Here is a 110,960-nt window from a genome sequence, read left to right on the forward strand (position 1 = left end):
CACTGTGGGGCCTGGCTTTGGTGCCTCCAGGGCCCATCTGAATGCCTGACCACAGGCCTTGCCCAGTGCTGGGTTTCGTGCTATGGGTGCGTCTGTTCCCACGGAAAGAGCAGGGATGGGCTGTTGGCAGACCCTCAGTGGCTGGCTGCAGGACTGAGCGCTGGACACGGGGCTGGTGAAACTCCAGGTGCTCTCAGCTCCAGGCCTGGCGTGGCCCCCGGGATATGCACTCGAGTTGTGCATATCTTGGGTTACCGCAACTCTGAATGGGAGAACTGACCAGCGCTGCTGTGGTCATTTTTCCCACTCCTGTCAGCTGCCCTCACTGACAGGAGCAGGAAAACTGACCAGGGCAGCAGCCCTCATCAGTCTCCCGGCTCTGTAAATAGAGGGGAGCCAGGCTGCTGCCTGATCCCCAGCTCCCCTCCGCTGGATGGAGCCAGGAAAATGACCAGGGTTGGTGCCCTTGTCAGTTTCCTGGCTCCCCTGAGTGGCCTGAAATCTGACTGACATGGGGGTTGTGAGAATGTACCCCCCAGGGAAGTTGGGGGTCTATTGTAACAGTCCTCCCATGAGTGCAAGACACTGGACTAGATCTCTCCAGGTCCCTTCTAGTCCTGATTCTATTACGTGCATTGAAAGATCTGCCTACCATCAGTTTTCTAAAGACTCTTGGGAGAGTTCGTCCCACCCTGTCTGCCTTAAGTGACAAGAGACCCCCCCACCCCATCAGTGTGTGCTGCTCCTTACGTCATCAGGTTTAAGTTGTAGGAAATTTAAATTTTATTTGCCTGTAATGTTAATGCTCCAGTCAGAGGCAGTATGGCAGCAGCCTCTGGTCGTCATTCCTAGCCTAGCCTTCCTCAGCCCCAGCTGTTAGTCTGTTACACTCACTCAGGGTGGAGAGATGAGGTAGGTTAAATCTTGCTCAAAGAACCAGTGTTCTGAGTTTTCAGGCTGACTTTCCCATTAGCTTTTATAGCTTTTTCTTAACAAGGCAGCAGGCCGGTGGGCTCAAACTTCTAGGTAAGAATGAAAATCAAACTTTGGGCATATGATTAAGATAGGCCAGTCTCTGTCTATTTCAGATAGACAGCACTCCCATACTTACAACTCCCTATCTCCTTTGTCCCTCATCTGAATTAAAAAGAGCTCAAACCAGCCAGAGTTCATACTTGTCCTAGCACATACGCTAGCTGGGCTGTGTTTGGTTATAGTAAGTAGGCCAGCATGACTTGTACTGAGCACCAAAGGCTGTGCAAATGCAGCTTCCAAGCTACTGGTCGTTCAAGTCTTGCCCGGGTATGAGCAACACACCTCAAACTGCAGTGACGCAGGTGAGTACTTCAAGTGCTTGCTCAGATCTGTTTGAGTCAGTTGATTCACAAGCCTGTTTGGCACTATAATTCTCTCCAGTGTCTTGCATAGTGAGCTGCAGAACTGGATCTCTGAGCCCCCTATGTGCCCAGCTCTGAGAGGGGCATTGCTGAAAGCACATTTTGAATCCTGTTCTACAGGGAAGTTTGTGCAACCCAGATTCAGCCCAGCTGCTCAGCTTTGACCAGCAGCAGCACCTGGTCTGACTTCTACCAGCCAGGCAGCCCGAATCATTGCACTTCACAGCATACAGGCAAGCCTGGCATCTACCCATTTGAGCAGTGAACCCCCAGTCCGCAGGAATATTCAGGTACGGGTCTGAGCTCAGGTCTGGAACCTCTAGGGCAGAAGTGAGCAAACTTTGGATGCTGGGCCCCACTTTCCATCCCTGCAGTTAACAGGGCTCCCCCAACTTGTCTGGTATAATCCAAACTGACAAACTCCAGTTACATTTGTATGAAAAACCCCTTTTGGCATTTGTAAGAAAATAAGTACATAGCATTAATCGTAGAACACTAGGTCTGGAAGGGACCTCGAGAGGCCATCGAGTCCAGCCCCCTGTCTCAATGGCAGGACCAAGTACTGTCTAAACCATACCTGATAGACATCTATCTAACCTGTTCTTAAATATCTCCAGCAATGGAGATTCCACAACCTCCCTTGGCAATTTATTCCACTGTTTGACCACCCTGACAGTTAGGAGCTTTTTCCTAATGTCCAACTTAAACCTCCCTTGCTGCAGTTTAAGTCCATTACCTCTTGTTCTATCCTCAGAGGCCAAGAATAACAAGTTTTCTCCCTCCTTATGACACCCTTTTAGATACCTGAAAACTGCTATCATGTCTCCCCTCAATCTTCTCTTTTCCAAACTGAACAAGCCCAATTCTTTCAGCCTTTCTTCATAGGTCACATTCTCTAGCCCTTTAATCATTCTTGTCTCTCTCTTCTGGACCCTCTCTAATCTCTCCACATCTTTCTTGAACTGCGGTGCCCAGAACTGGACACAATACTCCAGCTGAGGCCTAACCAGCGCAGAGTAGAGCGGAAGGATGACTTTGCGTGTCTTGTTCGCAACACACCTGTTGATGCATCCCAGAATCATGTTTGCTTTTTTTGCAACAGCATCACACTATTGACTCATATTTAGCTTGTGGTCCACTATAACCCCTAGATCCCTTTCTGCTGTAGTCGTTCCTAGACAGGCTCTCCCCATTCTGTATGTGTGACACTGATTGTTCCTTCCCAAGTGGAGCACTTTGCATTTGTCTTTATTAAACTTCATCCTGTTTACCTCAGACCATTTCTCCAATTTATCCAGATCATTTTGAATTATGACCCTCTCCTCCAAAGCAGTTACAATCCCTCTCAACTTGGTATCATCTGCAAACTTAATAAGCGTACTTTCTATGCCAGTATCTAAATCATTGATGAAGATATTGAACAGAACCGGTCCTAACAGATCCCTGCAGAACCCCACTTGTTATAGTTTTCCAGCAGGATTGAGAACCATTAAGAACTACTCTCTGGGTACGGTTATCCAGCCAGTTATGCACCTACCTTATAGTAGCCTCATCTAAATTGTATTGGCCTCGTTTTTTTAAAAGAATATCATGCAAGACTGTATCAAACGCTTTACTAAAGTCTAGGTATACTCCATCTACCGCTTCTCCCCTATCCACAAGGCTTGTTATCCTACCAAAGAAAGCTATCAGATTAGTTTGACATGATTTGTTCTTTACAAACCCATGCTGGCTGTTCCCTATCACCTTACCACCTTCCAAGTGCTTGCAGATGATTTCTTTAATTACCTGCTCCATTATCTTTACTGGCACTGAAGGTAAGCTGACTGGCCTGTAGTTTCCTGGGTTGTTGTTGTTCTGCTTTTTACAGATGGGCACCATATTTGCCCTTTTCCAGTCTTCTGGAATCTCTCCTGTCTCCCACGATTTTCCAAAGATGATAGAGGAGGTATCTGAGCCTTTATCTATCAGTTCCTTGAGTATGCTAGGATGCATTTAATCAGGCCCTGGTGACTTGCAGACATTTGATTTTCCTAAGTGATTTTTAACTTCTAACCCTACCCCTTTCCCACTAGCATTCACTATGTTGGACATTCCTTCCTTAGACTTCCCGGTGAAGACCGAAACAAAGAAGTCATTAAGCATCTCTGCCACTTCCAAGTTCCCTGTTACTGTTTCTCCCTCTCCCTCCTCACTGAGCAATGCCCCTACCCTGTCCCTGGTCTTCCTCTTGTTTCTAATTATATTTATAAAAAGCCTTCTTGTTTCCCTTTATTCCTGTAGCTAGTTTGACCTCATTTTGTGCCTTAGCACTTCTAATCTTGCTCCTGCATTCTTGTGTTGTTTGCCTATATTCTTCCTTTGTAATCTTTCCTAGTTTCCACTTTTATATGATTCCCTTTTTATTTTGAGATCATGCAAGATCTCCTGGTTAAGCCAAGGCTGTCTTTTGCCATATTTTCTATCCTTCCTACACAGCGGGATAGCTTGCTTTTGGGCCCTTAATAATGTCCCTTTGAAAAGCTGCCAACTCTCCTCAGCTGTTTTTCCCCTCAGTTTTGCTTCCCCTGGGACCTTACCGACCAGCTCTGAGTTTACCAAAATCTGCCCTCCTGAAATCCATTATCCCTATTTTGCTGTTTTCCCTTCTACCCTTCCAAAGAATTATGAACTCTATGATTTCATGATCACTTTCACCCAAGCTGCCTTCCACTTTCAAGGTCTCTACCAATTCCTCCCTATTTGTTAAAATCAGATCTAGAACAGCTCCCCCCCACCCCCGGTGGCTTTTTCAACCTTTGGGAATAAAAAATTGTCTCCAATACAATCCAAGAATTTACTGGATAGTCTGTGCCCTGCTGTATTAGTTTCCCAACATATATATGGGTTGTTGAAGTCCCCCGTCACCACCAAATCTGGGCCCCTGCATGACTTTGTTAGTTGTTTAAAAAAAGCCTCATCCACCTCTTCCACCTAGGTGGGCGGCCTGTAGTAGACTCCTAGCAGGACATCACCCTTGTTTTTACCCCTCTTAGTCTAACCCAGAGACTCAATACGTCCATCTGCACCTCAGATGTCTGTCCTTCCTAAGCAGGCTGTACCCTTCAATACCAACATTCCAATCGTGTATTATGCCACCAAGTTTCCATGATGCCAGTGATGTCATAGTTGTATTTATTACCACTTCCAGTTCTTCCTGCTTATTACCCATACTTCTTGCATTTGTACACAGGCATCTAAGATATTGATTTGATCTTGCCTCCCTGTTTTGCCCTGACCCTCTTTTTACTCTGACATTGTTGCCCAGGCTGCCTCCCATTTCTGACCCATCTCCCAGGTTTCCATGTTCTCCACTTACCTGTGGGCTTTGCTCCCCTGCCCCCATCGAACCTAGTTTAAAGCCCTCCTCACTAGGTTAGCCAGTCTGTGTCCAAATACGGTCTTTCCCCTCCTTGAAAGGTGAACACCATCCCTGCCCAGCAGTCCTTCCTGGAATAGCATCCCGTGGTCGAGGAAGCCAAAGCCCTCCTGGTGACATCATCTTCGAAGCCAGGCATTCACCTCTAGGGTGCACCTGGCTCTGCCTGGGCCCCGACCGCTGACAGGCAGGATTGAGAATACCACCTGTGCCCCAAACTCCCTCACCTGTGCCCCCAGAGCCCTGAAGTCACTCTTGACCTGCTCAGCATCACACCTCACAATATCCTTAGTGCCCACATGGATGACTAGCATGGGATAGTAGTCAGAGGGCCGGATAATCCTCAACAACGCCTCCGTTAATGTCTTGGATATGGCCCCCCGGCAAGCAGCACACCTCCTGAGATGAAATGCCAGGGTGACAGATGGGCGCCTCCGTCCCCCTCAGAAGAGAGTCCCCAACCACCACTACTCTACGTTTCCTCCTCGCAGTGGTGGCAGCAGACTTCCCAGCCTTCGGGGTATGAGGCTTCTCCTCTGCTGTATGGGGCGATTGTCTCCTGTATCAAGTACAACGTAACGGTTTCCTAGTCCCACGGTGGGAGGGTTCTGAGCTGGGGTGGAACACTGCCTAATTAGTATATAAATGTGAATACACAAAGTAATATAATTCAACCCTTTCAATGAGATGGAGGAGCCTGTGACCCAGCAGTTAACTGTGCTGTATCCCACCCCCTTAAATTTCACACACCTGATGAGGGTGTCCACCCCCTGCTGTGCTGTGGCGCAGAGCCCCCACCTTTGGGTAAAGCTCCCTCAGGAGTTGCTTTTTCTATCGGGTTTTGGACCAGAGCTGCTCTTAACTCCAGTCTATTGATGAAACCTGTCCCACTGAGGGAAGACAGCCTCTTCCCAGTAGGACTGAATGTTGCCTGAGAAGGGAGGGCAGCTCTTTGTCTGCTGGAGAGAAGCAGGAGGGGCCCAAGGCCAGTTCCAGCAAAGGCTGAAGTTAGAGTAGTTCTTTGCTGCCTAAAGGAGTGTGTGGTTGGGAAGTTGAGAGGAAGTAGAAAGGAGGCCACAGCCAACCAATCTAGTTCCCAGCACTGGTCTCTCTCACCCCGTAGCTAATGTCAGTTCTACTGCACTTTGGAGCCTGCAGGTTGTGGCTGTGACACACCCAAGCCCTAGACTGGGGAAAGCCAGCCTGAGTAAAAGGAAATGTGGAAGTGGCAATAAAGCATAAAACTGTATTTACATTTTTAAATGCCAGTGGGGGAGTAGGGGAAGTAAATGGCAGTGAATATAAAACTCAAGCCAAAATACGCAACTGCTCAGGAGAGCCAATCAAATTAACAAACTATCCGTGGTCAATGGGGGTAACGATGGTAGTTTAAAGACATCAGGTATGGCTCGGGGGCTGGAGGCAAATGGTAAAATGCTGAACAGTGTTGTTGAAAGACTCCAATACCCCTGAGCAGCGGTTTTGACGTTGTCTGTCACGCACCATTGAAGAAGTCTACATTTTATTTTAAGGCTGAATTAATCTAACTTCAACCTTCAGCTCTTGGGTCTCATTAGCCCTTTGACAACAAGGTCAAAAAGGCAGATCACCTGACTGCAGGTACCTCTCCATCATCTCTCCATATGCTGGATAGAATGGACTTCTTTAGCCTCACACCAGAAGGCTTGTTGTCCAACTCCTGGATCAGTTTTGCTGCTCAACCTTCTGGAATTGTGGAGACCAGAACGGGACCCAGTATTCTACAAGTTGTTTAGGTTAGTAGGCTTCCTGTTTCTGGTGTACTTAAAAAGTGCTATTACTTTTTGAGTTTTTGGCCAGCTGTTCAACCTTTTTTTGGCCTTAATTATATTTTTACATGTCCATTTTCCTCACCAGAAATAACTTCCATGTTTTAAACAATGCCTTTTTATTCCTGACTGCTTCTTTTATTTGGTTAAGCCATGGTGGCACTTTTTTGGTTCTCTGCTTTTTAATTTAGGATATACATTTAAGTTGAACCTCTATTATGATGCCTTTGAAAAGTTTCCATGCAGCTTGGAGGGATTTTACTTTTAATTTCTCTCTAGCTAAGGACAAGCAGGGCCACTACAACTATCCATTGTGAGAGCTGTCCTCTCTCCGCCCCAACTCCAGAGGCCATAGTGTTTCTCCCAGAAACCAGATTAATGCATATATTGTAAAATGAGTTACTAGAGATGGAGAAATCAGCAATTTTATATCCTGCATGGATATAAAATTGGTACACTCATCCCTCGCTCTCCAAGCACAACTGGTGCTCAACTTTGTGCTCATAGGTGAAAACTCAGAAGAGGGATACTAAATTCTCACTAGAACACAAGTAAAAGTCTCTGGTTGGTTCCTAGAGCTCGTGAAGGAGTAGCAGCATGTGGCGCTGCTTTTGGAAGGTAAGCGAACCTTGGGTTTGACAGGAGAGGGAGCTGAAAGGCTGGGGGCAGTTTAGGGCCATGAGTGGGAGGAAGGGTTAAAACCTGGTGGCTGGTTGGGTCCCTGCTGTGGGTGGGGGGTTCAGGCTGCTGAAGGTTGGGGATGTGGTCTGGTGGTGGGGGGCGGGGGTTAAGACTGCCAAGGGTTGGGGCCATGGGACCGGCACAGGGGTGAGACTGCCGTGGGGCCAGTCTGCGGCGCCAGCCAGGCGGTGGGGTCAGGCTGTTATGGGGCTGGCAGAGGGCGGGGGGTCAGGCTGCCACAGGGCTAGTGGGGGGACAGGGTCAGGCTGCCGTGGGGCCAGCGGGGGCGGGAGTCAGGCTGCCGAGGGGCCAGTGGGGGGGGTTAGGCTGCCACAGGTAGGTATGGCAGGGTGGGAGGGGGGGGGTCACGATGCCGTGGGGCCAGCAGAGGTGGGGGTCAGACTGCCGCGCATAGGGGCTGTGGGGCCAGCGAGAGGGGGAGGTCAGACTAGGGCAGGTTGGGACCAGGGGGAGGGGATTAGCCTCGTATTAGCGGGGGAAGTTCACTCGACAAGTGAACTACGATAAGTAAATGTGTCCCTCGTTTGAGCAAGTACTCGTAAGTGAAGTACTCGTTTAATGAGAGATGAGTGTATCTGTAGCCACATCTGCAAAAATGATCTATGGAGAAGAACATAAGAAGAACATAAGAACGGCCATACTGGGTCAGACCAAAGGTCCATCTAGCTCAGTATCCCGTCTGCCGACAGTAGCCAGTGCCAGGTGCCCCAGAGGAGGTGAACTGAAGACAACGATCAAGCAATTTGTCTCCTGCCATCTGTCTCCCGCCTTCGACAAAAGGCCAGGGACACCATACCTCACCCCTTGCTAACAGCCATCTATGGACCTAACCTCCAAATATTTATCAAGCTCTTTTTTAAACTCTGTTAGAGTCCTGGCCTTCACAGCATCCTCTGGTAAGGAGTTCCACAGCTTGACTGTGCACTGTGTGAAGAAAAACTTTCTTTTATTAGTTTTGAACCTGCTACCCATTAATTTCATTTGGTGTCCTCTAGTTCTTATATTATGGGAACAAGTAAATAACTTTTCCGTATTCACTTTCTCCACACCATTCATGATTTTATATGCCTCTATCACATCGCCCCTCAGTCTCCTCTTTTCTAGACTGAAAAGTCCCAGTCTCTCTAGCCTCTCCTCATATGGGACTTGTTCCAAACCCTTAATCATTTTAGTTGCCCTTTTCTGAACCTTTTCTAATGCCAATATATCTTTTTTGAGGTGAGGAGACCACATCTGCACGCAGCACTCAAGATGTGGGCGTACCATAGTTTTATATAGGTGAAGTCAGACATTCTTTGTCTTATTTTCTATCCCTTTTTTAATTATTCCTAACATCATATTTGCTTTACTGACTGCTGCTGCACACTGCATGGATGTTTTCAGAGAACTATCCACTATAATTCCAAGATCCCTTTCCTGATCTGTTGTAACTAAATTTGCCCCCATCACATTATATGTATAATTAGGGTTATTTTTCCCAATGTGCATTACCTTACACTTACCCACATTAAATTTCATTTGCCATTTTGCTGCCCAATCACTCAGTTTGCTGAGATCTTTTTGAAGTTCTTCACAGTCTGCTTTGGTTTTGACTATCCTGAACAGTTTGGTGTCATCTGCAAAATTTGCCACCTCACTGCTTACCCCTTTCTCTAGATCATTGACAAATAAGTTGAACAAGATTGGTCCCAGGACTGACCCTTGGGGAACGCCACTAGTTACCCGCCCTCCATTGTGAAAATTTACCATTTATTCCTACCCTTTGTTTCCTGTCTTTTAACCAGTTCCCAATCCATGAAAGGATCTTTCCTCCTATCCCATGACCACCTAATTTACATAAGAGCCTTTGGTGAGGGACCGTGTCAAAGGCTTTCTGGAAATCTAAGGATACTATGTCTACTGGATCCCCCTGTCTGCATGCTTGTTAACCCCTTCAAAGAACTCTAGTAAGACACGACTTCCCTTTACAGAAGCCATGTTGACTTTTGCTCAACAAATCATGTTCCTCTACGTCTCTGACAATTTTATTCTTTACTATTGTTTCTACTAATTTGCCCAGTATTGACATTAGACTTACCGGTTTGTAATTGCTAGGGTCTCCTTTAGAGCCCTTTTTAAATATTGGTGTTATATTAGCTGTCTTCCAATCACTGAGTACTGAAGCTGATTTAAAGGATAGGTTACAAACCACCATTAATAGTTCCGCAATTTCACATTTGAGTTCTTTCAGAACCCTTGGGTGAATACCATCCAGTCCTGGAGATTTGTGACTGTTTAGCTTATCAATTAGTCCCAAAACCACCTCTAATGACACTTCAATCTGGGACAGTTCCTCAGATTCTTCACCTATAAAGGATGGCTCAGATTTGGGAATCTCTCTTTGATCCTCAGACGTGAAGACTGAAGCAAAGAAATCATTTAGTTTTTCCGCAGTGGCATTATCTTCCTTGATTGTTCCTTTTATGTCTCTATCGTCCAGGGGCCCCACTGCTTTTTTAGCAGGCTTCCTGCTTCTAACGTACTTTAAAAAATATTTTACTATTATTTTTTGAATTTACGGCTAACTGTTCCTCAAAAATCTTTTTTGGCTTTTCTTATTACATTTTTACTTTTAATTTGGCAGTGTTTATGTTCCTTTCTATTTTGATCACTAGGATTTGACTTCCACTTTTTATAAGATGCCTTTTTATCTCTCACTGCCTCTTTTACATGGTTGTTAAGCCATGGTGGCTCTTTTTTAGGTCTCTTACTGTGTTTTGTAATTTGGGGCATACATTTAAGTTGGATCTCTAGTATGTTATCTTTGAAAAGTTTCCACGCAGCTTGCAGGGATTTTACTCTAGTTACTCTACCTTTTAATTTCTGTTTAACTAACCTCCTCATTTTTGTGTAATTCCCCTTTTTGAAATTAAATACCAGAGTGTTGGACTGTTGCGGTGTTCTTCCCAACACAGGAATATTAAATGTTATATGTTATGGTCACTATTTCCAAGCGGTCCTGTAATAGTTACCTCTTGGACCAGATCCTGTGTTCCACTCAGTACAAAATCAAGAATTGCCTCTCCCCTTGTGGGTTCCTGTACCAGCTGCTCCAAGAAGCTATCATTTAAGGCATCAATAAATTTTCTCTCTGAATCCCTTCCTGAGGTGACACTTACCCAGTCAATATGGGGATAATTGAAATTCCCCATTATTACTGAATTTTTTATTTTGATAGCCTCTCTAATCTCCCTTAGCATTTCAGCATCACTATCACTGTCCTGGTCAGGTGGTCGATAATATATCCCTAATGCTATATTCCCATCAGAGGAAGGAATTGTTATCCATAGTGATTCTATGGAACATTTTGATTCATTTAGGATTTTTATTTCATTTGATTCTATATTATCTTTCACATACAGTACCACTCCGCCACCCGCTCGGCCCATTCTATCCTCCCGATATATTTTATATCCCGGTATGATCGTGTCCCACTGATTGTCCTTATTCCACCAGGTTTCCGCGATGCCTATTATGTCAATCTCCTCCTTTGATATGAGGTACTCTAATTCACCCATCTTATTAGACAGACTTCTAGCATTTGTGTAAAAGCACTTTAAAAAACTACCACTATTCACATACCTGCCCTTCCCTGACATATTGGATTCTTTTACATGTGATTTTTTTCTCATCTGATCTGTCCCATACTCTATCATCTCCCTTCTTCTCTTTCTGACTGAATTCTAGAGAATCTCTGTCAATGGAGTCTCTCCTAAGAGAAGTCTCCGTCCGATCCACGTGCTTCTCTGCACCAATCAGCTTTCCCCCATCTCTTAGTTTAAACACTGCTCTATGACCTTTTTAATGTTTAGTGCCAGCAGTCTGGATCCACCTTGGTTTAGGTGGAACCCACCCTTCCTGTATAGGCTCCCCCTACCCCAAAAGTGTCCCCAGTTCCTAATAAATCTAAACCCTTCTTCCCTACACCATCGTCTCATCCACGCATTGAGACTCTGAAGTTCTGCCTGCCTACCTGGCCCTGCGCGTGGAACTGGAAGCATTTCTGAGAATGCCACCATAGAGGTCCTGGATTTCAGTTTCCTTCCTAGCAACCTAAATTTGACCTCCAGGACATCTCTCCTACCCTTCCCTATGTCATTGGTACCTACATGTACCACGACCACCGGCTCCTCCCATTACTGCATATATGTCTGTCTCAATGCCTCAAAAGATCCGCAACCTTCACGCCAGGCAGGCAAGTCACCATACGGCTCTCCCGGTCATCACAAACCCAACTATCGAAATTTCTAATGATTGAATCACCCACTACTAACACCTGCCTCTTCCTAACTACTGGCGTTCCCTCCCCCGGACAGGTATCCTTGGCACGAGAGGATAACACAGCACCCTCTGGAAGGAGGGTCCCAACTATGGGATGGTTTCCCTCTGCCCCCATTGACTGCTCTCCTTCCCTGAGCCTTTCATCCTCCTTAACAGCATCGGGGCAGTCAGATTGGAGGTGGGACAGCCCTACTACGTCCCAGAAAGCCTCATCAACATAGCTCTCTGCCTCCCTTAGCTCCTCCAGTTCAGCCATCCTGGTCTCCAAAGCCCGCACTCGGTCTCTGAGGGCCAGGAGCTCCTTGCATCAAGTGCACACATAAGCCACCCGCCCACAGGGTAGGTAATCATACATATTACACTCGACGCAATAAACAGGATAGCCCCTGCTCTGCTGCTGGTCTTCTGCCTGCATTTCCTCCTCTGATTTAATTTAACTCTGTATGGGGTTTTCAAGTAAAAGTTTCAGATGGGGATGTTATAAAAGATTTAAGGACATTAGAAGTAACTAGCTCCCTCTCAAAACTCCCGCCTGTTTGCAAGAGCCCTGGTCACAAGCGCCCTGGTAACTTGTCAGCAGGGTTTAAAAGGCGCTGGCCTTCCTGATAACCCCTCCCTCTGGCTACAGCTCAGGCAATCAGCACAGAGGTTTTAGATTTCAAACCTAATCAAGGCTCACAGCTTCCAACTGCCAGCCTGAGCACACAGCCTTTCAAACAGACAGCTCAGCACTCCAAACAAACAGACAAACACAAGCCCAGAACCCCCAAACACAAACACCCACACACTCTAGACAGCCACTTACCTGAAGGTGCTGTAGTTTGTCCCCTCCTTCACCAGGAGAGCCCCTCTCAAAACTCCTGCCTGTTAGTTGTTGGCCTGTTTGCAAGAGCGCCGGTCACAAGCGAAGATGCAAAGCAGATATCTGCAAACTCCCAGGGTTCTAGATACATTTGTATCCACACTGTCATCTGTATCTGCAAAGGTGAGCCTACCCTCCTCTATAAAGTGGATAGCAGTGCATTTGCAGGGCTCTAGAAATCAGTATATTCATTTTGAAAATAAAGTCCTCATAACTTCTGCTATAGCACTTTGTCAATGGTCATATACAGTAACAAGATTCCCTACCTTCTGGTTTTATCAAAGAGCTGGAACATCTGCTAGCCTGTTTTAGCTGTTTCTTTTTTGAGGCTGTGTGAGATTTATCACTGGGCTCAGAAAGGGAGTTATTCTCAATGCAAATATTTACATATAGTTTATTGATAAGATCATGAGACTGTAAGCTGTGTGTATAACTGTCTAGATAACTGTTCTCAGAGAACAGTTATTAACAGTTCACAATAACACTGGAAGGGTAGTAACAAGTGGGGTTCCGCATGGGGTATGTTTTGGGACTGGTTCTACTTAATATCTTCATAAACAATTTAGATATTGGCATAGAGAATATGCTAAGTTTGCAGATGATACCAAGCTGGGAGGGGTTGCAACTGCTTTGGAGGATAGGGTCATGATTCAAAATTATCTGGACAAACTGGAGAAATAGTTTGAGGTAAATAGGATGAAGTTTAAGATGACAAATGAAAAGTACCCCACTTAGAAAGGAACAGTCAGCTTCATACATACAGAATGGGAAGTGACTGTCTAGCAAGGAGTACTACAGAAAGGGATTTAGGGGTCATAGTGGACCACAAGCTAAATGAGAGTCAACAATGTAATGTATCAGAAGGGTAGCCGTGTTAGTCTGGATCTGCAAAAGCAACGAGGGGTCCTGTGGCACCTTATAGACTAACAGAAATGTATGAGCATAAGCTTTTGTGGGCAAAGACCCACTTCATCAGATGCAGGTAGTGGAAATTTGCAGAGGCAGGTATAAATACGCAGGCCAGAGCAAGGCTGGAGATAACAAGGTTAACTCAGTCAGGGAGGGTGAGGCCTACTATCAACAGTTGATCTGGAGGTGTGAACACCGAGAGAGGAGAAACTGCTTGTTTATTTAGCTAGCCATTCAGTCTTTGTTTAATCCTGAGCTGAGGGTGTCAAATTTGCAGATGAAATGCAGCTCAGCAGTTTCTCTTTGGAGTCTGGTTTTAAAATTTTTTTGCTGTAGGATGGCTACTTTTTAAATCTGTTGCTGTGTGTTCTGGGAGATTGAAGTGCTCTCCTACAGGCTTTTCTACATTGCCATTTCTGATATCCAGCTTGTGTGCATTTATTCTTTTCCATAGGGACTGTCCAGGTTGTCCAGTGTAAATAGCAGAGGGGCACTGCTGGCACATGATGGCATATATTACATTGGTAGATGTGCAGCTGAATGAACCTGTGATGGTGTGACTGACCTGGTTAGGTCCTGTGATGGTGCTGCTGGTGTAGATACGTGGGCAGAGCTGGCAACGAGGTTTGTTGCATGGATGGGTCCCTGAGTTAGAGTGACTGTGGTGCGGTGTATAGTTGCTGGTTAGGATTTGCTTCAGGTTGGCAGGTTGTCTGTGGGCAAGGACTGGTCTGCCTCCCAAGGCCTGTGAAAGTGGGGGATCATTGTCCAGGATGGGTTGTAAATCACTGATGATGCACTGGATGGGTTTTAGCTGAGGACTGTAGGTGATGGCCAGGGGTGTTCTGTTGGTTTCTTTCTTGGGCTTGTCCTATAGTAGGAGTGTTCTGGGTACATGTCTGGCTCTATTGAGCTGTTTCCTTTCTTCCTCGGGCAGGTATTGTAGTTTCAAGAACACTTGGTAGAGATCCTGCAGGCGTGTCCCCGTCAGCGGGGTTGGAGCACATGCGGTGGTATCTTAGTGCTTGGCCGTAGATGACGGATCGTGGGTGTGTCTGGCATGGAAGCTGGCGGCATGAAGGCAGGCGCAGGGGGCAGTGGGTTACAGCACAGGGTGGTGTTCTGTGCCCAGGAAGTGGCTCTCCAGTGTGGACTGGTGCAGGCTGAGGTCGATGGTGGGGTGGGAGCTGTTAAAATCCTGGTGGAATTCTCCAGTCTCCCCGCCGGTGCAGAGGTCAGCGGTGCCGCGCAGGTGGAGGGGGCACTCGGGGAGCAGGGCTGAGGCAGCGCTGTGCCAGGCCAGCCGGCGGACTGGGGGCCATGGGGGCGCCCACGGCAGTGCCCGGACTGGCAGGTATGGATCGTCCCCCGGTGTGAAACAGCGCTGCGAGTGAGGACAGTTACAGCGCCGCCCCCCCGCCGCGCGGCGGCCTCAGCCGGGAGATCCGCTCCACCGCAGGCGCGGGGGCAGGTCCTGCACCCTGGGCCGAAGCCAGCTGTACCCCTAGCCCCCTCCCCGGGCACCGACACACCGGCCCGGCCCGCCCCGCCCCGCCCCGCCCCGCCCCCTGCCCCCTCCCCGGGCACCGACACACCGGCCCGCCCCGCCCCGCCCCGCCCCCTGCCCCCTCCCCGGGCACCGACACACCGGCCCGGCCCGGCCCGGCCCGCCCCGCCCTGCCCCCTCCCCGGGCACCGACACACCGGCCCGCCCCGCCCCCTCCCCGGGCACCGACACACCGGCCCGGCCCGGCCCGGCCCGCCCCGCCCCCTCCCCGGGCACCGACACACGCCCCTCGCCCCGCCCCGCCCCCGCCCCCGCCCCCGGGCACCGACACACGCGCCCCGCCCCGCCCCCGCCCATCAGTCTCTCCGGAAGGCGGGAGCGGCGCGCGACGCATGCCGGGATCGTCCCTCAGCGGTCCTCCTGTTTCCCAGCTTGCCCCGGGCCCGCTTGAATGGGGCAGATACAAGATGGCGGCGAACGCGAACTCTGGTGGCGGCCTCTCGCTCTTCGACTGCCCGAGCTGGTGAGCGCGGCGGGGGGCGGGGCCGGGGGGCCTTTGGGCGGGCGGGGGGCCGGGCCGGGCCGGGCCGGGGCAGAACCTGCCCGCGCAGATTGCTGGCTTGGCCCGGGGCGCGCCGGCTCCGCAGCCCCTCCCGGCTCTGCGATGGCCCAGTGACACCTCCGCGAGGCGCCCAGGCGAGGCCAGCTGGGTGCGCGGGCAGCGCCGGGGCGGGGAGCTGGGAGGCGGGAGTCCGTGGTGCGAATGCACCGGGACAGCGGCGCCCACGGAGCGCTCGCGAGGCTGCCGAGCTCCTGCGGTCAGCACGTGTCTCCTCCCGGGTGTTGGGCGCGCGGCGCCCCGGCCGGGGCACGAGTTCGTTCCGCGCCGGGGGGCCGCGTCAGTCCGCATGTTCGCGAGCAAGGAGCAGCCCCGCGGCACCTCGCAGGCCGGCGGGTGCTTGGAGCACGAGCTTCCCCGGGCGCGGGCCGCCTCGGCGGGTGCGTGCGTGTGACGGACCGGCTCGTACTCCTGCACTGCAGCTCTTGAGGTTTTGACCGAATTGGAAGCGATCGGGGTTCTCGCTGTCGTGGTTGGCAGCCGCTGAGTGCAAGCGGCCGGCCGGGTGGTGGCAGATGGCTGGAGAGCAGGACCTTGGGTTCTCTCCGTGCTCTGCCACTGGCTCCCGCTGGGACTGGGGAAACTGCTTCCCCCCCCCGGACCTCTGTCTGTCCTCATCTCATCGTACAGCTGAAGAACCACCTCTCCCAGGGTGTGTAGTCTGTGAGAGCTGACTGTGAAGCAGTTCAGATCTGCCCAGTGAAGCAGCGCACTGGGAGTCTGGCGGGTACACAGTGGTGGCCTGCTGCTTACTTTTTTGTGTGCAAAGTGCAGCTGAGCAAATCTTTCATAGTAGCTTCAGAGGTGAGTTCCGTTTTATAGTTAATGTTGCTGCTGAAGTAACAAGCAGGCTTCACAAGTGGCGTGATGTGTTTTTTCAATAAATGTTTCCCTGGCATTTTAGAGACATAGTGAGTTTAGCCAAGTAAGCAAAGGCCTTGATTAACTTGAAATCAGATATAATTTTTTTTCATGATGTTGAGTGGGAGACTTAGAGGGGATGTGAAAGTGTTATGGGCAGGCTTGCTCTTTTTGATGGATAACAAAGGACTGTTTGGTCATCTGCACCATCATCCTTGCGTCAAAGTTAAACACGCAAAAATTAAGCAAAGTAGCAGAAAGGTAGCACTTTAAAAACACTCAAATTAGTAAATGCATGGGGGGTAGCCTGATTCCAGCCCTTGTTTGTATACTACATGTTGTCAAGTCTTTGCTGGCAGGATGACCTGTTATTTCTTCCAAATGATATCAGCTCTATTTAGTAGACAGTGTTCACCAAATTTTTATCTAGTCATATAGTTTATCCTTCTCTTCCCTTTGTATCATCCCATATGTTATTTAGTGCACATCATGGAAACCTGGCACTGAACACAGAATGGGGTTTTCTTGGGGGGTCCTCATAATATCCATGAACTTCACAAATACTAAGGAATGCTCCTGTGGAAGTATTTTAAAGAAGTTTTACTGAAGACACAGGAGCAAACAATCCCGCTGTGTAGTAAGAAATGCAAACGTGGTAGGCAACTAGCTTGGCTTAACAGGGAAATCCTTAGTCAGTTTAAATTCAAAAAGGATGCATACAAGAAATGGAAACGAGGACAGTTGACTAAGGAGGAGTATAAACATACAGCTGGCGAATGCTGGGCAGTAATCAGGAGAGCGAAAGCACAATTGGAACTACAGCCGGCAAGGGATGTGAAGAGTAAGAAGAAGGGTTTCTACAGGCATGTGAACAATAAACAGGTTATCAGAGAAGGTGTGGGGCCATTACTGGATGAGGGAGGTAACCTAGTGACAGATGATGCAGGAAAAGCTGAAGTACTCAATGCTTTTTTTGCCTCAGTCTTCACAGACAAAGTCAGCTTCCCAATGATGGTCCTAGATGATGCAGTATGGGAAGGTGGAGGGCAGCCATCTGTGGGGAAGGAGCAAGTTCTGAGCTATCTAATAAAACTAGATGTGCACAAGTCCATGGGTCTGGATTTAATGCACCCCAGGGTACTGAGGGAATTGGCAGAGGTCGTTGCTGAACCTTTGGCCATTATCCTTGAAGAGTCTTGGAGATCGGGGGAGATACCGGATGACTGGAAGAAGGCAAACGTGGTGCCAATCTTTAAAAAAGGAAAGGAGGACAATCCAGGGAACTAGAGACCCGTCAGCCTTACCTCAATCCCTGGGAAAATAATGGAGGGAATCCTCAAGGAATCCATTTTGGAGCACTTGGAAGAGGGGAAAGTGATCAAAAGTAGCCAACATGGATTCACCAGGGGCAAGTCCTGCTTCACCAATCTGATCAGCTTGTATGACGAGGTAACAAGCTCTGTGGACAGGAGGAAGTCAGTGGATGTGATATACCTTGACTTCAGCAAGGCTTTTGATACAGTCTCCCACAACATTCTTGTCCATAAGTTAAGGAAATATGGATTGGATCCTTGGACTATAAGATGGATAGAAAGCTGGCTTGATGGTCGGGCCCAACGGGTAGTGGTCAATGGCTCAATATCTGGATGGAGGTCTGTTTCAAGCGGAGTGCCGCAAGGCTCAGTTCTGGGGCCGGTGTTATTCAACATCTTTATTAATGACCTGGATGAGGGACTGGATTGTACGCTCAGCAAGTTTGCAGATGACACAAAACTAGGGGGAGAGGTAGGTTCGTTGGAGGGGAGAGAGAGAATCCAGAATGACCTGGATAAATTGGAGGACTGGGCCAAAAGAAATCTGATGTGGTTCAATAAGGAGAAGTGTAGAGTCCTGCATCTGGGGCGGAAGAATCCCAAACATTGTTACAGGCTGGCGACCGACTGACTCAGCAGCAGTACGATGGAAAGGGACCTAGGGGTTATGGTGGATGAAAGGCTGGATATGAGTAAACAGTGTGCCCTTGTAGCCAAGAAAGCTAACGGCATACTGGGGTGCATTAAGGGGAGCATTTCAAGCAGATCTAGGGAAGTAGTTATTCCTCTTTATCTGGCACTGGTGAGGCCACATCTGGAATATTGTGTCCAGTTTTGGGCTCCCCCAGTATAAAAAGGATGTGGATTTGCTAGAGCAGGTTCCACGAAGGGCAACAAAAATGATTAAGGGTCTGGAGCGCAAGACCTGTGAGGATAGGCTGAGGGATTTGGGCTTGTTTAGTTTACAGAAGAGAAGACTTAGGGGTGATTTAATAGCAGCCTTCAACTTCCTGAAGGGGAGCTCTAAAGAGGAGGGTGAGAAACTGTTCTCAGTGGTGTCAGATGGCAGAACAAGGAGTAATGGTCAGAAGTTGAAGAGGGAGAGGTGTAGGTTAGATATTAGGAAAAACTTCTTCACCAGGCAGGTGGTGAAGCATTGGAATGCGTTGCCTAAAGAGGTGGTGGATTCTCCATCCCTTGAGGTTTTTAAGTCCTGGCTGGACAAGGTCCTGGCTGGGATGACTTAGTTGGGGTTGATCCTGCTTGAAGCAGGGGGCTGGACTAGATGGCCTCCTGAGGTCCCTTCCAGCCCTATGATTCTGTGGTAACATTTGTTCTTTGCATGTAAAATGGAGAACCATCAGTTACTTCATTTGCAGTTATGAGTGCTCGGCGTGTCCACAAATCTGGCCCCAAACATCTTGGGTCAGGCACCCAGAAAATGGCTGGAGTTGGGGAGGGGGTAATTTTTGATGACTTGTAAAAAGTTTTAAGTAACTTTGTATTTCAGGCAGCAGTGTCCAATTCTCCAGGGTGTCACTCGGCTCTTACCCGTGCAACCTGCAGTCTCCTTCCTCTCTTGCTACACACTTCTCATTTGCAGAAAACAAAGTAAAAGTCTCTGAGAATAATTTCATTCATTACATCAGGGATGTAAAATCCCATTTTAAATGGTTAACTGGATAAATGCCAGGCTCAAGCAATCACTAGTGAAAATGTCAGTGTTATCTGGAGACAGTGAATGCCTTCAGAATTAAGGAAATTCCACCATGCTCCACAAGGCAGGTGATGGGATGTGTATAATAGTAATGAGACCAAGAGTCTATAAAAAGAGAGGCTAAATTTAGGCTCCTAAATGCACATTTAGAAACCTAAGTAAGTGGACTGATTTGAAATTAGCACATTAAAATAAAACTTGTTCTGCCCGCATCTTCGACAGTTAACACGTTTAAAAATATTTTTAATTTGATCTAGCCAAGATCTTATTGCAGATTTCTCTGAAGGTGACCTGACATTAACTGATGTACTGCTGTTAAACTCAAATAGTAGCACTGAGGAGCATGAACTGTCACATTTATCTTGACTCACTTCCCCCCCCCTCCACTTCTCCTGTACTCTCTGATTTGCTCACCTTGATCTTTTTTTTTTTCCCTTGTCAACCTTGATTACTATTTTTGATTCTCTGTGCCTTAAATATTGAGTCTCTTCTGGTATGGCTATGGTCTGAAGAAGTGGGTCTCTCCCATGAAAGCTCACCTAATTATTTTGTTAGTCTTTAAAGTGCAACTTTACTGCTTTTTAATTTATCTTAATGGTGTGTTAATACTGAAACCTAAATATGACAATCTTAATGTTATGGGGAAAAATGGATACTCTCAACTTGAATATTCTTAAATGACTTTTTAAAAATTCAGCTGTGTGAAGAAGCACCCTGGAATTTTCATCACTACAATTTGGGAATTTCTATTCTGTTTGTAAGGGTCTCTTGATTTAATCCTGAAAGCGCAAAACTCAAACATAGAAGGGCTCAGATCTTTGTCCTTTATGTTACTCTGAGGCACAGTCCTGTCTATCCTGTATGTTTCTGCTTTGCTACTCCTGCTGTTACTGTTAAATACCTTGATGCTGAACCTGAGAGAGAACATGAATTCTGGAGAACATGAGTTCTCCAAATTTTGTGACTAATGCAACAAACGGAGTCACACTAAACTGTAGAGAGAACTTTAGATACAAAATTTTCAAATGGAAATCTGATTTTAAAATTTGTCCTTTTAGCCACTTCACTGCTGGTTACTTTCCAGATGATACGTTTATCCAGCAGTCCAAAACTGCTTCTCTAGATGCTGAAAACTTGAACTTGGCAGGTGGGCCAGGCACAGTGCAACACCTTCGGTTGCTACAGTGCAGTGGTTTATTTTCAATAGGTAAAGCTGAAGCATATTGAAAACACGATAGCAAAAAAGGAATTGATCACGTTAACAAGGAATTATGTATTAACTGTATTCATTTTCTAATTTAATTCAGTCAAAACTCTAATTTCATTTTTCTGATGCTGTTGTAAAGTTGTCACTCTATTGCAATGGAATATTAAGTCTACCATGGAATACACTGGTCTTTAGTAATAGGAACTTTCTTACTGTGGAATGCTGAACTGCTTTACAGTTGACCATCCAGGCAATGAATAAGAATCTCTTCACCAACCAGGAATGTCAATGTAAAATGGGGGCAACTACTCAGTGAAAATGAGTCATGATGCAGGATGACCAACTCTTTCAAATTGACATTGCTACCTCATCCTTCTTCAGAAATCCTCTTCTAAAACATTTCTAAAGTATAAAATCATTTATCGTCAACGGAGAGTGGTGCACTGACAAATGTAAAGGCCACAAGAGACCATTATGGTCATCTAGCCTGATATGCATAACACAGGCAATGAAATTTCATCCAGCGTTGTCTACGTCTGGAAATTCTGTGGGAAGAATTTTATTGCCATGACTTTCATTCTGTCCTATTCCACATCTCAGATCTCTGAACAAAAGTATATGAAAATTCAGTTTCATCTGTTGACCCTGACCCACCAGATTTCTCGGAACTTGGCAGGATTAGTTCAGGGTTCTCGGCAAGATTCCCAATTCCACGTGCCCACTCCATGGAGGAATGCTTTGAGGAAGTATTCAGTGGAGCTCAAGATCCACAACAAAAAGCTGTCTTGCCCAATTCGACTTCCTGAAGAGGGTTTTCTTTGTTCAAGTTGACATACGCTTATCTTTTTCCAGGCCTCTTTTGGGAGATTGAGTAGACAAACAGCCTACCCATATTCCAACCTAGACAACACATAGTTCTGTCTGAAGTTTCTGCACATACATCATCCCATTTAACAGACACAGATTGAGGCCATCTGAGCAATGTCTGTGACTGGTCTACTCCTTCTCAGGTGGACAGGGTTCACTTGATGATTATGGCCCAGGATGAAGCCAGCCTTCTTTAGAAGGTGGGCAATTCCAAAAACCCCTGTAAGAAAGTGTCTTTCGTTCAACCAGAAATAATGATCCACAGCTACGTCTACATGGAGCCATGCTGCCAGCAGCATGATGCAAAGGAGGGCTCTCAAAGATGCAAATGGCTGCTGATTTGCACACTCCCATGGGATCGCCTTGCAGGTAGAGTCTGCTGTCGTCAGAAAAGGTGCTGTGTAGATGTGGTTCTGTCAGCAAAAACTCCCTGTCTTCCTGGCACCTCTCCTGACAGCAGCCTCTGCTGGCTGGGTAATCCCACGTGGTTATGCAAATTATCTGTGCAACTATGTAAATGAGGTCCATTTGCATTTTTGAGAGCCCTCCTTTGTATCACACTACCAGCAGCACGGCTCCATGTAGCTCATGGAATGCTAGGACTGGAAGGGACCTTGAGAGGTTATTGAGTCCAGCCCCCTGCCCTCCTGGGGGGACCAAGTACTGTCTAGACCATCCCTGATAGACACTTACCTCAGCTGTTTTTAAATATCTCCAGAGATGAAAATTCCGCAACCTCCCTAAGTAATTTATTCCAGTGTTTTGACCACCCTGACAGTTAGGAACTTTTTCTTAATATCCAGCCTAAACCTCCCTTGCTGCAGTTTAAGCCCATTGCCTCTTGTTCTATCCTTAGAGGCCAAGAAGAACAAGTTTTCTCCCTCCTCCTTACGACACCCTTTTAGATACCTGAAAACCGCTATCATATCTCCCCGAATCTTCTTTTTTCCAAACTAAACAAGCCCAATTCTTTCAGCCTTTTGTCACAGGTTGTGTAATCTAGACCTTTGATCATTCTTGTTGCTCTTTTCTGGACCCTTTCCAGTTTCTCCACATCTTCTTTGAAATGCGGTGCCCAGAACTGGACACACTACTCCAACTGGGGCCTAACCAGCACAGAGTAGAGCGCAAGAATGACTTCTCATGTCTTGCTCACAGCACACCTGTTAATGCATCCCAGAATCATGTTTGCTTTTTTTTACAACAGCATCACACTGCTGAATCACATTTAGCCTGTGGTCCACTATAACTCTTAGATCCCTTTCTGCCATACTGCTTCCTAGGCAGTCGCTTCCCATTCTGTATGTGTGAAACTGATTGATTGTTTCTTCCTAATTGGAGCACTTTGCATTTGTCTTTATTAAACTTCATCCTGTTTACCTCAGACCATTTCTCCAATTTGTCCAGATCATTCTGAATGTTGACCCTATCCTCCAAAGCAGTTGCAACCCCTCCCAGCTTGGTATCATCTGCAGACTTAATAAGCGTACTTTCTATGCCGATATCTAAATTGTTGATGAAGATATTGAACAGAGCCAGTCCCAAAGCAGACACCTGCGGAATCCCACTTGTTATACCTCTCTAGCAGGATTGAAAACCATTAATAACTACTTTCTGAGTATGGTTATCCAGCCAGTTTTGCAGCCACCTTATAGTAGTCCCATCTAAGTTGTATTTGCCTAGTTTATTGATAGGATAACAAGACTGGTGGATAAAGGAGAAGTGGTGGATATGGTTTACCTAGATTTTACTAAGGCATTTGATACGGTCTCCCTCACATGACATTCCTATCAAAGAAAGCTGTCAGATTGGTTTGACATGATTTGTTCTTTACAAATCCATGCTGGCTCTTCCCTTTCACGGTAGCAACTTCCAAGTGTTTGCAGATGACGTCTTTAATTACCTGTTCCATTATCTTTCCTGGCACAGAAGTTAAACTGACCAGCCTGTAGTTTCCTGCATTGTTTTTATTCCCCTTTTTATAGATGGGCACTATATTTGCCTTTTTCCAGTCTTCTGGAATCTCTCCTGTCTCCCATGATTTTCCAAAGATGATAAAGGCTCAGATACCACCTCTATCAGCTCCTTGAGTATTTTATGATGTATTTCATCAGGCCCTGGTGACTTGCAGACATCTAACTTTTCTAAATGATTTTTAACTTATTCTTTTTTTTATACCTTCTAAACCTACCCCTTTCCCACTAGCATTCTGTTAAGCACTCCCTCTTCACACTTCTCGGTGAAGACCAAAATAAAGAAGTCATTATGCATCTCTGCCATTTCCAAGCTTCCTATTACTGTTTCTCTAACCTCACTGAGCAATGGGCCTACCCTGTCCTTGGTCTTCCTCTTGCTTCAAATGTATTTATAAAATGTCTTCTTGATTCCCTTTATCCCTGTAGTTCGTTTGAGTTTATTTTGTGCCTTTGCCTCTTTAATCTTGCCCCTTAATTCCTGTGTTATTTGCCTATATTCATCTTTTGTAATTTGTCCTAGTTTCCATTTTTTTGTATGATTCCTTTTTTTTTTTTTTTTCAGATTATGCAAGATCTCCTCGTTAAGCCAAGGAGGTCTTTTGCCATATTTTCTCTCTTTCCTACGCAGCAGAATAGCTTGCTTTTGGACCCTTAATGTCCCTTTTGAAAAACTGCCAACTCTCCTCTGTTGTTTTTCCTCTGTCTTGCTTTCCGTGGGACCTTACCTACCAGCTCTCTGAATTTATCAAAATCTGCCTTCCTGGAATCCATTGTCTCTGTTTTGCTGTTTTCCCTTTTAACCTTCCTTAAAATTGTGAACTATGTGATTTCCTGATCACTTCCACCCAAGCTGCCTTCCACTTTCAAATTCTCAATCAGTTCCTCCCTATTTGTTAAAATCAAATGTAGAACAGCTTCCCCCCGGTAGCTTTTTCAACCTTCCAAAATAAAAAGTTGTCTCCAGTGCAGTTCAAGAACTTATTGGGTAGTCTGTGCCCCGCTGTGTTGGTTTCCCAACATATATCTGGAAAGTTTAAGTCCCCCCATCACCACCAAATCCTGGGCTCTGGATGATTTTGTTAGTTGCTTAAAAAAATCCTCTTCCACCTGGGTAGATGGTCTGTAGTAGACTCCTAGCAGGACATCACCCTTGGGGTTTTTTTTGTTTTTTTAACCCCTTTTAGCCTAACCCAGAGACTCTCGACACATCCGTTTCCTATGTCCATCTCCACCTCAGTCCAATATTTTTAATATATAATGCAACAACACCTCCCTTTTCCCCCTGTCTGTAGTTCCTGAGCAAGCTGTACCCTTCCATAACAAAATTCCAATCGTGTATTATCTCACCAAGTTTCTGTGATGCCAAAGATGTCATAGTTGTATTCATTTATTAGCGCTTCCAGTTCTTCCTGCTTATTACCCATACTTATTGCATTTGTATATAGGCAGCTAAGATATTCATTTGATCTTGCCTCCCAGTTTTTCCCTGACCCTCCTTTTACTCTGCTAGTACAGCCCATGCTCCCTCCCATTTCCCACATCTCCCAGGTCTCCATGTTCTCCACTTACCCGTGGGCTTTGCTCCCCTGTCCCCATTGAACCTAGTTTAAAGCCCTCCTCGCTAGGTTAGCCAGTCTGTGCCCATATAGGGTCTTCACTCTCCTTGAAAAGTGAACGCCATCTCTGCCTAGCAGTCCTTCCAGGAGTAGCATCCTGTGGTCGAGGAAGCCAAAGCCCTCGAGGTGACACCATTTATGCAGCCAGGCATTCAACTCTAGGATGCACCTGTCTCTGCTGGGCCCCTACCTTTGACAGGAAGGATTGAAGAGAATACCAACTGCGCCCCAAATTCCTTCACCCGTACTCCCAGAGCCCTGTAAGTCACTCTTAATCCGCTCAGTGTCACACATCACAGTATCATTAGTGCCCACATGGATGAGTAGCATGGGGGTAGTCGTCAGAGGGCTGGATAATCTTAGACAACACCTCCGTAACATCTCTGTTACGGGCCACCGGCAGGCAGTATCACTCCCGAGATGAAATGTCAAGGCAACAGATGGGCGCCTCTGTCCCCCTCAGAAGAGAATCACCGACCACCACTACCGTACGTTTTTTTCTTTACAGTGGTGGCAGCTGACCTCCCAGCCTTGGGGGCATGAGGTTTCTCCTCTGCTGTCTGGGGTGATTCCTTGTCTCCTGTATGAAATAGAGCATAATGGTTTCCTAGTACCATGGTGGGAGGGTTCGGAGCAGAGGTGGAGCACTGCCTACTGGCAGAAGTAACCAGCTGCCAGTGTCCACCCTGAACCAGCTTCTCCTCCACCAATGGTGTTTCAGCCATCTTGTGTACTGGGACAGCTACCTCAGCTGTCTCCACGTGAATAGTGTCCAGGAATTGCTCGTGGATTTGGATTACTCCTCAGCCTAGCCGCTTCCTCCTGTAGCTCTCCTACCTGCTACCTGAGAGATTCCACCAGCAGGCACCTTTCACATTGGATGGTCCCCCCAGCCTGGATATCAGTAAGTGGGAATTGTAAGCCACAGTCCCTGCAAAACCTCACCAGGAGCTGGGTGGAGGCATCCATGGTCAGGCAGTCTGTCTGGCTCCAGGCACAGGCAAAGGAGACAGAAGCAGTACTGGCACCATTGTTGCAGGTCTTCCTGGCTATCGTAGGCCTCCCTCTGTTAAACGCCCTTGTCTGCAGCCCCCTGTCCACTTCGCTCCCCTGGTTGCTCTGCCTCTGGCTTTTGAAAGCCTGTTCACCTAGGTCAGGCCTAACCCCTCGTTAGTCTCACAGGGAAAGGCTGATCCTGAGGCTGATCAGAGGCAATCAAGGGAACAGAGGTCAGGAATTCAGTGCCAACTGCCGCAGAAACTTAAACTGAAATCACCCACCTGAAATCAGAATCACAATTCAAAATTCAACAGTCAAGCACACTCACTCACCCCAAAAGCTAGTACTCTCCCCTGGTAGCCCCTTCAGCGGCGGGACCGCTTGCTCTCCCTCTGAAATTCCCCTGTCTGCAGCCCCCTGTCCACTTGTAGCCCACAAGCTTGAGAAGTGTGAGCACTGGAAGACTAAGGAAACTGGACCGTTCTACAAAGCGTTTTAGATTGGAGAGAAAAATCTCTTACCTTTGCTTACGTCCTCCCCTCACCCCCCGAGCAGTGTGGAGGCTGGTGGAGAACGCTACACTAGTCATCAAGGGTGCAGCCCAGAATTTTCTTGTTTTTCTTTTTCATATCTGTAATCTGAAATATCATCAAGAAGTTGTGACAGCAAAGAGCACACGTGATTTTGGTAATGTGAACTGGGTCACATCCATTGCAGTTACTCAGATTCTGGGCTTCGCTGAAGGTTCTGGTTCCATTTCAACTCTTCCAGGTCCCCTGTCTTATCAGAAACAGGCTGACGGACTGTCAAGACTGACCAGAAGTGAACATGCAGTGTAGTTGTAGCCTTATAGATTCCAGGATATTAGGTAAAAAAGGGTGGGTGAGCTCTTCAAGACTGGGAAAGGTACTCGGACAATCCCCGCTAACTGCAAGGTGGAACAGATTAGTGTAAATAGCACAATCATATTGTAAGGGGCAATTCAAGGTAGTGACTCATTAATACCCTTGTAATCATTGAACAAAAAGAGGGATTTAGTGGGTTAGATTTTTGAAATAAGTCATAAACCCAGTGTCCTTGTTCACTCCATGACTTTTTAGCGTCTATCATTTAGGACTTTAAATAGTAACAGAGAGGTAGTCGTGTTAGTTTGTACTCCAACAAAACAAGACAGACAAAATGTAGCACTTTAAAGACTAACAGAATGACTGACTGATTTATTCGGTGGTGAGCTTTCGTGTGACAGACCCACTTCTTCGGATCAATTTTGTTTCCAATACAGACTAACATAAGTACAGAGGACCAAAAAAAAATGCAGTAACTGACAAATCAAGTACATGTTTCCCTTCATTTAATGCTCGTAATTATCTCAGCCGGGACACTTAACGTCCCCAATCCCTCTGCCACCTACTTCAGTCCTATGTACTTGATTTGTCAGTTTTTGTTGGGTTTTTTTTTTTTTTGTACTGCACTTATAAATGTGAGTCGGTATTGGAAATGAGATTGATATGATGAAGCGGGTCTGTCCCACAAAAGCTCATCACTGAATAAATTATTCTGTTAGGCTTTAAAGTGTTACATTTCTGCTGTTTTGTTTAGTTGGGAATTTAGTTTAATATCATAACTCACTAACCACTTTGTCTACCTGTTCCACCTTGAATTGAACTGTGACTCTCAAGGTGCCTTTCCTAAATCTAAAGAAGAGCTCCTTGTGGCTTAAAAACATCTTTCTCTTGCCAGTAGAAGTTGGCCCAGTAAAAGATTCTCATCCACCTTGTCTCCACAGGACCCTGAACAAGGCAGCCTGGATTGAGATGCTGAGTTCTGTTTTAGCCTTTTCCGATGGGTGTCATCCTACTGAAATATAAGGTTTCCACATGTTAATGGTAGTCACTGTTATTTTTGTGGTGTCAACAGGCCACGGCCTGGGATAGGGCCTCATCTTCTTGGGTATTACTCAGATATAGGTAACAGCCAGTCCCTGCACTGAAGGTCTGAGAATCTAAGGGTAAGTCTACACTGTGCACCTTTCAACAGCTGCACCGCTGCAGCCGCGCTGTTGTAAAGTAAGCAGTGTAACCACTCTGATGCTGGCACAGAGCTCTCCCTGCAACAAAATAAAATCACCCCCAACAAGGGGCAGCACTTTGGTCAACAGTAAAGTGGCTCCCAATGGCAAAGTGCTGTCCACACTGGCACTTGACAACTCTTCTCATTCGGGGGTGTTTTCTGACAGATACTTTAATGATAGTGCAGTGTAGACAAAGCCTCAGGTACAAAGGATAGAGGAGGGCAATATACCATGAAATAAATTCATATATGATGAATTTTCACCATTTTGTTAGCTATGTGTTGTTTTCGTGTGAGGTTTTTAGACTGTACAGCTAGAAAGACTGGGGAATGGCAGGAAGAATAAAGTTACTAAAAGGAAAGAGCAGGAGAAGGAAGGTCTAGAAAAAGATAATCAGAGCTTTCATCTGCCTACCTATGAGCAGTAGCCATGGTTTTGTAAGCATCACAGCAGCATTCAAGTCTTTAGGATGCTAAGTTAGGGACAAAGAAGCTTTTGATGCAAAGATTCTCTGCTAAATTTAGAGGAGGAAAGGAAGTGAGGGCTAACGTAAGGGCTGTGATGTCTTGTGTCTGTCTTTGAAACAGTCAGGTCTGAGAAGACGCATGTATGCCCTCCAGCATTGTTTTCCAGAGGGTTGGCAAGCCTAGCCCCAAAACATTGACCTTTGCAGATAATCAGTGAGGAGTGCTTCAGTTACCAGTGACCTTCCCTGATTCTACAGGCAGTGCTCAAGGGTCACAGCTATTACACAGAACTTCCCAACAGTAGCTGAGGCACTGGTCTCTTGCACTCCCAGCTATTCAGAAATTGGTTAGCAGACTGGCTAATAGTCATGTCATTGCGCAGAACATTTGAGCAGCACCAGAGACAAGCAATGGGGATGATTCCGAGTGGAGGAGGACTCCTAAGGCTGGAGCAGAGTGCCGAAGATGCACAAGTATGAGAGATTCTCACTCGTTCTCCAACAATCAGGAGGTTCTAAAATGTGGGGTAGAGAAACCACCTTTCTGCGTCTGCAGTAGCTGAAGGGATAGACGGGGAGCTTGAGAGAGATACTTGCTAAAAATTAATGCAGAAGATGGAGTCCCCAAGCACAGCACAGTACAGGGACAGCCTTTTTTTTTTTTTAAGGAATTCCAGCCATTCTCCAGTTCCAGAAGTTCCAAAGTTGGCTGTGTTTCTTAGCTGGTGCTGCCATCCAAAGAACTTGTTGATGGCAGCACCGTCCTGCTCATCGTCTCTCTGTTGGTGGGTGGTTTCCATCTATGGCAGGTGTGTCCAACCTGCAGCCCGCGGGCCGCATGCGGCCCTGGACAGCTAGTAATGCGGCCCCACAAGATCGTAAACTTTTAACATTATTATGTGATTTATATACATTAACTATATTATATATTTTATATGCGGCCCAAGACAATTCCTCTTCACTCAATGAGGCCCAGGCAAGCCAAAAGTTTGGACACCCATGATCTATGGCTAGCAGACTTCTGGTGAGTGCTTCGGGCCCATCTAATTTCAGTGTGCTGTGACAACTGAATAACTTGGTAAATACAGAGATCTGTTTTTATCTGTAAGCCAGACAAATCTGGGATCTCATACAGAACACTTATGGGACTATTTTTCCACAGTAATTTGACTGGAGTTGATAGAATGATGGCACAATATGAGCAAATACTACGTATTCAATATTAGTAAAATAAATATTTTTCTCCTTATTTTCCAGGGCAGGAAAACCTCCCCCTGGCTTACATCTGGATGTAGTCAAAGGAGACAAACTAATTGAGGTAAGAACATGTGTGGTAAGCCTTAGCTGCATGCAGAAGGAGATGTAATTTAACCAATCCGTTGATAGGGAATTGAATTCCATTGCTCCACGTCCCAGTCTTCCTCCTCTATTTACATGTCACAGTGGCCCTTCCTTCTCTGTGCGTTCCTTCCCCTGAGGCATGCTTCTGGGATAATAGTGATGTAGGCCCACTATAGCCTGCCAGGCTTAATGTTTGTAACTAATTGTGATGAAGTACAGCATTGGGTTCCAGTCAGGGAGCTGTGCTGTGCATCTGTCAGCTACATGATGATCGGTTTAGGAATCTAGAACTGGAAGGGACCTCCCAGGTTAGCAAATCTAGTCTCTTGCTTGGAGGTAGTTGTTCACATAGTCATGTTGATAAATGTTGCAGCCTGGCAGATTAGTGGGGGGGCCTGGTGCCAGTAGCAGGGGTTCAGTGTACCACTGCACTCACTGGTGGCAGCAGGAAGCACAGCTGCCTGGCCCCGGCCCATTCCACTCCCCATATGCCCAGCTTCCTCCATCTGGTTTCCATTGCTGCCAGTGAGTAAGGGGGTTGGCCCACTCTCTTCCCCCCACGCTCCCTTCTCTGAGCAATGCTGCTGGGAGTTGAGAGCAAGGTGAGTTTGGGATCCTGTCACTCCACGTCAGCTCGCCCACGCTTTTGTGCCAGAATTTTCCGTGAGCTTTGCAAGCTCTTCTCCTTCCTGCCACCAGATTTATGGACAGCAGCCTTATTCCTTCTAAGCCTGCATTTTCCTAGGCTTAAAAGAGCAGGGGTTCTTTGTCTCCTTTCATGGAACTCCTTCCCTGTCATCATCCTAGGAGCCATTTTCTGTATCTTGTCAGTTTGAATTTATATTTCTAGAATATGGGAAAATCCCAAACAGAACATGATTTTCGTCTACAGTTTAATAAATCCAGGGTATTTCCAAAACCGTTAATTTGTTCACGTCCTTATGTCACCAAAGTTTGGTGTTAGGTCAGAGTTTCTGCCTGTCCCCAAAAGCACACATGGTATTGAAGGTTTTAGTGTAGTTGCTTTTGTATGCTGGCAAGCAGTTTTCCTTGTCAGAAGTGCTTCAGGTGCCTGGTTTAAATAATCTTCTTCTTACAAATTAATGCCTTAGAAGCCCAAATGTCAAATGCAAAATGAGTCTTATGAGGTTGATTCTGAGTTGTTTATTGCAGGTGGGTCTTACTATGGTTTGTTATAATATTTTTATAATAAAGGTAATGCTGCTCACTTGCCTAGAGTTCAGCAGTGGGTACAAAACCATCCGGGGAGCCAAAGGTTACAAGGTTGGTGAGCCAAAATAATGCTGCTAAGTAAGAAATTAGAACATCATGACTGAGGCCCAGTGAAGAGAGGCTGGGAGTCATTGTTCATTGGTTTGCCACATGCGATATTGCAGGAACTTGGGTCAGCCAGGGAGAATGGCCCCAGTCTCGCAGGAGATGCTGTTTGATCTGCTGGCCCATATTTTCATTATGGTACCAACTCGTCCTTTAGCTATATGTTCTGGAACTTGATTTATATTCTTCCCAAGCCATGGAGCAATTATAATTCACCTTTTCTCTCCCCCCCCCGCCCCCATGTGCAATGTAACCAATCTAATTTTGATGTGGGGTGGAGAGAAAACCTAAAGTCTTCAGGGGCTTGGGGATTTTGGTATTGACCACTTAGCTGATCTCCTTTCACCTTGTTCTGTCTATAGTATTGTCTGTCCGTTTAGAACGTAAGAGGTGGGGATTATGTCTTGTTTTGTATAGTGCAGAAGAGTCTCATAGAGAAATAGCAGATATTTAACACATTGGTAAGTGATTCCCTCATTGGGATTCTGAAGTGCCACTCTAGTGCTCTGGCATCCCTGCCTCTCATTCTTTCTTGTGTTGTAATTGCTTATCCTGCCATCCACCATAAATCACAGCCAGCAAATTCAGTGTGTAAAATATTCATCTTTCAGTCATCCTGCAGGGCCTATATTCCAACGCTTACTGATAAATAAAACATCTGGTTATACCGTGAGTAAAGCTTCAAGTGCTGTAACATTAAGAACCTGAAAATGCAATTGACTTCACCTATTCATTAGTCAACTTCATAGGGCTGTAAAAAGAGCAAAGACAGTGATAGGCAAAGTAGATTTTAAAACTTTTGTTTTTAATTTAGTGTTGGTAAATTGTAGAAATATATTTATTTCCAGCACATGACGTTTTAAGTTGACTGTCCTTTGCGATTCAGCTATTTTAAGCAAGCTGACATTCTCTGGGGCCGTTTCTACACATGCTAATACACAAAACAAAAGATGCTGATGAGGTGTGGGTGCAAATTCCCTCTGCCTTATTAGCATAACATCACATGATTTGGAGTCTGGAAGACTGTTCTTCTCGCCTCCAAAACGCCGTGTAGAAGTGCGGCCCCGGTGGGGCTTCCAGAAGGAAGTCCTCCTTCCAGAGGCCCCTTCTTCCCAAAAATTTTCGGGAAGGGGCCTCCGGAAGGCCTCCCTCCCCCCGCCCCAAGGGGCCGCACTTGTACACAGCATTTTGGAGTCTGGAAGAACGGTCTTCCGGACTCCAAATCACGTGACATTATGTTAATGAGGCACAGGGAATTTTCATCCACTCCTCATTAGCAATCTTTCACTCCGTGTATTAAGTGGCCTGTGTAGAAACAGCCTGGGTGTGTCTTTAGTTAGCAGTGGCTAGATAAGAACACTCTCTCTAATCTGTACAGACTAACTAAGCACTTGATACTAACCGAGCTGTCTGTATTCCAGCTCTCTCATAGAGATCTGAGATACAACTTGTGATTGCTGGGTCTGTGAAGTGCAACATTAAAGCACGCCATGAGGTATTTAAGCTCAGTGTGTAAAGGATCACACTGGGTTATAACTCAGAGGCACAGTTGAGTGTCAAGTTTGTCTACAATTAAAATGCTGCAGTGTTGCTACTGTAGCACTTCAGTAGAGATTCTGCCTATGCCAACAGTTTTATGAGATTTAATGCACAGGTCAGTGTGGTCTCTGCCAATAATCTACCCTCATCAGCACTGGTCAGGATAAAGTCAAAATGACTGTAAATCAGCAAGGAGGAAGTTTAGATTTTAAGCATTAATTGGAATCTAATTAATCTAATTTTGAATGTTTTAGCTTTTTACTTGTTAATTACTTTCTTAGCATAGGGTTGATTTTTCATTCGTTATTAATCACTAAAACATGAAAGTTTGCTACTAAAAGTAGCCTTTACACTGAATTTGGTGCTTTTTGCTGATCAGGAGAGTAAACTATCATTTAAGCAATTATGTAACTTAGATTTATTCAGCTTTTTCATTTTCACATTTTATATTAGAAAATGATGAATGATGCATTTTTATTTACTAGGTAATTAACCTTCAGTTTGCATCAGGCTGTATATGGATAAAATTTAAATACAGTTTGTACAAAACCAGCATTTTTAAAGATTTTAATATATTAAAACCATGTTTAAATGTGTCAGATATGTAAACTTTTTTCTTAACCAGAGCATTTATTGAAACTGATTTGTTGAATGAAGGAAGTGGCATCTGTAATTACTGCATGGAACTGATTGTTTCTGGACACCCTGTACTTCACAGGTTGTACCTCTCAAATCCGGTATTCTCTCATCTGTGAACATCCGTCGTCCGGCATGACCACCACAGATGCTGCCAAATGAGAGAGTAGCTGGCAAGTGCAGGAGCCACAGCAGAGCTGGGAGCCAGAGCCCCTGGCTGTGGGGCAGGAGACTGCCATGGGGCCAGACGGGAAGCCTGCAGCAGCCGGAGCTGGAGCCTTTGCGTGCCCCCTGGCAGTGGGAACTGGGAGGCTGCGGTGGGGCTGGGAGTTGGAGTGCCGTCCTGCCCCATGGTGGTGTGGGGCCAGGAGCTGGAGCCCCTACCTGTCCCATGGCAGTGCGGCCCAGAGCACCCGCTTGCCTTGCAGCAGTGCAAGTCTGGGAAGCTTCTGCAAGCCCAAGAGTTGGAGCCCCTGCCTGTCCCACAGCAGAAGGTGCTGCTGTGGCTGGAGCTCCTGCTTCCCCTGCTGCATTGGGGCAGGCTGCTACGATGGCACCAGAAACCGGAGCAGCAGGGGCCAGAAGGTGGAGCCTCTGCCCGCCCTGGAGCAGTGAGAGCCATGAGGCAGGAACTGGAGCCCCCACTTGCTTCGGGGGAGGGGGGATGTGGGCCGACTGGAGCCCTGTAGCAGTCCCTGGGAGTCTGGTGAGGGGCCAGAGCCCCAGGGGAAGGAGGTTGGAGGCTGGTGCTCCAGCAGTCCCTGAGCACAGCCCTGCCGCTTCCCTTATCCGGCAAATTCTCTTGTTTGGGACCAGTCAGGACCCACGCATGCTGGATAAGGGAGGTGCCACCTGTATTACTTTAGATTTAGTTGATCTCATCGTTTTGAACCTGGTGTCCCCTGCCAATCCATGGATAAACTAAGCTTTCCTGCTTTTTCCACTCCCAGTTGGCTTTCTTAATCTTGAATGATTTAATAGAGCTTGAACCTCTCTCGACCTGGAACTCTCAGAACCTGACCAGTGCCAGATGAGAGAATTTGCTGGACTGTGGGAGGTCAATATTGTCTAGCACATTACCAACACTTCCACTGCTTACTGGGCTCTTAAATGATATTTAGGGATAAATTACAGCTGAAGAACAGAAGGGAATACTGAGAGGGAGCCAGGGCTGGTGGCTGTAAACAATCTTTATGGGACCATGGGAAACTTGGCCACATCCATAAGTGGTTGTTCAGCTAATTAAAATCATGCTGGATTATGGATGTTGCTGAACAACAGTTCTGGATTAGAGAGATCCAACCTGTAGGTGAACTGAACTAGTTGAATAAACTGAAATGAAGAAGGTAGTTCTTTGCACCTTCAAAAGGGGATACTGCTGTCAAACACTTCAGCAAACTCTGGTTTCAGTACATAGTCAGTGACTTCCACCAGCTTAGTTTCACTGTGTTGTATTTGATTTCGGAACAAAAATAGTGCTTAGTATTTTATCTAATTGTAAAATACTCTTATTTTATCATTTGCATTAAATTGAACCTTTTTTTTTTTTCATAATTTGACCGAGTTTGTATCCATCTTGATGCTGCGTTGCAGACCACTACCCATTCCATAAGACTGTATGAGTAGGAGTTCTAGCTTGATGTTCAGAGCACAGCGAAAATTGTCTGCCTTAGATGTCTGGGGCGTTCTCACATGTATCCACACAGAACAAAGTTGTGGTGTGCAGCAGTCCTGAACTGAACATTTCCTCCAGTTTGAGAGTTAAAACAAAACGCAGTCAAGTAGCACTTTAAAGACTAGTAAAATAGTTTAGTAGGTGAGCTTTTGTGGGACAGACCCACTTCTTCAGACCATAGCCAGACCAGAACACACTCAATATTTAAGGCACAGAGAACCAAAAACAGTAAGCAAGGGTGACAAATCAGAAAAAGATAATCAAGGTGAGCAAATCAGAGAGTGGAGGGGTGGCGGGGGAGGGGGAGGTCAAGAATTAGATTAAGCCAAGTATTTGAGAGTTAAGTGTTTTGATTTAGAAGGGCACTGGAACTTTGTGGATCACTTAGTTTAAATCTTAGATGATTACAGTCTGGAGATATTAAGTGACTTTCCCAATAAGCATCTGCCACTTATACACCTACCTGATGCACATTCGTCCTGAATATCAGCTGATTTTGCTGCAGTTACAATTATTAAGATTTAATTATGGCATCAGAGAGAATAATGTGGTTGTGGTTAGTTTTCCCTTACTATCTGAAGGCAGAAGAAGCTTCCTTTTGAGTGTATATCACTTGTCCATGGAAATATGCCCTAGATCCCTTTTCAGCATAAGGGCATAGTGTCTTGCTTTGTTGTGATTTACATAGAAGGGATGGTGCATGTGCCAAAATTGGTTCCATTTAAACAAAATATTGTTTATACAGTAAGTATGGAGAGCTGGACTAAGAAGGAAGAGCTCAGATGAATAACGGAAGAAATGAGGGAGGTGGATTTGTTAGTGAGTGAAAATACACTGGAGAAACTATCTACGTCAAACAAAACACTGGAAAACGCCATCATAGATCATAAATACTAGAACAGGAACACCTTGAAAGGCCATCAAGTCCAGTTCCCTGAACTGACAGCAGGACCAAACACCGTCTAGGCCATCCCTGGCAGATGTTTGTCCAACTTGCTCTTGAACAATTTTCTACAGCCTTCCTAGATAATTTATTCTAGTGTTTAACCACAATGACAGGAAGTTTTTCCTGAAGTCCTACCTTAACTTCCCATGCTGCAATTTAAGCCCCTTGCTGCTTGTGCTATCATCAGAGGTTAAGAAGAAAAACTTTTCTCACTCCTTTTTGTAACATCTGCTTAGGTACTTGAAAGCATTATCATGTGCCCTCTGTCTTCTATTTTCCAAACTAAACAAACCCAGTTTTCAGTCTTCCTTCATAGGTCATGTCTTCTAGACTTTTTTAATAATTTTTGTTTCTCTTTTCTGGACTTGCTTCAATTTGTCCATGTTTCCTGCAGTGTGGTGCCCACAGTTGGTCACGATACTCGAGTTAAGGCTTAATCAGCGCACTGTAGAGCATAAGGACTACTTTTAATGTCTTGCTTACAACACTGTTAAAGGATCCCAAAATGATGTTTGAGGTGTTTTTGGCCGACACTGTTACATTGTTGACTTCCAGTTAGCTTGTGGGCCACTGTGACCCTTAGATCCCCTTCTGCATTACTCCCTACACTGTAACTTCCCGTTTTGTATGTGTGAAACTGATTGATTGTTCTTTCCTAAGTGGTATACTTTGCATTTGTCCTTTAGAATTTCAGCCTATTTATCCAGGCTGTCCAGACCCTTTTGAATTCTAATCCTAGCCTCCAACGCATTTGCAACTCTTCCCCGATTGGTACTTTCTGCAGATTTAAGTATATTTTTCTGTGCTGTTTTCTAAATCGTGGTGAAGATACTGAATAGAACCAGTCTCAAGACTGATTTCTTTGGAACCCCAGTTGTTCCCTTCCAGGATGGAGATTGGTTATCCAGCCAGTCATGCCCCCACCTTTATATTAGCCCTCATCTATGTTGTATTTCCCCAGTTTATTGATAAGAGGAATATGCGAGACTATCAAATGCTTTACTGAAGTCTAGGTATAACATGTCTACTGCTTCCGTCTTATCCACAAGGCTTGCTCTCCTATGAAAGAGAGCCATCAGTTAGGTTTGTTGTTTGTTTTTTATAAATCCATGCAGAATGTTCCTTATATTATTACCTTTCAAGTGTTTGCAATTGGATTCCTTTGTTATTTTCTCCATTATCTTTCCTGATACAGAAGTTAAGCTGACTGGTTTGTGGTTTCCTGGGTTGTCCCCATCTCCATTTTTTTTATAGATGAGCACTAGATTTGCCCTTTCCAGTTTTCTGGAATCTCTGCCATCTTCCATGACTTTCATAGATGATGATGTATGGCTCAAACTTCCTCAGTCAGGTCCTTGTCTGTTCTAGGATGCATTTCATCAGGCCCTGGTAACTTGAAGACCTCTAACTTTTCTAAGTAATATTGTTATAGTCCTGCATAGGAACATCAGAATCACTCTTCTGCATTGACCCCAATGTCCATCTAACACAGTATGCTGTCTCTGACAGTGTGTATTACACATTCATTGCAGAAAGGTGTGAGAAACCCCACAGTAGGCACGTGTGGGGGAATCGGCCCCCTCCCTCCCACAAAAGGCCTCAGCTTAATCTCTACTAGTTAGATTGGTTTAAGCCATGAAGAGAGTGTTTCTCTTCCAAAACTATTTTGCACTGACCTCCGGGACATGGACAGGGTAGGATCCAGTAAGTCTCTTCCATCTCAACTTGCCCTGGTTCTCTAAGGCAAAGCTTTCTTTAAAGGTCCTTTGATCAGTTCAAGACAACATTTGAAATGTTATCCAACAAGTTTTAATGTGATGAGACCATGTGTCGCTTCCTGTGTTGTCTATAATCTTGCCTTTCTCTTCTAAGTTACTAAAGATTTGTGTGGTTGTGATGGGTGTTGATTTTTGCTTCATAGTCTAGTGTTCATGTTTTTAGAAAGATCATATCACTCTAAGGTAATGCTGCTATTTATTTGATATTCTACCTCAGAAACTGATCATTGATGAGAAGAAATACTATCTGTTTGGGAGAAACCCTGATCTGTGCGATTTTACCATTGATCACCAGTCCTGCTCTCGGGTCCATGCTGCCTTGGTGTATCACAAGCATCTTAAGAGGGTTTTCCTCATAGATCTTAACAGCAGTAAGTAACTTGGCATTTAACAGGGGGTGGATATAGGGTGATTTGATAATTCAAGTGTTTGGATTGTAAAGCTGTTTGAAAGAACATTTTGATGCACGAGGATTGAATTTGTGCTTCATGTTGATGGAGAACTTGTAAAGCTTCCAGCGCGCTACATCCCAGTGCGAAAACCTTCTTGCACATCCTCAGAACTATATTCCAGTCACAGTTTGCCCTAAGGGGAGTGATGCCTGTCTGGGATATGAACCAATACCCTCGTTCTGTGATTGATGCAAGTTGGGTATAGAGGGACTCCTTGCATGACTCAGCCTCCCCACCCTCTGTCAGTATTTGATAAGGATGTTTCCAGGCTCTGGAATGGTAGCATGGCAGTGAGCTTCCAGAGGACCTTGGCCTGCCCTTCAAAACTAAATTAGGTTTTGTTTTTAAATACTTCAAGTTATAAAATACATCACACAGGGCATTTTCTCAGGATCTGGAACCCAGAGGAGCTCCAGCCTCTTCTGAGAAGACAGATACAAGCAAGTATTGGCTAGAACTGTGTCAGGATGGGGGCTCATGATCTCTGTTCCGGAGCTGTTGGGGAGGTGCTGCCCCCTTGGCAGTGTGGGATGTTCGGGTGACAGTGTTACAGCAGTGAGATATACCTGCAGGGGTTCTGACCGTATGGCGGTGTTCCAGTTCCCCAGTGACAGTCTGTGTTTCATTCTGCTGTTCTCCTTAGCACATGGCACGTTCTTGGGTCATATCCGTTTGGAACCTCACAAACCCCAGCAGATTCCCATTGACTCCACAGTTTCGTTTGGCGCCTCCACACGGGCATACACTTTGCGAGAGAAGCCACAGACACTGCCTTCCACAGTTAAAGGCGATGAGAAAATGGGTGGTGATGATGAGGAGCTCAAGGGTTTGCTGGGCCTGCCAGAGGAGGAGACGGAGCTTGATGTGAGTATCCAGAGAACCACGCACTTACTGGCTAGCACTCCCCACTGGGGAACTCTCCTTTCCCTGGTGCTGCACGTGGCTTTGGGGGTGTCCACTGCTGGCAGGCACTCTCACAAGCCATCTCATACCAAGAGCATAAGCATCCTTCATTGCTGCTTTCCAGCCCTCTTGTTTTAATAGCCCAGACGTTTTCTAACAGGTCCCTAACTGTTCTTCCATCCCAGCCAGCCTCTCAGGCAGTTCCCCAGCCCTGTTGCTTGTTCACAAGCACTGGCTACTGTTAGTCACCTGATTGAGGGCAGGGACATGGACCAATGCAGCTTGCCCTTCTGCCCCCATTCTTGAGGGCTAAGGCTGGGGTCAAGCTCTGTGGGGCAAACTCACACAGCCCTCACCTGGCAGGCTTCCTGCATTACGCCTACACTGCCCATTTCCTCCTTGCTGTGTCTTTAGAACCTGACTGAGTTTAACACAGCCCACAACAAGAGAATCTCCACACTCACCATAGAGGAGGGGAACTTAGATATCCAGAGACCAAAGAGAAAACGGAAGAACTCCAGAGTGACATTCAGCGATGATGACGAAATCATCAATCCGGGTGAGCATTTGTACCCTGCCCTTCCTTCTGTCAAATACCCCTCTGACAGCTAGTGGTCATATCCCACATTTGGACTCCCCTGTGGCTAGCCAGCTAGTCAATTGCAAAACACAGGCACCTAAGCTGGAGACACCAAGGAACTGGCCGTTCAGAGAAGCATCTTATGTTTCTCCCCATCAATGCTTGTGTCCCTGAGGCACCTTCCAATTGAACAGTGCTGCTGTTGTCTCCTGTCAGGTGTACGTGAGGTCCTCTTAAGCCCTACAATTCCTGTTCCACTTGCTGAGCGCTCAGAGAGAACCCTTGAGGCAGTAGGGGCTTCCAGGGGCTCAGAACTCACAGTTGCACTAGATTTTCAGCAGCTCAGCATCATCCCCAAGGGTCAGCAGTGCTTCATCTCATCCCAGTCTGAATAAATTGGGAGCCCCCTGCCACTAGATGGCCCCAGCAAATCTTTGTTTCTTTTGATTTCTCAGTGTGTACCTACAGTTCCTGGCTCCAGCTTTCTGACAGGGTGGTACATATACAGGTGTGCTTGCTGTTTTGTGAGATCCTCTCCTCTAGCCCTCGTACTAAAAGCATAATCCTTCTCATGCTTACAGAGGATGTGGACCCTTCTGTTGGCCGTTTCAGAAACATGGTACAGACAGCTGTGGTCCCAGTTAAGGTACAGACTAATTCCCTAATCTAACCGAAATCTTTCTGTAATTTGTAATCTGTAGTGTGAATTATTTTCTTAAATATTGTGCATTGAGGTGAGGGATTGGAGGGGGCAGGGATAATTTCGGTGTGGATTTTTGCATTCAGCTGCCTTAAAGGGAAACTGGAAGGTCTGTTCATCTTTATAATTTAGGAGTGTTTAAAAAAATTGAAGATGAATAGAAATGACCCCAAATGCTCTTCTGAAACTTCATTGGCTTTAGTTTGTATGTAAATGATGGGGTGAGAGATGTGATATTGTCACAGATTAGAAGCTGGCTAAGGGGCAGAAAAATACAAGTAGGAATCAAAGATCTGTTTTCGACATGAACAAAGGTTAGCAGTGAGTCCCAGCGAAGGTTCTATATTAGGACTGCTGGGCTCTGATACATTCACTTTTTCTCTGGGGGATGCAGAGAACAATGAAGTAGGCCAGGCTGCAGATGGCACTGTTAAGTTAAATACATAAAAAAGATGGACTTCAGACGAGCCAGACAGTGTGGTGTCTGTCAATATGAAATTTCAGTGCAACATACAAAGTGATGCATGTGGGAGGGAATACTTTGAGTTGTAATTCGTAAGGTTGCTTATGTTCTAAATTATTACCTCTCTCTGAGAAAAGACCTGGGTAATCAGAAGCACGACATAAAATTTGCTAGTCATACATAATCCAGAGCTAAACCTGTTACTTTTTATCCAGGTAAAGAAATATATTTTATAAATCACACCCATGTAGCTACTCAAAGTAATGGCAAAAATTTTTAGGTACCTCCAAAAGCAAGAAGATGGCTAAACAACCAATAGAGCCACTGCATGATCACAGTGCTAAATGAGCACTCAAGGATTATAAGATCATTTCAGAGAAACTAGATATCTTTTTTTGTTGCTCTTCATGGCTGAGGATGTTAAGGAGATTCCCAAACCTGGACCAGTCTTTTTAGATGACAAATCTGAGGAACTGTTCCAGACTTAGGTGTCGTCAGAAGAGAATTTGAAAAAATTGATAAACTAAACAGAAAAAACACACCAAGACCATATGGCATTCACCCAAGAGTTATGAAGTAACTCAGCTGTGAAATTGCAAAACTATTCACTGCAGTTTGTAGCATCCTTTAAATCAGCTTTTTTACCAAATGATTGGAGGATAGCTGTTGTGATGCCAGTCTTCAAAAAGGATTCTGGAGATGATCCTTGTAGTTACAGACCAGTAAGTCTAATGTCAGTACCAGGCAACTTAGTTGCAACGATAGTAAAGAACAGAATAGTCAGGTATGTGGATGAACATAATTTCTTGGGGGGCGGGGGGGTCAACATGGTTTCTGTAAAGGAAAATCATGCCTCACTAGTCCACTAGAATTCTTTGACAGGAAGAAAGTACATATGGACAAAGGGGTTACAGTGAATATAGCATACTTAGATTTCCAGAAAGCCTTTGACAAGGTCCTTCGCCAGCAGCTCTTAAGTAAATTAAGCTATCATGGGATAAGAGAGAAGGTGCTCTCATGGATTGATAACTGATTAAAATAAAGGAAACTGTAGGAATAAATGGTCAGTTTTAAAATGGAGAGGGGGTAATCAGTGGTGTCTCCTAGGGCAGTGTTTCCCAACTGTGGTACACATACCACTGGTGGTATGCAAAAGGACTTCAGGGGGTGCACTGCAGAAATAAATTACTAAAAATCAGGAGCTACGCCTAGGACAGCACTGGAAGGGGGGTACACCAATAAATCTGAAGTCCTGAAAGGGGTAGGCAAAGGTTTTGAGTTTGGAAAACACTGCCCTATGGAGTCTGTACTGGGACCAATCCTATTCAACTTATTCATAAATGATTTAGAGAAAGGGATAAAAAGTAAAGCTGCATCTACACTATGAGATAAAATCGGTTTCTTTACGCTAGGTTTTATCCATTCAGTGTTGACCATCTTTACCTTCCCACAAGCTCCCCACAAAATTAACTTGCTGCTGCCACACACAAATAGCTTAAATCGAGTGCTGCAGCAGTGTATTGTGGGAACCTATCCCACAGTTCCCTGAGCTCTGTAGCATTCTGGCCCCACAAGTAGATGTGGGTATAATGACATCTTCCTACGTTTCATTCCCCTCTTTCCTCTGCCGTGTTGAGTACATTTAAGTAGACATGAGTGCGACACTGACACTCAGATGAATCATTCACAGTTATAGCTTGGGCTGGCTAAAAGACCCGAGACTACAGCCAGGTTTGGACCTGCCAAAAAAGACCCTCAGGACAAGCATATGCCCTGCGGCAAACCTTACTTCAAGAGATGTGGTAATTGTATAGCTATTACATTCCCTTCATTGAAACATGTATGGCTCAGGGCAGCTAAAAAACCCGCCACTGACAGCCAGCACCCGAAAATTGTGATGTTTGATAGCCCCAAAAACCATGCTGGGCCAGGGACACCCACCACCTGCCCCTATGAGCAGTGTGCCTAGGCTTTATTTTGCGCTTGGATATGAATTTAGGATATGAATACAGGGAAAGAGGATTCTAAGTAGTACCAGTGCTGCACCAAAACTCGAATGAATCGTGAGTAACAGCTTGGGGCGGCTAAAAGACAGCAAACATTTGAGAGCCGCAAAAATTGTGACCTCCCACAGAGACATGCAAGAATTTTGAATCTGGATCTAGGGCTTCTGAGAAAGAAGACCCTTATGTTTAAGTACACACAGTTGCTACACTGAAACTCGAATGAATTGTTGAAACAGTTATGGCTCGGGATAGATAAAAGACCCCTGAATAAAATCAGCCCCTTTAGCCTTTGATAAAGCCCATATAAAAAATTTCGTACCGGAGGACAGCCACTCTACTGATGAAGCATTTCCTTCCAGTGACCTAAAATCATGACCACTGAGGGAGACATCCCCCAGGCGGATAAAAGACCTCTGCCTATAACCAGCCCCGAAAATCATAACTGCCTAGGGAAGCTTCTCCCAGGCAGCTAAAAGACCCCTGGCTATAGCCAGCCCACAAAAATCATGACCACCAGGGGAGATTTCCCTCGGCTTCCTAAAAGAACCCAGACTACAGGCAGCCCCCCAAAATCATGATTGCCAAGAGAGACATCCCTGGGTGGCTAAAAGACCCCTGGCTACAACTAGCCCCTTAAAATTGTGACCCTTCCCACGCGCAAGCTGCCTGGCACCTCGCATAGCATGTCCTTTTATCGGTTCGGGGTCAAGACACGTGATGCAGCTGAGCCTGGGAATGTTCCAGCCTGTGTGGTGCTTCCAGCAGTATGGGATGTGAGGGGGGCAGGACAACATGTAAACAGCTGACAAGAAGTTTCTCGTCCTCCCAGACAACCACAACTCCCACCCGCAGACTAGCTGCCCCGTGATGTGGGTGAGGGAAAGGTCCAGAATGTGTGGTGCCTCCGGCAGGATGTGGGGGTATGGTGTGTGTGGGGGCGGGGGGAGGACAACATGTAAATGGCTGAAAATAAGTTTCTCATCCTACCAGACAAGCACGACCCCAACCCACAGCCTAGATGACACATGGTTTGAGGGCAGTGCAAAAAAATAAAATTCAGCTAGCGGGGGTATACACAGAACCACAGACCCCACAGCCATGCTGCTAGCAAAGAAAGAGAAGTCTCTTTTTTTAGCCTGTCATGACCCTACAGCCACAGGCTTCCAGGTGCTGAATTGTTGTAATGGTCTTCCTGTTGCCTAATTGTCTGCACCTGAGAGCAGGGGAAATGGAAGAGTCCAGAGCAGAGAACTGTGGGGTATTGTGGGGCACATATGGGACATCTCTGGAGGCTAATGAATTTGATTTAAAGACTGTGTTTCCTCACTACCCTTCATTCAGAATTTTAAATTTGAACTGAATGCTACACCCATCATGTTGCTACAATTTTAGGATTTCAGTATGTCTATTTTAGCGCTTCATAAATTGAGTTAATGGAATTTACAGTGAGGACTGGCACGTGGAAATATTGGGCTAAATGCCTTATTTGATTTTATCTCATAGTGTAGACACAGCCAGAATATGAAGGGTCAAAAGAATCTCACAAAACTAGGTGACTGGACAACACAAGACAGACAAATTTTAATGCTGATAAGTGCAAAGTAATGCTAATTGGAAAATATCCCAAATATATATATAGAAAATAATGGGGACTAAATTAGTGATTATCACTTGAGAGATCTTGGAATCATTATGGATAGTTCTCTGAAAACATCCACTCAGTCAAAATAAGCTAATAAAGTGTTAGGAATCATTAAAAAGGGGATAGAGAAAAATCTTATTGCCTCTATATAAATCCATGGTACTCCCACATCTTGAATTCTGCATACACATGTGGTCATCTCATCTCAAAAAAGACATCTTAGCATTGGAAAGAGTTCAGAAAAGGGGCAACAAAAGTACTTAAGGGTTTGGAATTGCTGCCTGATGAGGAGAGATTAAAAAGAAGGTGAATACCAAAAAGTTATTTACTTGTTTCCATAACAAAAACTAGGGGTCACCAAATGAAATTAATAGGTAGCATGATTTGCAGAGGAGGAGAAAAAAAAAAAATAGTAGTATGTCTTCTTACAACATGCAGTCAGCCTGTGGAACTCCTCGCCAGTGAATTTCTTCAAGGCCAGGACTTCAACGGGGTACAAAAAAGAACTAGAAAAATTCATGGCTGTTAGCCAGGATGGGTAGGAATGATGTTCCTGGCCTCTGTTAGTCAGAAGCTGGGAATGGGTGATGGGGAGGGGTCATTTGATGTTTCCCTCTTGTGTTCACTCCACGAAGGACACCTGGCATGGCCATGACCAAGTATGGCCATTCTTATGCAGGTCTGGAAAGCAAGCTTGGGAGGCGCTTACCTCCGCCTGGGAAATTTTAGTCTATTCCAGGGATGGAGAACGTCCAGCCCTGGACCACAGTTTGCCTGGACCTGGCCCCCAAGGCTCAGGGCTCCTCTCCCCAGCATCCAGACCACAGCAGGTGCAGGGTTTGGAGCCCTGAGCTTCGTGGGCTGGAGTCAGGTAAGCCAGGACCGGATCCAGCCCGTGGGCTCTGCCTTGGAGAGGCTAGGCAGCTGCACTGGGTGCCTTGTGCTGCTGCTGCTACCACTGCTCCTTCTCTTCCTCCCCGCCTGAGAGAGCAAGAGCCTAGCACAGCTTGCAGAGAGGCTTTCTCCGCCTTTCTGAATGGCCAGGTTACCAGCCCATCGGGGGCAGTGCCTAGGAGCTGCTGGAAAAAGCCTCTCCACAGAGCTGTACTCCAGACTGCTGTTCCCCCAACGGGCAGAGGGGATGGCAGCAGCAGCACATGGAGGTAGGTTCCTCACCATCGCCCAGCCTCCCCCCCACCCCACCCAATCCACACACATACCCCCCTGCCCAAAGGCTGAGAGCCCCCATCCTCAGGCTGTTCCTGCACCTTCCTGCTACCCAGTCTCCTGAAGCCCCCACTCATGCACCTTACCTACCACCCAGATCCCCCAACCCCAGTCCATTCCTGCACCCCCCCAGTCCCCAAATGCCCGTCCCACTCCGGCACCCTCCCTCCTGCCCAGACCCACACCTGCTCCTCAGCAGCTCCCTCCCACACGCTATGGAGTGGCGATAAGGCAGTTTACATCATCATAATTATGTCAGTGTGGGCGCTCCAGCCTTGCTCCCACCAGGGTAGCTACTGCCCTACTCTGCCATAAGGGCGCCACCTCCTCAGGAGGTATCAGGGTAGTTATGGTGACAGTCCGTGCGGATACTGCGTTACTTACTGCAGCTGCTGGCTGGCTGCTTCTCAATTTCTTGTTGATGCTGGAGCTGTGAAGTTGACAAAAAGTCTGGCAAAGTCACTGCTATGAACCTCATACCAGACTCACAGCTTGAGCTGTCGCTTCAGGGCAGGTGGCAGGGCTCTCCATTGCAAAACTAGGCTACCCTTTCCTGCCCTCCTGGCCTGTCCCAAGCTCTCTGCTCTGAGGCTTGGCTGTGCCCCACTGGACTCCTATCAAGTGAAGTCTACCTGCAGCCAAGAGCCTGTGCTCTGAGGCCTTCTTTCCCTTTCTCCCCCACTCTGCTCTGCTGGATCTGCTCTTCTTAAGTCAGTGCAGTGGCTCCAGGGGCTGCACTGACAGGAGGGCGGTGGTGGGCAAGACAAACCATGGTAATTACCGCGGCAGTTGTGTGTTAAGTCTGTCATGTAGCTGTGCCCTCAGTCTGTCCTGCACTCTGCATCGGTGAGAGCCTGGGGAGGGACTTCAGGGGCAGCCCCAAAAAAACCGACTGCTGGGGAAGAGGATAACCTGTCCATGTAACTGCTAACCGTGGGGCAAAGCGAGGTGTGCATGGTGCCAAACCAGGCTGAAATCATTAGGTGGGATCTAGTTTAGATGGCTTGTTGTGGTGGCCTCGGTACTCGGAGCCATTCACTAAGTCAGAGGTGCCCAGGCTGGCCCACATGCCATCAGTGTGCTTCATTCAGGTGGTCTGCACAAAGCTCTCTAAGGTATGCACGTGGGCACCACACCTTTCAGTGCAGCCACGTAGGTGTGGCTTGGCGGGAGGGGACCGTGGCGGGAGTTTGGGACGTTCAGGGCTGTGGTGGCCAGGGAAAGAGGCAACTTGACAGCTTCAGGGCCCTGGCTGCAGGGGAGGAGGGGGCTCTCCTTCCCTGCCTCAGCTCTCTGGCTGGGGAGAGACACTTAAAAAGATCATTAAGTGGTCCACTGAGACCCTCAGGAATTTACCAGTGGCCTGTGGGGGGTGGAGTTTGAGATCCACTGCAATAAATAGCTCTGTCTTCCCTCCACTTGCAGAAAAAACGGATGGAAAACCCAGGCTCGCTGAGCATGGATGAGTCTGTGACCCGGCGAATTCAGAACTTCCCTTACAGTGGAGGGTTGTATGGTGGCCTGCCTCCCACTCACAGCGAAGCAGGTTCTCAATCACATGGCATTCATGGGACAGCGCTCATTGGAGGCCTGCCAATGCCCTACCCCAATCTTGCCCCAGAGGTGGACTTGACTCCTGTTGTGCCATCAACGGTTAGCATGAACCCTGCACCCAACCCTGCAGTCTTTAATCCTGAAGCTGTGAACGAGCCAAAGAAGAAGAAATATGCAAAGGAGGCCTGGCCAGGCAAGAAACCCACCCCTTCTCTACTTATCTGAGCTGCGCTGGCTTGGGTGGTGGGAGTGACGAACTCGAGAAACTGCTTCCAGGCACTGTTGTCTTTTTACAGTTTGTGTCCAAACCACACGTAATACAAGACTGAAGGAGTGAAATGTCCCTCAAAGATCTGTCTTCAGAACATTTTTGTCTGTAAAAACATATCCAGCCTCCTTTCAAACCCAAAGGCCACTCACCATAACTTAAAGGGACACTGTCAAGTAAGTCAGGCCCCAAATTTACGGCCTGACTCTACAACTATGAGTAACCTTGCTCCAGCTGGACTGCTCAGGGCAGTATTCACTACCTCAAGAGTCAGTGTGCCGGGGCAGGCCTAAATTCAGTATGAAACTGGGGTTTTATGTATAACTTTTAAAAGATTTACCAACTGTCATATGAATGGGTTGCTCTTCTTGTTACACCATTAGAGTCACACGAAAGCTTTTAGTTTGGCTGTGAACATTTCCTTGTTGTATTTGCAAGCGAAAACACTGCAACAGCTGGGTAGCTCTTCAGAGACTGCAGGTGAAACGGACAGGAAATAAAAGTGGAACTGACTAGTCAATTTCTACTTAGCTACACACAAGGCAAATTGCAAAGAAATAGTTTGAAGTCCTTCTCACCAGTTCTTTACTGTCAAATTCCAGGTGTTTGAAAGGACACAGATAAGAACACTTTGGTTTTCTTAATATGCTCTTTAACCTTTCAGCAGAAATTAAATGTCAAAGAGGAAAACACACATGCCCTTAAGACTTCTGAGTTCAGTGAGCATCGAGGATGTTATAGGTCTGCCACTGAGCTGCAATGAGTTGGTTTCATACAAACAACATAATCTTTAAAGATCAAAGAATAAAGCTATGAGCAGTTTTCTGCCTTGTCCTTTTCCCTGCTAGCAGCAGAGGGCAGGAGTCAAAGACAAACAGCAGATGAGTCAAATGGCAGGGTAGCTTCTCAGTGGAATGTAAGTCCTGTCTCATCTAAACAAAAGCTGTTTTGAGTGCACTGATTTGAGTTTTGAACAGGCACAATGATGAACTTGCCTGAAATGTTCCTGCAAATCCTCGGCTGTGGTTTCTAAAACAGTTTAAGTTCATTCAATACTTGGGTAAGGAAATACGTAGCGAAATCAGAGCTATATTGCCCTAGGTTTATTCAGAACCCTTTAGATGAACTGTTATCACACAGGCTACTTCTAAACTTAGGAAAAACTTAGAAATAGCCACACTAATGGCCAAATCGAAGAATATTAATGAGGTGCTGAAATGAATATTCAGCACCTCATTAGCATGCTGCCAGCCGTGGCACTTTGAAAGTGCCGCATTTCGGACACCCGCAGCTCATCTACATGGGGGTCCTGTTCATAAGGGCCCTGCAAACATCGAAATCCCCTTATTCCTAATAGCTATAAGGGGGTTTCAATGTTTGCAAGGTCCTTTTGAAAAGGACCCCCCTGTAGACGAGCTGCGCATGAGTGAAACGCAGCATTTTCGAAGTGTCACAACCAGCTGCATGCTAATGAGGCACTGAATATTCATTTCAGTGCCTCATTAGTATTGGATTTGGCTATTAGCATGGCCATATCGAAGTTTTTTCTAAATGTAGACACGGCCACAATGTAATAAGTTACCATATTATTTTGGGGAATTTCTCCAGAATACATGCACTAAAATGTAACCACATCCCTGGGGGGGCAGTAGTGCTTTGGAAGTAGTTACCTGGCAAGCCAGCGTTGCCAAACCCTGACAGCCATCAGCGTTAGGCTGTCCTTTACTTTATCAGATCTGTCCATATACCTGGGAGCTGCGTTGGACAGATGTTCCAAAATCAGTGTAACTTCTGCTCCTGGAGAATCGCCATTTCTATCATGTTTGTGATATTAAAATAAGCTAGTAACTACCCCAGCCAGGATTTCAAGTCCCTTGTGGTCTGGCTGGTTCCCACCTCCCTCCCCCATAACTGACTCTCAAGCTACTAGCTGCTGGAGCACTTTCTGGTGTCGCTAGCCCATGGTGTGATTGTAACACATCAGAGTTTAGGGTGACTTGCTAAACGGCTTGTGTTCCTCCTTTTGTTGTTCCTGTTCCAAACCCTCTAAAGTCCACTTAGGTCTACTTCTTCCCAAGCTGTAGAATTCTCTTCCCTGCCAGTCTGTTACGAAGGCAGCTCTCTAGGGCGTGACCAGTCAGGGCAAGTAAAAGCTGAACAGACTTTGACAAGTGACTCTGCAAGATCTCTGTGGGGTGGGGGAACTTGCATATTTTGAAGCTCTTCTCATTAGTTTTGTACATGCTCTCGTTATTTCAGAGCTCTGTGACTCTTATGGGCTAGGAAGGAGGGGGTGGCCTGAAACTTATGGGCTTTATACAGAAGTTTGTATATTTGTGTAATAGGCCTTTTCACACTTTCTGTTTAGCTTTTTATCTGTAACCTTTACTACATTGTAAATTAAATGGAAGTTTTGCCACTTTGGAGAGCTTAGTGTATTCATTCCCAAGCCAGGTCCCTGCTGCAGTTGGGAGCTTGCTTTGTGTGGGTCATTTTGAAGTAGGGATGTAAAAGGCTAACTGGGTAACCAGTTAACCAGACTGTGTCCAAACCCAGCAGGCCAGCTAAGAACAGTCCCTGGCCCTGCTTGGCAGGCAGGACTCCTGCCCCCCAGAGGCAGCAGGGCCACAGCTCTGATGGTTCTGTGCTGCCCTGCCAACAGTTAACTGGTTAAACATTCAAATTATATCATTTAACTCTTTTAAAACGTATTTACATCCCTGTCTTGAAGGTCTCTGCTGCAAAATGCCTTTGTCAATAGAGGCCCTGAGCATGGCAAGGTCTGACTGCTGCTTCACCCAGAGGAGACTAAATCTGATTGCTGTTCCCACCCTGTCTCCTCAGCCCTGGGCTTGTGGCCTGCAGGAGATGGCACAAAATGGTGTCAATCCCTGAGGGTTTTCACCCAGTAATTATCCTGCTCTGTCCAAATGAATTCTCATAGTCCTGGAAGGGGCTCAGCTCTGCAAAGCCTGGGCCATGCCTTCCTGCAGCAGTCTGGGCCCAGCCTCTGAGCACTCATTGCAAGAGTAATGGGCTACCCACCCTGATAAGGGGCCAGACCACTTTGCCCCACATGGGATCTGAATGGCAAAGGGCCCCCCAGTGCACTAAGCCCTTTGCTGCTCAAAGCCAAGCCTCACAGTCCAATAGGTGCGTTTGAGACCATGTCTATCCAGGAACTGCTCCAAAGAACCCTTCTTGGCAAGGGCTGTGGAAGCTGCAGTGCCGGCAGGACTAGCTGTACAGCTAAAGCAACAGGACTGTGTTCAGTAACACCAAGGCACAGGCCCTGGGGGCAAAGCTGCACTCCTGGAAACGTGCCCTTGGTTCCCTTTTGCTGTTGTTTCTCTGGCTGTGCCAAAGGCTGAGCAGTACCCACCCCTGCACCTGCAGCTGCAGGGAAGGAGAAGGCACTGCACAGCCGAGGGTGGCTGGAGGAAGGCTTTTCAGGGCAGCCAGCTCCAAGGAGTGAGGAGTTGACCTGCAGTGGGGCTAGGGAAGTCTGAGCTGCCTGCCAAAGGAAGGGGAGCTCTAGGGGCCGGGCACCCTAAGAGCAGTCCGGCAGCCAGGGACTTCCTCCCTGGCAGGATTCTCGCCGCAGTCTGTTTTGTTCAGCAGGGGCAGTGCTGAGCCAAGGTCTTTGGCAACACTCTCACAGAGGTGGGGGTGTATAGGGCAAAGCGGCTGCAGCCTTTAGCCGTCTACCCTGGCTGAATGCATCAGACTGTGCCTAGTTCTGTGCAGGGCTGGCTGGGAGGGAGACCAGCAGGATCCCAGCCAGCTTTCACGATGGAGGTGACTGTAGGCACAGGGCCGTTCCAGGGCCAGCCTCTCCCTTTCTTCACTGAGCCCTGCAGAAGCTCTCAGGGCCCTGTTGCCTGGCTGACTGAACAGGAGAGCACCTCAAGCGTGGTCCTGTCGGTGGAACTGCCCGGTCCCCCCAACCACCTGCCTGACATCCAGCAGGCTCCCAAGGCACCTGGCTCCAGCCCCCATCTCTTCTCTGCAGACCTGCTCCAGGACTGCTTATCATGCTGGGCAGGATCCTGCTTGGCCCCTGCCAGGGGCCCCTCCTGACTCAGTGTCTCACCCCTGACACCCACTGGTGTGCACCTGCAGCCCTGACCAGAGTTGAACTGTCTAGTCTGGCAGCGGCTGGGGAGGTGGAGACGTGTTCCTCCCGTTCCCGTGCCCTCGCCCAGAAGGAAGTGCAATGGGAATGAGTGTACTCTGACCCTGCTGCTGGGGCTCTGCCTTCCGCAGGCTGCAGCACAGCAGCCACACCACGGATGCTGACTTTTAAGGAACAGGCAGGCTGGCCGGTGCAGCAAACGTAGCAGTTCCGGTGGCTGGTGGCTGCAGCAGCTCTTCGCTCTGTTCTGTGCCACAGGGAGTCGGTTCCTCTTTCGGGCCCCGCTGAGAATCGCTCCCCCCAGGACAGGCGCCGGGTACATCCTACAGCCTCTTTCTCCAGCCTTGCAAACAGGTGGAGGGGAAAGAAATGGTGGTGGAGATAGTAACGCTCCAGGGGGCTCCCCCAGCATTCCCCACGTGCTGCCTTGTTCCCAGGGCAGGTGGGGTGCCAGCTCAGCTGTGTCCAGCTCATGGGAGTCAGCAGCTGCTACAATATAGGAAGGTCAACTGAGAGTAGAGAAGAAACTGATGGTGACCAGCTCCCCCTCCAGCAGCACCCCTGTGTGGTGCCGGTGCCCCAGCTTCAGCAGCAGGTCTCCCTGCCCAGCACTGAGGGGAGGCAGGAGTGGAGAAAACTTCTGTGCAGCGGGCAGTGACCTGGTGGCCTTGGCCATATGCACCGACACTGCTCCAGCGCCTGGCACAAGAAGTAACCAGTGACTAGAGCTGTGCTTTGCAACCGGGCAGAGGAAACTGCTGCTGCTCTTCCAGAGCAGGAGGGCAAAGCACCCACCTACCCACTTGCCCCTTTTACTGGGTAAGAGCCAAGCAGACACTTGCCGCCCCCTCCTGCTGACCTCACAGGCCCCGTGCGATCCCTGCCCCAGTATGCAGCAGTTAGGGAGAAGCAGGAGGGTATTGGGCAGCCCTTGGGGAGCAAGGCATGTGCAGCACTCCCAAGGGAACAGAAAGCGTGTGTCTGGACGGACAGAGGGACCCACTGAGCAAGGGCCAGGGCGAACCAGCTCCCAGCCGCTCCCCAGCCTGTACACCAGTGGCCATGTCAGCCAGAGCTCCAAGTGACAGGGTCCAGGGGTGTCCTCCAGGCAGATCAAATGAGCACTGGCTCAGCCCAAGGTCCGCAAGGGCGAAAGGTCATCGAATGAGGGCCTGTCACTTTTACCTTTTGGGGCCATGCCCAGTTGCAACCTGTTTGCTCTAGTCAAAGGAGCCAGGGGTCAGAGCAGCTCCACCATTGGGACATATTAAAATTCACCTCTGCACCACCGAGAAGTTTAAAAGTGATGTTGCCTTGTATATTAAAAATGTGCACACTTGGACAGAGGTGGAGATGGACGTAGGAGATGGACGGGATGAAAGTGTCTGGGTTTGACTCAGAGGAGTGAAAAACAAGTATGAGGTCCTACTAGGCGTCTACTACAGGCCCTCTAGCCAGGTGGAAGAGGTGGATGAGGCTTTCTTTAAACAGCTAACAAAATCATCCAGGGCCCAGAATTTGGTGGTGATGGGGGACTTCAACTATCCAGGTATATGTTGGGAAACTAATACAGCAGGGGACAGACTGTCCAATAAATTCTTGGATTGCACTGCAGACAACTTTTTATTCCAAAAGGTTGAAAAAGCTACCGGGGGGGAAGCTGTTCTAGATTTAATTTTAACAAATAGGGAGGAAATTATTGAGAATTTGAAAGTGGAAGGATGCTTGGGTGAAAGTGATCATGAAATCAGAGTTCACAATTCTAAGGAAGGGTAGAAGGGAAAACAGTGCAATAGAGATAATGGATTTCAGGAAGGCAGATTTTGGTAAACTCAGACAGCTGGTAGGTAAGGTCCCATGGGAAGCTAAACTGAGGGGAAAAAACGGCTGAGGAGAGTTGGCAGTTTTTCAAAGAGACATTATTAAGGGCCCAAAAGCAAGCTATCCCGCTGCGTAGGAAAGATAGAAAACATGGCACAAGACTGCCTTGGCTTAACCAGGAGATCTTGCATGATCTCAAACTAAAAAAGGAATCATATAAGAAATGGAAACTAGGACAAATTACAAAGGATGAATATAGGCAAACAACACGAGCATGCAGGAGCAAGATTAGAAAGGCTAAGGCACAAAATGAGTTCAAACTAGCTACAAGCATAAAGGGAAACAAGAAGGCTTTTTACGAATACATTGGTAACAAGAGGAAGACCAAGGAGAGGGTAGGGCCATTGGTCAGTGACGAGGGAGAAACAGTAACAGGGAATTTGGAAATGGCAGAGATGTTTAATGAGTTCTTTGTTTCAGTCTTCACTGAAAAATCTGAAGGAATGCCTGACATAGAGAATGGTAGTGAAAAAGGAGTAGGTTTAGAAGTTGAAATAAGAAAAGAACAAATTAAAATTTACTTAGAAAAATTAGATGTCTGCAAATCACCAGGGCCTGATGAAATGCATCCTAGAATCCTCAAGGAGCTGATAGAAGAGGTATCTGAGCCTTTAGCAATCATTTTTGGAAAATCATGGGAGACAGGAGAGATTCCAGAAGACTGGAAAAGGGCAAATATAGTGTCCATCTATAAAAAGAGGAAGAAGAATAACCCAGGAAACTACAGACCAGTCAGCTTAACTTCTGTGCCAGGAAAGATAATGGAGCAGGTCATTAAAGAAATCATCTGCAAGCAATTGGAAGGTGGTAAGGTGATAGGGAGGAGCCAGCATGGTTTTGTTAAAAACAGATCATGTCAAACCAATCTAATAGCTTTCTTTGATAGAATAACGAGCCTTGTGGATAAGGGGGAAGCAGTGGATGTGGTATACCTAGACTTCAGTAAAGCATTTGACACTGTCTCACATAATATACTTATCAATAAACTACACAAATACAACTTAGATGGGGCTACTATAAGGTGGGTGAACACCTGGCTGGATAACCGTACCCAGAGAGTAGTTATTAATGGTTTTCAATCCTGCTGGAAAAGTACAACTAGTGGGGTTACACAGGGGTCTGTTTTAGGACCGGTTCTGTTCAATATCTTCATTAACGATTTAGATATTGACGTAGAAAGTACACTTATTAAGTTTGCAGATGATACCAAGCTGGGAGAGGTTGCAACTTCTTTGGAGGATAGGGTCATAATTCAAAAGGATCTGGATAAACTGGAGAAATGGGCTGCGGTAAACAGAATGAAGTTTAATAAGAACAAAGTGCTCCACTTAGGAAGGAACAATCAGTGTCACACATGCAGAATGGGAAAGGACTGCCTAGGAATGAGTACAGCAGAAAGGGATCTAGGGGTTATAGTGGACCACAAGCTAAATATGAGTCAACAGTGTGATGCTGTTGCAAAAAAAGCAAACATGATTCTAGGATGCATTAACAGGTGTGTTGTGAACAAGACAGGAGAAGTCATTCTCCCGCTCTACTCTGCGCTGGTTAGGCCTCAGCTGGAGTATTGTGTCCAGTTCTGGGCACCGCAGTTCAGGAAGGATGTGGAGAAATTGGAGAGGGTCCAGAGGAGAGCAACGAGAATGATCAAAGGTCTAGAGAACATGACCTATGAAGAAAGGCTGAAAGAATTGGGCTTGTTTAGTTTGGAAAAGAGAAGATTGAGGGGGGACATGATAGCATTTTTTAGGTTTCTAAAAGGGTGTCATAAGGCAGAGGGAGGGAACTTGTTCTTCCTTGCCTCTGAGGACAGAACAAGAGGCAATGGACTTAAACTGCAGCAGGGGAGATTCAGGTTGGACATTAGGAAAAAGTTCCAAACTGTCAGGCTGATCAAACACTGGAAGGAATTGCCAAGGGAGGTGGTAGAATCTCCATCACTGGAGATATTTAAGAACAGGTTAGATAGATGGCTTTCAGGGATGGTCTAGAAAGTGCTTGGTCCTGCCATGAGGGCAGGGGGCTGGACTCAATGGCCTCTCGAGGTCCCTTCCAGTCCTACTCCTCTATGATTCTATGATTCTATAACCCTCAAATACCCTTGCTGGCATGTTGCACCCACTGTCTGCCAGAGCATTGGGTGAACGTGGCACAAGCGGGTTTGTGAGCATCCAATCGATTTCACACGGCAGGTTGGGGCCAGTTCAAACGTGCGAAGCAGCAATCCTTCCCCAAGGCCCTCGAGTTACGCACAGGTTTGTTAGTCTTTCAGTTACAAAGCTTGTCAGCCAGTCAAGGTGCACAAAACTGTGTGCCTTGCCCAGGACTGTCCCGAGTGGAATGTGGTAATTCGTGAGGGGTTGGTGCAATTTGAGAGGTCCTGCCACAGCGAGGACTAGGAGAGGCAGTGAAGGAGAAAAGAACAGCAAAAACTGCCCCGCTCCCCTCCAACAGCTACCAACACCTGCCCTTCTGCAGTGAAACCTCTGGCTCCAGAATTAGACTGGTCACCCATCGGCGGACTCCCAGGAAGCCATCCTGCTCATTACTGAGTGACCATCAAGAGAAGGCAAAAAATGTGTGACTTGGATGATGGTTTTGCAGCCTCTGGTCACACGGTTTCCTCACCAATGACAAACGACCAACAAATGTAGAAAATCACAGTCTGTTGTGGATAATTTGCGAATAAGAAAGTTAAGTTTGTCAGAATGGTTATTCTTAAAGTAATTCCCACAGCGCCAGGCGAACAGCTGGAGACTCAGAGTGCCCTAACCCGGTTTGGCAAACTCCTAATGCGTCATTATTCCAAAGCTTTGAACGAGCCTTGTGATCAGCTTCACGCCTCTGGATTATCCCACAGCTCTTTAAATTGGTTATTCCATCTTTGGGATTTACACTCAAACTTGTGTCGCCTGCATCACAGGGGCCTGTTTCTGTTCCCCATTGTTAGAAAACAGCTCATACTGCCAACGGAAACAGAACCCTTTTTGCTGCAAAATGAACTTAGTGTCTTTATGAAACAAATCTCATCTGTGGCCTGAAATCATCTTGCTGCTAATATTCAGGAAAACAAACACCCTGTTTTCAAGGGCCTGGCACCTCATTCTGTTACTAGCTCCTCTGAATCAGTCCCCTCAGCAGGAAACTGCACTTCCTGCCCTGACAGGCCGGCCCCGAGCCCAGCCAGGAGAACAGGGCAAAGCACAAGTCCTACTTCAAGAGCAATGATAAAACTGGTGAGTGATATTGAGGGTGACAAACCACATGGCAACATCCGCTCAGTTCCCTGGGTGGGGGTTGGGAGTGCTCATATTTCATTTCCTGAGATGGAGTTGTCCTGGCTTTTTGGCTCCCAGGTCCACCCTTGAGGTTGACTTCCCCAGGGGCAGCAGGTTTGCAGAAATTGTGGCCCTGCCTAGAGCCTATGTCCTTTCCCCATCCAGACTTCCCCACCCCATCTGCTGGTGGCTCTGGAGGAGTTGGTTTGGCAGCTTTCTGCTTCCGCTGTGCTTGAAATACATTGCTGTTACTTTTTGAGTGTTTGGCTAACTGTTCTCCATCTGAAGAAGTGAGTTAACTCACGAAAGCTCATGCTCTAAACTTTTCTGTTAGTCTATAAGGTGCCACAGGACCCTTCGTTGCTGTTCTCCACATTGTTTTTCAGACATCCTCATTGTGTTTGCACTTCACTTGACAGAGATTACGCTCCTTTCTGTTTTCCTCACTAGGATTTAACTTCCACTTCAAACGATGCTGTTTTGTCTTTCATGGCTTCCTTTGCTTAGCTATTAAGCAACAGCAGCACTTTTTTGGTTCTCTTTACTGTTTTCTTTTTAGTTTGGTATACATTTAAGTTGAGCCCCACTTATGGTTCTTTGGAAAGTTTCCATGCAGCTTCCAGGGATTTAATTTTTGACACTGTAACTTTTAGTTTCCATTTAACCTCCTCAGTTTGTGTAGTTCCCCTTCCTGAAATTAAACGGCCCAGTGTTGGGCTGCTGAGGCGTTTTTTCCCACCACAAGGCTGTTAAATTTAACCAATTAACTATTTCCAAGTGGGCCAGCTCTGTTCATCTCCTGGACCAGACACTGTTTGCCACTTAGGACTAAATCAAGAACTGCCTCTTCTTTGGGGGTTCCACAATCAGCTGCTCCAAGAAGCGGACACTTGAGGTGTCGAGAAATTTTCTCTCTTCATCTCGTACTGAGGTCACTGAGTACAGCCCAGTCCACATGGGGAGAGCTGAAATCCCCCCATTGTTGCTGAGGTTTTATTTTTATAATCTCTCTCTCTAGTCTCCTTTAGCATTTCACAGATGCTATCACTCTTCTAGGCAGGTGGTCAGTAATATAGCCCTACTGCTGTGTTCTTAATAGTGTAGCACAGACGTACTGTCCACAGCGATTCTATGATATGATGTGATTAATTTCAGAGTTTTGCTTCTGTTTTCTTTCTTCACACATAGGGCCACTCCCTGCACCAGCAGACCCTGTTCTGCCCTTCTGATGTATTTTATGCCCTGGTATGACTGTCGCATGGATTGCCCTCATTCCACTGAGGCTCTGCGATGCCCTCAAACTCTGCCTGTAAATGCCATTCCCAAGACTGCCCTGTTAGCTCCCTTTGGTTTCTTAGCTTTTGACCGGAGGGGATCTGGCAATGCATTGGGATAGCTCAGGAGTCGGCAACCAAAAGAGCATGAAGAGACATTTAGCCAAGCTGGAAAAAAAACCTCAGTAACTCAAGTGCCGCAGTGCATGTGACTGTGAGACGGACCTCAATCAATAACGTCAAGCCATACTTTTTGTCATCCCTACTTTAAGAGCAGCGCCATATCAATGACTTGTAATGCAATACACATTTACCACAGGATGTTCGCAAACTTGTTGTACATTCTATTTCCTGGCACTTTCCTGGTGCATTGGTACCACTGACTTCCTCTCCTGAACCTTCTCTCTCTCTCTCTCTGGAGGATGCCGGGGGTTGTCCAATGGGTAGAGATCACAAATCATTTGCTATTTAGACATGAGTTGGTCATCGCTGGGCTTTTAAACATTCAATCTTTATTGAAACTAATCAGGAGGAGTTTTTCTTTACTTTTCAATCATAGCATTGGGAGTCACAAAGAAGCCCTTGAAGAATTGCACGCACACAGGTTGCAGACCCCTGGGATAATCTAATAATCCTCAGTTCACTTTCATGACAAGCCTGTGGTTTTCTTTCTCACCCTGCCTGTTCATACACACACCCCTGCCGCAAAGGCTGTGCTGCTCCTAAAACCATCAGGCACACTCAGTCTGTGCTTCAGTTCCCATTGCTGGAGCCAAGCCCTCCAGGTTGGAATATCTCAGTGCCTGAGCACCTGGAGCCCCTATAACTCACCCCCTATGGAGACCCTGACTGGCTGGCTCTGGGAGGGCCTGGCATTGTTACAGCCCTGGGCTTGCACAGAGCTGCAGAGAGGGAGAGAGATGGGGCCCAGGGCAGGGAGCTGGCCAGAGCGTAGCCCAGCTCACAGCTGCTCAGTATTGCCTGGCCTGGCTGGAAGGGGAGGGAGCAGGTCCTGACTGTGTGGCCATGGGCTGCTGTGGGCCTCTACAGGGATTGGCTGTACAGCTCGCAGTGAGCACCTGCGAGTGGGGCACGGTTCCCTGCTGCCTTTTGAGTGAGGGGACAGCAGCCAATTCTGCTTTGAGTAGCCCAAGCAGCGCTGGAGCCTGCTGGGCTTTACCTGGTGGCTGGGGAAGCTCCGTGGGGCCATCCCAGGCCAAGAGGGAAGATCAAAGGGAGAAGGGACTTTGACTCTGACTGCTTGGACTACTTGGGTTCATCAGTACCTGTCACTCCAGCAACTAATTCACAGACTGGTGCAAGGCTCTGTCACCTGCCTCTCCCCTCAGGGCTGTGGTCACTGTAACAGGATGGCATTTCTGGGCACAGCTAGAGAAATCAATCCAGGTACATTTGCTTCAAATCCGGGGCACTTACAGCCCAGGGTGGGATTTCCTTCTCACTAAGGCAAACGCAACCAACCACCACAGCACTTCTGCCAGCCCCCTGGCCAGCCAGAAGCCACACAAGCAAACCCACAGACTTCTGAGCTGCTCTACCAGCCCAGACCAACAACCCCAAACTAAGGTGAGCGATTATTAAACCACACACAGAACACCACACAGATTCTTCCAGACCCCAAAGGGCCCAGCCACAGCCTCCGGTCAATATATACTTGGATGTTCCCAAATCACCATGCTCACTGGTCCTTCAGCGCTAAATATCTAGAGTTTTATTTATACAAAAGAAAGAACACGGCTGGAGAGAAGAATTGCTAAAGCAACACTTTACATGCATCAGTTGTAACTACTGCTGCAGCCAGCGATGTTTTTTGCTGATTCTTGAAAGTCTCTGGAAGTTCATTTCAGGTTACACAGTTTCAGTTTCTGGAGCTTTGTAGAGCCAGGCGCTGGGGTCCACATGCTGGGCATGCACCCGTGGAGAACAAAAGAGCCAAGATGGACCCTGCTACGCCTGCACCACCCTTTCTCTAGTTTTTGTCTAGGGACCAAATCCTTTTTGCTTCCCATGGTCCCTTGAGGGCCCGCCCATCCCGCCCGACTCAGGTGGGCTGTTGTGGCAAACTGCCATTGGCTGAGTCCCAGGAGACAGCCTCCATTTTCTGAACTGGGCCTGTTCCTTTGTCTCAGCCCAGGTCACCTGAGCAGTGGGCTGCCTCCCATTGACAAGTCCCAGGCCTCTGGGACGTGGATTCAACCGGCTGAGCCTTTGTATATAGTTCATTCATCAGGGGCGGGGGGGTGTCACACCTCCTACATATAACTTTACCTACATACACGATACAGTCACATAAGTAGCAAACACAAATTCAGGGCATCAGCAGCTTTCTGTGGACACCTCACATGCCCCTCCCCCAGCACAATATTTGGGGCCACAGCCACACTGGGCATTAAAATGGCTTCCAGGCCCAATATAAAAATGCAGTCATGTGACAGAGCCGGCGTGGCTGGGCCCAGGACCAGCTCTCCAGGAACCTGCAGGCCTGGAAGCTGGAGCTGAGGAACCAGGCTGCTGTAGCTGGAGGCTGAACACCACCAGTCCATGGTGGCTCCGCGCCATGGCTCAGTGCTCATCACAGACTCAGGCTCCTCCAGCAGCCAGGCACTGAGCGGCAGGAATTCAGGGGCCTGACTCGGCTGGATTCCGCTGGGGCTCTGGGCCCACAGTACTGGTCCTGCCCAGGTCAGACACACATCAAACATCATTTCACACCCACCAGGCTGCCTGACCCTGATGATGTGCTGTGCTCTGATGTGCTGTGATGTGACACAGCCCCGCGCCGGTGGGTCAGCAGTAGCTGCAGGTAGCTGGGAAAGAGCAGGGCAGCCTGGGTGCAGTGTTTGTGCTGGCCTGAGCCCTGCCACACTGCCTCCCATCCCCCCCAGTGTTGGGAGCTGCCCTGTGCACTCGTCTCGCTCACCCATTACTGCAGCATCTTCCCCAGCCACTGGCGCTAAGCAACGTCCCAAAAGAGACCATCTGTGCTTCCTTCCTCATCAGCTATGAGTCACCTCAGGGTGCTGAGCAGCCCAGAGACCAGCACGGCAGTGAAGGCCCAGCACTGAAGGTTTCACATTTCATAGACTCATAGAATCCTAGGGCTGGAAGGGACCTCAGGAGGTCATCTAGTCCAGCCCCCTGCTTCAGGCAGGATCAACCCCCACTAAGTCATCCCAGCCAGGACCTTGTCCAGCCATGACTTAAAAACCTTGAGGGATGGAGAATCCACCAACTCTCGAGGTAACACGTCCCAGTGCTTCACCTCCCTCCAGGTGAAATAGTTTTTCCTAATATCCAACCTTCACCTCCCCTCTGCAACTTCAGACCATTGCTCCTTGTTCTGCCATCTGTCACCACTGAGAACAGTCTCTTGCCATCCTCTTTTAAGTCCCCCCCCCCCCCCCCGCTCTCCTTCAGGAAGGGGAAGGCTGCTATCAAATTGCCCCTCTCCTTTCCTGCAAACTAAATAAGCCAGGAAAAACCAAGCTACGTAGCACTTTAAGGACTAACAAAATAATTTATTAGGTGATGAGCTTTTGTGGGACAGACCCACTTCTTCAGAGCTACAGCCCTACCAGAACAGACTCAATATATAAAGCACAGAGGTCCAAAAATTATCAAGGTTGACAAATCCAAATAATTGTTATTAAGATTGGCAAATCAGCTGGAAGAGCGGGGTGAAGGGTGAGAAAGTTAAATGCTTTGATGTTTGACCTAATGCTCAACTTCCCCACCCCACACCCCGCACTCTCCTCCTGCTCATCTGTCAACCTAGGTAACAGTTTTTGGACTCCTGTGCTTTATGTATTGCAGCTGTTCTGCTAAGGCTGTGATCTGAAAAAGTGGGTCTGTCCCAAGAAAGCTCATCACCTAATACATTATTTTGTTAGTCTTTAAGTGCTACATGACTGCTGGTTTGTTTTGATAGCATACAGACTAACTAACACGTCTCTCTCGCTCTCTCTGTCCCTGAATAAGCAAAGATCCCTCAGCTGCTCCTCACAGGCTATGTGCCCAGCCCCCTACTGCTTTTCATTGCCCTCTGCAGGACCCTCTCCAATGCACCCACACCCTTTCTATACTGGGCGGCTAAGGCACATTTGGCCCCGGATGCCGCAGTATTTCTTTGAGTTGTGCCCTCCCACGCTCCCCCAGCAGCCCTCGAATCCAGATGCTGCCCCACTGGCGGCATACGCAGGCATCGGCTGAGAGGAGCACTGGGCACTCTGCAACAGGTGAGGGAGCCAAGATTCTCTGCAAATGGTTCCCCTGGCACAGGCCCACTGCTGGGGGGCAGGGGGACAAAAGGGGCCGTTTCTCTGGGGCCCAGCATTTTGCAGTCTGGGCCCCTGTGAAACTCTGCAGCAGTGCTGGGCCGTTGCTCCACGCATGGCTCTGGGGGGCCAGGCTCTTAAGCCCCATCCCTTCTGACCTTGGCTCCATGCCCTGCGCTGTCAGCCACGCACCTTCCAGAGATAGGGAGCCAGGTCCCCTCTCACCCTGAGCCGGGGCCTTCCACAGCTGTCAGCCCTGCAGCCAGTGGTGCAGAGCAGCATGTCCTGCACGTTGGGCTGGATTCATCTTTGCTCACAGAGGCTGGCCAAGGGAGCGTGAGCTAGCTAGGAGCAGGAGAGAGTTGGTTCTGGTGCTATAGTGACACTTTGCTCCTGCTTTGTTTAGATTTGCTGGGGGTTCTGCAGCAGCAGGAGCAGAACAACGTAGCTGGGGTTGGCTCACAACTCATGCTGGTACTGAACACAGGGGTCAAGTAGGACAGTTCCCAGCGCTGCACTGACTGGGGGAGCACAGAGAGGCTGTCCTGAAGGAGGGGCACCGCTCTGAGCTGAAAGAACCCTGCTCAGCCAGAGGCGCCAATGTCTGCACCCTGACGAAGTAGGAAGTGTGGGGACAGGCATTCTGGTGCGGTGGCTGCAAAGCCACCTCAGAGGTGCTCCCTGGACTGGGTGGACATGTTCTGCCCACTGGGCAAGGAATAGCGCTAAACGGGTTTCATGTGGAGCCTCATTATTTTAATTGCAGCTTGGCCTATTTGTGCTGCTGTCCCAAAGTAATGCCAAGTTACTTCCCTCCTTGTAACAGCAATGAAGGGTCCTGTGGCATCTTATAGACTAACAGAAAAGTTTTGAGCATGAGCTTTCGTGAGCACAGACTCACTTCATCAGATGCTGGTCTTGGAAATCTGCAGGGCCAGGTATAAATAAGCCAGAGCTCCTTGTAGTAACAGTTTGGTTTTCATGGGCAGCTTTGCCTCTCCAAGCCCACTGGGACCACATGTGAATTTCCCAGGTGCCTGGGTGGGGACGGGAGCCCTTCTGCGCTGCATCCATGGAACAGAACTTACAGCTGTTGAACCAGCCCTGGGGCTGCTGGCTACGCCTAGCAGAAGGGTTACAGGTTACTGGTAGCAGCCCCAGTGGTGCTGGCTGTTTGACCACCAGGGCCAGGCCTGGGCCAGGGCTGCAGCGTGAGGTGCCACAATGAGAACCAGGAGGGGCCGGCCAAGGTGGGGGATGGGGCAGGGCCATGCAGCACCCAGTCAGTGGGTGACACCCCTCTGCTACCCCCACTGGCTAGGAGATGAGACGAGGGCTGCTGCTAGGCCCCTCCAGGCTTGGAGTCAGCTCTGGTTGTCACCTGGGAGCTCCTCACAGCCCCAGAGCAGAGTCTCCGCAGCACCTGCAGGCCCCTCTCGGCCAGACATAACGAGCGGCATTGCTGTGTGACCCAGCCTCCCGGAAGGCCCTTGTGAGCTAGCCTCGCCCAGCATGCCAGACTCTGCAGGCCCCAGGGCCTGGAATTTGTGGGTTCTCACATGCGAGAAGCAGGTGCCCTGAGCGCTCTCCTCGTAGGGCTGGCACTTTTCCTGGGCTTCCCCTGCTCCCCAGCATAGTACCTGTGCAGTGCCTCGGCCGGCTCTGCTAGCGCTGGGCCTGGCCAGCACCTACACGGGCCACTCCTGCCCCGGCTCCTGATGGAGCCCCGCTGGACTTGTAGCGGCCATGCTGTAAGTCACACATACACACGCTGCAGTGGGAACTGGGCCTGCCGCCCCGGCCCCTCCAGGCCAGAGCATCTGAGGTAGGAAGTAGGAAGCCCTCAGGGCTGGTGCACAGACAGGCCTGGCCCATGTGAAGTGCTCCGTGCAGAGGGGTCCTGCCATGGAGGTGGCCTGGAAGGAGGTGGCTCTCCTGCAGGCTCATGCTCTGGCTGCTTGTCCCCGAGCCCAGCCGCTGCAGGCTTGGCCAGGGGAGGGACTGGCTCCGCTGGCACAGGCCTTTTTTCTCTGGGGGCTGCAGGTGTCCAGGAGGCTTCCCCAGTACCTGCAGCCCCAGTGCAGAGGGGACACCAGGCTGCAGGCTGAGCACGGGGATGCACCCTCTGGCCCCAGGCAGTTCTGGCCACGCAGCACAGAGCAGAAACCAAGGCGGTGCCGACTCGGGGGAGGCCAAGGCAGTGCCAAGCTGGAGGAAGCCGAGGCGGCGAGCTCCAGCGGTGCCCCAGCCAGCAGGCCAGCATGGGCCCAGCACAAGGAAGCACTGCCACGTCACAGGGTCTCACCACAAGCATGTCACTGCTCGGGGGAGGCCGAGTGTGTCTGAGCCCCGGGCCAGGCCTGGTTGCAAAGGGCTTGGCCCAGGAGAGATGCTGTTACCCACAGTGCTCCCGCTCAGCCTCACTGCAAGCAGCGAAGCCCTTGGGGCCCTGGGGCTGTGCGCGCAGCCAGAGGGAAACGGGGCAGCGGCCAGACAGAGGCACCTCCGCTCCCAGAACTGGCTCCGGACCGCTGCCAGCCCTTCTCGGGAAGAGGGAGCCCCCGGCACTACCTCTGCTGCTCCTGTGGCGGGGGGAGCAGCTGCCCCTCCGCCCAGGAAAGGGGCCTCACACCACAGCAGCTGCTCGGCTGCGCAGCGGGGGTGGAAGGGCGCGTGTGCCGGCCGGGGTGGAGCCGGGTCTCGCTCGCTGGAGCTGGGCGGCGGCGGCGGCTGCGGCTGAAAACGCCTTTGGGGGGCTCGGGGCAGGCGCCTGAAGAGGCGCGGTGGGGTCCGGGCAGCGCTGGGGCCGGAGTCCCGCCCCGCCCTGTCTCGTCTCGTCCGGCGGCAGCAGAAGCGAGCGGGCAGCGCGCCGGGGCCGGCCGGGCGCAGCCATGGAGCCGCTCGCGCTGCAGGACTATATCTGCTCCCTGGACCCCGCCGCCCTGCCCCGGGTGCTGCGGGTCTGCTCCGGGGTCTACTTCCAAGGTGAGCTGCGCCGGGGGTCCAGGCGGCCTGTGCGCCGGGCCGGCCCCGGCCCCGGCCCCGGCCCCAACCCCAACCCCAACCCCGAGCGCTGCGCACGGCCGCGAGGGGACCCCGCGGGGGCTGGAGAGCCGCCGGCCCGGCCCGCAGGAGGCGCCGCTGGCTCCCAAGCGCGTGGAGCAGCGGCGCCGCCCGGGGCTGGGGACGGAGCCCGCCGGGGGAGCGGGGCCGGGAGCGGGACCGCGCTGCAGCCGCGCGGCGGAAATCGCTGGGAGGTCGCGGCGGCCCCGGGGGTTTCGCGGCCCCTCGGCCTGCGCGGAGCCCGGCGGGGGAGGCCCGGGTGCGCCCTGCACCTCCCCGCCCCACCCAGCCCCGTCTCGCCTCCCGCACTGCCTCGGTTGCGCTGTGGGCGGGGGGGACCCGAGCCGGGCTGCGGCAGGCGCTGCTGTTGGCAGCTCCAGGGGGACTAGTCTGTGCCCGGCCGGGTGCTCCCAGGGGCGGGGGCGGGGGCGAAGGCGAACACCCCCGGCGGCTGGTGTAGGACGCAATGGGGCAGCGCCTCCGCTGAGTCCTAGCGCTACGCACAGCCCCGTCCCCAGCCAGGGAGGGAGCCAGCTGGTAACCGGCCCAACCCGGGCCCAGGCTGGGACCTCGGAGGCACCTGCCAGCCCAGAACGCGTCCACAATCCCCATGTGTCTGTCCCAGGGACCGAGGCTACGGTGCGCCTTAAACGTCTCGGTAGTCTGTGGCTGAAGCTCTAAAATCCCCTTCCCAAAACCCTCCTTGCTAGTGAGATGCACAATCTGAGCGCCCGGCTTTAGCCTCCAACGCTGGGCCCTTCGGCCTACGCCGTAAACGCCTCCGTCAAACCACCGTGCTGGTCTAAACCAGCGGCCCGGTGAGATAACCCGACCCCGGAGTCATCCTGTCTCCCCCATGCACTGTACCCGAACCCCCACTCCAGTGCCCTGCCCTGAGCCCCTCATGCACCCCAAACCTGATTCCTGCACCCCCACATCCCCAGCCCATGGCCCTGAGTCCCCATTCCATCATTTTTGGAGTATTTCTAATTGGCTTGTAGATTTGTTTATCATCCGACACCTGGGCTACGTGTGGATAATGTGCATTGTGGCGTGTTCGCTACCCAAGGCATTAGAAAGGATGATGACACAGGTGCTCCGAGAGCAGCGTTTGTTTTCTTTTCAGTCGATTTCATGTCAAATAACCATCCTAAGCGTCACTTGTGAATGTTCCCTTATTTTAATCTATCTTCTCCCACACCTGGGGACTGGCTGCAATGTATAGTTATAGCTAGGGTGTTGTTTGCACTGGTGTCGCACACGCATGCACTGCCTCAGCGTTGGTGCCGCGCAGGAGTGTGTTACCCACCCAAAATTCCACCCATCCAAGGGTGGAAAATCTTAGCGGACGCACTGTTCCCCTACCCTGTGCACAGCCAAGAGAGTCCCGGCACGTGAACCGAGCCAGGGCAGCCAGGAGAGCCCCAGGTGCGCCGGGGCTGGGCAGCAGGGGCCCACGTACACGCCGGCATGGCTGCTGGCAGCAGGGATGCTGGGAGAAGGGGCAGAGCCAAGCTGGGGCTCTCTAGTCCAGCCACTCTCTGGTCTGATATGCCCACAGATGTTGCCAGGCCACAGAGTTTCAACCTGTACCCAGTAGACACTGCTGCAGGATGGTAAAAGAACAGAGTTCTGGCGGCTGCAGCTCGCCAGTGGCCTGGTCCCCGTGCACTGCACACTCAGGGTTTGTGACTCACCAGAGCCGTCCTCCCCAGGGCAGTTTTATGAGTGTAGGAAGTGCTTGAAGCACAGGACGGAGAACGAAGGGGAGCTGTGCAGAATGGTTCACTACTGATGGGTTCCAGGGTTTTCAATTTCTTTTTCCTTCACTGACATGAGGCAGCCTAAGTGCAGCACAGGGTGCAGGAGAGCTGGATGGGAGGGAGACTTGAGTCGCTGTGAGGTTAATGCTTATGCTTGTGTAAGGCTGACAGACCCTAGGCAATGGCAGGAAGGGTTGAATCTGCGACCTTGGGGGCTAAAACCACGTGCTCTACCACATGAGTTAAAAGCCAGCTGGAGCTCAGCTAGGGCTGGAGAGCAGACTTCCCTCTCTCTGGTCAGTGGTCTCAGCTCCTCTTGGGTTACACTTGGCACTGGAGATAGGGACAGGGGAGCACGTGGAGGAGCACATAAAGAACAAGGCTTGTGATCAGAACTGAAGAGCACAGCCGTCACCAATGGGCCTAAGAAGAGAAGAAAGCTACATGTGGATGTGTTTGTGTCACAACCTCCAGCCAGTCTGTAGCAGCGGCAGCCCTGGGACAGCGAAGAACCCGTCAACCTTTCTGCGTGTTGCTGAAGATGAAGCATTGCATATCGGTAGCAATGAGGAAGGTAAAAGCATGAAGCTAAGGAAGGTACAGCCGACTGGGAGGAATGTTGCATGCTGAAAGGACTGTGACTTGTGACGGTCACATGCATGAGAAAGGGAAGCCACGTCATGGTGACAGCCAGGAGTAAGGAGACCTCTCAAGGTCCCTTCCAGTTCTTGTGTTCTATGATTCTATGGTACTCAGCGAAACCTGTGACTTCGGTGAACTGATGGAGTCTCTGGTCCGAGACAAGACTCATCCGTGGCATTGAAGATCATGTGTTCCGTGACGGAGCCCTGACTTTAGAAGAAGCTCTCCTGTTAGCAGGGCAGTGGAAAGAAGCCAAAGAGCCAAGTTCACCTGAAAGGTGAAATTCCAAAGAACAGAGCCAGAGGTGGACCCGAGTGCTAGGGCCAGACTGGGTAGAGACAGTCGTATGGCACAGCGGATGGGACAGTGAACGGTGCTTTGCTTACGGGAGTTCTGTTAGGATGGGGGGAATCATTATGCAGAATGCTTCAGAGCTGAACTGCAGCAAAGTCAGGAGCGAGCAGCTGCAGATGATTTGGTTGAGGAGTTTTACATACAGGCCCACCAGCGGGGTGGGGGCGAAGAGGGCAGTTGCCCCTGCATCCAGCATTTCAAAGGGGCCCACGGTAACAGCAGCAGTGGCCGCAGCCAGAACTCTGGGCCCCTTGAAATGCTGCCGTTCCTTGTGCAGTGGGAGGGGCAGGGCTGAGTGCTCAAAGCCCCACCCTTCTTCCCTTGCCTGGCCCCTTCCCAGGCAGGGAGCTGGGCCCCCATCCCACTTGCCCCCAGGCCCATGGCAGCTGTCAGCACCACTGTTTCCATGGATGTGTTGGGAGCAAGGAAAACTGGTGCACGGGGCTGAGTACTGCTTGGGACGGTGAATGGAAGAGTTGTTCCACATCAACTGGACACAGGTACTCAGGTCAATATTCTGTCTGAACTAGATTAGGAGAGGCGGAAAGTAGAGCAAGAGAGGTTATTGCAGGAGTGCTCCAGGGGTGGGAGATGCATTTATGGCTGATGCCAGCAGCGCACCATCGACAGGCTTCCCTTCACCGGAGAGCCATAAGCGGCGACACCAGTATTAGGCCCAATACAATGGGAGCCCTCGCGCCAAGTTCAAAGGGAAGCTGGACGATCATGGTCGGTTTCAATTACTGAGTTGCCTGCAGGGTGAACATAAACTCCAGACAAACAAGCAGGTCACTTCACTTATGCTCCCTCCAGGAAGGTGCTAATTGCACTCTGTGATAAACTCCAGCCTGAGCTTGCAAGGATGGAAGCAATGCAACTACAGGTCAAACCTCACTAGTACACCAACCTCGGGACCTGATTAGTGCCCGACGAGAGAATTTGCCAGACCAGAGGAGGTTGGTACTGTCCAGCAGCGTTACCAACACTTCCACAGCTACTGGGCTCTTAGAAGACATTGGGGTAAATTACAGCTAAATAACAGCACAGAGCACTGAGAGCCAGGACTCGTGGCTGGAAGCAAACTGTGGGACCACAGGAAACATGGCCGCACCCAGGATAAGTGGTCATGCGGCCAACAAAAATCCTGCCGCATTATGGATGTTTCTGGACTACAGAGGTTCAACCTGTGGCACAAAAACCTGGGGAGCTCACAGAATGGATGATGCCTCTGCTGGAGTGACACATGAGGGATAGGCATTTGGGCAAAGCTGGCAGCAGCCTTTGAAGATACTCCAGCAAGAGGAAACCTGGTAGGGGAGTCTGGAGTTCCTGAAGTGGGGGTGATGGAGGGGCAATGCCTGGCAGAGCTAATCCCCAGAACTGCCAGAGGAGGCGCCAGTCATGGTGAGGGAACCCCCAGCGCACAACCTTTGGAAAGTCCAAGCCGGCCAGCCCGCAGACAGACTTGTTACCAGCTGCCGAAGGGGTGCTTGGGGAAAGTGAGCAGCGAAGCCTCACTCCAGAGGGATGTGCTGGTCCCTCACCTCTGGAGGCAGCAGCCTGTTGTGGGCTGTGAGCTGGGGCAGCGAGGCTGGCTTGAGACCTGAACAGACGTTACTAGTTGTTAGGTAACAACAAAATGGGCTTTGTAGGAGTGACAATGGAGACGTGTATGGCTGTGATGGGGTTCAGGGGTCCCCCTGCACTGCACCCCGTCCGCTGGCAGGAGAGACTCTCACTCAGCAGGTACAACAGAAGGTTTATTAGGCAACAGAAGCCCAGTTTCTCACAGAAGCGACAGTACAGCAGCCAGAGACAGTGCTTCCAACCCGTCCTGGGGGGAAGACCCCGAGGGGTGCCTCTCTGGGGTGTGGGTTTCCCCCTCCTCAGGCTGGCTGCCTTCCAGCTCTCCCTTTTCCTAGCCTCTAACTGCCGCCCCCGATTCAAAAACCCAGCTCAGCTCCTCCCTGCTCTTTGTTCAGGCAGAGGTGTTACCTGCCAGTTGTAGCCCCAGGGTCATCCTTAGCCACTGGGAGCTGCTGCTTGCCTCAGACATCCAGCCTGACTCACACATGCACTCCCCCCACTCCATCACAATGGCGGATGATCATTTAGAGGCTGCCATGCAGCGGGTGCTTTGAGGGGGCGGGAAGAGGGGCACTGTTTGTGGGGAGCTGTATACAGCACTCACACATGGAGATTTTTATTCCTTTCCGATTCACGGAAGTGTTAGGTGAACCCCCAGGGCATGGCTCTCCTATCATCGGGAATCCAACCTCGTAGTATCTGCAGGGCCCCGAAGCCCAGGGTCTACACGTGGCCCCAAGGCTCCTGTCCCATGCCAGGCTAATGCTGCCCCTGCAGGTTTATAACCTCACTGGGATCCAGACCTTGCCCAGCTCTTGAAACCTGGATGGGACCAGAGGGTGTGACTGGGGCAGAGGCTGGGAGTCACCACCTGGAGATTTCTGAAAGGGAGGTGAGTAAAGACAGAGCATGAGTGGCCCAGGCAGAGAGCAGCGCAAGGCTAGCTGTGGTAGGGTCCAGGAGAGAAGGGAGAGAGGGTTGGAGGAGACCCAAGGCCTGTGTGGGAAGGGAGTTGTGGGGTATGTCACAGAGTTTGCAGGGGGAGGGGATTCTCAGGGAAGGTCACAGGGGCCATGGAGTACAGAGCTATGGGGGGTGGGTTATGGGGCCTTACAGGGTGGTGGGTTGCTCGGTGCATAGGGGAAGGGGCTGAATTTCATAACACAAGCTTGTCCAAAGGACCAGCTCACACAGAATTACTGACCACAGCATGCAGAGAAAAGCTCTTACCGCTGGGCAGGTGAGGAGACACCTGGGCCCTTGCCTCCCTTGGGAACTGCTGTGTGCTGGCAACCTTCACCCCCACCTCAAACCCAGACTACAACCCTCTCCATTTCCCAGCCTTGTTCGGTGTAAGATGCTTTTTTCTCAGGGACCTTCATGCCGTGCCAGAGGTTCTTTGCTTGCAAAACTGCATTCGCACAGTCTGAGAGGCCCAGGAACTAACGGGGTGCAACCCAATTACACGTAGTCCTGACAGTTGCCTACATCCTAACTTCAGGTTAGGGACAGAACTTTCAGCTTCACAGCTGCAAGGAGCTGGATGGAGAGACACACGTGAAAAGGATTTGGATTAGTACGTAAAGAGTTGAGAGTGTTCAGTAAACAGAAATCCTGACAGTGACTATTCCCAGTGCTGTCGGAGGTGTGTTGCTGTGGGAAGTGGGATGGAGGGGATGGAGGTTGGGTGTGTGGTGAGTTGCCGGTGGCAGGAGACTGGGACGGGGTCCTGGGGTCCATGGGGAGGTTGGTTGCGTGTATGTCACGTGGTCTGTGAAGGAAGAGAGGTGGGGGTGGGACCATGAGGACCCTGGAGGAAGGGAACAAATGGCACTTAAACAAGGAACAATGGATTGCTTGACTGTAAATTGATTGACCATAAATTACAAACTAGTTCTCAAGTCACCTCAGGTCACACGCGACCATTAGCCTGTCCTGGGGTGACGGGGCTCTGCTCGCTCCAGGCAGGCCTTTAACCCTGGGGTGACGGGGCTCTGCTCGCTCCAGGCAGGCCTTTAACCCTGGGGTGACGGGGCTCTGCTCGCTCCAGGCAGGCCTTTAACCCTGGGCCTGACTCTGCTCCATTGCCCCATTTCTTGTCAGCACTTTTGCCGCAAGCAGTTGCCCGACCGGCCCCGAATCTGCCCTGGGCTCCACACCCACTGGGCACCGGCTGCAGCGATGCTACAGACGGACTGTTACCAGATAGAGCCCCCCCAGCACACGGTTTCTTTGTTGAGAGATTGAGAGCTGGGGAAATAACAAGAGTCATTCAGAGCCACAGAGCCTCAGACTTCAGTGCAGCACAACCGTCTTTTTGACAAGAACAATTCCTGGGTAACCCCAGGATGGGGGACCGAAGTCTGAGCCTGCCCAAGGCCCACTCCCAGGCCTGGCATTTCCCAGGAGCCCAGACAGCTCAGAGGGAGTGTTGGGGAGCTGGGCAGATTGCTTCAGGCCCGGCCCCTTACACCCTTGGCCCTGCTCCTTCTGCAGGCAGAAAGCCAGGCCCCCTCCCACCTTGTCCCCGGGCCCACAGCATCTCCTGGTGCCGCTGCCCACACACGTACGGCAAATATCCAGCAGAAGCTGCCCTCGTCAGGGCGCACTCAGCACACTGTGGCACTGAGGGTGGTCGTGCTGAGGTGGCCCAGGAAGCAGGTTGTCACGTGCAGGGGTCCCTCACTCCAGGGTCACTGTGCTAGAGGTCGGTGCTCTCAGAGGAGAAGCACTCATGACACAGGCCAAAGAAAATGCTTTGGCCAAGGCATAACATGTCCAGCTCCTGCTGCTTGTGCGCGGCCAGGGCACATGGGGATCCCCAGGGTTATTCGTCACTCACAGGCAAACAAAGCAAGTTCCTTATTCGGACAGTTAGTTGTTAAGCATTGACCACTGACAGACAGTTGTATGATCCCGTCAGATGTTGGTGTTATTTATGTAATCTCACACTGAGTTTTTGCAATGTTTTGGCCAATGAAGCAGGCGCAAGGAATGAGGAACCAACTCTAGCCTTGGTGGGAAGCAGCTCACCAGGCATGAGATGCTGATCTGTCCACAGGAGGCTGGGACAGATGTGGGGCCTGGCTCAGGCCAGCACAGGGGGAACACACTGGAGAGCATTGTCCCAGGGTGGACAAGGTGTCCCGAAGGTCTGTTACCAGCCAGGCTGCTGAGAGCTGTTAGGTGGGTCATGCCCAGAGCAGGTGCAGTAAAAAGAGAACTCGTGGCTATCTCTGTGGTGCTGAATCAGGACTGGAAATGACTCAGTGTGAGAAAATTAGTCGGCAGCTTCCTATAAACTTGAAAATAGCCCCTAGGTTGTATGCTTTGCTGCACGTCAGAGGGAAGGGCTGGGCAGGCTTGGGACAGGGTTCGAGGTACATTAGTTCTTGAGGTACCTGGACGTAGTCATCCTGTTCACCTGGCCTCTAGCAAGAGGGACCCTTGCTGGGTGGCTGGGCACTAGCTCCTTCTTGCCACCCACCCACCTCCCGCAGGTACAATGGCTGTTCTCCATGAGTGGTCTCCCTACCAGCCCTGCCCTTGCCTTGCAGGGTAGCAAGAGGTGCGCCCAGAGCCTCCACAGATCAGCTGCTTTCACCCTTTCCTCCCCACTACCTCCTGCAGGTACAATGGCTGTTCTCTGCCTCCAGCTGGGACAATGGCTCCCCCTCCAACTCCCCCCCAGCCAGAGTGACGGCTGGCTCCATCCTAGCAGCCTGAGGGGTCTATGGCCACTGTCTCCCCTGCCAGAACGAGGCTTTTGTCATGGTCGCTGGTGCCAGGCCAGTGCCCAGGAGCCAGCGTCGCTTGCAGTGGGGCCCCTTGAGTCCTGAGGCACAGAGGGCTGGGGTTGGTGCACCCATGGCTGCACTGTCCACAGTGATGGTCCTGGAGTGGGACAGCCTCTGCAGGCGCTTGCCCAGCTCTGTCCGTCTCTGGCTCAGGACCTGGTGTCGCACGCCCAGCTGCTGTGCCCGAGGCCCCAGCATTGCCCATAGATGTGGGTGTCCCTCCTTCGGGGGGAGGGCACACGAGGGTCAAGCCCTTCTCAGGCCTGCTGCTGACTGAGGGTCCCCTGCCCCACTCAGGTGCACCATTTCTGTCCTGGACAGCCGCTCCTCGTCTGCTTGCCCCAGTGGCTGCCCTCCACCGGCAATGGCTGTCCAGGGAGGGATGTGACGTGGGCCCAACCGCATGGGGCATCTACCTGGGCACCTCACAGGCTCTCTTGTGTTGGTCCTCACAGCCCTGTGAGCTCTTACCCCACTGCACTGATGGGGGCTGAGGTCCAGGACCCCAGAGGTAGCTCAGCACCTGATTCCCACTGAAACCAGTAGGAGTTGCGTACATGCCTGTGCCTGCCTTTGGGCTCCGTGCCTTGGGCGTGTGGCAGAGCAGGGCTACGCCTTCTGCCAGTCCCACAAGGGGCCTTCTCCAGACCAGGGTGCTTGCTAGGAGCAAGGCCTGGCAGGGTGACAGCCAGGTTCCCACACAGCCGGGGAGAGCCTGAGCAACAGCAGCGCGGTCCTCAATGGCTGCCTGACCGCCAGCCGCCACTGGAAGGCTGTAAACCGCCCCGTCTTCCCGCAGGGTCCGTGTACGAGATGAGCGGCAGAGAGTGCTGCCTGTCCACAGGGGACCTGATGAAAATCACTGGCCTTCGACTGCTGAGTGTCGTCTGTGAGGACCAAGAGACGGGACGGGCAACAGATCTGCCTCTGAACTTCACAGGTAATCTGGGACCACCCTGCGCCCCACAGCCTAATTTGGAAAGGCAACCCCCATCGCCATCACACCCCACCGCACAACTCACTGCCTGAGGGCCCTCTGCCTACTACCAACAGGCCCCCTGCACCCCACCCTCCTCCCGCCACCGACAGGCCCTCCACCCCCCCGACAGGCCCTGCGCCCCCCCCGACCCCTCCGCCACCGACAGACCCTCCGCCCCCTGAGCCCTCCCGCCGCCGACAGGCCCTGCGCCCCCCGAGCCCTCCAGCCGCCGACAGGCCCTGCGCCCCCCGAGCCCTCCAGCCGCCGACAGGCCCTGCGCCCCCCCCGACCCCTCCGCCACCGACAGACCCTCCGCCCCCTGAGCCCTCCCGCCGCCGACAGGCCCTGCGCCCCCCGAGCCCTCCAGCCACCGACAGGCCCTCTGCCCCCCGACCCCTTCCACCGCCGACAGGCCCTCCATACCACAACCCCTCCCGCACCCGGCAGGACCTCCGCCCCCCGACCCCTCCCGCACCCAACAGGACCTCCACCCCCCGAGCCCTCCTGCCGCCGACATACCCTCCGCCCCCCGAGCCTTCCCGCCACCAACAGGCCCTCCATACTGCAACCCCTCCCGCACCCAACAGGCCCTCCGCCCCCCGACCCCTCCGCCGCCGACAGGCCCTCCACCCCCCACCCCTCCCACCGCCGACAGGCCCTCCATACCGCGACCCCTCCAGCACCCGACAGGCCCTCCGTCCCCCGACCCCTCCGCCGCCGACAGGCCCTCCGTCCCCCGACCCCTCCGCCGCCGACAGGCCCTCCATCCCCCGACCCCTCCCGCACCTAACAGGCCCCCCGACCCCTCCCGCCGACGACAGGCCCTCCGCCTCCCGACCCCCTCCGCCCCCCATCCCCTCCGCCGCCAACAGGCCCTCTGCCCCCCGACCCCTCCCGCCGCCGACAGGCCCTGCGCCCCCCAACCCCTCCTACCACCCACAGGCCCTCCGCCCCCCGACCCCTCCCGCCGCCCACAGGCCCTCCGCCCCCCGACCCCTCCCGCCGCCCACAGGCCCTCCGCCCCCCGACCCCTTCCGCCACCGACAGGCCCTCCGCCCTCCGACCCCTTCCGCCACCGACAGGCCCTCCGACCCCTCCCACCATCTGCAGGCCCTGCACCCCACAACCCCTCCTACCACCCACAGGCCCTCCCCACCCCGGCCCCTCCCACTGCAACAGGCTCTGCGACCCCTGACCCCTCCTACCACCCACAGGCTCTCTGCACCCTGACCCCCTCCCATCGGTGACAGGCCCTCCGCCCCCCGACCCCTCCCGCCGCCCACAGGCCCTCCATACCGCTACTCCTCCCGCACCCAACAGGACCTCTGCACCCCATCCCCTCCCACCGCCCACAGGCCCTCTGCACCCCAACCCCTCCTGCCGCCGACAGACCCTGCGCCTCCCAACCCCTCCTACCACCCACAGACCCTTCCCACCCCAACCCCTCCCACTGCAACAGGCCCTGCGACCCCGACCCCTCCTTCCACCCACAGGCCCTCCCCACCCCGACCCCTCCCACGGCAACAGGCCCTGCGACCCCTGACCCCTCCTACCACCCACAGGCCCTCCGCACCCCAACCCCTCCCATCGGTGACAGGCCCTGCGCACCCCGACCCCTCCTGCTGCCAACAGGCCCTCCACACCCCAGCCCACGCAGTCCCTACAGGCCCTGCACTCCCAGCCATATTCTCACACACCCCTTGTGCCCACGCACCCGTGACAGTGAGATGTGTTCACACCAGGACACACCGGTTCCTGTGCTTATAGGCCCCAGACATGTCTAACCCGCCAGGCCTGTCCCAGGGAACCGGCCCCACTCATGTCCCAGGCACACACTGCCCCTGCCCACCACGTTCCGCCACCCGGTGTCCAGCGCCCCCCACTCTGGCTTTGGGCAAGCAGCGGAGCAGGGAACCCCCGTAGGCGCTGCTGGGACCTGCACTTGGTGCGCAGCTGAGTCTCCATCCGCTCCCCGGGGTTTCTGGCCCAGCGTGTCCCACGGGCCGGCTTTCCCAGGGCTGTGCCATGTGTGGCTCCCCTCTAACGCCAAGCTTTCTCCGGGCCTCCTGCAGGGCACTTCCAGCTCAGTGGAGCCACACTGCCTGACCAGCCGCTCGTTCCCAGCGCCATGCACCAGGGCCGTGAGGGCAAGGAGCCATGGGGCTGCACGCTGCACCAGGTGCTGCGGTCGGAGGCGCTGCGGGGCCAGGCCCTGTGCTGTGCCACGCTCCCGGGCCGTGCCCTGCACCTCTGCCCTGTGTATGAAGTGCAGGCGGTAATGCACAGTGAGTATGGCCAAGGGGGCCGGGAGGCTGCAGGCACAGGGATTGCAGTGGGGTTCGAGGGTCCCCAGCCTCTGCACCCCGTCTGCAGGCAGGAGTGACTCGCTGGGCAGCAGAGAGAAGTTACTCACCTTCGTGCAGTAACCAGGGTTCTTCGAGGTGTGTCCACAGGGGTGCTCCACCTTAGGTGTCAGACTTGCCCTGGCGCTGCAGAGCAGAGATCTTGATACTTGTTTCTGCCGGGCTGTGCATGCGCGGCTCCTCTGCTCGTCTTTGCGCTCTTTTTCATCACGTGCGCAGTCCAGCTTGATCCAGTTCCTCGAAACCCCTCCGGATCTGAAACACAAAGCACAAAGAAGAATCCGAAGCGGGGAGGAAGGGTGGGTGGTGGAGCACAAAGGTGAGTAACTTCTCTTTCTTCTTTGAGTGTCCCCGTGGGTGCTCCACCTTAGGTGACTGAGTAGCTGTGCCCCCGCCACCCCCAGGAAACTAGTAGGTGGGTACCGGATTTGGGTCTTGTCCAGAACAGACAAGGAGGTATCCTCAGTCATCTGTCGGTAGACGGTGTAGTGCTTCACAAATGTGTCGTAGGATGCCAGGTCGCTGCCCTGCAGATATGTTGAAGGGGGACTCCTCTGAAGAACGCCATCGATGCTGCCATCACTCTCGTTGAATGCGCGCTTGGTTGGCAAAGCAAGGATGCACCCTTCAGTGAGTAGCAGGTTGTGACGCAGGATGTGATAAGGTTAGAGTCTTTGCGAGGAAACCGCCTTGCCTTTAGAGCAATGGGCTATGGACACCATCGGCCTCTCGGTCTTCCGAAAGGGCTCGGTCCTGTCAATGTAAAGGCCAAGGCTCTTCTAACGTCCAAGGAATGCAACTGCATTTCCTGGGCTGAGGCATGTGGCTTCAGGTAGAATACGGGGACCGCTATTGGCTCGTTGATGTTGATGGCTCGTTAATGCCAGACTGCTGGCATTAAACGTTAAAAAGGTCGTAGAGCAGTTTTTAAACTAAGAGGTGGGGGAAAGCCGATTGGTGCGGGGGAGCACCTGGATCGGACGGAGACTTCTCTTACACGAGGCCCCATAGATAGGGATTCCCTAGAAGTTAGTCAGATAGGGAACGTGGGAAATAATATATGGGCAAGATCAGATGTGAAACAATCTCATATAAAAAAATCCAACGCGTCTGTGAAAGGCGGACATATAAATAGTGGTAGTTTTTTAACGTGCTTTTACACTAATGCTAGGAGTCTGTCTAATAAGATGGGTGAACTGGAGTACCTCATATCAAAGGAGGAAGTTGACATAATAGGCATCTCAGAAACATGGTGGAATAAGGACAATCAGTGGGACACTATCATACCGGGATATAAATTATATCGGAAAGACAGAACAGGTCGTGCGGGTGGCAGAGTGGTACTATATGTGAAGGATAATATAGAATCAAATGAAGCAAAAATCCTAAAGGAATCAAAATGTTCCATAGAATCATTATGGATAACAATTCATTCCTCTAATATGAATATGGCATTAGGAATATATTACCGACCACCTAACCAGGACAGTGATAGTGATGCTGAAATGTTAAGGGAGATTAGAGAGGCTATCAAAATAAAAAACACAGTAATAATAGGAGATTTCAATTATCCCCATATTGATTGGGTGCATGTCACCTCAGGACGGGATTCAGAGATTAAATTTCTTGATGCCTTAAATGACTGCTTCTTGGAGCAGCTAGTACAGGAACCCACAAGGGGAGAGTCAATTCTCGATCTAGTCTTGACTGGAACGCAGGATCTGGTCCAAGAGGTAACTGTTACTGGACCGCTTGGAAATAGTGACCACAATATAATAACTTTTAATATTCCTGTGTTGGGAAGAACACCGCAGCGGTCAAACACTCTGGCATTTAATTTCAAAAAGGGGAATTACACTAAAATGAGGAAGCTAGTTAAACAGAAACTAAAAGGTAGAGTAATTAAACTAAAATCCCTGGAAGCTGCATGGAAACTGTTTAAAGACACCATACTAGAGGCCCAACTTAAATGTATACCCCAAATAAAAAAACACAGTAAGAGACCTAACAAAGAACCACCATGGCTAAACAGCCATGTTAAAAAGGCAGTGAGAGAGAAAAGGGCAGCTTTTAAAAAGTGGAAGTCAAATCCTAGTGAGGAAAATAGAAAGGAACATAAACACTCCCAAATTAAGTGTCATAATGTAATAAGAAAAGCCAAAAAAGATTTTGAGGAACAGCTAGCCAAAAATTCAAAAAATGATAGTAAAATGTTTTTTAAATACATTAGAAGCAGGAAGCCCGCTAAAAAAGCAGTGGGGCCCTTGGACGATAAAGATATAAAAGGAGCGATCAAGGAAGACAGTGCCATTGCGGAGCGATTAAATGATTTCTTTGCTTCAGTCTTCACGGCTGAGGATGTTACAGAGGTTCCTAAATTTGAGCCGGCCTTTTTAGGTGACAAATCTGAGGAACTCACTCAGATTGAAGTGACATTAGAGGAGGTTTTGGAGTTAATTGATAAGCTGAATAGTAACAAGTCTCCAGGACCAGACGGCATTCACCCAAGGGTTCTGAAAGAACTCAAATGTGAAATTGCGGAGTTATTAACAGTGGTTTGTAACCTATCCTTTGAATCCACTTTGGTACCAAATGACTGGAAGACGGCCAATATAACACCAATATTTAAAAAAGGCTCTAGAGGAGACCCTGGCAATTATAGACCGATAAGTTTAACATCAGTACCAGGCAAATTAGTAGAAACACTAGTAAAGAATAAAATTGCAAGTCACGTAGAAGAGCACGAATTGTTGGGCAAAAGTCAGCATGGTTTCTGCAGAGGGAAGTCGTGTCTAACTAATCTATTAGAATTCTTTGAAGGGGTTAATAAACATGCGGACAAGGGGCACCCAGTGGACATAATATACCTAGATTTCCAGAAAGCCTTTGACACGGTCCCACACCAAAGGCTTTTATGTAAATTAGGTGGTCATGGGATAGGAGGAAAGATCCTTTAATGGATCGGGAATTGGTTAAAAGACAGAAAACAAAGGGTGGGAATAAATGGTAAATTTTCACAATGGAGGAGGGTAACTAGTGGTGTTCCCCAGGAGTCAGTCCTGGGACCGATCCTGTTCAACTTGTTCATCAATGATCTAGAAAATGAGGTAAGCAGTGAGGTGGCCAAGTTTGCAGATGACACCAAGTTGTTCAGGACAGTCAAAACCAAAAGGGATTGTGAAGAACTACAAAAAGATCTCAGCAAACTGAGTGATTGGGCAGCAAAATGGCAAATGAAATTTAATGTGGGTAAGTGTAAGGTAATGCATGTTGGAAAAAATAACCCAAATTACACGTACTACATGGTGGGGTCAAATTTAGCTACGACAGATCAGGAAAGGGATCTTGGAGTTATAGTGGATAGTTCTCTGAAGACATCCACGCAGTGTGCAGCGGCAGTTAGTAAGGCAAATAGGATGTTAGGAATTATTAAAAAAGGGATCGATAATAAGACAAAAGATATCATACTTCCCCTATTTAAAACTATGGTACGCCCACATCTTGAGTACTGCGTGCAGATGTGGTCTCCTCACCTCAAAAAAGATATATTGGCATTAGAAAAGGTTCAGAAAAGGGCGACTAAGATGATTAGGGGCTTGGAACGGGTCCCATATGGGGAGAGGCTAGAGAGACTGGGACTTTTCAGTTTGGAAAAGAGGCGATTGAGGGGCGATATGATAGAGGTATATAAAATCATGAATGGTGTGGAGAAAGTGAATATAGAAAAATTATTTACCTTTTCCCATAATACAAGAACTAGGGGACACCAAATGAAATTGATGGGTAGTAGGTTCCAAACTAATAAAAGGAAATTTTTCTTCACACAGCGCACAGTCAACCTGTGGAACTCCTTGCCCGAGGAGGCTGTGAAGGCCAGGACTCTATTAGGGTTTAAAAAAGAGCTTGATAAATTTTTGCAGGTTAGGTCCATAAATGGCTATTAGCCAGGGGTAAAGTATGGTGCCCCTAGCCTTCAGAACAAGGGCAAGAGATGGATGGCAGGAGATAAATCACTTGATCATTGTCTTCTGTTCTCCTTCTCTGGGGCACCTGGCATTGGCCACCGTCGGCAGATGGGATGCTGGGCTGGATGGACCTTTGGTCTGACCCAGTATGGCCATTCTTATGTTCTTATGTTATGATGTGAAATTCAGAGGCGACCTTAGGGATGAAGCAGGGATACAGCCTGAGTGTCACCCCGTCTTTGCTGAAGATTGTATATGGCGGGGTCACCATGAGGGCCAATAACTCACTCACTCTTCGGGCTGACGTGATTGCAAGAAGGAAGACAGTCTTTGCACCAGCAATTTGAACAAAGTTGTGGCCAAGGGTTCAAATGGGCCTCTCAACAATGTCTCTAAAACCAGATCCAGGCTCCAAGGGGGTGCTACCAGCCGCCTTGGTGGATACATGTTTGCCAGGCCTTAGAGGAATCATGCTGTCACTGGGTGAGCAAAAACCGACATACCATCTACCATATGTCTGAAGGCTGATGTAGCAGCCAAATGTACCTTTAAGGACACCAGCGCTAAGCCTTGACTTTTTAGCTCGAGTAAGCAGTCAAGTATCGAGTGAATTTCTCTCTCATCCGGTACTAGTTGTCTCTTCGAGCACCAAGTGACGAATCGTCACCATTTCGCACAATACGTCTTTCGTGTGTTTTCTTGTCTACTCTGAATGAGGACAGCTTTCACTTGGTCTGAACAACAGTCCTCTGCTGCATTGAACCAGTGATCAACCAAGCCGTGAGGTGTCGGGTGTGCGGCTGTGGATGTAGGATCGTTTCCTTCTCCTGAGTCAGTAGATCTACAGGAGAGGGTAGGCGACAAGGCTCTTGTAGCGGCATTCTGCGTAGAATTGGGAACCAATGCTGACGCGCCCATGCCGGCGCTGTGAGTATGACCTTGGCTCCATCCCCGTTGACCTTCTGTAAGACTCTGGGGATCAACACCATTGGTGAGAGTGTGTAGAGCAGTGGACCCCTCCAGCTGATCAGGAACGCATCGCCTGGGGGGTGCAGTCCCAGGCCCACTCTGGAACAGTATAGCTCGCGCTGGCGATTGTCTTGCATCACGAACAGGTCTGTGGCTGGAAACCCCCACTGACGAAACACCACAAGGAGGATGTCTCTGCAGATCTCCCACTCGTGATCCAGCACAAAGCGTCTTCTCAGTGCGTCTGCCTCCGTATTGTTGACCCTGGGTAGATAGCAGGAAGTTAGCGTTATCCCGTTGCAGATGCACCAGTTCCATAGGCAGATGGCCTCCGCACAGAGGGACCGAGAATGGGCTCCCCCATGGTGGTTGATGTAATACATTGTAGCAACATTGTCCGTGAGGACTTTGACAGGCATGCCGTGAATGCTCGGTAGAAAAAGCTTGCAGGCATTGCGTACCACCCTGAGTTCTAGGAGGTTTATGTGCAGGGTCGACTCCGCTGTGGACCATCGCCTTGCACGGACTGTCCATTGAGATGCACTCCCCAGCTCAACAAGGAGGCGTCTGTTGTCATGAGAGCCTTGGGCTGTGGACACTGAAAGGGGACTCCCGCCAACAAATTGTCTGGCACTGTCCACCATCGTACAGAGCTGCACACATCAGTTGGCACCATCACCCATTTGAGCGGGTTTCAGCGCACTGCTCTGTAAACGGTTGCTATCCAGAGTTGGAAACATTGGAAATGTGGCCATGCATTCTGCATCACAAGTGTAGTGGCAGCCATGTGACCCATGAGGCATAGGCACGTTATGATCTGCACCTGTGGAACTGTCGACACCATGTGAACAAGGTCCTGGATGGCTTGAAAGTGGAGAGGTGGCAAATACGTGTGGATGGTGGTAGAGATCAACCTCACCCTGATAAATTCTGTGTCCTGGGTCAGTTCCAGAGTCGACCTTTCCTCATTTATCAATAGACCCAGAGCGAGAAAGCTGGCCCTGGTGACCTGGACCATTGTATAGATCTTTTCCTGGGAGGGTCCTTTTATGTGGCAGTCATATAGGTATGGAAAGATGATGACGTCCAGGTGGTGCAGATGAGCTGCCACCACTGCAAGGGTTTTCGAGAATACCCTGGGAACCATAGCGAGGCCGAAGGGCAGCACACGGTACTGAAAGTGTTCCTCCCCCACCATGAACCGAAGAAATCGCCTGTGTGCAGAGTGGATGGTGACGTGAAAGTAAGCGTCGTGTAGGTCGAGAACTGCGACCCAATCCCCTTGTTTGAGAGCAGGAATTATGGAGGCCAATGTGACCGTTTTGAGCACTGCTTTTGGAGATGGCAATTTAGATTGTGGCAGTCCAGAATGGGTCTCCACCCTCCGGACTTCTTTTGCATGAGGAAGTAACGGGAGTAGAAGCCTCTTCCCCTGAACTCCTCCAGCACCAGCTCTATCGCCACTATGGTGAGAAGGTGGTCTACCTCCTACTGTAACATGACTGCCTGTGAGGAGTCCTTGAAGAAGAGTGTGCTCAGTGGAGTGGTGCTGCGAAACGGAATCACGTAACCCAGTGACACTGTCTCTAGTATCCATCTATCTGTCGTAATTTTGGACCATTGGTTGAAAAACGGTCACAGGCCGTGGTGGAACAGTATCCAAGAGGAGGATGAAGCTACTGGCTTGGGGGAGGTTCGGCTCTCAACAATGATGCTGTCAAACTTGTTGCCTTGGCTGTTGTTGCTGTTGCTGCTGGCCACGAGGCTGTGTTTGTCTGCGCCTGGGTGGCCTCTGAGAAGACCTGGGCTGTTTGTATTGTCTGGGCTGGTACTGCCTCTGGAAAGGTTGGGAGTACCTTCTCAGGTAAGGCCCATATCGCCTACGTCTAAACAGCGGTGTGTACATACCCAAAGTCTGGAGGGTAATACACAAGTCCTTGATCGAATGGAACACCGCATCTGTAGTTTCATCAAAGAGTGTCTGTTTATCAAAGGACAGGTCATCAACCTTAACTTGAAGCTCTTTGAGCATGCCCAAAGACTGCAGCCACGAAGCCCTTCTCATGACTATGGCCGTGGCTGTGGAGCAAGCCACCATGTCGGCCACATCGAGGGCAATCTGAACGCTAGTCCTAGAGGCCACATAGCCTTCTTGTACGATGGCCTTCAACAAGGGCTTCTTAGAGTCAGGCAAGTACTACATAAGTGATGTAAGCTTGGAGTAGTTGTCAAAGTTGTGATTGGATGGGTGTGCAGCATGGTTTGCCATGCGCAACAACAGTGTGGAGGATGAATCGACTTTACTCCCAAATAAGTCCAACCATTTTGAGTCTCTGTCCAGGGCCTTCTATTGTAGGGCCTTCGCTCTCTGTAGCGAGGATTCCACCACCACAGAGTTAGGCTGTAGATGGGAGGAAATACTTTCTGTCCACTCTCTTGTTAGTGGCCAGTGTAGATGCTGGTGCGTGCCAGATAGTGTCAGCCACCTCTACAATAGCCTCGCCCAGCGGGATGGCAATTTTGGTGGAGACAGGGGACCTTAAGTTCTTCAGCAACACCTGTCTCTTCTCAGGCAACTCTGCTAAGAATCCCCTGGGATTTTGCCACCCTCCGAAACAAGTCCTGAAATTCACAAAGGTCATCGGGGAGAGAGACGTCACCCAGAATGACTGCCTCATCTGGCGAAGCAGCGCCTGGAGGGAAGTCAACCTCCAGAAACTGAGCTTCTTCCTCTCCAGACAGTGGAGAGAATGGCTGGGTGGTCAGCGGAGGTGGAGGCACTGGAGAGGGACTAGGAGACCCAGATGCCAGCGAAAGCCTCTCTGTTGGGTTTTCCGTCAGCTCATGCACATGGCATTGGGAAGACCGATGCCGCTCATAGTCCCGAAGCTTTGCGCAGCATGGAGAATGGTAGTATTGATGAGCAGGGGAATAGCATTCATAGTCACGTTCATAAGATGAACGGGAATGAGAGCGCCCACTGTGCTGAGGCGGTGATCTGGATCTGTCATACTCCATTGCCTTCTGGTCTGGACTTTGCACCAGTGGAGGGATTGCGGCCCCAACACTGGGGGTGGTGACCTCATAGCATGGAAAGGAGACCTAGAGTAGCGTCCCGGAGAAATCTGTGATATGACAGAAATAGGTGATACAGAACGCTGATGCGGGGAGTCCCGGCGATGGGTGCGGGAGGGTGGAACCCTCGCCTTTCTGTGCTCCACTGCGTGTGTCGGCACCGCGAGCGTGAAGGATGCAGTTCTTTAGAGTGTGGCGCAGAACGCATCTGTGCTGCTGAGGAACCCCACGGTGCTGCGGTTGTCGGCGCTGACATTGTCAGCGTCAAGGTCAAGCGTCTCGGTGCCAGTGCTGTCAGTGCCAGGGTGGTCGGTGCCAACAGCGCTGTAGACTTTGCTGTTGCTGTTGCTGTTGCCGTTGCCTCCGGTGCCGCTTCAGGGTGGTCAGGGGCTCTGGTGGTGCTGGGCTCTATCCCCTGTGTCGGAGGGGAAGACTTTCTCTTGGTCTTGGCCTTTTTATGAGCGCAAGAGACCTTAGTTGAGCCTGTTTCAGATTCACTCATCGCACCCACAGACAGACTGGGTAGCAGTCGAGTGGGGGAGACTCTTGGGCATTTATGCGCTACCTCCTTGGTAGATGACACTCTGTGCTTAGGGTGGCCCTCCTGAGAGGGCTCACCACTTTCCAGCAGAGCTGGTTGCAGAGCCTTCTCAAACAGGAGCATGCGAAGACGCATCTCCCCGTCTCTGCCAGCCCTCGCAGTTCGCTTTGAACAATGGGGGCGCTTTGGAGGTACGTGCCCTTCACCCAAGCACCAAATACAGTATGAGTGGCGGTCAGAAGCAGACATTGCCTCCCAGCAAGACTCACACTTCTTAAACCCAGGTATATTAACAAGTGCTAAACAGATTAGCAAGTCAATAGATAAGGGGTCCTTGCTCCCGTAAGGGATTCAAAGGACTAACAAGAACTAAGTGTCAGCCCAAGGACAATTCAACAATAAAAGTATTTGAACTAGAGTAACTTTACGAATTGTTGGAGAAATAGAGAAGTTAAAATCGAAGAATTGAAGCCAAGGAGGGAGCAGTTGGAAGCTCCATCTGCAGCTGTTGGTGGTTGAGAGGAACTGAATCAAACCGGACTGTGCACGTGACGAAAAGAGCGCGAAGAGGACCAGAGGAGCCGTGCATGCAGGGTCCAACAGAAACAGCTATCGAGATCTCTGGCCTGTGGTGCCAGGGCGAGCCAGACACCTAAGGTGGAGCACCCATGGGGACACTTGAAGAAGAGCAGCGCGTGTATTGGCCAACAGGGCACAGTCGTACAGAGGAATCAGTACAGCCGGCAGAGACAGCCAGTCCAATCCATGTCAGGGAGAGGAGGCCCCAAGGGGCCCCTGGAGCCGGGGCTTTGTCCCTTCCTTTGTGTCTCTCTCTCCCAGCCCAGAGTAACTGTGTCCCAACTCCCAGTTCCAATTCAGACCCCTCAGGCTCCACTTCCTCCTCTGTCTGCAGCCCAGAGGTGTCACCTGGTGACCTGGGTTACCCTCAGCAGGAGCCCCCCACCCTGTGTGAGCCACACACCTGTCCCCCACCACATCACAGGAACACCCTCCCTTCAAGCATGGGCAGCGCCTCTTGCACTGGGTGACCTGCCCTGGCCCGCTCGCAGTTTGCACTGCATGTGTGAGGCCCCCGCACTGTGCCGACGGACGGGTCCCAAAGCCTCCCTTGTCTTTCCATCCCCCAGTGGGGGTCCCCCTAGTGCACCCAGCCTGGGGCCTTCTGCTGGCTCCATGGGACAGGAGGGGACTTTCCATTCAGTGAGGTGAGGTGTTTATTAAACCATTAATCAGCCTGGCTGGGCATGGGGGGTGTGGGGGTGAGGGGCAGGGCTGCCCCGCTGGTGGGGGTGGGGGGTGAGGGGCAGGGCTGCCCACCAGCGTGGGGGCTGCTCACGCTCCCAGATTCGTTGGGTTGGGTGACCTTGGCCCCACTGCAGGAGGTCTCACCCTGCTCCCAGCGCCCTACACCCCAGCCCCCATATGAATCCCGCCCCGTTGGACACTCCTCAGTTCTGTCCCGCAGCTTCCCCTCTGCTCCTCCTGGGGTCCCCCATCCTCTCTCCCAGGCCTGGGGCTGCAGGGCCCCTGTTCCCCCATCCCAGCAGGGAGCCAAGGTGTGCTGCCATGTCCCCAGGAGCCAGCTGGAGCTGCCAGGCTCTCTCATTCCCGCTCCAGGGAATGGCAGCAGGTGCTGGAGGGGCTCAGATTCAGCGAGGGTGTGGGGTTCTAGGGGTGTTGCAGCTCCCTGGGCTGGGGTGAGGGCCCAGCATTGTGCCTGTCATGTCAGCACACCCCTGGCTCGTATGCACCAGGGAGCAGGGCCATGGGGCCCAGCAGAGCTTGGCGGCCACATGCCAGAGGAGCTGCCCAGTCCAGGGATGTCACCTTGGCCCTTTGTGTGGTTGGCGCTTGGAAGCCTCCCCTCAAGCCCTGCCTGTGTTCTCTCCCAGTCCCAGGCTGGCTGCTTGCGGGGATGGGCCCCCACAGGCATGCACAGGCTCCTGCACTCCGACAGAATGGGCCCTGCACTGGGGAGCTGGGCAGCACATGGACATCTCCGCCATGCCCCATATGATCCACTCTCCAGCTGTGGATTAAACATGCTTGGAGCCAAGTGGGGGATGTAACTGTGCTTGGAGTTGGGCGCAAACACAGTTCCACTGCATTAGAAAATGCTGCAGCTAGAGCCCCAAGGACCTAACAGCCAGCCACAAACTTCACTGCACTGTGACCCCCCTTCTGGCGACCAAAATGACGAGGCAGCCAGGTGGGGGGAGCCAGAGCCTGGACCCTGCCTGCCAGGGCTGGCAGCCTCAAGCTTTGGCTTCAGCAAGTCTAACGCTGGCCTTGGTGAGCCTGTTGAAATGGGACATGAGGCCAGCTGAGGTGCCTGTCCGTACCCAGTGACTGCCCCAGCGGAGGCGAGTCGCAATGCGCCGTGTCCTGTGCCCACGGAGCAGTTGTCAGGCCCCTCTGTGCACAGCAGGATTCCAAGTGGGAAGCTCCAGCGGCTCAGCTTTCAGCTCCAGGGTCCCCTATTCCCCTCCCAGGGCGGCAGCTGTCCAGCTGAGCTTCAGCCAGTCTTGGAGCCAGGGTCAGTGGGGCCTGGGTGAGAGTGGCAGTGCAGCCTAGGGATCTCCCTGGCTCCCCTGGGTATTGTGGGGCCTGATTCCCGGCTCCGTCATGCTGGCCTCACGGGGGTGACCCTGGCAGGGGACGGGGGGCGCGGAGGGTGGGCCTGTTGGCACTCACTGACACGTCTCCCCTGGCAGTGCGGAAGGAGGTGGTGAAAATACCCTCCACCCTGGAAGTGGATGTGGAGGATGTCACCGAGGAGTCTCAGCACATCTACTTCATCAAGCCGCAGATGCTGAGTGAGGTCCTGGGGATGGATGGGGCCTTCCCCAAGCAGGCTGAGATCTTGGAGGGGCCTGAGCACCTGCCCATCTTTGAGAACGACTGGATTCCCCGTCTGTACAAGGGGCAGAAGATCCTAATTCATGGCAGGTCCTGTGCCTGGAGGGTCCTGGCCTCATCCTGCAAGGGCAGGAGGAGCTCCCGGCACTTCCTGCTCTCCAGCACCTACCAGGGCAAGTTCCGGAGGCGCCCCCGGGAGTTCCCCACAGTCTTCGACTTGACAGCGAGTCTAGGCACCAGCCAGGCCCTACGCGTGGTGGTGACCAAAGACTGGGAGAGCACGGAGGAGGAGCTACCGTCACTCAGCGTGGGGGACCGCCTGGAGGTGCTGCACTTGGCAAAGACCCAGGTCTGCAGGCAGGCAGAGTGCAAGACCATAGACGTGCTCATCTGCAGCAGGAGCAGTGGCGAGGATGAGGAGTGTGAGCAGGTCATGCTGCCCCTTCACCTGGAAGGCGGCTTTGTAGAGGAGGTCAGCGACTGCAGGAGATACAGCCTGCCTGAGATAGTGGAGCAGCTTCCGCTGCCCTGTGAGGTCAAGGTGGCCACCAAGGACTCTTCCCTGGCCAGTGACATCCTGAGCTCCTTCTCCGCTCTGCGTCTGGAAGCACAAATCACCGAGCCCTTCCTAGTGATCAGCTTGTGCGAGGAGCCATCAGTGAGCTTCCAGATCCCGCCCCGGTGGCTGGACATGGCCCTGTTCTTCACTGGGGAGCCTGTCCCGTCGCAGACCCCCTCCACAGACAGGTCCAAAGTGGAAGAGTTGACAGAAGCCTTTTATTATCATTTACTAAAGCTGATGCCCAGCGATGCAGCTCCCCCCCCACGACCCCCCAAAAGAAGGGACTCCAGGGACAAAGCAGGCCCCCAGCTCCCCAGAGGAAAAGAGAGCGTGGAGAAACCCAAGGTAGGCTCTGACCCTTTCTGTGCAGGGGGCGGGGGAGGGGCATGCGTGCACACCTGGGGAGGGGGTGTGCGTGTGCGCACAGAGGTGCATGTGATGCTTTTGTTGCCTGTCCCCATTTTGGGGGAAGAGCAGTTGCTTTACTGCTCCAAAGGAGCAGACAGGGCGCTGAGCTCAGGAGGAGCTAGGAAAGAGGGGGAACCCTGCAGAGGTTGGGGTGCTCGCTGATCACCCACTTCCCTGGAGAGTGTCAAGGCAGAATCCTGCACCTGCTCTCTGGTGGCCATTGGGGATGGGATTTGCTTGACAGCTGTTCCCTGAAATGGGCCCACCCTGCTACCAGCATCTTTACCAGTCTGAGCTACAGCCTCTAGTTAGTACAGCCCCTTCTCTTCTCCTTCCCATTAGCCGCTGCTGCCCTTGGCCTCATCAACGGCCTTACCCAAGGAGTCTGGGCTGCTGCCTCTCAAGCCTACGAGTGTGCAGAGTCCCCCCGTTGTGCGGAGCACCCCAAATGCGTACGCACCGCATCGGCCTGGAGTGCAGCAGACCCCCAAACCCTTCCCAAGGGCCAGAGGTGAGACCGCGTGGTGAACGTGCTGCTGCAGCACTAGGGATGAAAGAGAACTGCACCTCATAAGGCAGGCCCGCTGACGGAGGCAAAGGCGCAGGTGCCCTGGTGCCTGACCTTTCAGAGGCCTCCGGGGATCCAGCCACCACTGCGATTGAAGTAGCAGCAGTGGCAGCCACAGCTTCAGGCTGCAGTGCTGAGCCGCTGTTCGGGGTGCGGCTCTGAGGGAGCGTGGGGGGGGGGGTCAGGGCTGCAGTGCGGAGCCACTGTTCGGTGTGCGGCTCTGAGGGAGCGTGGGGGTGGGGGGGTCAGGGCTGCAGTGCGGAGCCGCTGTTCGGTGTGCGGCTCTGAGGGAGCGTGGGGGCGGGGGGGTCAGGGCTGCAGTGCGGAGCCGCTGTTCGGTGTGCGGCTCTGAGGGAGCGTGGGGGGGGGTTCAGGGCTGCAGTGCTGAGCCGCTGTTCGGTGTGCGGCTCTGAGGGAGCGTGGGGGGGGGTTCAGGGCTGCAGTGCGGAGCCGCTGTTCGGTGTGCGGCTCTGAGGGAGCGTGGGGGTGGGGGTCAGGGCTGCAGTGCGGAGCCGCTGTTCGGTGTGCGGCTCTGAGGGAGCGTGGGGGCGGGGGGGTCAGGGCTGCAGTGCGGAGCCGCTGTTCGGTGTGTGGCTCTGAGGGAGCGTGGGGGCGGGGGGGTCAGGGCTGCAGTGCGGAGCCGCTGTTCGGTGTGCGGCTCTGAGGGAGCGTGGGGGCGGGGGGGTCAGGGCTGCAGTGCGGAGCCGCTGTTCGGTGTGCAGCTCTGAGGGAGCGTGGGGGGGGGGGGGTCAGGGCTGCAGTGCGGAGCCGCTGTTCGGTGTGCGGCTCTGAGGGAGCGTGGGGGGGGGGGTCAGGGCTGCAGTGCGGAGCCGCTGTTCGGTGTGCGGCTCTGAGGGAGCGTGGGGGCGGGGGGGTCAGGGCTGCAGTGCGGAGCCGCTGTTCGGTGTGCGGCTCTGAGGGAGCGTGGGGGCGGGGGGGTCAGGGCTGCAGTGCGGAGCCGCTGTTCGGTGTGCGGCTCTGAGGGAGCGTGGGCGGGGGGGTCAGGGCTGCAGTGCGGAGCCGCTGTTCGGTGTGCGGCTCTGAGGGAGCGTGGGGGCGGGGGGGTCAGGGCTGCAGTGCGGAGCCGCTGTTCGGTGTGCGGCTCTGAGGGAGCGTGGGCGGGGGGGTCAGGGCTGCAGTGCGGAGCCGCTGTTCGGTGTGCGGCTCTGAGGGAGCGTGGGGGCGGGGGGGGTCAGGGCTGCAGTGCGGAGCCGCTGTTCGGTGTGCAGCTCTGAGGGAGCGTGGGGGGGGGGGGGTCAGGGCTGCAGTGCGGAGCCGCTGTTCGGTGTGCGGCTCTGAGGGAGCGTGGGCGGGGGGGTCAGGGCTGCAGTGCGGAGCCGCTGTTCGGTGTGCGGCTCTGAGGGAGCGTGGGGGCGGGGGGGTCAGGGCTGCAGTGCGGAGCCGCTGTTCGGTGTGCGGCTCTGAGGGAGCGTGGGGGGGGGGGTCAGGGCTGCAGTGCGGAGCCGCTGTTCGGTGTGCGGCTCTGAGGGAGCGTGGGGGCGGGGGGGTCAGGGCTGCAGTGCGGAGCCGCTGTTCGGTGTGCGGCTCTGAGGGAGCGTGGGCGGGGGGGTCAGGGCTGCAGTGCGGAGCCGCTGTTCGGTGTGCGGCTCTGAGGGAGCGTGGGGGCGGGGGGGTCAGGGCTGCAGTGCGGAGCCGCTGTTCGGTGTGCAGCTCTGAGGGAGCGTGGGGGCGGGGGGGTCAGGGCTGCAGTGCGGAGCCGCTGTTCGGTGTGCGGCTCTGAGGGAGCGTGGGGGCGGGGGGGTCAGGGCTAACTGCCTTTAGTCCTGCCCTTTCTGCACTTCCAGGGCAGGGAGCCAGGTTTCCCCTCCCAATTTGGTCCCCGACCTGCAACGGCTGTTGGCCCCAATGGCGTAATGCACTGTGGCAAAATTATTCAGACTAATCCGATGAAGCTAAGGGGAATGTAGGCTGGAAACTCTGCTGAGAGTGTGAGCTCCTGGGCGATGATGGGGGGTGCCCCATTGCTTGGCATGCAATTCTTCAAGGGGAAGTGGGAGACAATTACTTGCTTGCTGCTGTTGGAGCCAGGAGCTGGAGATGGGTCTGGCAGTGTGTGAGGGGCTGTGAAGGTCATTAGTAGAGGCTTTCCCCTGCCTCGGCAGCATCAGCTTTCCGGCTGCCACCAGACCAAGAAACACTGCAAAAGTTTGGCTCTTCGGAATTTCTGCAGGTTCAGATGGACCCATTTTGCACTATTTGTAAAATTTTTATTTGAATTGTTTCTACCCCAAAAAGTGAATATTCAGGATTTACTTCTTCCCCCTTTTGCTACTGAGTGCAAGAAAATGGACATGGTCTGGGAGGTTTTTCTCGCGCAGGCTGTGATGTTCCAAATCGTCGGCTTGGGCAGTGTCGCCATGGCACAAGGTGACCGTTGCATTTCTCATTTTTGTCCCTGGGTAACTGTTGTAAAGTTGGCGGTGAACTCTTCTAACAGAAGTAAAAAGGGAGAAAAAAATGGAAACCTTATTCATTCTGCGGCTTTTGTGCAATATTTTTTTTCTTTGTCACGCTTAAATTTGGTCACTGCATGTGCTTGCTCCTGAGCTTTTTGCTGAGTGAGACACTTAGGTCAAAGTATTACCCTTGTATCACAAGGCCTCTCAGCACTGGCAGGAAAGCAGGAGAGAACAAGCATCTGCCCCTATACAGGGTTTCTGTAGCTTGTATCTCCCTAGGATCTTAGTACCTGGAGCCATCCTGGGGCACCCCAAAGGGTGTCACAGCTCTGGAATGGTTTTCTCTTTCCTTGTCTTTTCAGATGTAAAGTCCTCTGATGACTCTGATCACGACTATGAACTAGTGGATGAAGACCTTACCCAAACCATTCATAAAATGAAGGGAGCTGTCCTTCACTACTAGGACTCCAGCTTACGGGAGACAAGAAGCCAGCCAACGACTTCCAGTTCTTAATCTCTGAGCGGAGCCCTTGCACAAGCTAAATGCAGTGCCAAGTCCTACCAAGTGGCTTCCACCTGCCCTCACCTTTGAGAGAAAAGTGCAGCCTGAAGAGACAAGCTGGGTCCCAGCAGTCACTGCTCCATGGGGCTGCAAGCAAGCCCGCATGTTCATTGCCCCGTCCTCTGTGCTAAAGCTGAGGGCTGCTAGTGTTGGTCCCGTGGTAAGCTAACGCTTTAGCAGGCCAGTTTGGAACTAGGGGGACTGGAACAGCTTGTATAATGGGAGTGCTGAGAGCTGTTGAACCAAACTGGAAAACTTTTCAAGCCTGGGGTGCAGCAGCCCCTGTGTTTAGAACCCCTGATTTACACTGGTCCACCAGGACAGATAGGCAGATTAACAAGCACAGTCTCCCCATAATTCCCCTAGCCAGTTCAGAGGCCTGGAGTTCAGGGAAGTCTCCCGTCAGTAATTCAGTTGTGTGGATTCAGCTACTCTGACCTTGGAGATTTGTGCTTTTGTGTTGAGCTGAGCAAAGCCAGTCCTGCATCCAGATGGGACCGTCACTGCTGCTCTCCTGCACCAGCCACTCATCTGCTCCAGGACCTTGCAGAAGGGACCCCAAGACAGTACATTCTGGGAGCAGCTTTAGTAGCTGCCTGAAGGGTTCACCACATTCTTAGCACTGTATAAACCTATGTACCACACCGTAGACGGTTGGGAGGTGAGGCTGATGCTGGAGCGCTCTCTGTATTTATATTGATCGTAATCCAGAGCTGTAAGGAAGGGGCTGGGAATGCCACTCGCCTGGAGCCTCCCCTATGTGCACTCACCTCCTGAGGTGGCCATAGGTAGTCAAGTACCAGCAGCCAGGGCAGTGTTCAAGTGGTCTTTCACCCTCAGTGCATGAATAACCCAGAGCACTGTCCTGGAGCTGCTGCATGCTGTAGGCCAATGCGCTCCACCCTGTGGACCTAGAGTTAGATGCAACAGAAGCAGCATCTTTATGGAAGGTGCTGAGCCACTCTCATGGCCATCTTTGGAGCTGTGAGTACGTGGCTCTGCTGAAAAATCAGGCTATTTTATATCAGCACCTCAATCATCCAGGCTTGGTAACGTAAGCCTTGGCATACCAGCTCCTGTGTGAAAGCCTCAGCAGTCAGGGTTTGGGCAGTAGATTTGTAGACAGTGCAGGGCAGGTACAGCTGAGACCCATACAAATTAGTCAGCCCATTATGTGATTGGAGAGGGTGCTTTGGCTCCGTAGGGACACAACCCAAACAAACACACAGCCTATGGAGGAAACACATTGAAGGCTGGACTTAAACATTCTCCAGTTGCAGGTCAATGCGTTTCTTCTTTTCAGACTACTTTTTAGTGGTTGCAATTGTGAAGCCAACACCCCCCCCCACCCAACTTTCAGTGAGTTGCTGGTTTGGCTCAGCTATTTTTAGACAGCCACAGGCTACGTCTGCGACCACAAGTGGAGACAACGGTGGCTAAAGCATTTCCTGACCTGCTTACAAGACCCATCCTGCATGGGTGCAAGCCTGTTGTCTTCCATTGGTATTCCCAGTATGAGGCTGGTGAAGCCTCAAGATCAATATTCTCGATGCAAGAAAATGCATCTGTCACATAGTGCATCAAGAGAGAGGGAACAGAGAGAGTCTGGTGGCTTGTTTGATTTTAGTGGTGTGAGCACTGAAGCTTTTCAATGGCAGCATCACGCAGTGCAGGTGAGCATTTTGCCTTCCCACACCCCCCTGCAGTCTGGGCACCCTGACAGACTTGGCTGGAAGACACCTGCTGACAGCTTTGAGGAACAGGGAGACATGGGAATCTAGAGATCCAAACACTGATCCCTCCATCTCCAAAGGGAGAATTACACTGCCAGGGTAACAGTGACTTTGTGGAGCTGCAGATTTAGTCTCACTTCAGCAGTCACTCACTAATGAGGAGTATGTCTTCATGTCACCTTCCAGTTTTAAACAAATCTGAACACATACTGGGATATGGGGGCTAGGGCTGCACAGAGGGCAGAGGGTCTTCAAGCTCAGACTCCAGCCCAAGCCCACACTTTTAGCTGAACACTTCAGGTCCCATGAGCCTGAGCTGCTGAGCCAGGTGAGACTTAGCACCAGGGTTTCTTATTGCAGTGCAGAGCTACAGAAGTCAAATTACAGTGCTTCTGCCTCTTGCACGACTAGATTCCATACCTTGAAAATGGCCAGTTTTATTTGTACTTCACTCGTCCTCAAACCTATACCCTTGGCGTGAGCTCTGCCGCTAGAACCTGAAAAGAATATTGCAAGTTCTGTTTCATATGTGAAGAAAGCAAGCTGTGCAGTTTCAGCAGTGCCAAAAGAATAGCAAAATCTCATTCTCATTTACATACAAAAAGACTATGCAGATGATGTTCTACACACCCTGGCAGCCAAGTGAAGCAATTGAAATCTAGAAGTGCCAGATAGTAGGCTCCTGTTTGAAACCAGCTTCAGTCACAATAGTTTGTAATATGCTAATGCCTTTTGGGTTGGATTTTTTTTTTGTCTGAATGAGGACAGAGGTTGCTCAGAACCCAGTCAGGGTTGCATAGTGAACAAAGCTATTGTCTGTAGGACCCCTGCCTTGTTTGAGCCAGCAGTTGGAAGGCAGATAGTAGCAAATGAAGCAGGGGACTTGCAGCTGATTTTGAGTAGGGTGTGGATGGTGTGCAGTAAATAAACATCAGGTCTCACACTGAATGACAGTTAAATACTGACTAGGTATCCATGCAAAGAGCATCATCCACTGAATGAGGCAGGAACCGCTGGAAAACATACCAGATGGGCATGTAATTATGATAGGTAAGCAAAAGGGGATGAATCAAGCTTTATACAGGCAACCATAATTCTGGCATTTCCTAAAGTGTTTTACTTCACAGCTTTATTTTTTTAAGTCATTAGCACAGCTGTGACTGTTTTTAATAAAGACAAAAGGCCTTGAGTGTTGCATTCAGTTTCTGAAATTTCTACTGTCTTCATGTTTATGTCAAAGTATAACCTTTTACAACGGTTCACTCCATAGACCTCATGCGTTTTCCATCATAGTGGAAGAAAGTACAGGATCTGTTTATTGAGTTCATGGAATTGCCAGAAATAATTTTATCAGGTGGAATCCTCTCTGCCTTTAAGACACTCTCCCCCGCCCCCCCCACAAACACACACACACAAGCATGTCCATTCCAAACTAAAAAGCTTTATTGGAGTATCATCCTACAACACAAATACAGATGTGAGAAATGCAAAGAGAACTATTCTTTCACACTGTACATTGGCAGGCTCTCAAGAAGTACCCCACCTGTTTAAAAGGTGGCCAAGCTGAGCAACCATTTCAGAACCACCTGCAACTGCCAGTGACAAGACCACCCTCCTCCCACCTTACCAGTGATGAGGTGCAAACTAAATGAATGAAGGCTCTTCATACACATTTCTCTCCTGAACACTTGACTAAGCTTTAGTCATTCTGTCTCATGTTATCTGAAGCTGTTAACAGGAATATTGTATGTCTACTTTGCTCCTCTTGGTTTGAGAACTCTGGACATCCACAGACTAACTGTGGCTGCAAAGATCACCTTCTGCAGAGAAAAGCTTAGTATCGCTACTTTAAAATATGTACACTAGTGATGTTAGTAGAGCACACATTGGAGCTTGAAAGGAACCAAACTCAGTGAGTAAAGCAACTCTCTTTATTCAGCATCTGTAGATTTATAGTGATCATCATCCACAGTGGAATAGATGTGCCCCTCACTGCTAAGAAATTCAACAGCTTGCCTGAGGAAGGAAAAACAATCATTATTAGCAGCTTCTTTCTGGGGTGCAAGTCCTCAAATCATTGCCACAGCTTTACTCTGGCATCCCATGCAAATGCTTCAGCAGCCTTTCCTCCACAGCAAGCCAAATTACACTATATCAAAAGGAAACAAATTTGCAAGGGTGTGCGATCACCCTGAACTAGGGGAAGCCTCTGAGGCCCACCCAATGGCTTCTAGCCCCCACCAACTGTGGAAGGAAAACAATCACCTCTCAACATTGTTTATCCAAAGTAGCTATGACTACCTGTTGCAAAATGTATCAGAGAGATAGCCCTGTTAGCCTGTATCTTCAAAAACAACAAGAAGTCCTGTGGCACCTTAGAGATATTTTGGAGCATAAGCTTTGGTGGACAAAGACCTGCTTTGTCAGATGCAAAGATCACCTTCTGCAGAGAAAAGCTTGGTACTGGTTGATGAAGCAGGTATTTGTCCACAAAAGCTTATGCTCCAAAATATCTGTTACTCTATAAGGTGCCACAGGACTTCTTGTTGCAAAATGAGACAGGTTACAACCAATGGCAAGATCTAAAATGACATGCTGAGCCCCAGCACTCAGGGAGGAGAGGTTAAGAGACGACAGTAGGGAAAAACAAAAACCAGTCCATCTTGCTGAACTCTGCCTGATATCCAGGGTATGCAAATTGTTCTTCAGATTCAGATATGTAACAAACAGACATACTGTTCATACTATTTCAGCCTTAAGTAACTTACACAAATGTAAAAACAGTATTATGAGCTGAGACAGCTCGTTCGTGCACCATTCAAATCATCTTGCTGAAGATTTAAGAAATGTTTAGATTTCAGCTAACACCAAGCATGAGAAACTGGTCAGTGTGAAAGGAAAGTGTGGCAAGATGATGGCTCCTGCCTCTGTTAAGAGCAGCACACACAATATTGCTGTGGCAGAGGAGCCAAGGGGTGCACAGTAAATAAACATTTCAGGAGATCAAACTGTTTCAATACAGTGCTGTACTATCTCTGATAAACTCATCCTTTACTGAGAATCTTCCGAGATACACCGTTTTAACAAGATCTCTGGGATTCACTTTTAAGCCTGTTAAGTCTTCAGACCAAGCCAGTCTGTGAGAGCTACCTGCTAACGTAGAGTACCTCTATTGCACAGAAATCTTTTTATATCATCCTCTACTGTAAACAAGAGATGAGCGAGTATCCCACCACAATTAGTGGTGCATTGCGATAAAAGACATGCTGAGGAAAAAGTGGATTCTGAACCTAAAAGAATGAATGGGATATTTGCCCTGACACTCGCTACTGTTCCATGCATCAAGTTAAGTGAGGCAATATCTGGAGCTCCAGCTCTGCATGCTACAGTGACGCACTGCATTTCTTTATCTCACTCCCCATTTGTCAGGTTCTAATAAGTAGGTCTGGAGAGGACAGCTTTGGTTCCCAGAATACCCTTTGTCCCTATATACTTACTTGATTGTTGTCATATTGATGTTATGTAGTTGGGATTTCAGCTCCTTCAGGCTCAAGCCTTCTGGATCAGAACAGCTTTTAATCAAATTTAACACCTGACAAAGTAAGTTAGAGGCCTGGTTAAAGGTACACAGAGGAGCACAGGAGACTCTTCCATTCCATGTTCCCACGGGCTCAGAAAAAAAACTCCAAATATCATTGCCTCCACTCCACACATTACGATTACTGAGCACAAATTTATTCCTTCCATTTGCAGCATGCTGGCAACTTTTCCTACTACTGGAGGATGACACGGAGAGTTGAGTTCCATATCTAGTCACAGCCTGTGAGTCCGCTGTAAGTTTAACACTACTTACCAGCATTCCCTCTAAGCTGAGAACTTGGGTGGCTGCCCAGGGAAGATTCAGGTGCCGCCCAGCAGAGCCCACACAGCCAGGAGCATGTGTTTCTATTGGCACTGCACAGCTCCACATGTCTTGGTGCACATAACAAAATTTATTCTGCCCATGGATGGAAAAAAATTTGAGGGAACCCTGCCTACCACCTAAAGGCTATGGCTGAACTCCCACCAGTCAATGGAAGGGTTACAAAAAGATGAAGGATAGAGTATGACTTTTATGTAGTAACTAAACTTCGATTTGTCTTGTATCACATTGCATTCAGCACCACTCATTGGCCATGCATCTTGACATCTGTATTACTGCAGTGGCAAGTTTCTGTTCACACATACCTGACTCTGATGTGCTGTAAGTCCATTCATTACACTACTGCCACTGCCATAGTTTGCCATCTCAGCCATCCCAAAGGAGCCACGAGACTGAGGAATTTTTGGTGCTGTCTAAAATTACAGAATAAGATAGCTGTGGTCACAAGCTACTTCAAGGCCACAGGAATACGACACAGTAATCCCAAATAGAGAGTACTGGAGGTTGGCCATGCCAAAGTGACAACAATCTTTCTAGGGGAGCCTGGGTGACTGCACCACAGTCATGGCAACCTCCTACTTGCTGAAGTTCTCTTGGATGCCACATTAATCACCACTTCCTCTGAAGAACCTCTTATGGAGACAGCCAGGAACATTGTCCTATAAAAGGGCTGAAGCAGAGTTATGACATACAAGCACATACCATATTTTTTCTGAGGCTCATATGTGCACTGACGACTTCCAATAAGTGTGTGGTGAACTCGTTCATATCTTCCAGAGGCATGATCTTAAATGCTACCAGGCTCCTCTTATTCTTTTGGAGAGGAAAAAAGTAATTGGAGAGATTACAACAAAAAACTTATTTAACATGTCTGCAAAAACACACTGCAACCCTATGGTTGCAAACCTCAAAGTCCACAAGGAGAGTGATGGGAACAGTATTTGTTTCTATAAAATTAGTGACAAAGTTACTGAAGCAAGCCCTAATTTGAAACTTCTCCAGGATGTGACTCACTTATATGAGTGTGACAGACCACCATGGGAATAATTTATTTCAAGGATATATCACCATACTACCCTGCCCCCATCCCAATAGCATTGGACAGATAAATGGTAGTGGCTGTCCACAGCAGAGGGAGAATCCTGGAAAGTCCAGTATACCATACTATAGCTATACTACAGCCTAAATCCATGCTCTGAAATCGATCCATCGTGGCCAATTTAGTGGATCTAGTCAAAACTTGCCAAATCGACCACAGATCGTGCTTCCATCAACCCCATTACTCTACCCCAGATGAGAAAAGTAAGGCAAATCAATGGGAGAGTTAACAACATCAAGTCTGTGGTAACTTGACTTCAGGTACATGGACTCCCGCTACATTATTCACGGAGCTGGAGTTGCACAGCCGAAGTTTACTTTCCGCTATAGTGTATGTCTCTTGATATGAATCATCATCAGGGTGTACCTATTAGAAGAACATTTAAAGAAGGCAGAATTGACAACAACACAATTGGTAAGAGAGTCCTGAAGGCAGGCAGTGATTGTGCTTGTAAGCGACAAGGTTTGTCTAAAATTAAATGTTGCCTCTGAACAGTGTTTCACCAGGGATCTGATCAAGCCCCACTGGAGCTCATAAAATTGCTTCAGACAGGGTGGAATGTAATTAGGTTCTCAGGATGCAGCAGCAGACTCTGACAGAAGCAGCAAATAGGAACCATCAAGCCTTCAGGAATCACGTCAGTCTCGCTATTTAGAATTAGTCATACAAATAAAGAACAGGGTTCTACCTGGAATGATCGAAGATGACCAGCCACTTTCACATAAGTTCCTGGAGGCACCACAACATTCTCAGTCCCTGCCTCCTTAAAAAGAGATTGTGGGGGGGAACAGTAAGATTTTCTGAGTTCCTGTAGTTACTTGCAGAGAGAGACCCATCTTTTAAAAAGCCACACATCCTGTTGGGAAGATCTGTTTAAATCTGCTCGTTACACATAACTCTCATGATCACTGCAGCTGGAACAGTAAGAGAAAATATACTTTTCTATTCTCTTTTTGTTTACACTGGGCATTTCACAGCACTGTGGCATGTCTACACTTATCAGCAGAACGGCACAGCTGCAGTCGATGCAGCAAGTGTCCATGGGTGCACTCTCCCATTGATTTGTGTACTCCACCTTACCAAGAAGTGTAAGGGAAGTTGATGGGAGAGGCTCTCCTGTCGACATGGCACAGAATATATCCACTGTGATAAGTGGTGCTAACAATGTCAACTAAGTTATGCTATTCAGGTAACAAACTGTGTAAGTTAGATTGTTTAGATAGATTGGTAGTATAGACCAGTCCTTTGTTTAGTCAATTACATTATGACCTTCATGCAGTCACTTTGCCCTGTTTTGAAGGTCTTTCATACAGCAAGAGGAGAGAGAAAAACGTTTTATAAAAGAAAACGCCATTGTACAGCCACATAAATTGACTGGGCATCTTGGGGCAGATACAAAAATGCCTTTTATTCTGCAGACTGCACTTCAAGATTACAGAGTCTAACTGTCTTGAACTTGCTCACCTTGGCTTTGCTATTGCCTGTAGTTATATATTGTAAGTCCTCCCACAAGTATCAGTCAATACCAGCCTGCATTACTGTATCACTATGAAGAAAGTCAAAAGAAACTGGAGACATATCTTAGTTTAAGATATGTGGTTTCAGAATAATGATTCCATCTCTTCAAATGATAAAGCTCAGTGCAGGGGCTCTCAACTGTTCTGGATTACTGTAATTCCAGGAGTATGATTTGTCTTGTTTACCCCCAAGTTTCACTTCACTTAACAATACAAAATCAGACATAAAAATAGAAGAATATCACAGCACATTAGTACCTCCTTTATCTTTTTTTACCATATAATTATAATAAAAGAATAAATAAATTGGCATATAAATATTGTACTTAAATGTCAGCTGTCTCATGAAAAGACAGAGACACAACGCCCTCCCAGTTATATCAAACAGTGGAAGAGGCAGGACCAATTCTCTGCTTTACATCAGGCAAAGTGGAGATATAACTTGTATCTCCCACATCCTGGGGGAGTGAGCTAACTACTAGATATTCTCAGACAGATGAACAGACACACTCAAGCCTGAAACATTCTTCACTTGCTTCCTCCCTCTCCTGGATGACTTTTGTGAGGGCTCGATGTGCTCTCAGCACAGCTGCCAGGCTGGGCTCCTCCGGCAACACAAGTTGGGGAGAGCCTAATTTGAGACTCCCTCTGGGGTTCTTGCTTGAATGAGGGCTCTGACCAGTTCATTAGCTGTGGGGTGCTGTCAGAATGAGGTGCTGTCGCACATGCTCACTGGTGAAAACAAACACCTACAGGATTAGGCACCACCTAGACAATAGTTTTCAGAATGTGGCACATAAAATGTAGACTTGAGTGCCTAAGTGGCTATGTGAATCTGACCTTTGTGTCTTTTCAGTTTAAAGAAAGCAGTCAGTGGGACATGTAATTGAGTTTAAACTTGTGATCATCACTTTCTAGCCTTGGTGGTCAGCTATACTATACTTGTAGACTACATTTGCAAGATAAATATCATTTCCTCCCCCATTTCTGGACAGAAAGTTTCAGAATTCATACCTATTGTCTCAACCCCAACCCGCAATTGATACTTACATCGGTATCAACCCACTGTCTGACATCCATCAGGGCTGCAGTCATATCATCTACTTTGTACAGGATGTTGGTTGGGGCTTTCTCTGCCTGTCTGATTATGCCTATGATAACAACCTACATTGGAAAAGAAAAGGAGATCAGTTTTCTTGGGGAAAACTCCAGACCAAAGAATTTTAAGATTTAACACTTACACATCACCACCACCCCTCCTATCCTTTTGTTCAACAAACGCCTCCTGAGCAGCCTTTTTATTTTACCTGTGAGATCTCCACTTCTCGGATCTTGAATGTCTCATCAACCTGCTCAGCAGCAAGTAACTGAGACACTGTACATGGCACAATATTCTGGGATCGGGATCGCTGCAAAAGAGAATTGAAAGACAGCTAAAATGTCACCTGTTGGTTTCTGAAAAACAAAAGCAAAACTGAACTGATGGGAATAAGGGGACTTCGAAGTAGGCGGGGTCCTTTCGAAAAGGAGCCCCGTCGGGACGAGACGTGCTGGGCGGCGAGGCGTGTCAATTTCGAAGTGCCGAATATGCATTTCAGCGCTTCATTAGTAAACTTCGAAATGGCCATTTTGAAGTTTGGGGCTAGTGTAAAACTCCCTGTCAAGATGCAGGATCTGTTGTGTCTAAACCATCCAAGACAGATGGCTATCTAGCCTCCTTTTGAAAATCTCTAGTGACAGAGCTTCTACAACCTCTGCAAACAGTCTGTTCCCTTTTTCTTACACAGTTGATATAGTTAAGTTTTTCTTGTGATTTAACCTAAATCTGCTCTGTTGTAATTTGAGCCAGCTGCCTCTTGTACCACCTTCTGCTGCAAAACAGAACTGTTCATCTGATTTATGGCCATCTTTAAAAGTACTGAAAGACTCCTACCATGTTCCCCCTCAATCTCTTTTCCAAACTAAACATACCCAGCAGTCCCTCAACCTCTGCTCACGTGGTTTGCATTCCATTCCTTTGATCATCTTTTCTATACAGTAATCCCTCACACTTTGAGGGTTTACTGTACATTGGTGACCAACACTGGACTCAGGACTGCAGCTGAGACCCAACCAGCATTGAGAAGGGCAGTATTATAATTTCCTTGCCTAAAGAGACTGCCTAAGTTTGTGTAACAGAGTTGGCCTGTCCTCTTCCTTCCTTGCAGCTTTCCCTATGCACTCTTAGCACTAGTCCAGGTGCATGCACTTCGTGCTCCATTATTCCTCACTTGAGAGCATAGGGGCTACCGCTCCTGGTTTTCCACAATACAAACACAGTAGGCAACATGGCAGGCATCGAGACAAAGGAGTATTTTACACATACCTTTGTTGTGGAGGAAAAGTGGCCACGTTTAGTGTAACCAGGTCAAATAGGCATAAAATGGTAATACAGCTGCAGAATTTAATTAAGCCACAACATGCTGGGAATGAAGTTTAAATGTCTATTCTGAGAGGGGAAATCCAAGGAGAGTGTAAATTATTTGTTCAAGGTCATAAAACAAATTGGTGGCAGAACCAAGGTCAGAGCTCAGCATTCTAGGCTGCTGTATTCCTCCCATTACTGCGTCCCAATTCCATGTTATACTGGAAAGTTCGTTCCTAATACGGTACACTTCGTTCTGTGCTTGGAGAGGTGCAGATAATCCTCATGACAGCATTATAGAGATCAAAACTCATAAGTGAGCCTGCCCAGTATGACCATGCATCCACCTTTCAAACCCCTATCTGGACATACCTGTTTCTTTTCGCCCTGGGTGGCCGTGGGAGAGCCAAACCCACCTGGGGACTGTGTATATCCACCACCAATTGAAGACCCACCAAAGCCACTCTCAAAACCACCTGAAGTAGAGGGGAAAGAATTGGAGTTACTACCTCATTGCTGCCAAACCCAAGTGTTCAAAAAGAACAAGTTATACCGAAGAAAGTAATTTGATAGGCTTAAAATTAGACAAAACATAGTAAGCGGGCGGGGGGGGGATATTTACATTATATCTTGTGAACTTTTGGGGTAAATTTCAGGTGTTTTTCAGCAGCCATGTCAACTATAGGGAAGGATGAGATTCCCACACATTCACTAACTTCAGCAGCTGGACCTTTAAAAGGGCTCCATATGCTATTAGACTTGTGATAAAACAGTGAGCAGAGTGAGCCATTCAGTCAGTAAGCCAGGATCTATTCTGGGGCTCCGGGGATTCCATCAAAAGAGAAGGAAGATAACTCTGTCCCCACCTTAATCCCTGGGGTCCTGTATTTTTCACCTGCACACAAGTCCAAACCTCATCAAAAGTCACAGAAGGCACCAAAGAGCTGAGCTCACAGGGATGCCAAGCAACATCTCAGAGAGAGGGACAATGACATGGGGCTACCAGCCTGGGCTCACCAACATACAGGCAGCTCACAAAGGTGAGACAGAAGCCCACCATCAACCCCAAATACAGGAGAGAGAGGAACCCAACCTGCCTGACCACATCACCCCTGCTGCAGCCCACTACCCAAGCTCATGCCCTGCCAACCCCACCCCTGCTTCATCACCCCGTCCCTCCCCTGACCAACTCAGCTCACCTGCCAGGTCCTTGCCCATCACAGGGCCCCAAAACAGCCCCTCACCAGTCTGGCATACTGATGGCGACCACCTCACTGCCCAAACGCTCCTGCATTGTCCCACCTCATCACCCCAGCCCTGCCCCTCACAAGTCTCCCACCCCCTCACCTCACCGCCCCAGCCCTGCCTCTCACCAGTCTTCCATAGCTATGGCTACCACCTCACTGCCCAAATGCTCCTCCATTGTCCCACCTCATTACCCCAGACCTGCCCCTCACCACTCTGCCACCCCCTCACCTCACCACCCCAGCCCTGCGCTCACCAATCTTCCATACCTATGGCTACCACCTCACTGCCCAAAGACTCCTCCATTGTCCCACCTCATTACCCCAGCTCTACCCCTCACCACTCTGCCAGCCCCCTTCACCTCATCACCCCACCCCTACCCCTCAGCAGTCTGCCACCCCCTTACCTCATTACCGGAACCCTGCCCCTCACCAGACTGCCACCGCCTCACCTCATCACCCCAGCCCCGCCCCTCACCAGGCTGCCACCCCCCTCATCTGACCACCCTGCCACCCCCTCACCTCATCACCCCAGCCCTGCCCTCCCCAGGCTGCCACGCCCTCACCTCATCACCCCAGCCCCGCCTCTCACCAGTCTTCCATACCTATGGCTACCACCTCACTGCCCAAAGACTCCTCCATTGTCCCACCTCATTACCCCAGCCCTGCCCCTCAACAGTATGCCACCCCCGTCACCTCGCCACGCCAGCCCCACCCCTCACCCGTCTGCCACCGCCGTCACCTCGCCACCCCAGCCCCACCCCTCACCCATCTGCCACCCCTTCACCCGTCTGCCACCCAAGCCCCATCTCTCACCCGTCTGCCACCCCCCTCACCTCGCCACCCCAGCCCTGCCCCTCACCAGTCTGCCACCCGCCACCTCATCACGTCAGCCCCGCCCCTCACCAGTCTGCCACCCCCCTCACCTCATCACGCCAGCCCCGCCCCTCACCAGGCTGCCACCTCCCTCACCTCATCAGGCCAGTCCCGCCCCTGACCAGGCTGCCACCCCCCTCACATCACCACCGCAGCCCCGCCCCTCACCCGTCTGCCACCCCCCTCACCTCACCACCCCAGCCCTGCCCCTCACCCGTCTGCCACCCCCCTCACCTCACCACCCCAGCCCCGCCCCTCACCCATCTGCCACCCCCCTCACCTCACCACCCCAGCCCCGCCCCTCACCCGTCTGCCACCCCCCCTCACCTCACCACCCCAGCCCCGCCCCTCACCCATCTGCCACCCCCCCTCACCTCACCACCCCAGCCCCGCCCCTCACCCATCTGCCACCCCCCCTCACCTCACCACCCCAGCCCCGCCCCTCACCCGTCTGCCACCCCCCTCACCTCATCACCCCAGCCCCGCCCCTCACCAGTCTGCCACCTCCCACACCTCATCAACCCAGCCCTGCCCCTCACCCGTCTGCCACCCCCCACCTCATCTCGCCAGCCCCACCCCTCACCAGTCTGCCACCCCCCTCACATCACCACCGCAGCCCCGCCCCTCACCCGTCTGCCACCCCCCTCACCTCACCACCCAAGCTCCGCCCCTCACCCGCCTGCCACCCCCCTCACCTCATCACACCAGCCCCGCTCCTCACCAGACTGCCACCCCCCTCACCTCATCAGGCCAGCCCCGCCCCTCACCAGTCTGCCACCCCCCTCACCTCACCACCCAAGCCCCGCCCCTCACCCGCCTGCCACCCCCCTCACCTCATCACCCCAGCCCCGCCCCTCACCAGACTGCCACCCCCCTCACCTCACCACCCCAGCCCCGCCCCTCACCAGTCTGCCACCCCCTCACCTCACCACCCTAGCCCCACCCCTCACTAGTCTGCCACCCCCGTCACCTCACCACCCTAGCCCCGCCCCTCACTAGTCTGCCACCCCCCTCCCCTCATCACCCCAGCCCCACCCCTCACCAGTCTGCCACCCCCTCACCTCGCCACCCCAGCCCCGCCCCTCACCAGTCTGCCACCCCCCCACCTCATCACGTCAGCCCCGCCCCTCACCACATCACGCCAGCTCCGCCCCTCACCAGTCTGCCACCCCCCACACCTCATCAAGGCAGCCCTGCCCCTCACCAGTCTGTCACCCCCTCACCCCAGCCCCACCCCTCACCAGTCTGCCACCCCCCACACCTCATCAAGCCAGCCCTGCCCCTCACCAGTCTGTCACCCCCTCACCTCAGCCCTGCCCCTCACCAGTCTGCCACCCCCCTCACCTCAGCCCTGCCCCTCACCAGTCTGCCACCCCCCTCACCTCAGCCCTGCCCCTCACCAGTCTGCCACCCCCCTCACCTCATCACCCCAGACCCGCCCCTCACCAGTCTGCCACCCCCCTCACCTCCTCACCCCAGCCCTGCCCCTTACCGGTCTGCCACCCCCCTTACATCATCACCCCAGCCCCGCCCCTCACGGGTCTGCCACCCCTCTCACCTCATCACCCCAGCCCCACCCCTCACCAGACTGCCACCCCCCTCACCTCATCATGCCAGCCCCGCCCCTCACCAGACTGCCACCCCCGCCTCTCACCAGACTGCCACCCCCACCCCTCACCAGACTGTCACCCCCCTCACCTCATCACGCCAGCCCCGCCCCTCACCCGCCTGCCACCCCCCGCCCCTCACCACCCCAGCCCTGCCCCTCACCAGTCTGCCACCTCCCTCACCTCATCACCCCAGCCCCGCCCCACACCAGTCTGCCACCCCCCCTCACCTCACCACCCCAGCCCCGCCCCCCACCAGTCTGCCACCCCCTCACCTCACCACCCCAGCCCCGTCCCTCACCCGTCTGCCACCCCGCTCACCTCACCACCCTAGCCCTGCCCCTCACCAGTCTGCCACCCCCCTCCCCTCATCACCCCAGCCCCACCGCTCACTAGTCTGCCACCCCGCTCACCTCATCACGCCAGCCCTGCCCCTCACCGGTCTGCCACCCCCCTCACCTCATCACGCCAGCCCTGCCCCTCACCGGTCTGCCACCCCCCTCACCTCATCACGCCAGCCCTGCCCCTCACCGGTCTGCCACCCCCCTCACCTCATCACCGCAGCCCTGCCCCTTACCAATCTACCACCCCCCTCACATCATCACCCCGGCCCCGCCCCTCACAGGTCTGCCACCCCTCTCACCTCGCCACCCCAGCCCCACCCCTCACCAGACTGCCACCCCCCTCACCTCATCACCCCAGCCCCGCCCCTCACCAGTCTGCCACCTCCCTCACCTCACCACCCCAGCCCCGCCCCTCACCAGACTGCCACCCCCCACCTCATCACCCCAGCCCTGCCCCCCACCAGACTGCCACCCCCCACCTCATCACCCCAGCCCCGCCCCCCACCAGACTGCCACCCCCCACCTCATCACCCCAGCCCCGCCCCCCACCAGACTGCCACCCCCCACCTCATCACCCCAGCCCTGCCCCCCACCAGACTGCCACCCCCTCACCTCGCCACGCCACCCCACCCCAGCCCCGCCCCTCACGGGTCTGCCACCCTTCTCACCTCATCACGCCACCCCCCCTCCCTTCACTGCTGTACCAGCCCCTCTCCCCGCTCACCGTGGCTGCTCCACATGGCGGGGCCGCTCTCACCCCGCCCGTCCCTCACCCGGACACTGTGGCTCAGACGCAGCCCCGCGCGCCAAACAGCTGCCCAATCAGCGAGCCCGAGACTCAGGGCTCGCGCGAGGCTCCAGCCAATCGGCTCCCCCGAGGGCGCGGGGCAGCTCCTTCCGGTAGCCTCTGCGCAGCGGCCGGACAGGCCCCTGCCGCCGCCGCCGCCATCTTTGCTGCTGGCACCGCCCCGCTCCCGCAGTCCCACAAGTCCCTGCGTGCGCTGGGCCGGCGGCTGCGCCGTCGTTCGGCGCCGGGGTTAACGCCCCGTGGGCCGCGCGCGCCGGGCCTGCTGCCGCGGGAGCGGTGCCCTGCTGTGCCCGGCTCTGCCCTGCCCTGCGGCTGCCGCCCCGCGAAGCGGGTTCCTGGCAGGGCCTCTTTCGGGTTTGTGCGCGTGCCCGTTGTTCGGGGCGGCGTGTTTCAACAGCCTGGAAAATGCTAATGAGGCGCGAATGTAAATTTCGAACGCCTCGTTAGCATGCTGTCACGTGACCCCGAGGCCGCCCGAAGCTCGTCCAGAGGCCAACATTGCCGGGCAGGAACGGCCAAGCGCGATGGGCTCTGTCGGCAGAGCATCCCGCGCCCCCGCGCTCTTTCGACAGGACGGTGGACCAGGAGCTGTGCGCACAGGGCTGCCCTGGGAATCAGAAGCCCCCTCCGCAAGCAGAAGAGCCCCAGAGCGTGTGCACAGCTGTTCTGGCAAGGGGAGGCTGTGGGGAGAGGGGTTGTACCCCAAAGGGGGAGGGGTGGCTCTGCCACTGGGTGTGCTGAGTTTTGTTGACAGACTGTTGAGAACGTACACTTGGCCTAATGTAATTCTTGAGTGCCCTCCCGCCCTTCTGCTCTCTGATTTGCTCACCTTGATGGGTTTTTTTTCTGATTTCTCAACCTTGATCGCTATTTTTGGTTCTCTGTGCCTTAAGTATTGAGTCTGTTCTGCCCTGGCTATGGTCTGAAGAAGTGGGTCTGTCCCACGAAAGCTCACCTAATAAACTATTTTGTTAGTCTTTAAAGTGCTACTTTACTGCTGTTTTGTTTTCACATTTTGCATGTAGATACTCTGGGAGTTTTTCCAAAAAAAGCCCAGTTTTGATGGGAAAAGCTGCTGGTGTAGACGTGCCTTACAGTAGACCCCTGACTCACGCGTAGTTTGCTTTCCTGGGCAACTGCATCTAAGTCAAATTTTGCATCAATTGGGACCAGGTCAGGGAGGGGCCCTGCTGCCTTTGGGTCCTGTGGTCCTGGCTGTGCCTGGCTACCAGCTCCTGTGAGTGGCGGGGAGCCTGGGGACAGGTGCAGCAGCACTGGTCAGTTTCCTAGCTTCCCCCAAGCTACAGCGACAGGAACCAGGCAGCAGGTTGAGTGCTGCTCCTATGGAGTACAGCAGGCCTTGTTGATTTCAACTTGCATTATTCCAAGAATCATGCAAGTTGAAATCATGTAAGTTGGGGGTCTACTGTACTGTGTCTGCTCCTGTGGACTTCCCAACATCCTGTCCCAGTGGGATTTTGGAGGGCCTCAGCCTGAACAGTTGCTTCCACTGTCAAAAGCCATTTGGGTCAGGGCACGGAGGGAGGATAACCCCAGGACCCACTGCTGTGTTCAGTCAGTTACTGCTAATCACACATACCCACGTCTAGTTACTGCTGTGGGCTGGGGGGGATTGGAGCTGTATGGGAAGTTCAGAGTGTCTGGTTGGAAGCAGAGTTCAGGGAGGGCCATAGCCTGACTGTGTAGCCCAAGGCTCTGCAACTTGTGGCTTCAGAGCCACAAGCAGCTCTTTAAGGACTTCTGTGTAGCTCCTGACAGTGTAATTGCAAAGCAAAAAGCAAAAACTTTGTTTTCGATAAACAGGGAATGTCTAAAAGCCAAACAAAGAACAATTCATATCTAAATAGCAAACGATTCGTGATCGAAAAGTTGGATAACTCACCCTTTAATATCTGCCATTTTGGGCTATGATACGGGATTTGTGTTTTGATCATGTTGCTAATAAAGTCTTGATTTTGAAAAGAGAAAGGAAGCTGTAGCATTCTTGCTGTGAAGGGGAACACGCATTTTAAGAAAGAAAACTGAAATTAAATGTGAAGTAAAACTAGTGTAATTAAAGTGGGTTCAGGAGTGAAAGGAAGACAGTGGTAGAAACACATGTAAAGTGTGAGGAAACAGAATAAATAAAAAGTTTGTGGATGTCCTGCAGTAAACATGTATCACATTGTGTGGGCTGTTCTTAAAATAGGGGTTACAGAAAGTATGGTTTGATGCTATTTATTAACAACCATCTCATATTCATGTGTCATGGGGTTGATGGGTCCCCAGGCCCTGCACCCGGTCTGCAGCCAGGAGTGACTGTCACTCAGCAGGTGGAAGAGAAGGTTTATTAGGTGTCAGA

At 50.7% G+C, this 110,960-nt stretch overlaps 3 protein-coding genes and 1 non-coding gene across 6 annotated transcripts; 3 read left to right on the plus strand and 1 right to left on the minus strand.

Annotated features, from left to right (window-relative positions):
- Positions 1 to 12,344: 12,344 nt before the first annotated feature.
- Positions 12,345 to 49,016, plus strand: PPP1R8 (protein phosphatase 1 regulatory subunit 8). Its single transcript, XM_074976171.1, has 8 exons — positions 12,345 to 14,770; positions 15,355 to 15,446; positions 29,893 to 29,953; positions 38,106 to 38,259; positions 38,984 to 39,204; positions 39,658 to 39,802; positions 40,405 to 40,469; positions 47,287 to 49,016. The coding sequence occupies exons 2-8, from the start codon at positions 15,391 to 15,393 to the stop codon at positions 47,638 to 47,640; spliced, it is 1,056 nt and encodes a 351-aa protein (XP_074832272.1). The 5' UTR covers positions 12,345 to 14,770; positions 15,355 to 15,390; the 3' UTR covers positions 47,641 to 49,016.
- On the plus strand, positions 32,700 to 32,865 carry LOC142001443 (small Cajal body-specific RNA 1). The gene has a single exon (XR_012642488.1).
- Positions 49,017 to 64,899: 15,883 nt separating the features above from the next.
- Positions 64,900 to 95,960, plus strand: THEMIS2 (thymocyte selection associated family member 2). Of its 2 annotated transcripts, XM_074976541.1 has the most exons (6): positions 64,900 to 65,531; positions 74,552 to 74,692; positions 76,804 to 77,016; positions 88,380 to 89,431; positions 89,837 to 90,005; positions 92,845 to 95,960. In XM_074976541.1, exons 1-6 carry the CDS (start codon positions 65,438 to 65,440, stop codon positions 92,943 to 92,945), a joined length of 1,770 nt encoding a protein of 589 aa, XP_074832642.1. In that variant the 5' UTR covers positions 64,900 to 65,437; the 3' UTR covers positions 92,946 to 95,960. The 2 variants fall into 2 exon arrangements, with proteins under 2 accessions (XP_074832642.1, XP_074832643.1); XM_074976542.1 differs by lacking the exon at positions 89,837 to 90,005 and having other exon boundaries at positions 92,845 to 92,975.
- Positions 95,961 to 96,198: 238 nt separating this feature from the next.
- Positions 96,199 to 108,652, minus strand: RPA2 (replication protein A2). 2 transcript variants are annotated; one of them, XM_074976163.1, is made up of 9 exons: positions 108,515 to 108,652; positions 104,092 to 104,195; positions 102,623 to 102,724; positions 102,366 to 102,479; positions 100,487 to 100,561; positions 99,402 to 99,512; positions 99,005 to 99,112; positions 98,275 to 98,369; positions 96,199 to 96,793 (listed from the first exon to the last, which is right to left on the minus strand). In XM_074976163.1, exons 1-9 carry the CDS (start codon positions 108,528 to 108,530, stop codon positions 96,709 to 96,711), a joined length of 810 nt encoding a protein of 269 aa, XP_074832264.1. In that variant the 5' UTR covers positions 108,531 to 108,652; the 3' UTR covers positions 96,199 to 96,708. The 2 variants fall into 2 exon arrangements, with proteins under 2 accessions (XP_074832264.1, XP_074832265.1); XM_074976164.1 differs by lacking the exon at positions 100,487 to 100,561.
- Positions 108,653 to 110,960: the final 2,308 nt, after the last annotated feature.

Source organism: Carettochelys insculpta, chromosome 24, assembly GCF_033958435.1.
Source record: "Carettochelys insculpta isolate YL-2023 chromosome 24, ASM3395843v1, whole genome shotgun sequence".
Classification (NCBI taxonomy): domain Eukaryota; kingdom Metazoa; phylum Chordata; order Testudines; family Carettochelyidae; genus Carettochelys; species Carettochelys insculpta.

Bases quoted from the DNA above. Each gene is read 5' to 3' on its own strand.
- PPP1R8 (XM_074976171.1), top strand. From the start codon at position 15,391: ATGGCGGCGAACGCGAACTCTGGTGGCGGCCTCTCGCTCTTCGACTGC. The intron at 15,447-29,892 runs GTGAGCGCGGCG...CTTATTTTCCAG, and splicing joins CTCTTCGACTGCCCGAGCTG to GGCAGGAAAACCTCCCCCTG. The intron at 29,954-38,105 runs GTAAGAACATGT...ATTCTACCTCAG, and splicing joins AAGGAGACAAACTAATTGAG to AAACTGATCATTGATGAGAA.
- THEMIS2 (XM_074976541.1), top strand. From the start codon at position 65,438: ATGGAGCCGCTCGCGCTGCAGGACTATATCTGCTCCCTGGACCCCGCC. The intron at 77,017-88,379 runs GTGAGTATGGCC...CTCCCCTGGCAG, and splicing joins AGTGCAGGCGGTAATGCACA to TGCGGAAGGAGGTGGTGAAA. The intron at 89,432-89,836 runs GTAGGCTCTGAC...CCTTCCCATTAG, and splicing joins AGAGCGTGGAGAAACCCAAG to CCGCTGCTGCCCTTGGCCTC.
- RPA2 (XM_074976163.1), bottom strand. The intron at 99,113-99,401 runs GTATGTGCTTGT...CTGTAATTTTAG, and splicing joins TGAGCCTCAGAAAAAATATG to ACAGCACCAAAAATTCCTCA. The intron at 96,794-98,274 runs GTAAGTATATAG...TTCCTTCCTCAG, and splicing joins ATCAATATGACAACAATCAA to GCAAGCTGTTGAATTTCTTA.